This window comes from Centropristis striata, chromosome 22 (genome assembly GCF_030273125.1).
Source record: "Centropristis striata isolate RG_2023a ecotype Rhode Island chromosome 22, C.striata_1.0, whole genome shotgun sequence".
NCBI classification, from domain to species: domain Eukaryota; kingdom Metazoa; phylum Chordata; class Actinopteri; order Perciformes; family Serranidae; genus Centropristis; species Centropristis striata.
This window is the reverse complement of record NC_081538.1, coordinates 29,570,567-29,714,745: the sequence shown is the minus strand read 5'-3', so window position 1 is coordinate 29,714,745 and position 144,179 is coordinate 29,570,567. Positions and strand designations below refer to the sequence as shown.

At 38.2% G+C, this 144,179-nt stretch overlaps 2 protein-coding genes, 1 long non-coding RNA gene and 2 other non-coding genes across 5 annotated transcripts; 1 reads left to right on the top strand and 4 right to left on the bottom strand.

Moving 5' to 3' along the window:
* The first annotated feature begins 1,802 nt into the window (after window positions 1-1,802).
* Window positions 1,803-1,874, top strand: trnae-uuc (transfer RNA glutamic acid (anticodon UUC)). Its single transcript has one exon. It is a non-coding gene; the product is annotated as a tRNA-Glu (tRNA).
* Window positions 1,875-30,670: 28,796 nt separating this feature from the next.
* Window positions 30,671-35,217, bottom strand: kcna1b (potassium voltage-gated channel, shaker-related subfamily, member 1b). The gene is made up of 2 exons (XM_059325533.1): window positions 34,412-35,217; window positions 30,671-34,121 (listed from the first exon to the last, which is right to left on the bottom strand). Exon 2 carries the CDS (start codon window positions 33,962-33,964, stop codon window positions 32,474-32,476), a length of 1,491 nt encoding a protein of 496 aa, XP_059181516.1. The 5' UTR covers window positions 33,965-34,121; window positions 34,412-35,217; the 3' UTR covers window positions 30,671-32,473.
* Window positions 35,218-52,549: 17,332 nt separating this feature from the next.
* Window positions 52,550-72,513, bottom strand: LOC131960381 (uncharacterized). The gene is made up of 2 exons (XR_009389656.1): window positions 71,944-72,513; window positions 52,550-61,215 (listed from the first exon to the last, which is right to left on the bottom strand). It is a non-coding gene; the product is annotated as an uncharacterized LOC131960381 (long non-coding RNA).
* A 1,591-nt stretch (window positions 72,514-74,104) lies between these two features.
* Window positions 74,105-76,637, bottom strand: LOC131960380 (shaker-related potassium channel tsha2). The gene is made up of 2 exons (XM_059325564.1): window positions 76,539-76,637; window positions 74,105-76,352 (listed from the first exon to the last, which is right to left on the bottom strand). Exon 2 carries the CDS (start codon window positions 76,030-76,032, stop codon window positions 74,548-74,550), a length of 1,485 nt encoding a protein of 494 aa, XP_059181547.1. The 5' UTR covers window positions 76,033-76,352; window positions 76,539-76,637; the 3' UTR covers window positions 74,105-74,547.
* A 14,494-nt stretch (window positions 76,638-91,131) lies between these two features.
* On the bottom strand, window positions 91,132-91,257 carry LOC131961186 (U8 small nucleolar RNA). The gene has a single exon (XR_009389847.1). It is a non-coding gene; the product is annotated as a U8 small nucleolar RNA (small nucleolar RNA).
* Between the last annotated feature and the right edge of the window lie 52,922 nt (window positions 91,258-144,179).

Genomic DNA, 144,179 nt, shown 5'->3' with positions numbered 1-144,179 from the left:
AGGAATTGGAGGACTGTTGTCTGAACTTGAACAGGAAGAGGAAAAGCTTCTTGTTTTTCAAGAAGAAGAATCCCGACAACAGAGAGGAGGAGCTGCAGATGATCAAAAGCAAAATGCAGCAGAAGGAACTTAAAAAGAAGGAGAAGGCTGAGAAGAATGGGTTTGTTGGCTGGATACACAAGAACAAGTCTGAAGCTGACAATAAGGTGGTTGAGGAGGCTGCTGCTGGTTGTTCAGCTCAGGCTGGACAACAGTAGCTCCCTCTTCCTCTTCCATCTCCCCCTCCCCTCCATCTACGTCACCCCTCCATCAGGTACATGAGGTTTTAAGGTTTCCCCGAAATACATACATGAAAGGCTAATTTGACAATCTTTATAGCCCCTAAGTATATATATATATATCTTCGAAAAAACCTTGATCAAAGTGAGTGAGTGACATGTAGGGTTTTCTCCTGGGTGCTCAGGTTTACCCGAACATATGTACATTAAAGGCTAATTTAACGCTCTGAATAGCCCCTATGTATATATCTTAAAAAAAACGTTAATCAGTATGAGTTAATAGTACATCACAATCTCATGTAGGGTTTTCTCCTGGGTGCTCAGGTTTACCCGAAAATATGTACATTAAAGGCTAATTTAACAATCTTTACAGCCCCTATGTATATATCTTAAAAAAAAACGTTGATCAAATTGAGTTTTACGGAGTCAGTGACATTTTCATGTAGGGTTTTCTCCTGGGTGCTCAGGTTTGCGCGAAAATATATACATTATATCTATATATATATGTATGTATATATATTTAAGACTTATTGAATACTCTTAATTGCCCCTGAACATATTTTAAAAATTAGTTAAAACTTAAATTTACCATCAATCACTTTTCTATATATATTTGAAAAACAGCCTTGTTCTGGGTTTCCTGTAAGGCTACAGTGACCTCTTTGGCTTTTATTCTACTAAACTGTTAGATATAGTTACTTCATGAGGCTTAAAGTAAAAAAAAATGGTATGCTCATCAGAAAGTAAACGCTCTCCTGAACATGTTTACGTAGTTTTCATGTCTGTAGTTTAGAAACCCTGCAGCTATCGTAGACTGCTATATGTGTCCCATTGGAATGAATGGAGCTCAAACACTAAACAAGTTACATGACTCCGGACTATATTGGGTGAAATGGGCTTTTTGATCACCTGCACGGTTTTCACAAATCCACTGTTAAAAAAAACAACAACAAAAAACTGTTAAAAACAAACAAAAAACAAATAAAAACCTGTGCTGGGTCTTGCAATTTTCACTCTTCATTAATAATTTTGGGGCAGATTGTAGAGAAGTTTTTGCTGGTCACAGACATCTTATTCTGGAGTCAATTGGATATACAGATTTGGCTCAGTGAGCCTGAATGTGACAGCAACTCCAACCAACTGTCCCATAGAGACTAATGAGAACTTTTTATTTTTAGAGGTTTTCATTTCTAGAGGAAAACAGAAAAGGACAGTTTTCTAACAAATGAAGTTGCTCATATTTTATTACTAGAGACATGAAACTTATATCAACATGTTCAGTAGAGACTTTTCTAAATGATCATATGGCTATTATTCAAAATAGAAGCCCCACAGTTCCTATATTTTAGTAGTTAAGCATTTTAAAAGCCTGAGAGGAAATTGTCACACTGTTTTTTTTTAAATAAAATCCCCAAAAAATAAATATATCTAAGTAGTTTAGCAAAATAAATGCCTAAATGGCTACTTGAACAGGTAACCAAGTACAAGGCTGTTTTTCAAAATAAAAGCCTGCCACAGTAACTATCCCATATGGTCTAGCGGTCAGGATTCCTGGTTTTCACCCAGGCGGCCCGGGTTCGACTCCCGGTATGGGAATTACCCCTTTTGGGCAGTCCGTGGCCTAGAGGTTAGGGATCAGAGGATTGCCGGTTTGGTCCAGGACTGACAGGTCAAAGACTGAAGTGCCCTTGAGCAAGGGACCTAACCCCCCACACAGCTCCCCTGAGTTCACAGTGTCTCAACAGGAAATGCTAGAGAAGTTTTCTCAAAATAAGAGCCCCACAAATGTTATCTTTTAGTGTAGTACATGTAAATGTGGTGCAACAGGAAACGGAGGACTCTACTCAGGCGCTTAGCATAATAAAAGCTTAAGAAAATTGTGTCTCAACAGGAAGCTCAGGACAAGTCTGAGTTTTCAAAGTAAAAGCCTCACAGAGTCACTTGATCTTTGTATCGTAGAATAAAAGCCTGATATCTAACTGTGGCTTAAAAGGAAACCCAGGAAAAGTCAGTTAGGCTGCATTTTCAAAATAAACGCCCCACAACACCGCTATAATTGTGAACAGGAAACCTAGGACAATGCATTTTTCAAAATACAACCCCCTCCAAGTCACGATACCTGTATCGTAGTAGAATAAAAACCCGAGATGTAACTGAGACTTTACAGGAAACAGAGGACAAGGCTATGTTTTCAAAATAAAAGCCTCACACAATCAATGTATTGCATGTATGCATGTATGTATGTATGTATGTATGTGTATTTTATTTTGAAAAGCAGCCTTGTCCTGGGTGTCCCACTAAGTAGCTATATCTTAGTAATTTAACATAAAAAGGGTCTTAGAAGAAACTGCTTACCAGGAAAGTCCGGGTAATGTTGCATTTTCAGAATAAAAGCCCCATAATATTGCTTTAATTGTGAACAGGAAATCAAGGACAATGCAGTTAAAAAAAAAAGCCCTACAAAGTAAATATATCTTGGTAGTTTAGCAAAATAAAAGCCTGAGATGTATTTGTGGCTTAATAGGAAACCCAGGACGTTGCTCTGACACATCCGATTTGGTTTCTTCCACACGAAGCTTTATGTCAACAAATGTCTGTCTGTTAGACAGAATATGTGAGGGAAGGAGCACTTTTTTTCTCGTAAATTTGAGATTTTTTTCTCATAAATTAGTGACTTTTTTCCCTGTAAATTTGTGAGTAGATTTAAGAGCATCGGAAAGTTCAAACTCTGAGGATAATGTCTGTTTTTACAGTTTCTTTCTATGTGAAATGTTGGATTTTTGGTGATTCTTTAAAAAGAAAACATGCTTTTTCAAATCAGAGGGTTTAGACAGTTAGAACAAACATCTCAAACTGATTTGTCAGGTCTTAAAAAACAAAAATTCGGCCCGTGTGGCGCTCTGTGTGTGTGTGTGTGTGTGTGTGTGTGTGTGTGTGTGTGTGGTGGGAGGGAGCTGGTCTGTTTGAGAAGTGCCCAGCAGGAAGAGGCTGTCCTACTTTATCTCTCATTAAAGCGGTCACACATCAGGGACGTGACTCAGTTCAGAAAAAAGAAGAAGTAAAACGGTGGAAGCAACAAATGTGTCCTGCGGCTTTTTCTTGGCCTTATTTCTAACGACTTCATTTTTATGATTTTATTTTCATTATCTCATCATGTATCAATACACAGTGAACCCGAGGGGCTCTGTTGTCTCTTATTCTCTCTCTCATCTCCCTCGTGTTTCTGTTGTGTTTTTTGTTTTTTTTCCTCCCTCATATTTTTCTCTCCTCTCCTCATCATCCCTCTCACCAGTTCACCGGTTGCCATGGCGACGCGCGGTAGTATTCGCCTGTTGCCAGGGCTCGTCTCCATGCGAGCGCAGCATCCCTCCCACGGCGGCGTGATGGACTGAGGAGACGAGGACGCGTCTCCCATCAGGTTGTTTGTTTCTGTAAAAAAAAATAATAAAACTGTAGCGACGCCGAGCAGCCACAAGGTGGAGCTGCAGGCTTGTTAGTGTGTGTGTGTGTGTGTGTGTGTGTGTGCAGTTATGAAGATTATTATTATTAAAGGATTGAAGCTTCTACACTTTATATTAAAAACAGTTTTATAGAAACTGTGTCAGTGTGTTTATTTATTTATTTTAAAGGAGCAGTTCAACATTTTGGGAAATGTTTTTGTTTGTCTTTTGCTAAATAATTGTTAAATGTGTGCAGCTGCAGTGAAAAAATATTTCTAGTTTTCAACTTTATATGCAGTGCAAAAAAAAATGTGGACCTATAAAGCAAAAGAAAAAGATGTATAAATAAGTAAATAATAATAAATCAAAATAAAAAAAAATATATATAAAGAGAAATAAGTTTTAAAAAAATATACAAGACAGTGGGGTAATAGAAATAAAAATATTTTCATAAAAGTACAAAGAACATGTTACAAATTTCGAAAAATATGTAAACGGTGAAAAACTACTTCTATTTTTCAACTTTATATGCAGTGCCATGACAAGAATAAATCTGTAAATGGTAAAATAATAAAATAAAAAACGTCGAAGGGATTAGGGATTAAAAAAAATAAAAAAATAAAAGACAATTCGGGAAAATGAAGATAAATAATGAATTAATTAAAAAGTATGAATATAAAAAGAAATAAGTAAAATAAATAAAATAATGAATAAGCTATAAAGAACCTGTAAATATGAAGAGAAATTAAAAAGATAAATACAGAAAACACAGGACAAGGCTGCTTTTCAAAATAAAAGCTCCACAAAATAGCTATATCTTAGGAGTTTAGCACAATAAAAGCCTGAGAACATTGTGACTCAACAGGAAGTCCAGTCAGCAGCTGCAGGTCTGATCAGGAGCTTTAAAAGCTGAATAAACTCTGAGCTGGTTTGGGGAGTTCTGGTTGTGACCTGATCCACAGCCGGGGAGTCACAGCTGACCCAGAAAACCTGATGACAAAACCCCCACCAGCTGTGAAGAAGCTGCTGCAGAAGGAGGTTATAGAGAGACATGAGAGCAGAGGACATGAGGACACGAGGACATGAGGACACAAGGACACAAGGACGCTCCAGCTGTCTGAGAAATCACACAAACTGTCAATATTATCTCCTGAAATTACTGAAGTATCAATAACACAAGTGGAAATAAATCTGTCGCCTCTTCTTTTATACACACAGGGTCAGGTTTTTATTCTATTTTTTTTTTAAAAGGAGAATAATAAAGACAAATAAATGTAAAAAAGAAAGAATTAAAAACAAATACAAATGTAAATTAATGAAGAGAAATAAATAAAATAAAAAATGACCTAATGACAAAATGTGGAAATATAAAGAGAAAGAAAAAATAACAAATATATGAATTAATAAAAATGTTGAACTATTAAGACAAATAATTAAACGAATAAATAACCTATTAAAAATTTAAAAGTAAAACATAGAAATACATAATAGTAAGTAAAAATGAGACATTGAGGAAATATAAAAATAATAAATAAATGAATAAAATATGTACATATAAAAATACATAATGAAAAATAAATAAGCTATATGAATGTGAAAATATAGAGAGAAATAAAATAATAATAATAATTTAATAGAAATGTAGAAATATATAATTAAAATGTGAAAATATAAAGACAAATGAATAAAATTTGACCAATACCTCCAAAATATTCAGTTTATTTTGTTCAGAATTTTGGTGATTTTGAATGAATTTGAATTGAATTTTTTTTCAACATTCATGACACTTGAGGGCAATTGGAAAAGTGCTTATACATGAATTACAATTAATTTAGATTTTTTAAATATAATATATCAGAGAAATTCACCATTTTTTCTGGTTTCTGTCCTTCTAACTGTGTTATTCTGCACAAAGACTGTTTGAGTTGTTCTGATTGAGATGCAGGACTTTAATATTTAAGATTTAATATGTTGCAGAGAGACACAGAGAGTAAAAAAGAGTACAAAAGCTCCTTGTTGGGGTTCAGAGGGTTAAACCTGCCTCAGCAGTTCTATTTATACTTGTGTTGTTATTTGCTGTTTGTGTCTGAGTGGATGTTTGCGTGCTGCCAACATGCTCCAGTTATTTATAAAGTTATTTCTGTCAAAGCTGGCGTGAATAAAAAGTGACGTCAGCGTGAAGTAATTCAAGAACTGTTGACGCCTGCAGCCTCAGAGACTAAAGACCACGAGGGGAAAACTTGGATTTAAAGCTCCTCGCCGTCATTTCCATAGCCCCGCCCCCTACCCTTTGATGTGTCTTCTGCTGTCGTCACATGCTGCCCCCGCGGCCCGGCCGTCCGTCCGTCTGCCCGTCCGTCCACGGGACAGGACGGCGTGTCTCTAACGCTGGCTGACAGGGACGCTGGCTCTCATACTGTAAGGATTCGCTGCCTTTTGAGGTCGGAGACAGGACGCTAAAAATAGCCGGCTGTGAATAATACGTCAAAACAATCGTCTTCAGGGACAAAAGGACAGTTTGGTCTTCAGAGCGGACGGGTGTCAGCTGAGCGTCAGCGAGGACGCAGCAGAGGACGGACGTCTGTCCTCACTTCATCTATTAGACTGGCGTTAAATTATGTCCACACAGACAGAGAGTTGGACTGGTTCACAGTGAAGACAGAGAGGGAATAAATGATCCACACAAACAATAACTGATTATGAAACTCTTGTTTGTTAACCCTGTCAACCCCAACAAGCAGTTTTGGAAGAATTAATGTATCAACACGACCGAAAAATGACCCAAAAAAGATATAAAATGACCAAAACCAGTTTTCTCCACATCTTGAAGTATTGTCATGTTTCCAGCCTCTCCCGTCCTCTCCCCTCTGCTCTGTGTAAACAGCCTCTCCTGTCCTCTCCTCTCTGCTCTGTGTAAACAGCCTCTGAATTATTGGGGATTTAAATAAAATTAAGTTTCAACCCTCCAGATTGTATCTCTGTTGTGTTTACAGCTCTGTGAGTCTGAACTCTGAGTGGTTGAGTGTCCGGCCCGGTAAGTGGCTCTTGGGTTTGTTTTCCTGCCCGCTTTAACACACACACACGCACACACGCACACACACACACACACACACACACACACACAGTCTCAGGTGACAAAATCAGCTGTTGGGTTTTGCACTTTGCACCTTGTAACTGAAGAGTTGGAACGTGTGTGTGTGTGTGTGTGTGTGTGTGTCCTCTGTTTCATCCATCATTTAAAGAGCTGCTTACAGAGCTTTGTTTGGTATCAATCATTTACTGCCTCTGTTGGCGGCTGAAAGCAGGAGCTCAGACTGAGAGGGGACGTCCTCTGGCTGTGGACACCAAGTGGACACCTACTGGACACCAAGTGGACACCAAGAGGACACCAAGGGGACACCAAGTAGACACCAAGGGGACACCAAGGGGAAACCAAGTGGACACCAAGGGGACACCAAGTAGACACCAAGGGGACACCAAGGGGAAACCAAGTGGACACCAAGGGGACACCAAGTGGACACCAAGAGGACACAAAGTGGACACTAATTGGACACCAAGATGACACCAAGAGGACACCAAGGGGTCACCAATTGGACACCAAGTGGAAACCAATTGGAAACCAAGAGGACACCAAGGGGACACCAAGAGGACACCAAGTGGACACCAAGAGGACACCAGGGGACGCCAAGTGGAAACCAAGTGGACACTAATTGGACACCAAGAGGACACCAAGGGGACACCAAGTGGACACCAAGAGGACACCAAGGGGACACCAAGTGGACACCAAGCATTTAGACTTTATTTTAAATAAAATAGTGTTGACTTAGTTTTATATATATTTTAACTTCATTTTTCAAAGTATTTTGACCTAATTTTAGACAAATATTTTTGACTTGACTTCTCTAAATATTTTGCCTTTATTTCACTAAATATTTGACTTTATTCTCTAAATATTTTACATTTATATTTCCAAATATTTTACATTTATATTTCCAAATAGTTTAACTTATTTTTACTAAGAACTTTTTATTTTATTTTTCAAAAAAAAATCTGAGCTTTTCTAAATATATTGACTTTATTCTCTATTTCTGACTTTATTTTTCTGAAAAAAAGTATTACATTTTTCTAAATATTTTGCCATTTTTCCCCTAAATATTTTAACTTCATTTTCAGAATTTTTTTTACTTCATTTTTCTAAATATTTTTAACTTTATTTAACTAAATATTTTATCATCGTTCTTTTAATATTTTGAAGGTATTTTTCATAATATTTGGTGTGTATTTTTAAGCTCCTGTGACGAGCAGAAACTATAAATGTCTCTTTGTTCTGTTGGTTTCCTTCTCTAATATTTCCCTGTGAGATTTAACCTCTCAGGTCTGATGGTCTCGTCTCCGTGGTGGACTCAGACTGACCCTGGTCCGGTCTGGTTGAGTCCTCCCTCTCCTCAGCAGCAGATTAGAGAGCTGAGAGGGGATTTGGGCTGCTACTTTTGGTCGAGGCGACCCACTGACAGCCCATCACGCTTATCACCGCCGTAATGTAAAAATGTGTCATATGCGTCTCTATTTTAAGGCCGAGCAGACAAATATTTATCCAGAGGGAAGAGGAACATAAGTGCTGAGCAGGAAACGACAGCAGCACAGCGAAGGTTTATTTCTGTTTATGTGGGTTAATAAATTATTCTATTAATCCCACAACACAGAATCATCAGAAATTATCATAAAATACATTTTATAAAGCTTCAGAAACAAACCTGTTACCTGAGATACTCATATTACGTCTTTACTGCACACTGTAAAAAAAAAAAAAAAAAGCTGTTCTTTTTACAGTAAAAAAAACAGCAGCTGTGGTTGCCAGAACTTTACCGTAATAAATATGGTGCAACTTTTTGTAATATTACGGTAAAATTTCATTAGTAGTGTTGATTTCCTGTTTAAGATTGCCATTTTATTCCATAATTTATCGTAAAAAATAAAAAGTTTTTCCATCAAAAGAAACACTGTTCTGCCATATAATTGACAAAAAATACTTTAGAAATGCTGCATAAATTAAAGATTTTACCATTAAATATTACAGTATATGTCTGTTAGAGATATGGTGTTTAGTACATTTTTATCCTTCCTGCTTCGAGACTGAAACGTATGTTTTCTTTTTTTTTTATTGGCTCAAATCCAGCGTTTAACGTAGAAAGAAACTGTAAAACAAATATTATCATCAGAGTTTCAACTTTCCGACGGTCCTTGAATGGATCATCAGTTATAAAAAGTGACCGTTACTTGTGTTAAATGTTTATATTTGTGTCAGATCTCTTTATTGTACATGTGTCAGTGTTGGTGCTTTGGCTACCTGTGTCAGTTATATTCTGGAGTGCCTCAGGGTTCAATTCTGGGACCACTTTTAAATTCTGAACTCTCTAAACCCCACGTATGTTTTCCTTGAAAAATCTCCAAGAATCCTTCATTTATCGTAAAAAGAACCTGTAAAAACAGGAAACAAAACACAGTTTCCGTTCTAAAAAGTGACCGTTACTTGTGTTAAATGTTGATATTAGTGTCAGAATCTCTTTGTTCTCCATGTGTCATTTAAAATAAACCAGATCCTGTTAAAAACATTAAATTCAGAGAGGAGAGAACAGGAGAGGCTGTTTACACAGAGCAGAGGGGAGAGGACAGGAGAGGCTGGAAACATGACAATACTGAGAATATGTACAATATGAGGAGAAAACAGTTTTTTGGTCATTTATGTCTTTTTGTGATCATGTTACGTTGTTTTTGGTCATTTTTTACTTACTTCAATATGTACAATATGTGGAGAAAAATGTTTTTTTTACAATGTTGTCGGCACTTTATATATAAATTCTGTTTTATCCCAATTTTTATAGAATAATTAATCACAGAAATTCAACTTGCACAGTTCTAGAACAGCCAAAAAATTAAAATATTGTGAGCTAAAAGATGCTGAAAGGAGTCAGAACATGACCTGCAGATGAAGCTGTTTCTCTCCTCCTCCTCCTCCTCCTCCTCCTCCTCCTCCTCCTCCTCCTCCCTCTGACTGACAGCTCGTACAGTAAAGGCATCAGACTCCAGAAAGTGCAGCTGTGAATATTTTATAACTTAATATGATCCAAGATGGAAACAGGACACCGGAGTGAGAGCGGCTCCTCCACCAGCGAGCCGAGGATCGATAGGTCAGGGCTCAGAGCGGGAGGAAACTTTATGAAAGGTTTTATAACTCTGCTGTGAGCTTCAGGGCATAAAGTCTAAGAGCACAGTCTCTAAAAGTATGTTTCCTAAACGCATGATCGGATTTTTTTATCATGTAATTGAGGTTGTTTTATGGATCGGTCCAACACTTTTTGACTCAAAGTGAAACATAATGATCAGGTCATATATTGAGGCTGATAATAAAACGGTGTGGTGAATAATGTTTTAACTTTTTTTTTCCTGATTTCCATCCTGTGTGATGAACAGAGTGACCAGCAGCAGAAGAGGAGCCGCTTCTTCCTGCGTCACACTGAGAGTCCATATGGACGCTGAGTCAGCAGAAACACAGCCAACTGTTTGTTCTCAGCACCAGAATATTTTATTCTTGAAGTTTATTCTCTAGTTTCACTGAGTGTTTTCACTCTATTTCAAAAAATATGTTTGTCCGGACTTTCCTTAATATTTTGCCTTTATTGTGTTAATGCTTCAATTTTTTTTTATGTTTTTGACTTTATTTTCCAAAATATTTTGACTTTGTTTTTGACTTAATTTTTTATTAATATTTTGACTTGTTTAAATATTTTGACCTAATTTTTTAAAATATATTTTCACTTATTTTTTATATATATTTTGACTTTATATTTCTAAATATTTTTCTAAATATTTTGACCTTTTTTATATTTTGACATTATTTATTTTATTATTATTTTGACTTGTTAACAAAATATTTTGACTTTATTTTTAAAAAAATATTTCTGACTTTATTTTTCTAAATGTTTGACTTTCTCTAAATATTTTTGAAATAATTATTTTTTACATTATTTTTACATATTTCTTTGTTATATTTTGACTTTTTTTAATATTTTGTCTTTATTGTTGTAAATATTTTTAAACTTATTCTTCCAAATATTTTGACTTAATTTTTCTAAATATTTGTGACTTAATTTTTTTTTAATATTTTGACTTGTTAAACTAAATATATTTTTGACTTATTTTTTTATTTATTTTGACTTTATATTTCTAATATTTTTTCTTAATATTTTGACCTTTTTTATATGTTGACATTATTTATTTTATTATTATTTTGACTTGTTAACAAAATATTTTGACTTTATTTTTTTAAATATTTCTTACTTCTTTAACTAAATATTTTACCTTTAATCTCTTAATGCTTTATTTTTGTTCTCTGGCTCAGCTCTCTCCTGGACTCCCCCGGCTCTCTGGTCCTCTCTGCCTGAGCAGGTTGATGGCGGCTCAGGTGGGAGCTGGAACGCTGCAGTGGAAAATGAAACTGGAGGAGACGGCCGGCTGTCTGAACGTCTGCAGCAGAGAAAGAGACGGAGCGAGTGGGAGGACGAGTGGGCGTCTGCACCCACATTATCCTGCTCCTCTCCAAGGTCACTGGCTCCAGCTCGACGCCCTGCAGAGCATTCATCATGTTCAAAAAGCTCAGAGTTATTCCTCTGCAAACAGGCAAATTACAGTAAATCTGTGAAATTATCCACCGACAAGAATTATACTTCAACCTGGGGGGAAATAAAGAGTGTAAAGATGCTTTTACACCACATATTGACCATTTATTTCACTTCATTTTAGATGTTTTTAATCCTTGGTCTGTACTAAAGTCTTGGCTCCATTTGAGCTGCCGTCCTCTGAGGAAACAGAGCTGATCTTAACCTTTAATAGGACACTCATTGAAAAATTTGCAAATTCCAAATTTCAACCCTAGAGAGTATTGGAGGATATTACATACAGCCAGAGTGTGTAAAAAAAAAAAAAAAAAAAAAACATACGGACCTGGGGGAGGGGGGTCATATTTTGAGAAATAAATTCACGAGATTAAAGTGGCAAATCTACAAGAAAAAATGTGCAGATTCATGAGATTTAAAGTGGTTAAATCTGTGACTTTTTTCTTGTAGATTTGCCACTTTAATCTAGTAAATTTGCAACTTTTTTTCTCGAAATATAATTATTTTTTATTTTGGATATCCACTGAAGTTACCAAATATGTTTCTTCGCCCGATAAAGGGTTAAACTGTGAAATATAAATATTCACCCCACCAACACAAGCGTACAGGACCAATGAACGGTCCGCTATAAATCAGGTCGACTCACTGATTCTTCTGGACTTTAATGCGACAGAGAAACTGAGCTGGAGCCTGATTACTGACACACTTCAGAGACTGGAGAGAGTTGTTCTGTTCAGAAAGTGTCCCACAGATATTGGCAGCAGCGGAGGAACTGTGAGTATTTACAGAGATTCAGGTTTCAGAGAGATCAGCCTGCTGGCACATTTCCACTCCAACAATAGAGAGACTGAGCGGCTCTCAATAATTGAGCAGAGCTCGGCCTGCAGTCAGCACTCAGCTCCAGAGGACGTTACACAACCAGACATGCTCAGAGAGAGAGGAGCTATATATCTATACATCAGGCCAGCTATACATCTAGTCAACCAGCCATCTATACATCAGCCCATTTATCCTCCCATATATCTACTAATCTATCCACTTTCCACTGGAGTGTGCTTGTAAGAGCACACTATATTCTCTCCACCGGGCTTCTTCCTATTGGTTCCGTTTCTTCCGTGTTTTTTTAGGTCGACAACTCCTCCCAGAGTTTTGGTCTGACATACACTAAAAATGTATCAAATCGGCCGGCTCGGCCATGACAAGTGTGCTGTGACTTTTCTAGGGGTTTCGGCAAACGTTTTTCAAATTATTCGGCAAAAATACGGCAAAAAATCCCCCCAATATTATCTTATAGAGAGGCTAGAGTGATGACATCTTAGCTAGAGTGCAGAGGGAGAGAAACATTTGTCAAACTGCGCTCAAGGCCGCAAATACCACTCTACAGAAATAATTTATACATAGAAACGTAGTAAAATGTGTCTTCTCCCTCACATTGGTGTGTTAAAGCTGTCAGAGTTATAGTTTGGGCGTAGGACCACAGATGATCCACCAACACCACCCACAGCTTCATAGACCGCCATGGGAAAAAGAAGGGAACATTTCTGGAGGAAAGCAGAGGTACCAGTTTCTTCTGATCGCTCTAGAAAAACAATTTCTTCATTTTTCTTCACAAAACACATATGTAGACGTTCAGGAAGAACTCAGGATGCTCAAAGTGAAGTCGGTTCACTGATAGGAGCTACGGTTTGGACAAAAATGCTTTCTGTTCGAGGGGAACTTTTAGCTCTTTTTCTCTCTCTCTCTCTTAGTGGCGTCAAATGTCACTGGAGGAGCTGCAGTTTATTGCTCTGCTCTGATTGGTGGGCGCCACCTGGTCCTGGTTGCTTGGCTACCAAAGCCTGCCACCGCTTCTGAGTGCTTTGGGACGGCGCCTGCTACTCGTTAAGGAGAGTAGGCACAAGTCTCCAAAAGTCTCCAATAACACCAGAAAAAGTCGTTAGACTTATAGCTAGTCGCTTCTTGGAAAAAAAGTCTCTAGACGGTCTGAATCGTCTAAATATAGAGACAAATAGTCACTAGAGGGTCTGAAAAGTCTCTAAATATAGCAAGAATGTCGTTAAGTTGGCAACACTGCTTGCCACCTCCGTCTGTTTTCACATTGACTCCGTTGATTAGCCGCTACTAAAGTATCTGTATGGGAACAGAAGCCGAGGGGAACTAACTAGTGGGCGGAGCCAAAATACTCAGCCGCTTTCCAAAAAGTACTCAGTGGAAACAAGCCTATAGTCCGAAAATGCACTCAGCACTGTGGTAAAGGAATGTTTTTGGCACAAATCCACCTGGTCTGGGTTCAAGAGAGATAATTTCTTTGGACTAAGAAGGCCTGGCACCTCATGATGAGGCCTTTTCCAACCTGATAACACGTGGCCTAGGAAATATCACTTGGTATAAATTCTGTGTCCCAACAACAATGTCCTTGGACTGTAAGATCCAGTTTGCAGCGTCTCTCAGTTTGAGCTCGTCTGCCTCCTCTTCGTCCTGCTTCCTTCTCTTCCTCTTTGTTTCTGTTTTGTTGAGTGTTTTTTGCTGCTGTGGATCTCCCTCTGCGTCCACCCACACTAACCTAACATGCTCCCTGCCCCGGGCTGCCTCTCTCTGGCTCCATATAGACACACAAACAGCTCCTCTCCTTCTCAGCACACAGCCACTTACTGTATGCCGCAGTGGTCTCTGGCCTCGCTGTGATTCACCCAACAACAACAACAACAATGATGGAAATAAAGAAGCATCTTATAAAAACAGTGGAGGAATTAGTGTCAGGACAGAGAAGGAGGCTTTAACCGGAGCGGAGACATGGAGACGATGAGTAACCGTTGTCCCTCTGAGCCTCAGTCAGGGACCCACAGGACTGATTCTGGGTCAGATTCACACTTTTAGACTAACATGGGGGTGTTCCTGATCCGGAGCTGGTCTGGACAGATTATCAGCCCCACTGTGACTTTATAGACAGAATCTAAATGTGACAGAATGGATCAGAGTCTGAGGAGAAACCCACAACAGCCAACAAGAGTTTCCTCCGTGATCATGACGCCAATTATATGTGGATTTCTTTGGAATATTTCACCAAAGAACACTGGAAAAAGACATTATGACACGTGGACTTTGGGTTTATTTGCAAAGGAACCTGCATAAAAACTGATCTGCTCTGTGTTAACCCTTGTGTTGTCTTCGTGTTGCTGCTGTGTTAAACAGCAGAGGAAACCTCCATAATAATGTTAATTCAACTTGAAATTCAATGACTTTTGCCACAATGACGCTAACATAATAAAAAAACATTACCTTTGTTCATATTTCCATAAAAGCTGAACGCCATCAGGGGACAAATCTGTTTTTAGGCAGCTAAAAGATCATTTCCATACCACAAAAACCATAAAAAGCAAGTAGATAGAGCACTTGGGCACATTTAAAAACAACCTCAGTTGACCAAAGTGCTGAACAGTTATTCTACCAATTCTACAATTCTACAATGTCACTTTTCAGACGCTTTTATCAAAGCGACGTACAAATGAGAGTTAATACAACACAAGCAAAGATGAAGTCAAGAAACATAGCAGAGTAAGTGCCGTGGGTTCAGTTTGAGTCCATTAGGACACAAGTGCTTTATAGGTCGCAAGAACGGTCAGTGAGATACTTGTTGTAGTCGTCAGCGTAGATCAAGAGTGAAGGTGTTCAGTAAAGAGTTGGTCTTCAGTCTCTTCTTAAAGATTAAGAAAGGACTCAGCAGAATGGATGTTTGGAAGTTGGTTCCACCACCTATAGGGGCTCTACAGAGGAGAAGAGTCTGGTCTGAGATGCAGTTGAGGACACATGAACCTTGAAGACCAGTTCATCGTCAATCGTGACACCCAAGTTTGGTGCAGAGCTTGTGGGCACAAGTTGCATGGATCCAAGCTGAAGATTGATAGGCTGGTATAAGGTCGGACGGGGTTGGATGACAAGGAGCTCCGTCTTTGAGAGGTTGAGCTGAAGGTGGTGTTCTGTCATCATGTGGAGATATCAGCAAGACAAGCGGAGATACGAGCTGAGACTGTGGGGTCGTTTGGTGGGAAGGAAAAGAACAGCTGGGTATCATCAGCATAACAACGGTTTGAGAAGCCATGATGGAGGATGATTACGCCAAGTGAGGTGGTGTAAATCAAGAAGAGAAGGGGGTCTAGCACTGATCCTTGAGGCACCCCAGTGGAAAGGTTTTGTAGTTTGGACACTTCTCCCTTCCAAGATACTTTAAAAGATCTCCCTGACTGGGGATTTCCACCAGGCACGTTACGGCCGCGGAACGGCAGCATAGCGAGCCAGCCGTATACACGCGAGATAACGAGAACACGCGATAATCCTGACCATACGGGAGACCGCGAGATCCCGTGATAAACTGTGTGTATAAAGTAAACAACATCAACAACAACCAACAGCTTAATTTGCTTCTCTGACGTGGAAGATCTGTTGATCTGACCATCTATCCTTATAAAAACAATATGTTATGTCATTAATGATTGTATGATGTTCCACTTCAACAATCAGTCTCTTGTCGTCCGTGTCGCCGATCCTCTGAGACCCTTTGATTGATTGATTGATTGATTGATTGATTGATTGATTGCTGATCTGGTGCCTCGGTCATAACATAATGTTGATGTGAAGTAGTTTTAGGCTGCATGAACTGCGTATTGTGTTTTATTTTGAAAGGGGCGGAAGTGTTTTACGTTGATTCTGAGTCGGACTTCCTGTCTGGTGCGATCTGCTCCGTTGAGTTTATGTGGTTTAGCAACGGCTTGCGGAGAAATAGAAGTCCTACCTAATGCTCGCGGAGAGACGCTGCTGTAACGTTACGCAGCGCGCCCGGTGGAAATGCTCTCATTGATTAGAGTGGTAGCGATTTGAAACGGCGACCGCGGTGCTGCCGTTCCGCGGCTGTAACGCGCCGGGTGGAAATCAGGCTTAATAGGTAGGATTGGAACCATTGTAGGGCAGAACCTGAAATTAAACTCTTATGAGCTATCTTTGTTGTTATCATTACATTTGTCCAAACTAATGAACCTTTAGTTGTACCAGGCATTAAAATGAACAAAAAAATGGAAGAAAACAAGGGTGGTCTGATATTTTTTTCCATGAGTGTATCTGTGGCTGCAGAAAGGTTTAACGCCAACGTTTACTCCTGCAGCTCTGTGCTTCTCCTGATTGTTCAGAGCTCCTCCTGTACCTGCAGCTGCTTCATTAGTCACAGTTACATCATCAGCTGAGTGAACATTAGTTCATATGTGAGTGTTGGAGGTGAAAGCTGCAGCAGGAGGCCCTCAGCGTGCCGCTCCGTGTCTCCGTGCTGTTTGTGTTGTTGGAGCCGCTACAGACGAGTGGTATTCTTAGCGCGGTAAGAATAGATCTCCTCTGTGACTCACAGGTTCAGAGCTGCAGCCCACAGAGCAGCAGACCGGCCCGCTGCAGCCCAAATATACTGTCTGTCTGTCTGTCTGCCTGACTGTCTGTCTGTCTGTCTGTCTATCCGGACACTTCCTCTGGCTTATGGTTACTAGTGCAGTGCCTGTAAGAAGTTTGTATTACCTCACCATCCAGCACATACACATTGAACATTGATATATTCTCTGGAAACTATTAGAATATTATTGGAAAATGGAACCTTGTAGCCACTTTATCCTTAAAGGAAAATGATGTGGGATATACCACATAGAACACATTTATAAAGATCTGTGATGTGACATATATTTTTATGATATTTGTTATTTTAATATAAATAAACTCAACACCTTTTCTGCTTACAGAAACACACATTTTCTCTGCATCTCCACAACATATATTAAAAATTGTGAGATTAATAGCGCTGTTTAACAACAAATTATTTTTCAGATTTGTTTTTAAGTAAAAAAATCAATCAATAATAAATAAAAAAAAAAAAAATAACAAACCCTAATAGGGTTAAATGCAATACAGGACACCCTATTAACGGATTAGAATTGTTAAATGGGTTTAAACTCAGCCTAGTAACAAAAAATAAGCTTTTTGAAATTAGTTACTTTTTTTACACCAGGGTGTTGAGTATGTGTCATCACTTTGGGATTTAATGAGTTAAGGTGAAGCATAAAGCTGAATATGGGAGATTCTAGAAGATTTAAAGTGTTTGTTACACCCGTGTCACCATAGGTTCCTATGGGTTAAAACTCCTAAAGATAGGTAGGCTAAATAGACTTCAGATGAGATGAGTCAGGGTGTAAATCCAGAGTGAATTACTGTGTTACTGACCAGGTGTAGGCCTGTTATCTGTAGGATAAACACAATCCTGCTAATTATTTGGATGATTTTTTGCATTTTATTTAATTTGCCTTAAATATGGTTAGACATTCGTTCAAGTATTTTGTTAAGCCAAAATGCCAAAAAATGACTGGATCCATCTTCTCGACTGGAAATATTAGCCTTGTTGGGTGAACTCAAAATTTCAAGGCAACAAACTTCAATAAAATTTTAAGTTGGACAATTAAACTAAATATTTTAAGTTTTGTTTTTGAGTCAGCTCAACTCTGAATTCAGATTTTTGTCAACTCAACTGTAAGTTGTACTAACTTATAATTTAACATTGTAATAACTTTTAATCCTTACTTCTGCTAACTTCTGCAATGTGACGATTGTAACGCCGCTATGAAATGTCAGCTAATGTTGCGACCACAATTTTGAGTTAGCATTGATACGCTAATGGCTACTCTTGTAGCTGTAACAAGCAGCGCCGCTAGCATCAGTTAGCCGCTAGCATCAGTTAGCCGCTAGCTTTCACTAATGACCGAATTTAACCGCAACACAAGCACATCGCTGTCTATCTGTCTCTCAGCTGTCTGTCTGTCTCTCAGCTGTCTATCTGTCTCTACGCTGTCTGTCTGTCTCTCAGCTGTCTGTCTGTCTCTCAGCTGTCTGTCTCTCAGCTGTCTGTCTGTCTCTCAGCTATCTGTCTGTCTATCTGTCTCTCAGCTGTCTGTCTGTCTCTCAGCTGTCTGTCTGTCTATCTGTCTCTCAGCTGTCTGTCTGTCTCTCAGCTGTCTGTCTCTCAGCTGTCTGTCTGTCTCTCAGCTGTCTGTCTCTCAGCTGTCTGTCTGTCTCTCAGCTGTCTGTCTGTCTGTCTCTCAGCTGTCTGTCTCTCAGCCTGTCTGTCTCTCAGCTGTCTGTCTCTCAGCCTGTCTGTCTCTCAGCTGTCTGTCTGTCTGTCTCTCAGCTGTCTGTCTGTCTCTCAGCTGTCTGTCTCTCAGCTGTCTGTCTGTCTGTCTCTCAGCTGTCTGTCTCTCAGCTGCCTGTCTGTCTCTCAGCCTGTCTGTCTCTCAGCTGTCTGTCTGTCTCTCAGCCTGTCTGTCTCTCAGCTGTCTGTCTGTCTGTCTCTCAGCTGTCTGTCTCTCAGCTGTCTGTCTGTCTGTCTCTCAGCTGTCTGTCTCTCAGCTACCTGTCTCTCAGCTGTCTGTCTGTCTCTCCTGTGTGACTGGGATCTCTTCAGCTGCCGTCAGACTATTTTAGAGTCTCATGTGAACTTGCTGCTGTTTTGACTTTGACCTGTCCACTTCAGAAACTAACTGCTAGTAAAAACCTGCTGAATATAACTGATTGACTGATTGTTCCTCATTTAATGTTCCCGTTTTAGCAAAGCAACATCAGACCGGATCACTTTGATCCACATACAAAAACAGACAATCTAACCTATCCATTAATCACTTTTAAAGCCGTCCCTTGACCTCTGACCTCCAGATATCTGAATAAAAATATAATCTCTGATAACCCACGAGTCTCCTGTTTACAGACATACCCACTTTATGCTGATAACATGCAGTTTAAGGCAAAATGATGCTGATAAATCATGTTATTGTGTCCTCTTGTATTTGAATATTTCTGCATGCGGAGGTCCCTAAACAGTCTGAGAGCTGCATTAATTGCATAAAAATTTTAAATGTCAACGTCCATTTTATATAAAAATAATTTACTTTTTTATCCCTTTTGCACAGAATTTTTTTTTTTTTAAAAACGCTTTTAAAAAATGCATTAAAATCCAGAAAAATAACTCCTTTTAAACAGACGATTTCTTCTAAAATATTGATAATATACAGTAAATGTATTTATTTGTTTATATATAACATATATAACATTATGTGTGTGTGTAGAATAACTACTATATATTTTGCTGCCAGACTTTTACCAGGTTGCTGTTTTTTTGTGATTTCTTTTTAAATTTCAATTTTCATTTCATATTAAAACAATATTTACTTTTTTATGCCTTTTGCAGAGAAAAAAATTAAATTCCTGGAAAATAACTTTTTTTACAGTGTATAAAATCAAACATTTTTTTGCACAAACTCTAAACTTTCATCTCCCACTTTCTCCTTTTTCTTTCTTTCTTTCTTTCTTTCTTTCTTTCTTTCTTTCTTTCTTTCTCTCTCTGTTTTTATTTTCTTTTCTTTCATTTCCTCCCCTCAGCTCCCTGGTACGTCACTTAAAAAAGACAAAAATATCTCCACGTGTGTCTCAGTTTTAACTCTTTACAAGCCAATAATTTACATTCTGAATAAAAAAGAAAATTGATAAAAAGACAAAACAGTTGAAATCCACAAAACACCAATAAATCACCGACAGCTTTCATCTTTCAAATTTTATTGAAACTGTTGTAATATGATGAGATCATGGACATGATACTGACCTTGCATAGTTACAGACTATGCTCACCAACACATGACACATGTTGCACCTGCAGCCAGTTTATTATTCATATTCATGTTTTATCTTTTCATGACTCTGGTCACGGTGACACTTTGGTTTATGAGTTGGAACGAGAGGGAACACGGACTGAGCTGCTAAAAATCTTCTGCAGAGAGAAACGATGTCGTTATTGTTATTATTTATAATGTTTCTATGAGAAAAATAGAACCAGAATTATTATTTTTTGAATGTTCAGATCATGCATCTCTGCAGGAATCACCTCCACATGACGACACTGTGCAGAAAAACCTCTTTAAAATGTTTAAACTCCTCCGTGCATCATCATCATCATCATCATCATCATCATCATCATCATCATCATTATCATCCTCGTCTTCGTCGTGTCTCGTCTGAAGTGTCAAACCTTCCTCAGAGTTTCTCAACCTGCTTTTATTTTTAGTCGTCTTCGTTGTCGAGGAGACGAAAATAACTTCAGAACTTCTGCAGCTCATCATGTGCAGCCGACTTTATTTTTAAACACTTAAAGAAAAAAAGCTAACTGATCTATTTCTGTAATAAAAAAAATATATAATAATTTACTGGTTGGTAAACTGATAAAATCCTTTACAGCTGCAGATGAATCTGTAGATAAAAAATGATTAAAAATGTTTTGATTTTACTTTAAAGCTCAATTAATCCATTTTTGGTCCCAAAATCTGAGAAAAAAATGTCATTAAATTGTTTCTTTTTACTCATAATTTTCTTTTATTTGCTGCTTTAAAAGCTTGTTATTAATTTAAAGTTAATTTAACTAAGGTATAAAATAAAAAAATAAATTAAAAATTAGAATTAAATGTTTTTTTAAAAAAAAAGCTAACTGATCTATTCCTGTAATTAAAAAAATCATAATAATTTACTGGCTGGTGAAATATTAAAATCCTTTACAGCTGCAGACAAATGTGCAGAACTAAAAATGATTCAAAATCTTTTATTTTACATTTTAGCTTAATGAATCACTTTGTGGCGAGAAAAAATATAATTAATTACATTTATTTTACTCATAATTTTCTTTTATTTGCTCTCTTAAAAGCTTGCTTTTATTTTTTTATGAAGTCTGAATAAATTTGGGTATTATTGCATATATTTCAGATAAAAAAGATCAGTAAGCCTTTTAATATTTAAAAATAATGACAATAAAGTGTACCATAAAATAAAAATAAAAATGCTTATTGTGTCAGAAATTAAAAATAAATAAATAAATAAATGAAATAAAAATAAATGAATAAATAAATGAATGAATGAATGAATGAATGAATGAATGAATGAATGAATAAATAAATAAATAAATAAATAAATAAGGGATTAGTTAAATAAATATTAGATTTCTTTTTTGCTAAACCAGCTGATGTTGATTAATTAAAGACATAATTATTTATAGAAATTCCAAATTAATTTCCTTTTGCTGCATGAATCTTTAATTCAGCTAAAAATTTAAACATTTTATAATTTATAATGTTTCTTGAAAGGGCACACAGTGGATATAATCATGAATTATTTTGGTTTAAAGCTGCACACATGAATATTTCTACATTAAACATTAATGTGCAGAAATCTCTGCTGCAGCTCTGCAAACATAACTCACAAATAAAATCCTCAAATCGTGGTGTGAAGGTTGAGAAACTCTACTGGAGGCTTTTTCCTGTCAGATTAATAATACAGAGGAATAATGCAGATCAGATCATCAGTGTGTGGTTTCACTCTTTACTGGCAGTTTGAAGCTTGTAAACTAAATGAAATGTTGGATATAAAAACTGGACGTCAGACAGAAACATAAAGACTCATAAAGACGTCTCAGTAAAGACTTTATTGTGTTCAGGCGCTCCGATGAGATGAGAAACTAGAAAAGGTCGTTTGGTCCCTTCGTGGTGCAGAAACGTCACTTTGGCCTAAAACACCGAGTCGACGAGTCGACGAGACTCGAAAAACTACAAACAGAAAGAACAGAAGCACAAGACGACCAGCTACCCTGATTTATCTCAAAGATTTATCTCTTTTTAAGCGTTTTCATGTGATTTCATCCTTTAGTTAAAATAAATAATAAATAAAAAAGTGGTGAAGTTTGTAATTTTGCTCCCTCGGACCGACTGCATGTTCGACACGTAGCACCTTCAAGGCTTTTTTATGTTCGTTTTTTTTTTGTTTTTTTTGTTGGAAACGTTGATTAAAGGGATTTTTTTTTCTTTTTCTTCACGTTCGGCGGCAGTTTGAGAAATGAGCCGGAAACTGACAAGAGACGACACACAGCTGCTGAAATAAATAATTAGTTATTTATAGTAAACCTCCACTGCCACTCAAGTCAATATTAAATAAATAATATAAATATAATATAATAAGAGGCACAATAAATATGCCTCTGAAATAAATCCTAATATCAAAAAATGAACAAAAAATAAATAAATTAAACCTCCTCCAGGATATGGACTGCCATTCAAGTCAATATAAATATGCATATGAAATAAATCCTGAAAGATAAATATGTAAATAAATAGGCCTATTAAATAATTCTGAAATAAATAATAAAATAAATAATAAATAGGTAGGCGTATGAAAAAAAATCTGACTTGTAAATAAAATGTTATATGTAAATAAAAATAAATAAATGTACCTATGAAATAAATTAGAATATCAATAAATAAGTGTTATTATAAAATAATTACTGAAATAATTATTGTTTTAAAATAAATTCTGAAACAAAAAATAAATAAAAATTTCAAAAGGAATTGTTTTTATTTTTAAGAGGATTTTTGGTTCATAATTCCTCAAATAAATTAAAGTATTCCTTTAAAGAATTTACATTTATTGTGATATGCTTAATTAGACCTATATTTTTTCAACGGTCTATTTATTTATTTATTTATAAATATCTTGAATGGCATTTCAGTGGTAGGATACTAATAAAAATTTAAATTTTTCTTGTTCACACATGAAATGGATTTCATCATTTTGAAAACACAAGTTATTCACTTTTACACACCAACAGTTATGCTGTTTAAAGCTTATTTCTAAATAACTTTAACAAAATAATGTTGCATGAACAAATGAATAGTTAAATGTGCAAAAACACATTAAAGCCTTTCTTTAAAACACAGTTTTGACTGATTTTTCCCTTGATTGCACGATAAAATTGCACATATAGGAAAATTTAAATATGTCCATATCCTGCAGAAACATCTTAAGAAACTACAGTTTGATTTTCTCTGAACTACACCAAAAAAACAAAGAACTGATATCTATTTTTGCAAACAATCTGTGGAATGTGTGCACAGATTTAAATATCTTTCAGGCTTCTTGCAGCTCAGATTTAAACTGACAACAGCTGCACGTTAATACAGATTAAAACAGAGAAAAATACAGATCATAAATATGTAAAACTGTGTCCAAAGACTTGAACATGTTGTCTAATTATACCATAAAGCTGCATTAACCTGCAGATAATCAGAGCAGAGCTGCTGATTGGGTTCATTTGCTGCAGGTTGAGCAACTGAACACAAACAGGTGTTGTCACTTGTTCTGGCGGCTGATTGGTCGGCTGGCTGCAGGTTATCAGACTCAGAGAGGAGAAGCTCAGATGAGCTTCAGAAGCTCCAAACGACCAGATCTGACTGACTGCACCAACAGATAAATAATGAAATAAGTGGAGAAGTTGTGGAAGTGTTTGGTGGGAATAAAAACCCTGCAGACTCTTATGTAAGCAGCACGCTGAGTCACAGCAGCTCTGTGTTCAGCTGCTGCACACACACACACACACACACACACACACACACAGTTCAACTCAAACAAACAGAACCAAACGCTGCAGTGAACAGAGACACAACCAGAGAGTTTAACCTGCAGCAGGTTGATCACACCAGAATCAAACCAAAACAACAATAATCTGAGATATCGTTGAATAAACCAGCTTCACATGTCAGCGGGAGAGTTTTCTGTGACTCTGCAGCGTTTATCTCAAAGATTTCTGTCGTTTCAAGTGAATTTTCACACAAAAATTCCATTTTCATTTCGTTTTTTTTTTGCTTGTATTTGCACTAAATGTCCACTAGAGGGCGGCTTCGTTTGCGGCAACATGTCGTTATAATGAAACTCTGTAGGCAGAAACAGGCAGAAATCTAAATATAATCAGAACATGTGGACGGAGAATTATTCTCAAACTATTTTTAAACGCTTAAAAAAAAGCTAACTGATCTATTTCTGTAATTAAAAAAATATATAATAATTTACCGGCTGGTAAACTATTAAAATCTGCAGAACTAAAAATGGGTTTGAACCGAAAAAAAAATAAAAAATAAAAATGAATTAGTCTCTGTTCTCGCTTAATCTGAGGTTTGATTTCACTTCCGTTAAGCCAACGATAAGAGGCGGAGTCTGGTTGGTTTGTTTACAAACAACGACAACAACGACTTTAACCCTCTGATACGTCTTTGAAGGCTCGCCAAAAATCCATCGTTTTTTGGTAATTTTGTATCTTTTTTTGTCATTTTGTGTCTCTTTAGTCATTTTTTTACAACATTTGTGACAATTGTGGTCACTTGGAAAAGTGTTAAGATATAAATTCCATTTTATTCCAATTTTTTTTACAAATCTATCGGAGAAATTCACCTTTTTTTCCTGATTTCTGTCATTCTAACAGTGTTATTCTGCACAAAGACATGTGGAGTCGTTCCCATATACAGCCATGATTGTGCTGATTCCACAGAGCTGCAGGACTTAAAGATTCATAGATATTCATAGAGATTCATAGAGATTTATAGATATTTTACAGACTTTTTACCGCTCCATCAGGCTCCCTGAGTCACCATTTCTGCTCTCGTTAGTCAGTCGTCATGTTGCCGTTTAACGCCGAGTCGTCCTGAGCAGCAGAGTCACAGCTCTCCTCACTCTGACATGTGCTTCCTCCTCAAAACACCACCTCCTCCTCCACCTCCACCACCTCCTCCTCCTCCTCCTCCAGCAGCAGCAGCAGCAGCCATTTTGCTGGCATGCAGAGTGACTAATGCCTGTGGAAACGTTCAGCTGCTCTGCTCGTCTTTATCTCTCTGCAGCTACAGAAACACAACACACATCTCCTGCTACACTCTTCAACCGTCCCACTGTTTCCAGGTTTCTCTCTCTGTTTTATTTTGAAGGAACAGATCTGGTTTGCAGCATGTTTTTGGTCCCAGGAATCATGAAACGGCAGTGTGGACGGAGCTCCTCTGACGCTGGCAGTCGATTTAAAATGCGTCGAGGAGCTGCTGCAGATCTGCTCCTCTCAGAGGTTTCACCGTTTCTGGAGGATGAAAAGGTTTTTACAGCCTGTCACTATGTTTAATTCAGGCCTTGTGCCATATTTTGTGTATTCTTTACATTAAACACAAACAAAGTCGGCTGATATTCTGTATTTTTTATGTTTTTATATCTCATGTTCAGATCCAAACCAACAAGCATCACAACCATGTTTTAGTGCACCAAATGTGGATTAATCCGCCGCTGAAAATAGTCCCCAACAAGTCCTCTATTTCCTCCTGTTTGCTCTATTTATTTGCTTTATACACTGCAAATTATTTGTTTCTTACCAGGATAAAAAAAAAAAAAAAACGTAGATAATTTATCTTGTTTTAAGAGTTAATTTGTTATTTTAAGCGTTCAACATGCTTATTTCTAGATTTATTAATCTTAATTTAAGAAGTCTTTTCAAGGTAAATTATCTGTCCATGCAGCAAGATCATGTCCCTCAGATTTACTGTTTTATCTGGTTTTTAGACACCTTTTTTGCAGTGTAATATCTGTGTTTAAATATGATTAAGACTTAAGTAGGAAGTTGGAATATCAGATGAACAAACAGTTTGTTTTCTTCACCAAAAAACGGATTCATTACGTTTTAACTTCAGATTTAGAAACAAAAATTTTGACATGCTGCTTAACCAACCTGACAGCTAGTTTGAATCGCTAAAACCAAGTTTTGTGAGTGTATCAAAGCCTGATAGATCTTCTTTAAAATCACCAAATGTGGATTAATGTGGAACTGAAAATAGTCCCCAACAAATGCACTATTTCCTCCTGTTTGCTCTATTTCGTTTCTTCATAAATCCACAGGTGCAACCCTGTTCAGTCAGTTCAAAAGATGATCCAAGAGGATCATTTCTGTGTTTGGATTAGATTGAATATGAGAGAAACGTTTGAGTAGAAAGTCTGCATAAAACAGCTTTTTTGGCGAGCCATCAAACAGATTTCTTAAGTTTATAACTTTTATTTAGATTTAGAAACAAGCCTTTCATATGTTGGTTTGCTAGTTTGCTTCTCTGTCTGCAGTATGACACTCAAAACACAAGTTTCATGAGTATCAAAGCCTGAAATATTTTCCTCTTTTCGAGCACCAAATGTGGATTAATCCACCTAAAATAGTCCCCAACAAATGCACCATTTCCTTCATTTGTTTGGTTAAAAACTACATTGGTTTTAGGAAATTGCTGAAAATGTTTGAGCTTTTAAAAGCTTTACGTCTTCAGTAACAACCAACAGGCTCAGAGTTCAGACACACAAACAGGAAGTCGGTTTGTATTCATTCATTGTTGGTTTGAGTCTGCACATTTTCTGACAACAAGAAATATAGAATATCCACAGACTTCTCTCCTTCAAAGACCTTTTGTCTGGAAATGTTTGAAGTATTAAAAATCAGCTGGTAAATCATCACCAGGCTGTAAAACCTCTTCTCATCCAGAGAAACACATGGATTTTATGAGAGCAATATTTTAAACATTCTGACATCTCTGTTTTGATCTGTTTTGTTTTTGTAGAAACCTGAAAATAATGAGCCTTTTAATATCTCCAACGTTCATTATGACCATAACTACACAAGAGTTATTCCTTATAAAAGGAAATTCTGGTATTGTTCATGATTGTGGCCATTCTGACTAATTATTTGTACTATCTTATATCCGTCTCTGCTGTAGAGATTGTGGATTCCAAAGAAGATTAAATTGTACACTAACCATGCAAACCTTGTATCAAAGTCCAAATAAAGGAAATACGAGAATTAGCCGTCTGGATGTGCTGCTGTTGCTGACTAACTTATCCAGTTGAATGTTATATTACCGTCAATTAATATTCCAGGTAACAGTGAGTTTCATCAGCCGGGCTTTGAAGCCATTGGCGCTTTCACCAAAAATGCTTTTTCCAATGGACTTCCATTGGGAAAGAAACATCTGTGAATCATTGAATATAATTTCACAACATCACAACCTGTAAAATGACTTATTCAATATCAGAATTTCATTAATTCGGTCAGATAACATTTGTAATGTCTAAAAGAGCTGCACGATTAAATCATTTCACTCCTGTTCAAGTTAGCAGATCGATAAACCAGAAGTCATCCAGGAGTCTTTAGTGTGTTTTCCCTCTGGGACCATGGAGGTATAATAAGAACTGGATAAGGTGCCGTTGTTTAGGTTTTACACCAAATGTTTCCCAGTGGTCACTGGCAGTATTGGAACCAAAAATCCCCCTGCAGCCCAGAAAGCTTTTTCCTGCAGACCACAACAGTAAGAGACGTCTGTACATGGAAATCTCAAACTCAAAAAAAGTCGCTTTGTGGTTTTATGTTTGCAAAATTCATTCCTCTAGCATGTAACGCCATCTTGATGTAACATCTACAGGATAACGCTGAAGTAAACCCAGACGGCAAAAAACATTTTCAGTGTATGAACCGGTCAACGGACTGCACTTGTATTGCACTTTTCTGGTCTTACCGACCACAACAAAGCAATTCAACACTACAGAAGCTCATTGACTTTCCTACAACGTGTAAACCAGTAAACCTTCGTTCTCCGATGTCGCAGCATCAGGGGCAATTTGGGGTTCAGTATCTTTCCCCAGTAATACTCAACCTGTAGACTGCCATGCTCAAGGATCAAACCAGCGGCCTACCAGTCCGTGGGGGACCGCTCTACCACCAGCCACGCACCATATGCGCCAGGCCACCGAACAGAGAGGAAACTAAATGACATATTTTTGTAGTCCGACCCCTGAAAATAAACGTTTCTGATGCTTCACGTTTTGTTCAGCAGATGAACTCCACTTTTATGATGTTTGAATGCAGTGGACAGTAAAAAACTACACCACAGCCACATGACTTCAACGTTACTACCATTAGCTTCGGTCGCTCTCCGACAAGCTAACCAGCCGTTTGACCATTTAGCCAGTTCATAACCTGATAAATAGTTTATAAACTTAATCAGTGAAAAACTTGACAAAAGGTTGTGAGGCGGACTAGTAAAAGAGTTCCTGTTGTGTCCGGCGTGATAACGTTTAATGTCCCCAACACCCACTGTAGTCTCATTTAGCCTCTTGTTAGCATCCGCCTTTTTAAGGACAAGTAAAAACTCCAAAATTCACTAGTGGGGGTATTTACTGAAGTGTTTTATGCCGTACAACAGGACGCCAACATCTCTTCAGGTTGTTTTAACCACAGAACTTATTTCAGCTTCTAACCACCAACACAATTACACCTGTGTCACCCTATAGAAGCCAACTTTGAATCCGGTATCCAGTTCTTATGAAACATACATAATACATATGTTCGACACTTAATCTGAAGATGTGTGCGGAACTGGATAATTTTACACGCGGAAGTTGCCTCAATGCATCATTGAGCCATTCATAGGAATGAATGGAGCTCAATTATGTCTATGTCACCATATAGACGGCAACTTTGGGTCCGGTATCCAGTTCTTATTAAACATACATATGTTCAACCCATTAACTCAAGATATATGCATCCAGATCTGGATTACACGTGGAAGTTGGCTTAATGCACCACTGAGCAACTTTCATAGGAATGAATGGGGCTCCGCCTTGAAAACAATTCAGATTTTCTTAATACTTCCACAAGTACAACCCTGTGCAGCCAGTTCAACAGCTAATCCAAAAGGCTAATGTCCTTGTTTACATCCCTTTAGACTCGGTAGAGAAAGGTAAATGAGTAGGTCGTCTGCATATTGGCGAACATAGAGCTTTTTTGACTGACTTATATCGTTTAACTTCATTTACATTTAGGAACAGCAAGTTTTCAGTCAGAAAGGCCACAATTTTGACAATACTGTGTTGAGAAATACCAGATGTCCCTTTATGGATTTCAAACTGCAGATGTATCAAAGAAAATACCATTTTTGACCATGAAATGACCAAGTTTTTTTGCAAACAATCCCTATTTCAGCTGTGTGTCATCAACCAGGCGAGTTTCTGTCGGCTCCAGAATATCGAATATATTCATATCTTGTATCGAAACGTATTAGTCTATCACCCTCTTTGTTTCCAGGTGTGCAGGGAGTCGTGCATCTTTATGGCAGGAGAAGATAAGCTGCACATAGTAAGCTCTTCTATTGTAACGGGAGGCACTTCAGTCAATTCTATAATGAGACGGGGTTCAAGGCACTAGAAACTAATTTTAGATATATCTATTAAAATTTGTTAAATATTACTGCTTTCCTTCTTCAAACTGTTTTTTTAAAAGTCAGATGCAAGAAGAAAAAGAAAAATCGTGTCACAAATCACATAAAATGATCCCATGCACTCCGTCGTCAAAGATCAAAGCTTCTAAATAAATGAAAAAGGAGGATGTTATTTCTGAAGTGTCATTTTTTTTAAAAGAGATCATCAGATATGTCTCTTCTGAATTTTTTTCCCTTGTTGTTGATTTTTTTTTTTGTCTCTTTTTTGTTGTTTTTTTTTAGCAGGTTTGTCCCCTCCGGCAGTTAGCTCCGTCATGCACCGTATCCTGACGTTAGCGTGACGACCGCCATTGTCGTCATCGTCCCCCCGAGGCTCCCGAGGTCCCTCCACAACTGCAAGCAATTTAATACTGTAGTCATGCATTGAGTATACATAGCTATACCATAGCTAATTAGGCCATAATGCTTTTAGTATTTTTGACATGCCATGATCTTCGAAAAAGAAGTGTTCCTGTTCCCTTAATGCGTCAACATTCAACACGTAAATGCTTCGAAACAACTTAAATAATAATAATAAATAGCCAGTGCACTTTTGGTGAAAACAAATGAGAGAAAAAATTCCCAGGAGGAGAAGATGAGGGTTTAAAAGAAGGAAAAAAATGTAAAAAATAAGAATGAGGTAACGTCTTGTGCATGCCGATATAAGAGAGAAGAGAGTCTCCACATGCGTTTATATAAAGGAGTGTTGCATGGCATCGAACAGGGAACCTCCAGCCGACCTGTAGCAGCAGCAGCAGCAGCAGCAGCAGTGGGGCGGATAATCCTCCACAAGGCTCGGCACACCTCCTGTTTGTTTCTGATAAGGTGCCTGAAAAACATCTGGCGTCGAGTTTTCCAAAAAATGTCCCTGGATGTGCCGCGGAAAAACACACCTGAACTTCAACTGTAATCCGTTCGAAATGTGTCGTCCTCAAACGTGTTCTTCAAATCTCCGTTGGGCTTCGTTTCTGTGTCTGTTTTTGTTTTAGTTTTTTTTTTTTTTTCTTGAGTCTGTTGCACAGAGCGTCGTAGGTGTCGGGAACATTTTTGGATAAATTCTGGAGTTATTTCTGTGTTCAACTCTCAAACTTTCCTCTCTGCAACTTCTTTGCATTAAACTAAATCTGAGACTATCTTGTTTAATCTATTTTAATCAACTTGTTTTTATCTTCTGTTTCATTATAATTCTCAATCCACTTCTTGAAAGGTGCTCCACAAATACATTTTTCATGAAAAGCTCCAGAACAAGATGTTTTTATCTGAATTAATCAAAAACAAGCGGAGTCTACAAATAATTTCAAGAGATGTCAAGCTGAACAGAAAATTTAACTTCAACATCCCGAAACTGAGGATTTATCTTGACATCTTGGTCAAAACTTCATATCCAAAGTTTGATAACTTCCAAGAGATATATTTCAAAATCAAAGGGTACAAATTGGTGCATTGGACACTAAAATATCCCAACTTTTGTCTCAAGGTTTAGCCCCCTTTGTTCTTGCTTGTGCATCCATGAAAAGCTCCAAAATGTGATGTTTTTCATCTGATTTATTCTAAAAATAGGCAGTGATTCTACAGATTATTTCAAGAGACGTCAAACTGAACAGAAAGGTTAGCTTCAACAGCCAGAAACTTAAGTTTTATCTCGACATCTTGTTCAAAAATAAATCCCAAAATTGCAAGAGATATATTTCAAAATCAAGCTTTAAAATTGGTCCAACAGAGACTAAAATATCCTGGATTTTGTCTCAAGTTTTATATCACTTTCTTCTCCAAAACAGCATGTTTTTCATCTGAATTCATATAAAATAGGCAGTGATACTTTTAAGAGGCGTCAAACTGACCAGAAAGTTTATCTTCAACAGCTTGAAACTAAGATTATGTATCTTGACATCTTGGTCAAAAATAAATCCCAAAGTCAAGCTTGAAAATTGGTCCAACAGAGACTAAAATATTGTGAATTTTGTCTCAAGTTTTATTTCCCTTTCTTCTCGAAAACAGGATGTTTTTCATCTGAATTCATCTAAAACAAGCTGTGATTCTACAGCCTGAAACTGAGGTTTTATCTTGACATCTTGATCATAAATGCATATCCAAAGTCAGATGACTTGCAAGAGATATATTTCAAAATCAAACGGTACAAATTATCCCAACTTTTGTCTCAAGGTTTAGCTCCCATTGTTCTCGCTTGTGCATCCATGAAAAGCTCTAAAATAAGATGTTTTTCATCTGATTTATTCTAAAAAAGGCAGTGATTCTACAGATTATTTCAAGAAAACGTCAAGCTGAACAGAAAGTTTAGCTTCAACAGCCTGAAACAGAAGTTTATTGAGACATCTTTGTCAAAAATCAATACCCAAAGTTTGATTTTGAAATATATCTCTTGCATGTTCTCAAATGGTACAAATTGGTGCAACAGAGACCAAAATATCGTGACATTTGTTCTTACATTTCCCATAGTGCAACTCTGTAATAACGACCATAATATGTCTTGTTAGATCTCTCTTGTCTTTGTAACTTTGGAATGGTTAAAATCGGAGCAGCAGAGGTCGAGCTCTCCTCTGTGGTGTCTTTATTTAGACTCTTCCTGCTGGGTAAACTCCTGCCTCTTACAAACTGGTAAAAAAACGTTTAAAATGAGTGAATAATTTATCCAAAATGTTCCACCGACACCTGCCGATCGTTGTGCTATTGCCAAACAAGTCTGTCGTCGTGTCCCTGGAATAAGTGAGTCTCTAGCTTTGATAAATTTGCCATGTGTGCGTCGAACTCCCAAAGTCTTCACACACACGTTTGAATGAATCAATGCAAAAGAAGAATAAAATGCACCAATGGAGATAAAGCATCGAGATATTTCTACAATATTTACATCGGTGGCGCCGGACGCCGCCTCACACGTCGGTGAGCAGCTTCGCCTTGTTCACACAGTTCTGGCTCGGCGCCGTGCAGTTGGCAGTCCTAAGGTTCGCTTCCCTAAAGTTATCGATGCTGTTGTTCATGTCCTCGTCTATCTCCATGTACTCCGACTTGCTGACCACCGAGGAGCTGCGGCGGCTCGAGTTGGTGTCCGACGCCAAGTTCTGGTTGCTAACGTTGAGCAGCTGGGCCTGCTCCTCGCCCTCCGTCTCCCGGTGGTAGAAGTAGTTGAAGTTGGACACGATGACGGGAACCGGCAGCGCGATGGTCAGCACGCCGGCGATGGCGCACAGCGAGCCCACGATCTTCCCCCCGATGGTGACGGGGTACATGTCACCGTAGCCCACCGTGGTCATGGACACCACGGCCCACCAGAAGGCGTCCGGGATGCTGGTGAAGAACGACTCCTTCTCCTCGGCTTCGGCAAAGTAGACGGCGCTGGAGAACAAAATCACACCGATGAAGAGGAAGAAAATGAGCAAGCCCAGCTCCCGCATGCTCGCCTTTAGAGTTTGCCCCAAAATCTGGAGCCCCTTGGAGTGCCGGGACAGTTTAAAGATCCTGAACACCCTCACCAGGCGGATTACCCTGAGAATAGCCAGAGACGTGGCCTGCTCCCCACCTCCCTTCCCCTCCTTGTTCTCCTGGTCATCGGCCAGCTCCGTCCCCAGCGTGATGAAGTACGGGATTATAGCCACGATGTCGATGGAGTTCATCATGTTTTTAAAGAAGGCCGCCTTGCTGGGGCAGGCGAAAAACCGGACTATCAACTCAAAAGAGAACCAGATGATGCAGAGCGTCTCCACCACGAAGAAAGGGTCCGTCAGCACGTTGGCCTTGTAATACACCGTGATGTTCCCCACCACGCGCATCCGCTGGCTGGAGTCCTCCTTCAGCTCCGGTAACGTCTCCAAACAAAATATGACTATTGAAATAAGAATAACCATCACCGAGACGATGGCGATCCCCCGGGCGGGCCCCGAGCTCTCCGGATGCTCGAAGAGGAGCCAGATCTGCCGCTGGAACTCCTTCTCCGGCAGGGGCCGCTCCTCCTCCCGGATAAATCCCTCGTCCTCCCGAAACTTCTCCATGGCCTCCGCGCCCAGTTCGTAAAACTTAATCTCCTCCGAGAACATATCCAGCGGCACGTTGACCGGCCTTCTTAGCCTCCCCCCGGACTGGTAGTAATACAAGATGGCGTCGAAACTCGGGCGATTCCGGTCGAAGAAATACTCGTTTCGTAAAGGGTCAAAGTAGCGCATCCTCTTCTTGGGGTTCCCGAGGAGCGTCTCGGGGAACTGCGCCAGAGTCTTGAGCTGGGTCTCGAAGCGCAGCCCCGAGATGTTGATGACCACCCGCTCGCAGCAGTCGTGGTCGTCGTGGTCGTCGTCGGGCGGGTAGGGGTCCTGCGGGTGCCCCGGCAGGGTGGAGGTCTCGTCCATGTTCTCGGTGGACACCACAGTCATCCTTCCTGGCGGGGGGAGGACGGGAAGAGGAAGCGGCGTGAAGGTGAAGGACAGCAGGTCGAAGTGAAGGAGCCTCTAGTGAGGCTGCGAGCCGCGCAGAGCTTCCCTCGCCGTCGTCGTCGTCTCCGAGCTGAACATCTCAGCAGAGCGCCGTCACCTGCAGCAGGGTGAAACAAACAAGAGACGTGCCTTCACATCCTGTTTCCATCTGCTCCGAGAAGAAAAAACCCCATCATGCAGTAGAGTACAGTACGGCGCCCTGCGCTGCATTTGCTGTATTTTTACCGCATACATCAGTATTCAAGTTTGCTGCGCGTCCTCTCTGCGCACCCTGCAGTTCCCTCTCAGACACCTCTCAACATTTCACACAATAAACTGGACAAATAAAATCCCTCTTAAAAGCCTCACATGCTTCAAAAAGGCTGTAAATGAGGAATAAACACGTACCTGTGCTGAGCTGCAGCAGATGGAGCTCCTCACTGTGCACACCTTCTCCCAACTTGGCTTTAATACTGATATCGTTTTACAGGATCTCTGAAAAATTAATAGACTTATGTTGTCTTGGTCAACATCCGTATCCTCTTGGTGTTGGTTTTCAGCGTCGATCGGAGCTGCGGGCTGCAGGAGCAGCAGCAGGAGGAGGAGGAGGAGGAGGAGGAGGCTTCAGACGGCTTTGAACCGCGGCTCAGCTGCAAAAATCCTGACTGACAATTTATCAAAATCATGCTGGAAATAAAAGAGCAAGGCGGAGAAAATCCAGCAGTGGGTGAAGCTCCGGGTCTGAGGAGGAGAAGCAGGACTGGACACTGCAGCATCAGCAGAAAGCGGCTCTCTCCTGTTTTTTTTTGCTGCAGTATTTAAAAAAAAAATGGAAAGAGAAACGCGGAGGCTTTTTGGAGGAGAAACCGCTTTAAGATCCGGAACTCAGAGATCCAGCCCGAGCACCAGGCAGGACGGGTCTCCGCTGATTTGGACGCATATTGCAGGATTTCATGTAGAGAGGAAAAGAAGAAGAAGAAGAAGAAGTGAGTGAAGGAGGGAGGGAGGGAGGGAGGGAGGGGTTAGGAGAGAGAGAGAGAGAGAGAGAGAGTGAGGGGAGTGAGAGAGGAGAGGAGGGGGGTTTCGACGCAATGCAGACAGACTGTAAAACACAGTTGGCGCTACAGTATCTGCAGGAGCCGCTCCGGTACCGAACCACAGCAGGTCGAGCTGCACGACCACAACACACACCCGCTGTTATTATTATTATAATTATTATTGTATGCTGACATATTATTATTATTATTATGGATAAAATCTGAATAATATGCATGATTTATAAACATGAAAACATCTCATAGTAGAGCACTGCATCATGTTATGTAACCAGAATGTATTTCTACATATATTTCTCTCCGTGCTGCTTATGAATATATATTTATTTTTATACATATATTTATTTATTTGTTTATTTGTCCGTCTGTCTGACTGACTGGAGGAATCTGCAGCAGGAAGCGGCTCAAACTGTTTCTCCATAATTGGCTGTTTGCGACAGTCCAGCCTGCGAGTCGGTGGTGTAAATACCCCGGTGTTGCTATGGTAACAGGGAGACTCAAGCAGAGGGCTGTTTTTTTTGTTTTTTTATATGTATAATTTATTTTAAATTTTCAATCAAGTGTAAAAAGAATGAGATGAGAGCAAGAATCTAGCATAAAACTGATCATCTGGTTAAATTCTATTTTATTTTTATTTTTATTATTATTATTATTATGTATTTATTTATTTATTTATTTATTTAACTGTAAGAAAATATGGGAGCAATAATCTAGATCTACTAATCATCTTATTTTTTTTATTTTTTTTTTAAATCATTTATTCTTATTATTATTATTATTATTATTATTATTATTATTATTATTATCAAGTGTAAAAAAATAAGATAAGAGCAATAATCTAGCAAGAAACTGATTATCTGGTTAAATTATTTGATTTTTGTAATGATTTTTTATTATTATTATTATTATTATTATTATTATTGTTATTATCAAGTGTAAAAAATAAGATGAGAGCAATAGAAGAGAAACTGACCAAATGGTTAAATAATTTAATTTTTGTAATGATTTTTATTTTATTATTGCTTTTATTATTACTATTATTATTATTATTATTAAGTGTACAAAAATAAGATGAGAGCAATAATCTAGCAAGAAACTGATCATCTGTATAATTACATTTTTGTAATTATATTATTATTATTATTATTTTTATTATTATTATCATTATATTAGTATTATTCAAATTCAGATGTTTTTTGGCATGTGATGGCGACACACAGGGAACTCTTTGAACGTGTCATGTTCCACTAGTTACATGCATCGTGGCTTTTCAAAATAAAGCTCCATGTTCTCGGGAAATGGTTAATTTTAGCCAATAAAACCACTTGACAACATGTGGAGCGCCCCCTGGTGGCGCTATAGACCGCCAATGAGAACACCGTGGTCACGAAGAAAACCAGCGACTAAAAAAGCCTTCTTCCTCACTGGACTTTTTCTTTATTCATTGTTGAAATTATGTCTCAAACAATAAAATAATAATTAAATCATTTAATACAGTCTATGAATTAAATAAGTAAAATTGGGCTCAAAAAATCAGTTGATGAGACCAAAAATAACTGTGTGTTACATGCGGTTTAATGCAAAAATGCAAAAAATGTTTTCATCATGCATCAGAACGTGTTAGTTTCGCCTGTTGTACTGCTTGTTTGCAGGTTATACATATAACTTTTATTTTTATGTTTTATAATAAAGTTTGGTCAAAGTATTCTGCCTGAGTTTGACTCTTTAATGGCACCATTTGAAAACTAATAATGCATTATTATAAGACAAATATTCCTCCAACCTCTCTAGTCAAAGACATCTGGTTTGGCCCTTCAGTGTATTTCTGAGTGACTGAAGCTGTTAAATAGAAGTCGACCTTCATTAAGCTCCACGTGCTGATAACTGAGATAACGATGGAGGATTTAGTCCGTTTGGAATAAATTATAAGAGCTGGAACCTGGAGGCTTAATTTGACTTTATCTGGGCTTCTGAGACTCAGCAGCCTGGAAGTTATCTCACCTTCATACGTGGAGACAGATAAAGATTAAACCGGCTCTGTTCAGAAACTGTGTGTGGTGGATTTATTCACTCAAACCTGATATGGAAACACACTTCCTCCATTATAGTGGGTCAGTAAAGTATTGATTTATTGCTTATGATTTCCAGCCCTTTATTTTGTTTTTTATTAACAAATCCCATGAAAAGACCCAAACCAACAGTGACAAAGCTCTCATGAACACTTATAATCCACTATTATTCAATAATATTCTCAATTTGAGGTCATGAAGATGGTAAATTCCGTTTGGATAATGTGAATTTGGCCTTTGGCAATATATCCTGACTACGACATGTGATATATGTTTACAGACATGCCCACTTTATGCTGATACCATGCCCACTTTATGTTGATAACATGCTCACTTTATGTTGATAACAGCCCACTTTATACTGATAACATGCCCACTTTATATTGATAACATGCCCACTTTATGTTGATAACACGCCCACATTATGCTGATAACATGCCCACTTTATGTTGATAACATGCCCACTTTATACTGATAATATGCCCACTTTATACTAATAATATGCCCACTTAATGTCGATAACATGCCCACTTTATGCTAGTAACATACCCGTTTTATACTAATAAGATGCCCATTTATGCAGATAACAGTAAGTGTTTCTACTGCAGTAAATGTGTTACTGTGTCCTCTTGTGTGTGAATCTTTGTGCATCCTGGGGTCCCTAAACAGTCTGTGAGCTGCATAAATCGGGTCTGACTGGAAAACTGAGACTTCTGTGTCATGTTAGCAATATGTTTTAAAAGCGATTGTTCGTATTTTGCATGATATCAATGTTAATTTAATCAGCCACTTAACAGGCTTAGAGCTCACAGCTTGCCTTTATTCAATAATAAAAAAATATTCTGTTTGTCTCCTGAAGACAATAATCTTTAAAAATCAAAAAGAAATTGTATATTTCTGTTTTTAAACAATAAGAATATTCTCCTAAAGAAATGTCTCGAAACAGCTGCTCACTGTAGTTTTTATCAAACAAACAGGAGAGACACAATTAATCCAGTATAACTGGAAGATTTGGAAGATTTCTGGTGAATCTAAGCTTCAAAAAACAAATTAAATATACGTTTTTGGTTTCATCACCCGATTTTCATCTGAAATTCAGCACCACGGACAGCTCCTGAACTTTCTCCTTCTTTCCTTTATTTTGACAGTCTTCTCTCATTATTCCAGTGAAGGTTTATAAGATCTGCTCCGTCTCATTGTTGTGTAGCGTTCCTCCAGCAGCAGGTTGGAGGCGGAGCCTGTTGGAGCCTGTTGGAGCCCAGCAGATGGACCCGGCGGTGGGCCGAGTCGGAGGATCAGCTGGCTGCAGAGCTGGATCCGATCCCAGAGACGACCAGAACACAAACACAGTCAGAGAGAAGACAAAGACAAGGAAGATACTGGGAATATTTTAATAAGTCAGTAGTTTTCCATTGAATATAGCATAAATACCATTAATAAGCTACATGTAGACTATATTAAATTAGGTTACTTGTTAAGGAGGACCATCAAAAATGAGTAAAATTGTAAAATATGATACCCAGTCAGACATTATCGCATATTTAACCCTTCTTTCAGAGGCTGTGGAGGGCTTTTTCTGAATCCACTGGTGCCAAATATGTTGTGATATTTTGTTATAAAGTCGGTGAAATAACGCTCCAATTATAGGCTTAATTTTGGTGAGAAAAGAAAACTTGCATGGCTATCTTCAAAGGGGTCCCTTGACCTCTGACCTCCAGATATCTGAATGAAAACGGGCTCTGTGTGTCACCATGAGTCTCCTCTTTACAGACATGCCCACTCATGCCTAATTATGCTGATAACAGGCAATCGAAGGCAAAAAACACACAAAATAAATCCCAAATTTACGATTAAAAAAAAACAATTTTCAAGAGAAAAATATCCCAATTGTACAAGAAAAAACTCACCAGAAAAACCCTCACAAATTTATGAGAAAAAAAACAAGATTTAAAACCAATAAAAGTCATAACATACAATACTCATGCAGTGAAAAGACCCTCAGAAATTTACTAGACAAAACTCAAATAAAATTATATTTTTTTTAAATCACAAATATAGGACAAAGAAATCCCAAATTTACTACAAAAAACTCACAAATTTACAACAAAAAACTAGAAAAAAACTTTATGAGATATATGTATGTACAAATGCATCAAGACAATCACACATTTAAGACAACAAAATCACAAATTTACCACAAAAAAAAAACATAAATTAAAAAGAAACAACTCACAAATTTAGGACAGAAAATTCCCAAAATTACCACAAAAAATCCTAAATTTACAAAAAAAATATCACTACTTTAAGACAAAAAAAATCCCATATTTACCACAAAAAATCATTAATTACCATGTCCACTTTATGCTAATAACATACCCGTTTTATACTGATAACATGACCACTTTATACAGATAAATCACAAAGTTACGACAAAAAAAATCACAAATTTACCACACAAAAAAAACATGAATTAAAAAGAAACAACTCACTACTTTAGGACAAAAAAAACCCCAAAATTACCACAAAAAATCCTAAATTTACCACAAAAAAACCCACTATTTTAAGACGAAAAAAATACCCAGATTTACCACAAAAAATCATAAATTAACAAGAAAAAACTCCCAAATTTACAACAAAACAAACAAACAAAAAAAAACATCACAAATGTACAACGGAAAATATTTATGAAATTAAAATTCATGAGAAAAACAGAATCTCTGTGTGTGTTTGTCATCTGAGTGAATTGTGTGTGAGAGTTGAGTGAAAGCTGGAATGTGTGTGGTATTTGTGTGTGTGTGGTATTTGTGTGTGTGTGTGTGTGTGTGTGTGTGTGTGTGTGTGTGTGGTATGTGAGCTGGTCTATCTTGGTCCCTACAGTGTTCAGAGTCTCTTACAGTAGCTGCTGTAACCGACAGCTGGATGAGTCCCCTCGGATTCCTCAAAACCTAAATTTAGTTTAGAAAAACACGCCGAGCTACAAAAAACCTGAACACACACGAGAGGAAAGAGGAACCAGCTCCGTGTTCACACGGCGAAGCCTCGATCCATATGTTACTGTGACCTCTGACCTCTGAGGTTTAACATCCAGGATTATAATCCAGTTAGTCGCTTTGTTATCTGAACGATCTGATCTGGTTCAGGAGCAGGTGGAGTGTGTGAAGCAGTGACCCTGGATGCATAAAATCAAGAAATAAATGACAAAGTTAGGAAAAAAAATCACAAATTTATGAGAAAAAAAATTCACAAATTTATGAGAAAAAAATCACAAATTTATGAGGAAAAAAATCACAAATTTACGAGAAAAAAAATCACAAAATATTCTAAAAAACATACCAAAATTCCAACAAAAAAATCACAAATTAATAAGAAAAAACTCACATTTATGAAAAAAAATATTACGACAAAAAAACTCACAAACTAATGACAAAAAACATCAAATTTATGACAAAAAACATCAAATTTATGACAAAAAAATCACAAATTTATCAAAAAAATCACAAATTTACGACAAAAAAAAATAAACAAGGAAAAACTTCTTCATAATCTCATGAATCTAATTCATAAAAAAAAACCTCACAAATTTATGAGAAAAACAAAAAAAAAAATACAACCAATAAAAATCACAAATATACGGAAAAAAACACAAATTTATGAGAAAAAACGTCACAAAATAAAATTTAAAAAACTCACAAATTCACAAGAAAACATTTGAAAAATTCACAAGTAATAACTCACAAATTACAGGAAAAAAACCCTCACGAATGTATGGGAAAAAACTCAAAACAAACCATATTGTTTGTATTTTCATAATGTGGGTATTGAACCAATCAGAGACAGATTTATATTAATGGTCCTTTACACTCAGAGGAAAATGTTGGTGTCATTTGTTTTCAAACACTCGTTGAGCTCTGATGGAAACAGGAAACAGGTGAGAGCCAAACGTGGCGACTCGGAGCTGAGACACGTTCCGACGTGTTCAGAGCTTCATGTCGACTCGTTGACAGCAGAGACGAGAAGCTGCTGCTGATCTCAGCTGCTTTCATCTGGTGAAACCGGAGAACAAAGAACCGGCCCGGTGTCGCCTTACAGACATGAAACTCAAGACGCAAATCCTCCTGTTGGAAAGTTTAACGTGCACTTGAACTTGTGAGAGTCGACCTGCAGCCTGAAGCCTCGGGCCCCTGGTCTCCTGGTCTCCTGATCCTCCTGGTCTCCTGATCCTCCTGCTCTCCTGATCCTCCTGGTCTCCTGATCCTCCTGCTCTCCTGATCCTCCTGGTCTCCTGATCCTCCTGGTCTCCTGATCCTCCTGGTCTCCTGGTCCTCCTGGTCTCCTGATCCTCCTGGTCTCCTGATCCTCCTGCTCTCCTGATCCTCCTGGTCTCCTGATCCTCCTGGTCTCTCTACTGGAGCTGTGATTGGTACAAGGACGAGGATCAGCTTCTGAATTCACTTGATGTCACTTTAACTGCAGCTGAAGAGAAAATTACTAATTTATAAGAAAAATACACAAATTTACAACAACAAAAAATACAAATTTATGAAAAAAAAATCACAAATTTACGAGAAAAAATTAGAAAAAGTATTTAAAAAAATAGCAAATTTAAAAAGAAATACAGTTTTTAAAAAAAAAATCACAGATTTATGAAAAAAAATTACGACAAAATAATCACAAATGCACAAGAAAATAATTCAGAAATTAAGTTCAGGAAAAAAATCACAAAATGACGATTAAAAAAAACACAAATTTCTGAGAAAAAAAACTAACAAATTTACGAGAAAAAAAATTCACAAATTAACAAGAAAAAAACAATAAAAATAATATCACAAATTTACACTTTGTGTTGTTTAGACGCAGTCTGCAGTTTATTTAGATTAGTTTTGAGTGTCACAGCTTCATTTCAATCATTTCTGCAGGTCTTCAACATGACTGGTTCCAAAGATGAACAAGTATCTGGGATGTTACCAGACCGTCAGCTGGAGGAGGAGGAGCAGGAGGAGCAGGAGGAGGAGGAGGAGGAGGAGGAGGAGGAGGAGGAGGAGGAGGAGGAGGAGGAGGAGGAGGAGGAGGAGGAGGAGGAGGAACCCGGTCTTCCTTCAGGTCGGCCTGCTTCCTCTGCAGAGACTCTCAGTCCTGTCGGTTCCTCGTGGCCTGAATCAGAGCAACACTCATTAAAGACTTCCTCTGTTTCCACGACGCTCCATTCATCCTCCTCCTCCTCCCTCTCCTCCTCCTCCTCCCTCTCCTCCTCCTCCTCCTCCCTCTCCTCCTCCTCCTCCTCCTCCTCCTCCTCTTCCTCTACAACATCTCGCCCTACATCTCTCTCATTTCTTTTCTCAGCTGCCCTGAAAACCTCCAGAGACACACAGAGATAAATGTTGTAACCTCATTACTGACTTTAAGCGTCACCTCCAGTGTGTTTTGGCTTTTTTATACTACTACTACTTATACCAAAGTATGAACTTTTAATTTGCATGAAAATCCTGCAGATCTTATGTGCAGGATTCATCTTATTTTCTTGTCCAAAAAATGTGCAAATTCATGCAAAAGAAATTACAATTTTTTAAAATTATTCATGTGAAAAAAATTACAAATTCACTGCAAAAAAATCACAAATTTGCTTGGAAAAACTCACAAATTTACAGCAAAAAAAATCACACATTTACAGCAAAAAAATAAAAAATATACTTGACAAAAATCACACATTTATAGAAAAAAAATCACATTTACAGAAATCACAAATTCAGGGCAAAAAAATCAGAAATTTACAGAAGAAAATCACCAATTTCATGGGGAAGAAAATCACCATTTTACAGCAAATAAATCACACATTTACAGAAAAAAATAAAAAATGTACAGAAAAAAAATCACAAATTTACAGTAAAAAAATCACATATTTACAGAAAAAAAATCCCAAATTTACAGAATTTTTTTTTTTTGTCCATCTCATTCCTCATTATGCTGCTGAGTTATTCTCCCTGCTGGACTGAATCTTTGCTCTTTTCCTCTCTGACACGTTTCCTGAACACCAGCAGCTCGTGGTGGGTTCCTGGTGACCTTTGACCTCCTGGTCATCCAGCTGACTCATCAGCTGTCACGGCGTCACACGGTGGACGTCGTGTTGCTGCAGCAGAAAACACGGTTTTTATCCTGATTCATGTAAAAACGTGACCATGTTGATGTGAAGCAGCTGGACGAAGAGAAGCTCATTCATAAACACAACCAGGATTATATAACACACACACACACACACACACATATATATAAATATATCTATATAACTCTACCTCTCCCTCTCTCTCTCTCTCTCTCTCTCTCGGGCCGATTCATGCCGTGCCCTTCAAGTCCAACCCTCGGCCCCCGGGGCCCCGGGACCCGAGTCCACGGAGTTATTATTAGAGACACGTCACGGGAGAACCGGCCAGAGAGAGGAGGAGGAGAAGTGACAGATGGGGGGAGGGGAAGAGAGGAGGAGGAGGAGGAGGAGGAGGAAGGTTTCTTAGGAGGAGGAGGAAGGTTTCTTTCATGCACTTGGTTCATTTTGAGGCTTCAGAATAATGGGAATAAAACATGCAAAACAAACATGTAGGTGTATGTTTTACTGTATTTTGCAGTTTTCCCGTAAATTTAGAGAAAAAAACGACATATTCACAAGAAAAAACACACATAAATTGACTTTTCTTAAAAACAAATTTATTCATGTCTGAGAAAACCTATTTACAACAAAACAAAATTTACAAGAAAAAAACTGACAAATTTATGAGAGAAAAGCTAAAATTACAACAAAAACACCACACAAATTTACAAGGAATAATTCACAAATATACGGAGGAGGAGGAAGGTTTTCTTTCATGCACTGGTTCACAAAAAAAATGCAAAACAAAAATGCAGGTTTATATTTTACTGTATTTTTTCAGATTTCCATAATTTACAAAAAACTATTTACAACAAAAAAAATCACAAATTTACGAGAATAACTCAAAAATTAACATGAAAAAACTCAATAATATAAAGGAAAAAAATTCACAAATTCACTAAACAACAAAATGTTGTTAACAGGATCTGGTTTATTTTAATGACACATGGAGAATAAAGAGAATTCTGACACTAATATCAACATTTAACACAAGTAACGGTCACTTTTTGTAACTGATGATGCGTTCAAGGACCGTCGGAGAGTTCAAACTCTGACGATAACGCCTGTTTTTATAGTAAATTTTTTGCCGAGCTTCAAAATAAAACACACATTTGAATCCTGCTGGATCTCTGATTGAAGCAGATCTTTTTCTCTGAATCGTTCTTCATGTTCCAGATATTAAAAGGAGCGTCTCCCTCCTCTCAGCAGAAACATGAAGCTGAATGTTTGATTCGTGTTTCTTATTGTGTTGTGTAAATAATGCAGCAGCATGTTGAAAGCTCTGGAGGGTTTTTATGGATTCTCCTCTTTAATTCATCTTTCTTTCCTCAGAACAAACAGAGAGAATCCCTCTAACATCTGACCTCCGCTCTTCATCCTGTCCTCCTCTCCTCTTCATCCTGTCGTCCCTCTCCTCTTCATCCTGTCCTCTCTTCTTCATCCTGTCGTCCTCTCCTCTTCATCCTGTCGTCCTGCTCCTCTTCTTCACGTATCACATCATTTATTCAGCAGCTTTCCTCTGCAGCTCCACCATAATCTGAATCTGGATCAGCTGCAGGTCTTCTGTGAACACGCCCGGAGAGATGCTGTTTCAAACCTTTTCCTCCAAAACAAAACCAGTTTAATAAAAATCACCTCCGTCCTGAGCTGCTGGACGTTTAAATAGTTTGGGTTTTATCGTTTTTGCTTCATTTAATGAAAAGTGCTGAAAATAGTGTGGAAATATATTAAAAATATGTTTTCAGTATATATAAAAATCAAGCTAATATCATATGTTTATACAATTAAATTGACTTTATTTATATATCACATAACCATATTATATAAACATATATATATATATATATTATATATATATAATATATATATATATATATATTATAATATATATATATTATTAAAGATATGATTTTTTTAAGTTTGGTAAAAGTATCAATCACATTTTGGAACAACAACACATTAATAACATAACCCCTGTACTGTGATATATAATAACCACCATAATAACCCCTGTACTGTGATATATAATAACCACCATAATAACCCCTGTACTATGATATATAATAACCACCATAATAACCCCTGTACTATGATATATAATAACCACCATAATAACCCCTGTACTATGATATATAATAACCACCATAATAACCCCTGTACTATGATATATAATAACCACCATAATAACCCCTGTACTATGATATATAATAACCACCATAATAACCCCTGTACTGTGATATATAATAACCACCATAATAACCCCTGTACTGTGATATATAATAACCATCATAATAACCCCTGTACTGTGATATATAATAACCACCATAATAACCCCCGTACTGTGATATAATAACCATCATAATAACCCCTGTACTGTGATATATAATAACCACCATAATAACCCCTGTACTGTGATATATAATAACCATCATAATAACCCCTGTACTGTGATATATAATAACCATCATAATAACCCCTGTACTGTGATATATAATAACTACCATAATAACCCCTGTACTGTGATATATAATAACCCCTGTACTGTGATATATAATAACTACCATAATAACCCCTGTACTGTGATATATAATAACCACCATAATAACCCCTGTACTGTGAGTGAACCTGCTCCTCTCTCTCTGAGACCTGATCGATCGGCTCATTGACGACTCGTCACATTCTCCCCATGATGAAGATCAAACCGCCGTCAGGCGTCGTTTCTTTCTGTGTTTACAGAGTGAGTGTGTGTGCTGTGTGTGTGTGTGTGTGTGTGTGTGTGTGTGTGTGTGAGAGAGAGAGTATGTTTCTGTGTTTACAGCTCGACTTGTCGTAAATTATCAGCAGACACCAAACATCACTGACGGCTCCTCAGGGACAAACATCTCTCACTCTGTCGTCTCCAGCGTGATTTAGTGAACAATAAAGATCTGAAACATCAAACAGCTGACAGCAGATTCTCCTTTAACCTTTAACCCTTCAGAGAGGTGTTTACTCTGCTGGCTCGCCAAAAATACTCCCTTTATCTCAGACAGAAACTGTAAAAATTATCGTCAGAGTGTGAACTTTCCGACGGTCCTTGAACGCATCATCAGTTCTAAAAAGTGACAGTTACTTGTGTTAAATGTTGATATTAGTGTCAGAATCTCTTTATTCTACATGTGTCATTTAAAATAAACCAGATCCTGTTAAAAACATTAAATTCTGCTCCTCAGAGACACTGTTTACACAGAGCAGAGAGGAGAGGACAGGAGAGGCTGTTTACATGACAATACTTCAATATGTACAATATGTGGATTTTTTGGTAATTTTATGTATTTTTTGGTAATTTTACATCTTTTTTGGTAATTTTGTGTCTTTTTTTGGTCATTCTACGTCTTTCTTTGGTCATTTTATGGTGATTTTACGTCTTTTTTATAATTTTACTTTTTTTTGGCCATTATACATCTTTTTTGATCATTTTACGTCTTTTCTGGGGTCTTTTTTCAGAGAGGAGAGGACAGGAGAGGCTGGAAACAGGACAATACTGAGAATATGTGGAAAAAACTATTTTTACCGTCATTTTGTGTCACATTTTTGTGACATTTTTGTCACATTATATTTATTTTTGGGCCAATTATATTTCTAATACAACAATTAAATGATTAAATACGTATTTTGTTTCATTTTGTGCCTTTTTTTGTTATTTTTGCTACATTCAGGACACTTGTGGGCATTTAGAAAAGTGTTTATATATACATTCTATTTTACTACAATTTTAAAACATAATTTATCACAGAAATTCAACCTGTTTTTTTATCTTTTCTGATGATTTCTGTCACTAAAACAAGCACTCAACTTATTACGTTTTGTGCAATTTGTTGCATTTCTTTTAAATGTAACAATCTCTATATTTATAATCTGTAAATATTAAAAAGGAAGAGATAAAAATGATGCATTTCAGCACATGGAGCTGCAGTAAAAACCACCAGCTTCATGTGTTTCTACATTTTACGTGACAATAAAACCAAACTGAACCTTCAGGGAATCCCTGCTGCCACGGCTCTGCACGAGAGAGTGTGTGTGTGTGTGTGTGTGTGTGTGTGTGTGTGTGTGTGTGTGTGTGTGTGTGTGTGAGCTATTTTTAGAAAGCTCCTCTTTCTTTGAGGGGATTCTGAATCTATTTCTGCTGCCAGCCGGCACCATTTATCCTCCTGATGGGGGTGCAGGGGTTAAAGAGACGCAGCAGCAGTTTACTGGTTAGTGAGCGACAGTTTATACAATTAAACTGATTCAGGATGCGTGTGTGTGTGTGTGTGTGTGTGTGTATGTGTGTGTGTGTGTGCACCACCTCCCTGCAGCTCCTCACTGATGGTACGACCCAGAAAAAATTATAAAAATAAAGAAAAAAAATCCCTCCACTTTCCGTTCAGAGAGGATTCGACCTTGTTTTGCCCCCGAGCTGCAAAAAGAATCAGATCTGTGTTCATGCTGCAACGTTTCACTGCAACAAACATCAAAAATAAACGATAATCAATAAGACAAAATATTATCATTATTACCTGCTGCTGGCACAGTCATCTGAGGGTTAATTATCTAGTATTTCTGTTATCTTAAATCTCCAAAATTGATTAATTCTGAATTAATTTTTAATTCATTCATTTTTTTAATTAATGTTTATAAATATGACTATTTATATGTATTTATTTATTCATTTTACTGTAAATATTATGGGCTGAAATTGTTTTAAGTTAGTGTTTAAATAATTATTTTAAATAACTAATTAATTAATTTAAAAAGAAATACAAAGGATTCATTAACTAATTAACTAAGCTAAGCAAACAATGCAACATATATGGAAAATGTAGTATTGAACATTATTATTATTATTATTATTATTATTATTATTATTATTAATAATAATAATAATAATAATAATAATAATAATAATAATTTATACAATTACTTGGTTCTTTCCAGGATATTCTTCAGGAAATAGGAAATTATATCATATTTTAATATTTTTTGGAACACAAAATAGTTTATATTTATAGCCTTAATTTTCATAAATGTGTGAGCTTTTTTCTTGTAAATTTGTGTGGTATTTATATTATGTTATTTCCTCGAACTCCGAGGTCAAGACGTCCTAAATTTGTTCATTTCTTTTCCTCATAAAAGTGTTAATTTCTTTCTTATGAAATTGTGAGGGTTTTTTTCCTGTGAATTTGTGAATTTTTCTCGTAAATTTGTGATTTATTTTATCATGAATTTGTGAGGGGTTTTTTTCCGCAAATTTGTGAATCTTTTTGTTATAAATTTGTGATTTTTTTGTGAATGTTCCTTTTTCCTCATATTTGTTAGTTTTTTTTCTCAAAATTTGTGATTTTTTTCTCAAGTATTTATTTTTATTTTTTCCACATGAAGTTGTTTTGTTTTTTCTCTCGTGAATGTGTTTCTTTCTTATGAAAATGTGAATTTTTCTCGTAAATTTGTGATTCATTTTCTCATGAATTTGTGAGGGTTTTTTTTGTGATTTGTGATTTTTTTCTCATAACTATGTGAGTTTTTTTCTTGTGAATTTGTGTGTCATGTGTTATTCCCTCGAGCTCTGAGGTCAAGGCGCTACATTTTTACCTCCTAATTCTGATGATATTTTCCCAACATATGGACTTGATCGGGAGGTCCACCACTGGGGTTCAAATGGAAAAATCCCAACAACTACTGGATGGATTGGGATGATATTTGGTAGAACCATTCCCAGGAGTCTGTGGACGACTGCTGAGGAGTTTGGTGATCCTCTGACTTTCCATCTAGCGCTACCAGCAGGTCAAAATATACCTTCAACAATCAACCGTCATTGGTTACAAAAAAGCATGAACATTTCCACCTTAATAAAGCTCTTATTGTGGCGGGTCAGGAGGAGGACTCGGACACAGATTCTCCTCTCTGACCTTCTGTGCTGCTGCTTCCTGTACCGGCTCGCCTCCAAATTTTGACCTCTTAAGTCTGTTGATTGGACGGTCCACCACTGAGGTTCAAACGGAAAAATCCCAACAATTATTGAATGGACTGGGATGATATTGGGTAGAACCATTCCCAGGAGTCTGTGGAAGACTGCTGAGGAGTTTGGTGATCCTCTGACTTTCCATCTAGCGCCACCAGCAGGTTAAACTATACCAGCAACATTCAACCATCATTGGTTTTAATAAATCACTGTTAAATAACTTAAATTAAAGAACTCTTCCACCTTAAGAGATTGTGCTCTTCCACCTTTATAAAAGCTCTTATTGTGGTGGGTCAGGAGGAGGAGGAGGACACAGATTCTCCTCTCTGACCTTCTGTGCTGCTGCTTCCTGTACCGGCTCGCCTCCATGGAGCGGAGCAGTGAAACGCCTCGGACCGATCCATTATTAATGCGGAGCGGGGGCCGAGTTTCACCAACACAAAGCAGAGCGAGCTGCGTTCAGTCAATCAGAGCGATGGAGTGATGCTGCAGTCATAAAGTTATGGTAATGAGGAGAACAGACTGAGGCTGGAGCTTTAAGGTCTCTGTCTTTTATAAAGTCTGTTTCTGTCTCAGTGTCTCTGGTTGGTTTCTTTCTGAGATTCATGTAAACAAACGTCCTTTGACTGTTGGACATAATCAGTATATGAGGGAAAGGAGACTTTTTATCAGTTGTTTTCTTTTTAATTTGTGATTTTTTTCTCTTAAATTTGTGAAGTTTTTTTTAATTGTGATTTTTTTCATAATTTTTTTATTTCTCGTAAATTATTTCCCATAAGTTTGTGATATGTTCCTCATCAATTTGTGAGTTTTTTCTAGTTGTCAAGTCAGTTTTTTTCTAGTAGATTTGTGAGGTTTTTTTGTTGTGAATTTTTTTTCATAAATTGTGAGTTTTCTCTTGTACATTTCTGGGGGTTTTTCTTGGTAATTTGTGACACTTTTTCTCATAAATGTGTATTTTTTTTTGTGAAATTATGATTTTTTTTTTCTAATAAAGCTGTGATTTTTCTTTGTTGTGAATTTGTCAGTATTTTGTTGTTAAATTGTGATTCTTTTTTCTTGTAAATTTGCAATTTTTTCTGATAAATTTGTGACTTGTTTCTCATCAATTTGTGAGTTTTTTTCTAGGAAATTTGTGAGGTATTTTTTGTTGTGAATGTTTTTTCATAAATTTGTGAGTTTTCTCTTGTAAATTTCTGTTTTTTTCTTGTTAATTTGTGAGACTTTTTCTCATAAATGTGTAATTTCTTTCTTGTGAAATTATGATTTCTTTATCATAAATTTGTGAGTTTTTTTCTCATGAATTTGAGTTTTATTCTCATAATTTTGTGATTTTCTTCTTGTAAATTTGCAATTTTTTTCTGATACATTTATGATTTATGAAATTTGTGTTTTTTTTGTCACAAATTTGAGTTTTTTTCTCATGAATTTGAGTATTTTTCTCATAGGTTTTTTTCTCATAAATTTGAGTTTTTTTCTCGTAGATTCATGAGTTTTTTCTCGCGGTGACCTTTGTCATTCCTTTTTAGAAGCAAGTCGCTGACTTTAATGTATTGTTATATACATATATACATATCTGATGATTGCAGAATAGTGAAATACCAACATGTTTTGGTGGTGACTGGACAGCTGAGGGCAGAAGAAGAAGAACGTCTGGGCTTCTTACCTGCAGCAGTAAACGGCTCGATGGCTGAGAACAATTAGGACCGCTGACTCAGCAGTTCCATGTCCTAATGGTCTGAGTTCAGTTGTGGTTTTTCCATTTGTCGTCTCCGGCGGGTCCCTTTAGAGCGGCTTTTCTTCATGTAATGGATCTGTTCCTGTTCAGCTCAGAGTCATTCATTTTGAATGAGTCTTCAGTCGGCTGAGGAGCTTTAAAGCTTTAAAGATCAAACAAACTGGAGTCAAGGAGTCGCAGATGATCTACGGGCTGAAATACCTGCCACCAGAAACTGAATTTGAATCACAAGATTTGAATTTGTCTTGTTCAATTTGAATCATTGCATTGAAAAACTGAATCTGAATTGTAATTTGAAATTGAATTTATTAGTTTGGAAATTAACATTCAGTTCTGACAACATGAATTCAGTTAGAAAGTTCAAGTTTTTTCTTGTGCATTTGTGATTTTTACTCAAAAAAAATTTGTCTCTTAAATTTGTTAAATTTTTCCTCGTAAGATTGAGGTTTTTTTCTCATAAATTTGTGATTTTTATTTCTCTCAATTTGTGATTTTTACTCAAATTTTAAATTTGCAATTTTTTTCTGATAAATTTATGATTGTTTTTTTTGTTGTTTTTTTTTTTTTTTGGGGGGGGGGGGGGGGGGGGGGGGGGGGGTTGTGTTATTTTCTCACAAATTTGAGTTTTTTTGTTACAAAAGAAAACGGAGGTGCTGATTGGTCTATCTGAGCTTGATTGCTCTGCCTCAACGACCCGGATGTCTGTAGCAGAAAATTGAAACTGAAATTTCTTTAATAGTATAATAATATAAGTGATAATATGTTGGTTTTTTTCATCCTTTCTTGACAAATATTCACTCAAAAACTTTACAAAAACAATTTATGTTGTCTTCAAATTTGATTAATTTTGTAAATATAAACTCTGAATTCTGAATTGATCAAATCTGTTTTTATTACATTTAATAAACTATAATCTGTAATGAAAAGGATCAAAATGCATTTTCAAATTAAATATATATTTTTTAAATTACCCAGATTCCAAAAAGGTTTGGACATAAATGAAGCAGAGTGTCATAATATTAATTGAATGTAACATATTTATTAAATAATACAAAAATATTTAAGATAACATTGATATTTGTTCATCCTTTTTGACATGTATTCACTCAAAAACTGTACAAAAAGAATTTCTTTCTGTACAAAATTCAGTTTTTATTCATGTTTAATCTATAATAAAAGGTTCAAAACTTTTTTCTTCAGAACAACCCAGATTCCAAAAAGGCCGGGATGCAAATAAAACAGAATATGATAAAAAAAAAAAAAAATTGTATTTAATTTAAAATAAAAAAAAGAATATATGATATTTTTTCATCCTTTTTTCACATATACTCACTCAAAAACTTTTTATTTTAATCAGATGAATTCAGGATTTTTTCTTACATTTTACAATGTCCCAACTTCTTTGGAATTGTGATTGTATATATTTATTTTTAGTGGTAATAATGAAAGCCTTAGGGTTGCAACTGTATGCTTCATGAATTGACACAGTTTCATGCATAGCTTCACATTCGGTTAATAACTTTTGCAGGAATGACAAAAGAACAAAAGAGCCGGATGATGCATGAAAATATGTTTGAGCACAGTTCATTTATTTATTAAACATAGGTGGTAGAAACATAAAGCCTTGTTAACTTTAATATACATTATGTCATATTATACAAATCATTTACAACATTGCAGTACAGTAAAGAGAAAGAAAAGGCCACATGAAACGTAGTCACAACTATCCAGAATGACTCTGTTGTGCATATACAGGATGGAGGATCCGAGGATCCGTTACACCGCGAACGGCTGGTTCTCTGTTTTTATTCACTTTATACCTGCCATACAGCGAGATACACAGACACTCAAGTTAACAAAAATAAAATATCATTTCAGATCTTAAACACTGAGGACACAGGTTGAGGTTTTGCAGACAAAGTTGTGTTTTTTTTTTTTTTGTATCAGCTGTTAGCAGAAGCAGGAAACACCATGAGAATGAGCACAGGACCGACCTCAAACACATGGAGACACACTGCGTTTGTTACACTCATGCCGGTAGAAGGTCTATGAGAATTATTTTCACTTCTTTTTTCAGTCTTGTTTCACTCCAAACTCAAAGTTTTACCAGCTTTTCCCAGAGCGTCATTACTAAGAAATGGTGTCCTCTATCGTGATGAGACGATCTCTCCGATCCGTTACATATTAACTTGAGAGAGTCTCTTCACTCAGAGAACCAGAGTTACAATGTAACCTTGGTTCTCTATCGTCTCAAGACTTCACTCAGAGAACCAAGGTTACCAACATAACCTTAAGTTCACTATCATGTTGAGACTTTTCTCAGAGAACCAAGGTTACCAACATAACCTTATGTTCTCTGTCGTCTCGAGATGATCGTTCCACTCCATTATATATTGACTGGAGAGAGTCTCTTCATTCAGAGAACCAGAGTTACAATGTAACCTTGGTTCTCTATCGTCTCGAGACTTCACTCAGAGAACCAGGGTTGCCAACATAACCTTAAGTTCACTATCATCTTGAGACTTACTCAGATAATAAAGGTTACCAAGATAGCCTATCTTCTCGAGACTTCACTCAGAGAACCAGGGTTATTTTGTAACCGATCTCTCTGCTCTGTTTCATATTAGATGGAGAGAGTCTCTTCACGTTCTCTGTCGTCTCAAGACTTTACTCAGAGAACCAGGGTTACAACCAAACCATATGTTCTCTATCATCTCGAGACTATTTCACCAGCTACAACAATGTAAATATGAACAATGTAACGGAATGGAGTGATAGTCTCTTCACTCAGAGAACCAGGGTTACAACGTAACCTTACGTTTACAATTCAAACAACAACAAAAAGAAAGCCAGTAAGCAGAAAAAAATGAACTTTCAAGTTAGTTTAATGTTTGGCTCAGTTTGTAAAAACACAAAATGTAAAAGTAAAAGTCACAGGGGATGCATGTATACAAAGAGATATATTTCAGATTTATAAGATCTGGTTTTTAATTCTGATGTTAACTTTCACTAACAATTCTAACGTTGGTCATTTCATAGCACCCGGACTAAAATAACTTCCAAAAATATAGGCTTATGTAAAGAAAAAAAGTGAAGAAATAATAAAGTTCACAGCCGACAGTTTTTATTCTAAAGAAAAACTGTAGGAATGTTTAGTAAAGAAAATTTAACTAAGGAAGCTCAAAGTGGACATGAATTACCATATTCTTGTAATCATGTTTTTTCTTATTTTCTCCGGATAACAAATTATGTTGTTGTGGTGCCAAAGTTCACATTTTTAGACAGTTATCCACAAAGTAGTCATAACTAATTAAAATATTCAGACCATAATTAATGAAAAGAAGCTATATATTAGTTTAGTGGTCGTAGCTGTTATAATGGAGCAAAGAAGGACTCAATTGACGTAATATAAAGAGCGACAAAGTCCGCTTAGCTAGGACTATGTGAAGGACTTTGACTCAGGAGATCTCTTTTCATGTTCTGAATGAAACCAAAATGTATATCTGTAAAATAAAGCACATATTTTAATACAAACTTTGATCTTTTTCCAAAAGCTAACCAAGTTCTTTTGTTGTCTAAACATAACAAAGTACACGGTCGCCTATAAAGGTTGAATAATTTTGGTTTCTGACACAATCCTCTGTTAATTGTGGTTTCATTCTCATTGTGATATGTTGGAAAGAGATTGAACGTTTTGAGAAGATAAACACTTTATCTGTCAAGAATAAATCACATTGTTGCAATCATTTAATGGAAAGAGTTAAAAACAACATCAAATGGTCAAAATATGTTGTTTTAGACGTTATTAAGAAATTACCTCTTCCATCATCTAGGTATGAAGATATGTCAAACTTCTTATTTATCTAAAGTGTGGATCTGACCTGAAAAAAATTGCAAAGTATAATTGCAGTTGCAGTTAAAAAGTACATTTTTAAACAATGAAGTCACCACAAGAAAACAAAATAGTTCTTTAACAAGATAGCTGACTTTAAATATCTTTCTTGTCCATTTTGAGCTTCCAAAGAAAAAAGATTTCTTTTTACTATTTTCATATTTGTTTCCCCTCAAAACACCAACCAGGAAGACTTCTTACTGTACATTCAATACATTAATTTACAATACATTATTCCTATGATCGCTCCCTACAGTGCTAATATAAATACTAACTTTCTTCTTCTTCTTCTTCTATGGTACAGATGCATGTGATAGGGTTATTAACTGAACTTTATTATGATTAAGGCACTATAAAAGTTTTATGCACATATATGAAGAACCAGACAGATCACCTTTTGCTGATGAAGCTGAACTTTTCATGCATTATTGCTTATTAGAGAATAAATGTGGTTATCACATGTTTCTAGGTGGCGTCTGCTGGTTTTCTGACCTATGAAGCATTTCACAACAACTCTACACCCTCCAGACTTAAATGTGTTATCATTTTCATGTTCAATCACTTTTTTTTGTCCAACAAAGATGTTTGAAGCTGTAGGTTTGGTTTCAATACTCAAAGACACAACAAGAACTAACGAACAAGCTTTTCCATTAACCCTCTATGGTACGGTGTTGCGCCATTTTTGGCCTGTCAAATTTCTACAATGCATGTTTTTTAGTGATGCAATACTTTAAAAATGAGGGAAGCGTATAGGGAACCAATAGCAATGCTTTAATTTGTCACATGATCTCCAGGAGGCCATATTGAAATTTGCCCTATTTTGCAGAAAGGAAACATCTTTGCCATTTTGCGCCACAAAAAAATCTCTCAACATGTCATTTCCTGGTCCTTTTCCATCTGGAAAAAAATATATTCCTACTGATAGGTGAGTAAACCTTCATTTCTGATAGTTTCATACACTTAGACTGTTCAAGACATTCATTTCAATGGGTCGTTGGTTCAATGGTAAAATGTTTCCTACAGGCAACATTCAGACAAGAAACCGGTTAAAACAGTTCCCTTTATAATGTTTTTAAATTGAAAATGTTATGTATTGTACACTGTTGGAGCGACTGAATCTTTTGCGCATATTTTAAAAATAAATTATGTTAAAATTAATTTTAAAAACTCTCTTTTCAACTTGTGCACCATTATGATACAATGTTACTTATTGGCAAAAAAAATAAGCTTCCAAATCTGGCATCATAATGCGTACCATAGAGGGTTAATTAATTTGTATTTGTTTTATTTGAATTATTATTATTGTGACGAATGTTCACATGTAACTCAACATATGAGCATTTTACTAAGTCATTGATATAAAGTGGAATTGGGTTTTCTGCCTCAAACTGCCCTGATAATATCCCCCAAATAAATGTCCACGTCTAAAGATCATTCAGAACATTTTTAACTTCCAGTGCTCGTGTTTTTCTTCCTGCAACAAGGGTGAGATCTTCAGTCAGATATTGGGAGGGTTTGGGTGGGTGGAACCCTAAAAAAATATCAATAAATACATAAATATATATAAATATTAGAGTTTATTGAAACTGTTCATGTATCTACAACCCTACAGTCACTATATTATAGAGAACTAAGCAGATATTAGAATACTGCAGGAAAATATGACTGTTAGGACTGAACCTAATTTATATTTTGCAGACGACACCTCCATGTTCCTGTCAAATAATCTGACTGTTACCTTCATCGTCATGATGCACACGAATCATGATGTACGTTTAAATGTTTGTCATTTTGTGATTTGTTCTTCTTTAACTGAGTTTCACTGTTTCCTGCTTATAAAGTGCCGTCTCTTGACTCCTGACTACACAGTGTATATTACCAAAACTGAAAAACAGAAATGTTTTGCCACAATATGACCAGGAGATATTTCGTGTCAGACACATAGATTTATAGTTAATCTGAATTATTGTAATAACCACTGCTATCCAATAGAGGCTCAACTTTAAAGTCCAACTGAAATCACAACTAGTCATCCAATTTTATGGTTAATATTGCTTGTTGACTATTTATTGTTATTTTATTGATGCTTCTTTCTATTTTCGCTGCTGTAACACTGGGACTAACAAAGGAATGTCTGATTTTATCTTAATAGACAAAAAAAACTGTTTATTTCAGTCTCTATGCAGACGACTGAACACTATTCTGTCAAAAAAAAAAGTAATACAAGGGGAAACCAAAGATATTAAAATGGGAGAAATTTCCCTTTTGGTTTCTCATTGTTTTAGGAGAATTCACAGTAGAAAACACACACCAAAACTGTCAATAACCTTTTAGTTTTCATTCCACTATGCAATATAATATTTTGTAATGGTGCAATTTCAACTGTTGAGTTGGTCTATATTGTTTATATTGTTTCTAATTTTTACATTCCTTCTTGTTAAAAGTGTTAATACTTTCTTGTTAATATTGCTTGTTGACTATTTATTGATCATTTATTGATGATTCTTTCTATATTTGCTGCAGTAACACTGGGACCAACAAAGGAATGTCTGATTTTATGTTAACAGACAAAAAACCAAACTGTTTATTTCAGTTGGACTTTAAAGACCCGTTCTAACCCTTCTACTGACTGGTTCACAGAGGGTTCATTGAATGGAGGAAGGTGACAAGATGTGATGGCGTTTCATCCCGACAACACCAAACATTCACACACACTTTACATTCAGTCACACCCACTTGTGTAAATGTTCACATGAAAGAAAATGACACATCTGCATGTGTCTGAAACACATGAAGATTGATCAAGAAAAAAGATTTATTTTATCAAAAATAGATCACAATTGAAGATTGTCAAAATAAACATGGCAACAATAACTGGAAATAAAAAAACAGAACAGAACAGAAGAAATCACACAGGAACCAGTCACTCTATTGCTTTTTCTTATTGTAGCATGAAAATGAGACGATTTGGTGCCGAGTCTGAACTGAAGAATGAAAATGTCTTGGAACATGTAGGAATGGATGTCACATGTGGGGAATCTTTGTTATCTGACTTCAGTGATAAGGACACTCACAGAGGAAACACTGTATTATTGTTGCAGAATACATAATTCATCAGCACTAATGTAACGAGTCACAGCTCATCAGCGCCTCCGTCACACACAGAAATCACCCTCGGCTGTTTTTATGTCCGAGCAAAGCAGAAACACAACAACACCAAAGTGCAGAGTTGATGATGGAAACAAGTTTTTACAGTCTGGTACCACTAATTTCTGATGATGATAATAAAAAAGTATTTTTGTTTGTTATCTTGCAAAGATGGATATCAGTTTCAACCATCCCCAGACTGGAAAGAGGGGAAACTATTCACTTCTGCTAGGAGTAAAAAATAATACAAATAAACCACAACATGTAGGAAAAAGATTAAACCTGCTGCTGTAGTTGAGACGGAGCTGAACTAGAAAACCCAACATGTTCGGGTTTATTGACCATCCAATGCTCGATACTTCTAAAACCACAATATTTTAATTTTTCTACAGCTGAATGCAGGAATTATGTTTCTGCCAACCCAGAAGTTCCCCAATCCAAGCATCTCCCTGGTTCCCAAAACAAACAGCTGCCGGAATTTTCCATCAGTTTTGGATTATTGCAATTGTTCATTAGTTTATGATTCTTGAACCGTGAATTTAATCACCAAAAGCAAAAAGCCGCGTTGTTGTTGGTGCCCCGTGTGAAGCCAAAGTGCAGCATGTGATTCAAACATCTCTTAACTTCCTGCATCAGGTTTTTACTGAACTATGTCACTTCCAGTAGTCACGTCGTTCTCCTAACTACTTCATTTCCACCATTTGCATCATTTATTTCCTCTTTAAACTGTCTTTTAGAGCCCAACCAGGAACTGTTTGGCCCCTAACCTTAGAGAAGTGCTGACGGAACACAAATTCAACCAAACCAAACCTTTTTGCTCCAGCAGTGAACCTTACCATGTCCTGAGACTTTCATAGGAGTCTATGGGAGCTGTGGTGGAGACACTGAGGAGCAGATACAGAGGAACTGGATATTGGCGTAAGCATTGCACGTAATTCAAGTGTAAAGTTGCTTTATTTGTACGCAGATTGGTGAGATAAACATAGTTCAACTTTGGAATCTCTGGGTTATAAATTACACATTTTCACAGTGTTTGTTCTGGTTTTTGTCACTTTTATCACAGTCGTTGTTGATAACTGAACCTAAAAACAATGACAGGTTTGAGGTGTTTTTTGGCGGTTGTATTTGAGGCTAGCAGTTTTCCCTCTGCCTCTCTGCCCTCTGTCTTTGTGCTAAACTACGCTAAACACACCCTGGAAACCACCCAGAGATTAAACCGCTATCCATCTTCTCAGATCAATCTGGGAAAGACATTTTCAGATTGTTTCTTATTATTGTCACCAATTGGACTGGATCTTGTCTGAAACAACTTTTTACACCATCAACTTAATTTCCATTATAATCAAATTTAAGACACTCTATTTATTTATTGAATGGTAGGAAACCTCTGCAGTACATTATTGCCCTTAAATCAACAATTCATTTAAAACAGTCACACTCACTCACTCACTCACTCACTCACACACTTTCACCAACAATTTCACCAATAAATTAAAATGTGCAAAGAAAACGGTGATGTCAGGCTCTGAGCTGTTCACTTATTTTTCCTCGAGCATCTTTAGTTTTTTTCTTCTCCTCTGAGTTATCCAATGGCAGTTTATCAAGCGTTTGGGTTTATTGATAATTAGAGAAGCGTTATTCTAGTGACAGATAACAATAATAACGGAGCGACACAACGTCATTCAGGCGTTAAAGCTTCTGTCGTTGATGAGCGGACACTGAGGTAGATGTTATCCATAATAATAACAGATATTACAGCATTCTGATCCGAACCCAGACACTCAGAAACATTCAAAATCATTCAAAGAAAATCAGATGTCAAATGTCTGCGATAAATGCTTCTCTTCTTTTATAATTTCCCACATTAACCCTCTGGGACCACTATGGACATTTTCAGTCATATTTGTCGTTTTTCACTTTTGTTTTGACAATAATTTTGACTGTGATACTTCAAATGGCATGATTTTTGAGGATTTTGACACTTTAAATGCCACTTTGATTACATGATGTCACTGTTTCTCAAAGAAAAAACATAAACAATTAGTTATTTTCCACATAATAAATATTTTTCGGCTTGGCATTTGTTTTTATCTGTTGATTGAAAGATTTAACCCCAAAAAGTTGAAAAAAATATATATCAGGAATAATATTTTTATAGCGTTTTTTGGAAGTGTACATGTCTGCCATCTAGTGGCCATAAAGGAGTTTTTACATTTTAAATCTGACACAACACAAAAACTAAAAATGCATCAAAATCAATTTTTTTCTTTATCTTCATATCCGAGGCTTCAAACCAATGCCCCAGACAAAAAATATTTATTATATGGAAAATAACTACATTTTGGTGTTTGTTTTTTCATAAAAAAAAACCATCAATGACATTGTGCAATCAAACTGGCATTTAAAGGGTTAAAATGTATGTAAATGTATGTAATGTAAAGTGTTTAAACATTGTTAGTTTAGCAGAAGTTGTCTAAGATCTAAGAAGGAAAAAAAAGTAGAAAAAATATTAATCTGTAAAGTTTTTTATCACGTTTTTGTAGTTGTCAGCCCGAAGGGTCTGAAAGGGTTAAATTAAAGTGGGCCCAGAAGGTTAATATTTCTTCAGATTGGGGCTTTTTGCAGGCAGACATTTCCATCAGAGCTGCTCACTGGAGCTGTTTTTACCAAGGCAAAAAAAAAAAATGAAAACAGTTTAGCAAAAATGTTAAAAATCTACAAAATAATCAACCAATCCCGCTCCATATAAAACATATACAGTATGATACTTTAAAAAATATAGATTTAGCGACTATAACTCCACCAGTCGAACACAATAATGGATGAGCTGCTGTTGTTCCCGTTCTCCTCCGTCTTTACATGCTCTACTTCCCAAGCATGCAGTAATATGTTTTGGTTTGAATATGATATGACAGACAGAAACATCTACTGGAGGACACGAGGAGGATCTGTGGAGGATCTGGCAGCCAGCAGACGAGGAGTTAATATTTCAAGTAACGCTTGTCGTACCTCAGAGTCCCAAACATCAGGAGGGATGGAAACAGGACGTCTCAGAGCTCCGAGATCTCTACGAGAGTCAGAGTTTGTTTTATTTCACCTTCATCACAGAGAGAAGAGGAGGAGGAGGAGGAGGAGGAGGAAGAGGGAGCAGTCTGTTGGTAGGACACGGTGGAACAGCGGCTCATCGTTCTTCACCTGGAACACACAAAAAAAGGGAAAAGGATGGTTTTTTTCCATCATAAAGTTTAGTATACTTGCACTAATTTTGCACTGTTTATGCACTCCCTCGTGTAAATATAGTACAGTATTTCTTCTTGTATATTATTTCCATGTATTCATATTTTTATTGTCTCTTGCATTCTTTAATTTTGCACATTTATACTAGTTTTTAACTTTTATTCTATTCTATGTTATTGTATTGGTGTTGAGCTGCTGTGCATCCATCCAACCATCCATCCATCCATCCATCCATCCATCCAACCATCCATCCATCCATCCACCCGTCCGTCCAACCATCCATCCATCCATCCATCCATCCATCCAACCATCCATCCACCCATCCATCCATCCATCCACCCGTCCGTCCAACCATCCATCCATCCACCCATCCATCCATCCACCCATCCATCCATCCATCCATCCATCCATCCAACCATCCATCCATCCATCCATCCATCCATCCATCCATCCATCCATCCGTCCATCCATCCACCCTTCCGTCCAACCATCCATCCAACCATCCATCCACCCATCCATCCATCCGCCCACCCACCCATCCACCCATCCATCCATCCATCCAACCATCCATCCATCCATCCATCCATCCAACCATCCAACCATCCATCCATCCATCCACCCGTCCGTCCAACCATCCATCCATCCATCCATCCATCCATCCATCCATCCATCCATCCATCCAACCATCCATCCACCCATCCATCCATCCATCCACCCGTCCGTCCAACCATCCATCCATCCACCCATCCATCCAGCCATCCATCCATCCATCCAACCATCCATCCATCCATCCATCCATCCATCCACCCGTCCGTCCAACCATCCATCCAACCATCCATCCACCCGTCCGTCCAACCATCTTCTCCAACTTCTCTAGGTTTAGATTAAAAAAACTTCCGGGTTAGGTGTGAAGATAGTTTAAAAAGTAAAATAAATGCACTTAAATGCCGGAAGTTAAGTTGTTAGGAAGGTGATGTGAATGCTGGAAGCATCGTTTTGTAGCATAATCGTGAGGAAAATTCAGTGAGGGACTGAAAAGCAATAAAGAATGACTGAGAGCCTTACTGCATTCTAATTCATGTTATTTTTATACCTTTGAATGTGGCCTGATGCCTGAATTGTGTTCTTTTCACATAAATAAAGACATTTATACCATCAATCGATGCAGAAAAGGTGCAAAGTTTATCTTAAACTGAATCAGAAAATGCAACATTTAGAAAAATTCAGAATATCAGAACAGAATATGGTGAATATTGTTCATGTTTAGAACAACAGTCTGCATGTAAACAACTCTGAGTTTTAAGTTCTGATGTCAGATTTCAAAACTACAACTTCAGTTTCGTGTCGTAGCTGTAGACGACGTGACATCCAGTCCCACACACACACACACACACACTCCAGGCCATCTCCATCACCACAGTCACATGCTGAGGAAGCAGAGCCAAGGACGGACGGAGCAGCAGCCATCACTTCCTGTTTGATCTGACTCCATCGTCCTGCACCGACACGAACAAACGCTACAGAGTCACATCGACTGGGACGACACGAGGGACAGGAGTCAGAGAGAGAGGATGTAGAAATGTGGACAAGAAAAACGTCCGTGTGTTCTACACACTCACTGATTTACAAGTTTATATATGTTAACCGACTGAAAAATATGTTTTCTCTTAAAAAATCACCAGGCTGTTTACACAGAGCTGAGAGGAGAAGACAGGAGAGGCTGGAAACATGACAATACTTCAATATGTGGAGAAAACTTTTGTGTCATTTTGTGTCTCTTTTGGTAATTTTATTCATTTCATTTTTTGGTAATTTGTGGAGTTTGTGTCTTTTTTGATCATTTTATGTCTTTTTTGGTTATGGTTAACAGTCATGACACTTTGAAATAATTTATTTGAGAATTTCAACTTGTTTTTCTGATTTCTGTCATTCTAACTGTGCTATTCTGCACTAAGACATGTTTGATATTTACATACATTTACATTTATATAGATTTTATATATTACAGTGCAACACCAGGACACAGAGATGTAAAAAGAGCAAAAAAAGGGCCTGAAATGTCTCGTTGGGTTTAAAAAGTAAGTGAACACTATCAGCAGCTCACCTGTAACAAACTGTGAGCAGCCGGGGCCCCTGAGATTAGACCTCCAGGGGCCCCGGAGGTTTTAATCCAGACAGAAAGTGACTTGGCTGACCCAGTTTGCTCCCAGGTGTGGGTCTGTTCTGCTGGTAAACTCCAGCAGCAGACAGACGAGAGGCGCTGCAGCAGGACGGCAGCAGAGACCAGCTGTGGACGCCGGCCGCCGCTACCACCAGCCGCTGGAAGTGTTCTCTGCTGTTTGTTGAGCTTCACTTCACTCCAGCAGATCTGAGCTTCATCAGCTGGCTTCCTTCAGCCTGGCTGCACATCGTCCTGCAGGAAACACTCTGTTCTCCACCACGTCCTCATCGATACAGAGGCTTCATCTGCTCCACAGCCTGTTTATTACAACGTGTTTAGATTAAACCTCTGAACCACAACCAGACCTTTTAGGATGGTTTTTGCTCTTTCTCTGTGTCCTTCGTGTTTCACTGTAATATATTAAATCTCTATAAATCTCTAAGTCCTGCAGCTCTGATAACATCTCTGATTAATTGAGTTATAAGAAATAAATTATGAATTATGTGTTATTAATGTTGTTACAGATGTAAAATGACCAAAAAAAGTCACAAAATGACCAAAAAAAGACACAAAAAGACACAAAAAAGACACAAAATATATAATTTTCCTGTCTGTGTCCTCGTATTTCACTGCAACATATAAAATCTCTATAAATCTCTTAGTCCTGCAGCTCTGATAACATCTCTGATAAATTGAGTTATAAGAAATAAATTATGAATTATGTGTTATTTATGTTGTTACAGGTGTAAAATGACCAAAAAAGACACAAAATTAACAAAAAAGACACAAAAAGACATAAAATGAAGAACTCTCTAGAAGTTGGTGAGTTTTGGAAGCTGAAAGCAGCCTGCAATCACATATATATAATTTTATTGTTATTATTTAAATTTATTCTAACAAAAATCAATGCCTCTGTTGGTAAACAACACAGCCACTAAGCAGCAATAAAATCATATATAAATAATATTAAATGTTCCTCCTCCGGCCAGCAGGAGGCGCTGCAGCCTCACAAACCTGCAGCCAATCAGAGCTCAGGGCTCCCTGTTGCCACAGCAACAGTCACAATACACATCTGACCAGTGTGTGTGTGTGTGTGTGTGTGTGTGTGTGACAGTAATTCATCAAGTGTGAGTGACACCAGAGTCTTTAAATAACGGTGACCTTTGACCTCTGACCTTCACCTGACTGACAGCTGGACTCAAACAATAAACAATAAACAATAAACAATAAACATTATTATCACTTTCTATCATGACTCATCAAACAGGACAGTTAGAGTTTCAGCTTCATTAAATATTAAATATTGTGTCTCACAGATCAACTTGTATATTGTGATTGTTTATCAATAATGAGACAAAAGATAAAGTGGATTTTAAGGTGAGAGAAAGATGGTGAATCTCTGTAAAATAATCTATTAATCAGAGCCAAGAATGTTGTGTTCAGCAGCACTGGAAAAAAAAATGTCTACAGATATTTACTGGATATTATCTGTATTTTCAAATAAATAATTTTCAAATAAATAATAAATAACTTTTGCTGTCAGACTTTTTATTGTTTTGTTTTTTAATGTGATGGGGGACCGGTGGGTCTGTTGAGGGTCTGTTGGGTCCAGTGGGTCTGTTGGGGGTCTTTTGGGTTTGTTGGGGTCTGTTGGGGGTCTGGTGGGTATGTTGGGGGTCCAGTGGGTCTGTTGGGGGTCCAGTGGGTCTGTTGGGTCTGTTGGGTCTGCTGGGGGTCTGTTGGGTCCGATGGGTCTGTTGGGGGTCTGGTTGGTCTGGTGGGCCTGTTGGGGGTCTGGTGGGGGTCCGGTTGGTCTGTTGGGTCTGTTGGTGGTCTGTTGGTGGTCTGTTGGGTCTGTTGGGGGTCTGGTGGGTCTGTTGGGGGTCCAGTGGGTCTGTTGGGGGTCCAGTGGGTCTGTTGGGTCTGTTGGGTCTGCTGGGGGTCTGTTGGGTCCGATGGGTCTGTTGGGGGTCTGGTTGGTCTGGTGGGCCTGTTGGGGGTCTGGTGGGGGTCCGGTTGGTCTGTTGGGTCTGTTGGTGGTCTGTTGGGTCTGCTGGGGGTCTGGTGGGGGTCCAGTGGGTCTGTTGGGTCTGTTGGGGGTCCAGTGGGTCTGTTGGGTCTGTTGGGGGTCTGTTGGGTCTGCTGGGGGTCTGTTGGGTCCAGTGGGTCTGTTGGGGGTCTGGTTGGTCTGGTGGGCCCGTTGGGGGTCTGGTGGAGGTCTGGTTGGTCTGGTGGGGTTCTGGTGGGTCTGGTGCGGGTCTGTTGGGGGTCTGTTGGGGGTCTGGTGGGGGTCTGTTGGGTCTTGTGGGGGTCTGTTGGGGGTCTGTTGGGTCTAGTGGGTCTGTTGGGTCTGGTGGGTCTAGTGGGTCCGGTGAAGCTCAGATTCCTTCAGCAGTAACAGACTCTAACAATAACCGTCACTCTGAAACTCTGAACCTTCACCTCCGTCTGCACACTGAGTCCACTGAGGACAGGAGGAGGAGGAGGAGGAGGAGGAGGTCTGGACCAGAGCGTCCCCTCAGGGACCGGTTCCTGTCTGAACTGTCTGTGATGTCAGAGGAACTCGTCATCTTCACTCACAACAAACAGCTGATGGTCAGAGGTCAGAGGTCAGAGGTCAGGTCTGACCCCAGTCTGAGCTGTTCACTCTCCTTCTGATTCACCTTGTTGAACACATTTCAACATTTTTAACCACTAAAATGTAGAATATGAACGCTGGGAACACTGGAAACAGTCTGACAGCAACAGTTTACAAACACTGACTTTCAAATAACAGTAAACACTGATAGGTTCTTTAACAGATAATTAATTTAAAAATGCAGATAATAAACAGTAAATATCTGTCGGGGGCAGGAGGCTCTAACTAACCAGGACCTTCACCAGGAGACTGTAACTACTCCACTTCCAGCATTTACATCATTTATTTACTCTTTAAACTCTTTTAGAGCCGAACCAGGAACTTTTGTCATAATTTAGAGTCTTTTTGTGCCGTAGTCGTAAGGAAACATTGACATTTAAACTAAACGATCAGTTTTCAGTGAACGGACTGATAACGAGTCTCAACCTGCCAACAGGAGGAGGAGGAGCCTTTAGATTCACATTTAAATACTTTTAATTTGTGTTTAACAACAATAATGTTTTATACTGAAACTACTTGTTTGTTTTGCAGCTAAAATTATTCTGAAGTATTCACAACAAAATAATCTCTTTCTTGTGAAAACTTTGATTAAAATATTATATTTTATAAGATTGAATTTCTGTCATGAAACGCTGAATGACTTTGATTTCGTGCTGTTATTGTTTATTATGAAGATTTCTTTGTTTCCTGCTGACACAGAGGGAACAAAAGACTAAAAATTAACAACAAAAACTTTGATTTCCGTCCAGAATTTCACAGACGTTGCAGCAGTTTTTTCCTCATTCTTTCTTTCAACAAACTCAAAAAACCTTGACGATTAAAAAAACTTGTTTTTCATCATTATTCATTATTTGAGTCAACATGAGGTTTAATATTAATGTTGTTTGCTGCATCTCAAACTCAAATAGTAATAAAGTTGCATCTAGAATTATTCTCAGAAATACTGTTTTCTAAGTCTAATAATGTAGAGCTAGATTTAAAATGTATAAAATTACATTTTTCGCTGCTGAACTTTCCAAAAAGTTGCATAAATGCCCAAAAGTTTCTTGTGGAGAAAATTGTTTATTGTCACTTTACATCTTTTTACTAATTTTTTAGGGATATTTTGTGTATTTTTATTCTCTTTGTGTCTTTCTTTTGTCATTTTTGATATATTTAGATTTTGTGTCATTTTATATTTTATATATCTTTTTTTTTTGTTATTTTGAAATTTTTGGCGGGTAATTTTGTCTGTTTTACACTATTCAGGACACTTGTGGGCACTTGGAAAAGAAATGAAAAAATATATATATTTTAATAATTTCAGATGATTTAAAATGCTTAAAAATACATTTGTTAGCTGGTAAACTTCTCCAAAGTTTCTGCACAAATGCATGAAAGTTTATTTGTGATTATTCAGATTTCTCATATAAATAAATGTAATAATTTGTGGCAAATTTTTTTGACACAAACTGAGTAAAAATATGTTGTTTTACAGAGATTAAACTGTGAAACGGCTTCAACAGAAACGCTGCTTTGGTGTACCTAATAAAGTGGACTCTGGGTTACCTGTGAGCTAACGAGGAGATGAGAATCACCTGAATGAGTCGTTAGTGAGACTGACAGCAGCTGCTCAGTGAGAGGTGATAAAGCTGCAGATCGACACAGAGAGACCAGACCTCAGAACCAGAACCAGATCCTCTAAAACCAGTTTAACCTGCAGGGAACCAGTAGGAATCTGGTTTGAACCATTTTAGTCTAAAAGAGGGAATTCTGTAGACAGATTTATGACAAAGAAGATATTTATGGGGAACAGTTAATGAGAAATATTTTAATTCTCCCATGAAATCCACTCTGCTGTGTGTGTGTGCCCTTTCAAAATAAAAGCCTGTTCATGTTCACACTGGCTTCTTACAGAAGCTTTAAACTTTTCAAACCTTTGTTTTATCCTCCTGAGCCAAAATCAACCAGTTTTGTTTGTTTAAAAAGCAGAAATTACAAACTTTCTCCCACTTTTAATTCCACTGAATTCCTGGCATTGAAATATTTTAGATATATTTGACTTTTTGTGGTTTTAATTCTTTTATTTTTCCAGAAGTTCTGTGACTTCGTTGCAGAAATTACTTTTTGTCAATATTTTCTTAACATTTTAGGGATTTTTTTTGTCCATTTTGGACTAACATATGACTTTTATAGTTCATTGTTTAACTTTAAAAAATATAATAATAATAATAATAATAATAATCTCATCTAGCAGCTGTTGTGAAGCGTTTCATCAAATTAAATGAACTCTTTATTAACATGTTAATTTCTGTATTTTACATGTTTTCGCCTTGAATTGACGTACCTGAATTTCACCTCTTAAGTAAAACAAACATTGTTTTAATTATTTTTGTTTTCTTGATTTTATGTGTGTGCCCTTTCAAAATAAAAGCCCTCTCCTGTTCACACTGACTTCTTCTACTTCCAGCAAATTACTACAGAAGAAGTTTTAAACTCCTTGAAATGTTTTTGTGTGCCAGTCTGATGACAGAAACACAGATCTTGGGGTCATATGTGACACAAAGACAACATGAAAGGTCATGTCTTTGTCTATTTACGTTCTCTGGTTTTGCAAGGAAAGAAACTTCAGTTTCTATGAATAATAACTAAGTAGAAACTGAAGAAAAAGTGTCAAAATAAGTATAAATAGATCCAGAATGATCAATAAAAGATGCAAAGGGACTCCAGTGTGACACAAAAAGATGCAAAAATAAAAAAAAGGGAAAAACCATCTGTTAGAGATGCTAAATAAAAGTTAAAGATACAAATCTACAAAATAATGGATGTAAAACAACTGCAGAAGGCAACGAAGGACCCAAAATAAACTAAAAAACTACCAAAAACAGACACAGAGTGATGACATTGAATACACTGACTTAAAATCATAAATTTATAAATAATAAATCCTACAGTTTTTTCTGCCTGAACAAAATAAAATACACAAAAATGAAGAATGAAGCCTTTTTTGAGGGTCTGGAGGAGCTGCAGTCTAGTTTTGTCTATAAATAACTGTCACAAAGTGAAGAAAAGTCCAAAAAGCAGCTGTTTTATTTAATTGAATGTATTTAATAACTGAACAGCCCCAGTCTGTGTTTCCTGCAGCTGACAGAATATGTATTTATATTAATAATCTGACTCTGAATGATGCAGCTGAGTGTTCCTGCAGCAGCTGCTGCCCCCTGCAGGCTGAAGGAGGAACTGCAGCTTCACAATAAAACATCCTGAAACACTTTAATTGTGTGTTTCTTTGCTCTTTCTTTTTAAATCAAATCATTTCATGATTGAATAATCCAAGTATTATTTCAATATATTTTTTTATAATTACAACAGATCATTATATCCATTTTTCCTTTCATACTTTATGAAGAAAATAATAGTTTTTGCATTATTACATCAAGTTTACACACATGGGTCAAAAATGACTCATTTATCCAAATTTGATTTAAAATTAAATGGCCTAATACTATAATACATTTTAAAATGTTAATTTATTTTATTCTATTTTTATTTTTTATTCTATGTTGCATTGTGTTTATGTATTTTAGTATTTTAGTTTTTACTGTATTTCCTGCAACTGTGATATAGACAGTGATATGTGATATGTAGAAAACTTTGGTCAACCTGGATGTTTTAAATGTGCTTTATAAATAAAGTTTGACTTGACTTGCATAACAAAAATTTGTTTCAAATAGTTATTTCGCAGTAAGAGGGGCCAAACACTCATATATTTAAAGTATTTAACATGTTTATGTATCATTTTGTCACACATGCAGTGGATCTGGAAGGTTTTCACTGTTTCCACATTTGTTTCAGCCTTATTTCATAATTGATTAAATTGATTTTTCCATAAAATTATACACACGATAATACCCCATAAGGAAATTTCTAACCCATGTTGTGCATTAGAGGCAGTAGTAGTGACACAAAAAGGGTTTTTATTCAAAAAGTAAGAAATTAAAAGAAAAAATTAGGATGTCTGATGATCAAAAACAAGTTGATTTGAAGAAAACCTGGAATACTGAATGATGGAATTAATTTATTGCAAAGATAAAGAATATAAAAACTCTGTCGGGTCACTTTAAACCATGTTGTGCATCAAAGGGTTAATCAGATATAATCAGTAAACTAAAGACTTTATCTTGTTTTTATTGTTCTACTGTAATTATCTTTGTTCCTATTATTGAGACTTTTAATAATTATGATCCTGTTCCTCATCTGATCATAATTGATAATAAAGTCCTGTTATAAATAATTTTCGCATGAATCAGCATCAGAAAATACAAAAAAAATTATTTCAGTTAGAAGTAAAAGCATGTTTTTAATCCTATTTTGTAATTTTGGTGGCGACTCAATATATGTTAACTTTTATTTGTTGGAATTTTTATTATCATCCTTTTATAATTTTATTTGCCTTGTTTTGATGTGTTGCATATTTTTTTTTTTTTTTTTTTTTACATATTGAACTACGTCTTCTGTATGAAAACTTTCTATTAAATTAAGTTTATTTCTATATATATATTATATTCTATATAAAACAACCAGGCAGAGCAGACTTCAGACATTCAGAGGCCCAAAGGTCAAAGGTCACTGTGTGGTAAATAATACTGGGTGGAAATCTGATCAACTGATTAATAGAAAGATCGTTTATCGTAGAAATTAACCGCAAAACAGATATTATCGTCAGAGTTTGAACTTTCTGACGGCCCTTGAACGTATCATCTGTTATAAAAAGTGACTGTTACTTGTGTTAAACCTTGATACTAATGTGTCATTTAAAATAAAGCGTTTGACAGGAGAGGCTGGAAACATGACAATACTTCAATATGTGGAGAAAACTGGTTTTGGTCATTTTGTTTTTTGATATTTTTACTTTTTTTCGGGATATTTTGAGACTTTTTTTGTTCTCTTTGTGTCTTTTTTGAAATTTGTATATATTTTTTGTTATTATTTGGTGTCATTTTTTGGTCTTTCAGGATACTTATGGGCACTTGGAAAAGTGTTGTAATGTTTAAATTTTGTTTTATTTATAAGAATCAAAAGTACACAAAATACATATTTTGTTTGTTTTTCACAATTTCTTTTGAGTTTTTTTTACAATGTCATGAAGAAAGGGTTGCTGCTTTGTGCAGCTTTATGTGGACTCAAAATGACACCAAAATGTGAAAATAAAATGACTGATTATCAGTTTTTATGAAACAGCTTTATTGAATACTGGCTTGTGATTGGTCGATTACGGCATTTTACGGTCTGTTATTTCTGAATGAATAAATTCATGGCATTGAAATATTTTACATTCATCTAACTTTTTGTGGTTTTAATTCTCTTAATATATATATATATATATATATATATAATATAATAATTATTTATTTATTTTATTATACATATACTTTTTCCAAAAGTTTTGGGGACTTAGTTGCAGAAATTTGTTTTTCTTTATTTTAAATTTTTTATGAATATTTAAAAAAAGAATTTCAGGTGTTTTTTGTCCCTTTTGGAGTAAAACGTGACATTTAAAGTTGATATTAGACGGCTTTGTTGAATACTGGCTTGTGATTGGTCGATTACAGCATTTTACAGTCTGTTATTCCTGAATAACAAACTGTTTTTATAGACCGACTTCTACATCAGAAGTAATAAAATCATGTTTAAATACATTTTTTTGTGATTTAATTATGAAGTAGCCATATAAAAAGCGAATATTGTCCAACAATCGTTCATTATAGTGAAATAAACCACTAAACAATGCTGCTGTGGTTTATTTAATGATAATGAACCTTTTTATATAGAAACCTCAGCACAGATACACAGAATTAATGGCATAAAATCATAAATAAATAAGTAATGAAGGTGTGTTTGGACTCACCTCTCAGGTGTTCTGACTCCGCAGGTCGTCCGTCTCCATGGCGATGACTCAGCAGTTTTAAACTCCATCGATCCGTCCCGTTATAATAATAATAATAATAATAATCCACCGCGTCTCGTCTGTCCAAAGCGTTTTTATTCCCTCAGTTTGTTCAGAAATCCTCGTTAGTTTCCACCAGGTTTTTTTTCCTCCGGAGTCTCCATGACGATAATAAGGTGCTTTAATGATGCAGGTAACCATGGAAACACAGCCGCCGCCGACCTGATGCTGATGAATCTGACACGAAACTGATCAGTTTGGTGATTTGATGTCGGGGGAAAGTGCTAAAATGTTCGATTTGAGAGGGGAAGATTTTGCATTTGGAGTTTTTTCTCAGCTGAACTCGACTGATACAGAAACTGATATTAGATAAATATTATAATATTAGTTTTAAGGTTTATATGGAAGCAAAAAAGTGCAAAGAATATTTGAATTTGGACTTTAAATTCCACTGAATTCCTGACATTGAAATATTTCACATCTATCAAACTTTTTGTGGTTTAATTTATCTTTTTTTTAAATATTTTTCTGATTTTTTTGTGGCTTTGTTGCAGAAATGATTTTTTCTTAATATTTTCTAAATTTTTAGTCCATTTTGGACTAAAACTTGACATTTAAAGTTCGTTGTTGAACTTTTAAAAATATATACTAATAATAATCTAATCTAGCAGCTGTTGTGGAGCTTTTAATCACAACGAATAATCTTTTTTTTAAACACATTCCTTCCTGTATTTTACATTTTTTTGCTCTGAATTTATACCTGAATTTCACATATTTAAGCAAAACAAACACATTTTTTAAATTGTTTTCAATTATTCTGTTTTCATAATTTTACTAGAGTAACTTGAATATTTTTTATTCATTTTAATATTTTTTATTTTATTTTTTGGTTTCCAGGCCCTGCATATCTGAATTTGTGAGCACTAAATAAATAAATTATTAATAATAATAATTATTATTATTATTATATTTCAACATATGCAACATAACGCATTAATTCTATATTATTAAATTTAGTCACAATTTCAATGCCAACGATTCAAATATTGTCTTGTTTTGGCTTCCATACAGGACCCATATCAGCATGTTTAGGCCAAAAAAATGTTGTATTTATAATTTTTGACATATTTTGTATCAGATGTATTTTTGTTTGTTTGTTTTCTTTACGCAATGTCCAGTTAAAAGGTCATTTTTGGATTAAAAATGTATTTAAATGTTACAATATGCTGCTTTGGGACACTTTATTGTAACATTTTGATGATATAAACACCTAATATCTGCAGATATATTAAAATAAATTAATATCAGTGTCTTGCATCAGTCGAGCTATAAAACGTCCAGAACATTTTCTTTGTTTTTTATCCTTTTAACTGGAAAATAAACTATTTTAAATCCTCCCTTGTGTCTCTGAGAACATTTTCTCACTATTTTCTGCACATTTTGAGCCTAAAATCAGATGATGTGAGTATTATTTAGTATTATTTGTGTGCAGCTCAGCTGTTTGGATCATATTCTGTGTGGTCTGATGTGCAGCAGCAACAACAACAAGTCTCACAGCTGCACGTAAATACGTTAAATCTGATCGTTTTTTTAACAGCTAAACACTGAGACGACGCGTCAGAATCCAACAACATGGAGGCTTCCACAACATGGTGGGTTTGTGGCTCTCAGTCCTGTGGCAGACAATACAGAAAAGTCTGGAAGGTTGCTATAGAAACTGCCTCCACTGACGGAGCTGCAGCTGCAGCCACGTGGCCGCACGGTGGCGCTGTTGGCTTTGGGGAGAAAACAATAAAGAGACAGAGAGCTGCACCTGATTTCATAATGTTCAACATGTTTAACCTCCTGGAGGCTGCAGCCTGAACCCTGCACGTCCATATAACTGTGTGTGTGTGTGTGTGTGTGTGTGTGTGTGTGTGTGTGTGTGTGTGTGTGTGTGTTCATAACAGTGTTAATTTTAGGATAATTGATTCTTCCAGCCTGCTGCGCATCATCTGATCCACCGTCAAATCCAGCCTGAATGGAAAATGCACGAGGGTGAAATAACAGGTGTGCGCGCGTGCACGTGCACGTGCGTGAGCTCGGCCTGTGTGTGTGTGTGTGTGTGTGTGTGGTATGTGTGTGTGTGACCATGTGCCTGCTGCATCACTCTGTATATTTAGATTAAATTGGTCCTTCATGTGTCGCTGCTTCAGGAAAACAAAAACAGAGGAGAGAAGGAAAAAAAAGCGAAATGTAAACTTTAAACCTGCATTATTGTGGCAATAAATTACTCATGAATTACTAAGATAACATTAATAATATTAACTATAATAATAAAGTGCTACACTCGGCTACAGGCGGATCGTTTCTAAGCGGTTTTTCCTCCCAGTCGTGACGCGCGTAAATGGAAGACAGTTTTGGATAAATCCAGCTGATGCACAAAGATCTCCAGCTCCAAACACAAAGCGCGCAATGTGTGTGTGTGTGTGTGTGTGTGTGTGTGTGTGTGTGTGTGTGTGTGTGATGGCACCCAGTGCGCACAAGAGCCTACTGGCGCGTACTAAACCCGGGTCCGGGTCCGGCTCAGACGTCGGTGAGCTTCCCGCTGTACGTCACCTTGTGCGGGCTGCAGTTGGTGTACTTGATGGAGTCCGCGTCGTCGCTGTCCAGGTACTCGGACTTGTCCAGGTACTGGGACTTGTCCAGGGACGGCTTGGAGTCGCTCTGGTTGAAGTCTCCGAACTGCGGCTGCTGCTGCTGGCCGCAGGTCACGTGTTGGTACTGGAACTGCTCCTCGTGCTCGGTCTCCCGGTGGTAGAAGTAGTTGAAGTTGGACACGATGACGGGAACCGGCAGCGCGATGGTCAACACGCCGGCGATGGCGCACAGAGAACCCACGATCTTCCCCCCGATGGTGACGGGACACATGTCCCCGTAGCCCACCGTGGTCATGGACACCACGGCCCACCAGAAGGCGTCCGGGATGCTGCTGAAGCCGGACTCCGGGTCGTCCGTCTCCGCGAAGTACACGGCGCTGGAGAAGAGGATGACTCCGATGAAGAGGAAGAAGATCAGCAGCCCCAGCTCGCGCATGCTCGCCTGCAGGGTCTTCCCGAGGATCTGGAGCCCCTTGGAGTGTCTGGAAAGCTTGAAGATGCGGAAGACCCGCACCAGGCGGATGACCCGCAGGATGGCCAGGCTCATGGCCTGCTGGCCGTTCCCCTGGTGCTCCGCCAGCTCCAGACCCAGCGTGATGAAGTAGGGCATGATGGCCACGATGTCGATGGTGTTCATGATGTTCTTGAAGAAGGCGGGCTTGCTGGGACACGCCAGGAACCGGACCAGCAGCTCGAAGGAGAACCAGATGATGCACAGCGTCTCCACGATGAAGAACGGGTCCGTGAAGGGGTTCTGCTTCCGGGCTCTGGCGGTCCCGTTCCCCAGCTGGGGCTCCTCCAGCAGCTTGGGCTCCTCACGGAACTCCGGTAAAGTCTCCAGGCAGAAGATGACAATGGAGATGAGGATGACGAGCACGGAGACTATAGCGATCCCCCTGGCGGGTCCGGAGCTCTCCGGGTACTCGAACAGGAGCCAGACCTGCCGCTGGAACTCGTTCTCCGGCAGCGGCCGCTCCTCCTCCTTAATGAAGCCCTCGTCCTCCTTAAAATTCTCGATCACCTCCTCCCCGAGCTCGTAGAATTTAATCTCCTCCATGAAGATGTCCACGGGCACGTTGACGGGTCTCCGGAGCCGGCCCCCGGACTGGTAGTAGTACAGGATGGCGTCGAAGCTGGGTCGGTTCCGGTCGAAGAAGTACTCGTTCCGGAGCGGGTCGAAGAAGCGCATCCTCTTGCGCGGGTCCCCCAGCAGGGTGCCGGGGAACTGGGCCAGGGTCTTGAGCTGCGTCTCGAAGCGCAGCCCGGAGATGTTGATGACGACCCGCTCGCAGCACTCCTGGTTCTCCTGGTTCTCCTGGTTCTCGGCGCGCTCCGGGTCGTACACATCCTGGGCTGACAGCGCGGCCAGTGCCACAGTCTCGTCCAGGTTCTCTCCGGGCACCACTGTCATCTTTCCCCCCCAGACAAGGGCGCCGCTCCCCGCGCCTCACTCCGCTCTGGTCCCCCTCCGACTCCTCCGCGCGTATTTTGGACACCAAACGTCTCCGCGTGTTTTCCTCCTCTCTCTCTCTTTTTTTCCTCGTGTCGGCGTCACGTCTGCGGGTGAGCTGGTTCCACTGGCATGTCCGTGCCCCCTCCCCCCCACCACGCTCACCTTTTCCCGTCCACGCTCCGCTGTAGTCTGGACTCTCGGCTCGGCTGTCACATTCACTGCATCTTAAGCAGGCTTTGCCCTCCCCGAGCTGACGTGTGTGTGTGCACGCTCTCTCACTAAAGGGGGGGAAACAAAAACACACACACACACATGCACACACACACACGCACATATGCTCATCATGAATCTCATCCAGATATTTTAAGGCACAAAAATGCACCAAATATGATCGATTTCAGCAGGAGAAATGAGGCATTTTTTGGAGAGTTTGCGTGCAACACAAAGTGTCGTGCGTAATGAACCTGTTGTCTCCAGCGTGGCACAGGCTCAAGGTTATCACATGGCTCCGTGTTTATGATGAAATAGGATGCGAGGTTTGCGAATGCGAACATGCAGGCATGAATGAAGGCGATGCTGAGGCGTAAAGACGCGGAAAAAGCGAGAAATGTCATGCAAAACATGCGATTTTTCATGCAAGAATCGTCGTTTTTTTTTCTTTCTCCATTCATGATTTGATCCTAAATGAATACCTGTGGCTCTCAGGGGTTTGTCTTCCTCTCCTCCACCAGGGACTCACACATAAAGAGGGGAAGAGACACAAAAAAAGAGGCTCTGCAATGTCACGCTGCAGCCGTTTCAAGACGAAACCTTGCTGACGTTTCCACAACGCGGCTGAGCTCCACAAGTTGTGCACGACTTGCAGGATCTGTCAGCTCTGCCTGCTGCAGGCATGTTGCACTGTGCATGAAAAACAACAACAACAACAACACACACATTTATTCTTCTTTCCTGCCTTTTTATGAAACGTAAAGCGTGTTTTTGTGTCTCCGGGTGGAAGGGAAACACTGCTGCGCTGTGCAACAAGTCATGAGAGAGAGAGGGAGGGGAAAAAAGGGAAAGCTGGATGATGGAAAGAAGGGAGAGTTTCTGGGCTGCAGCTCAAAGCAGTGACGTGTTCTCCTAAAATAGCTGGATTTCTCTCAGGGCCGCAGGAAAAGTTTCTTTTCCCATGGAATGGCCCGAGGGAGCTGCAGGGGAAAATGAAAATGAGATGACATGAAAAGGAAAAAACAGATTTGCATCTCAAACCTACAGAGAGAAAGAAGAAACAGTGTGAGAGTTCATTCACAAATTACAACTGCAGCAAAAGTGTTGAACACGAAGCCCTGAAGGCTGGATTCACTTCAGAGGAATACAGAGTAATAAAACATGTTTATAACATTCAGCTGTATGTGTTTAAATGTCAATCACAACAAAAGAAGTTCATGATATTGTTAAAAACACAAGATATGACATGAAATGAAGTTCTGTTTATGTTTTAAACTAACATTCAGCTTAATAGCTGCTCATAACAACAGAATTCAACACAAATACATTAAAAAATAAGTGGAAAGAAAAGAACAAAATAAGGGAAGAAATGATTCCCAGAATGCACCTGCAACTGGTGTTAACAGGTATAAATATTCAGGCCTTTTTAGTGACTTTAAGTACTTCTACCTACAAAATATAAAGTACTTTAATTTGTATAAAACCAACGTAATTATGAGCTGCTCCTAGGTTGAATAGATTGAGTATAAAGAGTGACAAAGGCCATCTAAGGTATAAATAAACACTTTGATTGTTTATGTTGCTGGACATTTGAAGGATAATGCACATAAAATATGTGCATAACTCTCATAAGATATCATGCTAAACTAAATATATGTTAATAAATAAATGTGCAAAAATATAGATAATGCTCTAAAATATTGCAACATAGTTTTATTAAACTTTCTGCACACTGAGAATGCTTCACATGTTTGTATAAAGAAAGCAAGACGCCTATGCAGGAATTTCCTAAAAAATAACAGAGTCTTTTAAGAGCAACAAGTGCTCAACAACACAAAATACAATGTATTAACTTATACAAAAGTAATGTTACTGAATCATTACTTTGATTGTAAAAAAACAAAAACAAAACATGGGTCCACCATTAAGAACACTGACACCTCATGCAGGTCTCCATGACAAACGGTTTATTAGTTAGGAAAAGGGGGCGTGGCTAATCAAAAAGGGCGGGACTTTATGAAATATTGTTACATAGAACTGTTCAGTGATGGACCATCATCATGCATGACAAGTTTGAAGCAGATTGGACAATGTGTGGTCAAGTTATACAGTCTCGTGTTTTATGCCAAAAGGCCATATTTTTCCGCCATGCCCCCATAATCGACATCACTTGCACCTGCTGATATCACCAATAATGACCCATATGAGCCTTTGATCAAAATGACTCATATCGCAGAGCATTAAAAAAACAACAACACGTGATTATACATAAACATGTGGTTTGTGGTTGTAAAAAAAAAGGCTGCAGTTTCATTGAATTTAGGTGAAGTTTTCTAGGTCAGAGGTAAAAAAAAAACACTGATCTAGGTTTAAGTCAAAACATTTCCTAGTTAAGCTTTATAAAAGACAGTTTAAACAGTAAATAAAAGTAGTTACCAGGTAGACGTGACTACTGGAAGTAATACTGAGAGAATTTGAATACAGGTGTGCCTTGAGATTTTGGCTTGCATTTTGGTGTGCCTTGGGTACAAAAAGTTTGAAAACCACTGCCATAGTGTGACAGTCTGCAAAGCTTTTAATAACTTTTGATGTCAAAGGCTTACTAATGGTACTGAACAAGTCCAAAGTCGATCGGATTAAATCTGTACAAAGAGTCTGTTAAAATATGCCGCGTGGAAATGGCGAAAAACGTCTAAAACAACATTTTCGATCCAAGATGGCCGACTTTTTGGTGCATCTTCCCATGATACATGGATGGACCAAATTTCGTGTCTCTATGACAAACCTGTGTGAGGGGCTGAATTCTAGGGGGCGCTAGTAGGTCATTTAGCCACGCCCATTTCTGAAACCAGTGAAATACGGACATTTTCAACAGGATTGAATTATGTCCCAAGTTTGGTGAGTTTTGGAATATGATGAAGCCCTCAAAAACGCAATTTATTTGCCGTTATAATAATAAACTGATTAATGTCAATAGGGTCCTCTTGTAGTAGTTATTAAAGCTCCATAGTCTTTTATTTTGAAGAGTCATCGTCCAATCACAGGACAGGAAATAAAATGATGCAACGTTTCCAAACTGGTGTTAAAGTTCTGTGATTGAACCGTCGCTGTGTTCACTGTGACTCATGCTGACCTCTGCAGTCTGGCACCCGCTTCGTTTCCTGCATCCTGTGAGCTCATCACACACACACACACACACACACACACACACACACACACACACACACCAGTTGCTCGCTTCATACTTTGGTCCACATGTTTTTAAATGTGGCTCTGGTCTCTGGCAGCTCGTCTTCCCTGTTTCTGTCCAGGTTTCTGCTTCCTGTTGGAGGCTCCAGGAAGTCGTCTCCAGTCTCGTGTCGGAGTTTCAGTCGCTGTTAAACCGTAAATGTCACATTAATCTGACAAACGTCTGGCGACACAGACGATCAGTTAAAGGGCAGCGGCTTCACCTCTGTCTCTCTAAAATACTCCAAAATACTCAGAGTTCAGTCTGAGCAGCAGGAGACAAACAGACTCATCCTGCAGGAAACAATAATGTGCTCTTAGCAGAGGTGGACTCGAGTCAGACGTGAGTCATAAACTTGACGACTTTTGACTCGACTCGATAAAATGTGAAAATGTGATGAATTTTGTCTCGAATTGACAAAATGTAAAGATTTGACGATTTTTGACTCAACTTGGAGGCAGAGGTGTGGACTCAAGTCACATGACTTGGACTCGAGTCAGACTCGAGTCATGAATTTGACGATTTTTAACTTGACTTGACAAAATGTAAAGATTTGATGACTATTGACTCGACTTGACAAAAAGCAAAGAGACTTGCAACTCGACTTGGATTAATAACTTGTGACTTTACTTGGACTTGAGACTTTTGACTTGAAAAGAGTTGCTACTTTCCCCAAAACCTAAAGAAAATGGAAAGATTCAACAACTTTTGACTCGACTTGGACTAATAACTAGTGACTTCACTTGGACTTGAGCCTTTTGACTTAAAAAGACTTGCAACTTTCCCCAAAGAAAAAAAATCTGTTGCTAAACAAACACAGACTGATTCTGTGGAAAACAATAATGTGCTTTTAGTGGAAGTGTGGACTTGAGTCACATGATTAAGACTTGAGTCATGAATTTGATGACTTTTGACTCGACTTTACAAAATGTCTTTCCATACATACACAAAGAGACTTGCGACTTGACTCGGACTAATAACTTGTGTTATGGACATGTTTTGGAGTCGCTGCAAAGACTTGTGACTTGACTTTAAAGTCAAATAAAATAAGTCAGACTTTCATAAAGATCTTAAAGTCAGATCTTTCTTTATAACACTTGATCTGTGTGTTTTAAACTATTTTTTTTCTTCTTTTACCAGCAGACAGAAAAACAACCAGCAGCAGAACATGCAAACATTTTATTGAACCTTTTAGTTTCTGACTGAAACACAACAAGGCTGAAAGACGAACGTCCTCGCTGCAGCAGAACTCATTACTATCACGTCTTCTCTTCATATTCTGACCTCACACGTCCTGATTAACCATCTGGAGTCCAGGAAAGCTCCGGAGAACGACTTCTCCATGACGCCACGACGAAAAAACGAAGCAGCATGGAGCCTGCTGGCAGCTGAACTCTAAAGTTTTGGCTTTTCCACAAGTTTCCATGTCCAATTTAATGCATCAACCCTTTTTCTTCAATGGTTAAAATCACAAAGACCAAGTGTAGTAACATGATTTTAATTTTTTTGCAGAGATTTTGCAGATTTTGCAGTGTGCATTTTTAATGCAAACTTTAATGTTTGGGCTATTTTTTGTGTGTTTTTTTGTAATTTTATCCGTGTTTTTTGTAATTTTCGTGTGTTTTTTGTAATTTTTGTGGTTTTTATGTGTTTTTTTGGTGTGTCTTTGTGTGTTTTTATGTGGGTTTCTGTGTGGGTTTTTTGTTTAAAAAAATTTAATTTTGTGTGCGTTTTTTACGCGTTTTTTGTATTTTTTTTTTGAATGTTTTTTTGTATTTTTTTGTGTTTCAAAATGTTGATCCAGTGAATCAAAATGACTTGGTAATAATGAGGTGAGGTTGAGCTGAAAAAGATGATACCAGCATGGTGATGATTATTTAAGTTGCATATACAGGCAAAATGAAAAAAGAAGAGTCAAAACCAACAAAACAGCCTCCAATAGACTCCATAGAGTTGAGCGGAGCTCTGTGACTGAAGGTGTGAACGAGTTAAAACCAGCCGTCCCACTTCCTGTCACATCACTCTGTAATTTATTCTAACGACGCTCATTTAATTACACAGGACGTGAAGCTCCCTGCAGAGCTGCAGACTCTGATCCTGGACCAGCCCAAAGAATCACATTCATCCTCAAACTGATTTCAAGTTCAATGTCAGTTTTCATCCCATACAGTTGGGACGTGTCCCACATTATCAGGACGAGTCATGTGATCATTTCATGTCCTAATTTCACACAATTAGGTTTACAGGACACGTGTGTTCACATGTTTCAATGTGAGAAAATTAAAACATGCTTTATTTTTCATTGTAAACAGACTTCTCTGATGCATTTATTGTTTTTCCAACCCAGTTTAGTTAAAGCCACGCCCATTTCTGTATGATGAAAGCCAATAGCTCGCTACCTGGCTCGCCAAAGTAAATGTTTGAATGTTGTGTTACAAATTTTATTTAATAAAAGCAACACATAGAAATAAATAAAATGCACTGAAAAGAGAAGCTGTGGGAGATTTAGTTTTGGGTGGAATATAAAGGTTTGACTTCATATGAAGAAAGAAACTTGCTACCTGGCTCGGCAAAGTAAATGTTTGAATTTTGTTTTTCAAATATTACAAAATAAAAGCAATACATAGAAATAAATAAAAACATCACTGAAAAGAAGCTGCAGGGGATTTAGTTTTAGGTGAAATATATGCTTTGACTTCATATGAGGAAATAAAACTTGCTACCTGGCTCGCCAAAGTAAATGTTTGAATGTTTTGTTTAATGTATGACAAAATAAAAGCCATACAAACAAATGAATAATTTGCACTGAAAAGAGAAGCTGCAGGAGAATTTGCTTTGGGTGGAATATATAAAGCTTTGACTTCATATGATACAGAACAAAACACTGTCCTCACTTCTTTTGGGCCTGTTTGAGGACTTGGTGCCAAAGTTTTACTGGAAGAAAACAGAAAGTCTCCTTAGTTTTACATTCAGTAATATGATGTGATTTTTAACACAGTCGAGGTCAAGCACTTTCAAGACTTTTCCGGGTGCATTTTAAAGATGTTTCCATGTGCATTTTAAAGATGTTTCCATGTGCATTTTAAAGACTTTTCAAGGTGCATTTTCAAGACTTTTCCAGGTGATTTTTAAAGATTTTTCAATGTGGATTTTCATGACTTTTCCAGGTGCACTTTTAACACTTTTCCAGGTGCACTTTCAAGACTTTTCCAGGTGCATTTTAAAACGTTTCCAGGTGCATTTTAAAGACTTTTCCATGCGCATTTTAAAGACTTTTCCAGGTGCATTTTCAAGACTTTTCCAGGTGAATTTTCAAGACTTTTCAAGGTGCATTTTCAAGACTTTTCCTGGTGAATTTTAAAGATTTTTCCATGTGGATTTTCAAGACATTTTCAGGTGTGTGTGTGTGTGTGTGTGTGTGTGAAGAAGACAGATCAGATAACAGCTGTATATTTATTCTAACTAAGTGAAGTTACGTAACAGCTGCCGTGTTTTTGCTTCAGACTTTTCTCATGTCAGACTCTCTGGATTCTTCTTGTTTTTTGATTTTTTTTAACTGTGCAGTTCTGGAAAACTTACAATCACACACATTAATAATGCTGACAGCCGGAGCTTCAGAGGCTGGGAACAGCGTTCAGAGGATCTCGTCTCCCAGTGACCCGCTCACAGCCAGAAAACCTCCAACAACAACGAGGACACGTAGACACGAGGACATGAGAAACAGAAACAGTTGAAAGGTAGAGCAACAGTTATTTTATTATGTCTTATTGCGGCAACTTGCATAAATAATGGAAATATTACAAAATTTTAAAGTGATGGTTGGAAGATTTTCACATTTATTTTTTATTTGTCAAGCCCCTTGTAACTTTTTTTGAAGGTGCTATACAAATAAAATTATTATTATTATTATTATTATTTAATGACTAAATTATAATAATAGCATTTCTGTCATTTCCTTTAAATAAACTGGGCTTATTGAAAAGAAATGTGCACACAAAAAATAATTTTGGTGGAAATCACAAAAAATATATAAAATATTACAAATAAAAACAATATTTAAAAAATATGTATAATTTTTACTCATCATATTACTGAATGTAAAAATAAATTTACAGTGTACTTCAGTCTGTGAAATAAAATATAAATAATGACGAAAAATAACCATTTAAATGTTGGTTTTTATGCCCAAATTAGAATAAACAAACAAATATGCAATGTAATATCATCAAACATGTTTATTCCAAACAAAAAGAAAACTTTTTACAGTTTTAAGTTTTTAATTTAAATTTTTTACAGTGTTTAATTATTTTTAGCTTACAGTGTGTCAAGTGAGTTGAGATCTCTACTGGCCACACACACAGCTAAGCAGTAAGAGGCTGGGGAGACCAGGGACTGTCCAGCAGGGTAACAACAGTGGGGGACAATTTGACGCTTTCATAATAAATAATGTGATGCACAAATGGCACTGTAATGATTGATGTTGATTTAGTATGATTATTGTGAAAAAGATGCTAATGAAAAGTTGATGATGATTGTATGTAAAATGATGAGTGTAAAATGTTGATGTGACTTGATGGAAAAACTGTGTAATGAATGCAGTAAGGTCAGTATCAGAACGTGTGGTAACTGGATTGATCGTTGGAGATTTTGTAATAAGGTGATTGAGACAGGGCGAAGCTAGTAGACAAAGGGGAACTCCAAAGAGGAAGGATCGGGCCGAGACATGCTGCACATAGACGGATTACCGCATGGGCAAAGTGGGCGTGTGCCCAGGGCCCTAGAGCCAATAGGGGCCCTTGGCCTTCAGATTTTTTATTTTATTTATTTTTTTGGTAAAATGTAAAAATATTTTGGAATTAATGTGGCTTTGAAAATGTAGTATGATAATAAAATCAATTAAATGCTTTAGAAATTATAAGATTAAATCAGTAATGTGTGATGACACAATACGCTGGTCGCTGGGGTCAAAGTTGAAAAAAGTGCGTTTTTAAAATGGAGACGTGGGCGCTCAGTGGATCAGCTAAACGAAGACAGAGGAAAGAAAAAGCTGAAACGGCTGAAACCACAATATGTAACTGGTCAGAGAGTTGGACTGTGATTACTTTATCAAGGACTTTTCCTCGAAGAAGGCCAGCAAAGAGCCGGAGGTTTAGGTGAGTAGTTTCTAGGACTGTAGCCGGTATCTGAGTACTCGGCATCTGAGTGCCGTGTCCGGTCGGACGGTCGGTCTGAACACATTAGCGCGATTTAGTGCATTCGTTTATTACCATGACAACATGACTCCTCCATGGCACGTGCTGTATTTGTGTGTGTAAGTGCGTCTGTGTGCGCCAGCCACCGCGAGTATTAATGGGACACTCTGGATGTGCTAGTTGATAGTTTCATTTTTAAAAATAGGTGGTTACCTATATTTTAATTAATACTGCAAGGGCTGGCTATTTGAGCTTTTTGTCTCTCCCATAATATATGTATCGTCCTGTACATGGCAGGTGCCAAACAAAACAGACCTAAACTGACAGTAATGTTGTGTGGTTGTGTGTGCCGGTGTTGTTACGTGCGTAAATGGAAAGAGCGCCGTTGCACGCGCACATAATGCGTGTGTAGACAGGCTCGTGGTCATGATAATCCGTCTATGTGTATATCGTCCTGTACGTGGCAGGAGCCAAACAAAACAGACCTAAAATGACAGTTATTTTGTGTGGTTGTGTGTTCCCGGTGTTGTTATGTGCGTAATGGGAAGAGCGACTTTGCGCGCACACTGTTTGCGTGTGTAGGCAGGGGCCCGTGGCGAGTTTGTGTCCAGGGCCCGTGGTCATGATAATCCGTCTATGTACGTGCAGAACGTGTTGGGCCGAAGGAGACAGGTGAAGAAGAGGGGAGAGGGACGGTCCGAGAGATGGCAGCAGTGGAAACCAGAAGAGAGATGTAACCAATGAGAGGACTGGTGAGGAGTGGCAAGGAGGAAATGCTCTGAAAGAATGAGCAGCAGAGGATAAAAGCTGTAACACAAGAAATAATCTTGGTCATCCTTCTCGGGGAGCTGCAAGACTCTTCAACCGACTCTCAAGAGCTGAGGACGACGCCTGATCGACCACATGGGGGGAAAAAGACTCCAGTTCTACAATCAAGAAGAAGACAGAGTGAGGACGTCCACATCAAGAAAGAAGATTCCAATCTGACCGGTGAAGACGAGAGACGAGTGAGAAGGAGGGTGATCATTCCAACGCCAGTCGATGATCGATTAAAGAAGTCTTCTTTCCAAGTTCTCACTGAAGCCAGGACCCAGGGACCAGTCCAGGACCGCTCCAACTCTGACCAGAGGGGAGAGTCACAGCTGAGGCCTGAAGCCGGGCATTGCAGAAGAGTTTCTTGGCCAGACAACTCTCACGTCTCCTTCTCCAAAACCTTCAAGTTTAATACCCAGCTACAGCTTCATTCAACACAGACAGTTAGGATTATGGTAAGACATTCAGTAGTTTATAATCATTTTATTATTGAGATTTTTGAATATTTTAAGTAATCACTTTGAAATCAATCTTTGCTGTAAGCTTGCACCTTGTTATACTATCAATACATTTTCAATTGCATTTAACCCTATAAAGCCTGAACCATGAAATAATTGCCAGAAAATTCAATTTTTGTAAAAACCGAGTGCTTATTAACCTGCTGACGAATTTTAAGAAATAAATAAATTGCATATATGAATTCTAATTTGTATCATATTTGATACATCAGGTCTTTTTGTGCAATTTGTTGCTCACAGTTTGTTTTTCTCGAACTAACAAAAACATTTAAACCCTAACATTTTTAACCTATTAAGACTTTCACTTTTCCTTTTTCCTCAAACATGCAAAATACATATTTTTTCCATATAACACAACATCATACAGATGATCTGCAGATATGAAGTTTTTTAATGCAGCAATGATCCATTCGTGGAACCTGCATATCATTTTTGCTACATCTGGTATTTTTGTGCAATTTGTTGCTCAGTTTGTTTATCTTCAACACATGTATACATCAGGTTTTTGATGATGTAGAGGTCTCAAAAATAACTGTAGTAATAACTGTAGTGGTGTGTAATAACTAAGTTTTTATTGGTTACCCTAGCCAAATAAATTTTAACAATCCTTGAGGCTTATTTTCACAGCCACTAAAATTAACCTAGCAAATTCCAAGTGCACAGATCAACAAGAGGAGAGCTGCCATTAACCGGGCGTGGCCAGTGTGGTATCTGTATTCCAGGGTTTCTCAACAGGTGGCTCTCTGGAGGAAGCAGGATAGGTGTCCGGACCAAAGCAGTTAGAAGCTAGGCGTGTCTCCTCACCACCAGCTTAAATTATAGGTTCCCAAAATACCTGCTGAGATAATATTCTCAGGAAAAAGGAATCTGACCTCTTGGTAGGAAGCTGGTCCAGAAGTCCCTTCACAAGGGCAATCTCTGGGATCAAACAAGTGACACACTGTAAAAAAAAAAAGTAATTTTCGAAAAATGTACTGTATTATTTTTACAGGGTTTCTCTTGTTTTTTCTGCATTAAGTGCAAATGCCATAAAAAGGTAAATTACTTTTATTTTTATATTTATTTTGTTTTTAAGTATTTTCACTTTCATTTTTTATTTCATATTAAAATAAAATCAAAAATAAAACCATGAGAATGAGAGAAAATCTTGTGTGTGTAACTGCTGTTTGCTTTTTATATCATCAGGCTGTAAACACAACAACAACAACAACAACAACAACAGGTCGTCTCATTATTCTGCTGTTTCATCTCTTCTTGTCTGAAAAAACCTTAAAAACTCATAAAGTCAAACAGAAAACAGACTTTTTTTCAGAGTGGAACATAATGTTCATATTCAGCTCATCTCACCGAAAAACAAGTTAATTAATATGACAATTAACTGAAGTGATGAGGTCAAACTATCTGACTCTAATTATCTCAGTAACTGGTTATTTCTCCTGATAACAGCTTCATTAGTGAGAAAACAAAACACTAATATAATAATTATCTCTGCATTCATTTATTATCGCAAATATCAATATTTATCTTCTCTAACACTGATTGGGCCTTTTTCATATCTAAACTAAATATTAGTTAAGGAAGCTTCAAATGTTGATATTTGTGTCAAAATCTATTTACAGGGACAGGAGAGGCTGTTTACACAGAGCCGAGAGGAGAGGACAGGAGAGGCTGGAAACATGACAGTACTTCTATATTTACAATATGTGGACTTAAGTGGTCATTTAACGCCCTTTTTTGTATTCTTGTGTTACTTTTTTGGTAATTTTACGCCTTTATTGGTAATTTTACGTCTTTTTTTGGTAATTTTACGTCTTTTTTTGGTCGTTTTGTGTCTTTTTGGGGTCATTTTGTGTCTTTTTTGGTCATAATATGTCTTTTTTGGTCATTTTACGTCTTTTTTTTGGCCATTATACATATTTTTTGATCATTTCACGTCTTTTTTGGGTGTTTTTTCAGAGAGGGGAGGAAAGGAGAAGCTGTTTACACAGAGCAGAGGGGAGAGGACAGGAGATGCTGGAAACATGACAATACTGAGAATATACGGAGAAAACAGGTTTTTTTTTAGGTTTTTAGATTTCTGTCACATTCATGTTTTGACCTTTAACGACCCAACAACAAAAAACAGATCTTGAAACTTTAATTTTAACGTTCATTCATTTATTGAATAATAAAGGAAGAACTTTGCAGCTTCGACTCTTTAAAGAATCGACGATACAAACAACAACACGTCCAGCAGGAGGTGAAAACTGAATATTTTGCGCATTCTGTTTGTTTTGGTGAACCAGGAGGTGATCTGGACGCTGAGTCAGCAGAGTCCCGGTCCTTCCTGTCCAGACCGGCCCGTCCTCGCCTCTCGCCCCGGAGCTGGCACGGCTCTGAGGGCCGCCGGGGCCCAGCGTCCGTCCAAACGTTACGTAACGGAGAGAAAAACCACAGGAGGGTCAGAAACAGACTGCAGATCTGATTCTCTGGTTCTCAAACCTTAAACAGAAACTAAGAGCTGAGAGGTGAATGTAGAAGAAGGTTTTAAGATTAAAAGACAGACTCTCCTCTAGAGTTGTGGGTCACTTTCTCATTGCTGTATATGGCAACAATGACTTTACCTCCATTTTTTTCAGATAAAAGGAATGCTTGATTTATTATTTTTCATATTTTCACAATGAAAGACTTTATCAGGAAACCATGACAGTGAAGTTTATGATGAAAGGCTCTTTCTTACAGATTTTGTGCAAAATTAATTTAAAATTCATCATTAAATCCAGTTTAAATGTGGTGTTTTTTGCAAAATGGTAAAAATTAATTTGTTGTCACATGGAAACTATGTGTGAATATAGATATTAAATGACTCCAGAAACTTTTGATATTTTTATTTACATTAAGTTATTTTAGACAATTTATAGCTGAACTGTATGATCTGTCTAATAAAAATTATATTAATAATAAAACAATCTAACAATCTAAATAATATGTATAATATCTGGATTATAAAATCATCATAAATATATATATATATAACAAATATATATATATAAAATGAAAAATTGACAATTAGAGATCGATGGATGCAAGACAACAGATAAGAATAAAAAATGATATCATAAATGTGTAAAATATTTAAAAATCAAATAGGATAGTTTTTTTTAAAAGGTACAAAACTTTATAGAAAATCATTAAAAATAAAATAATAAATGTGAATTATACATTTTGTAATTATTTGCTTTATTTGTTTAGAAAATAAAAGATAAAAGCCAGACTCAAAAAAAGATCAAATAGATAAAAAGACAAAAACAAAGGAAATAAAATCGGTAATAATAACAAATAATAAAATTGACCAAAAATAAAATAATGTAAGTAGTGTGCTCGACTAAATACTTGAAAAAAATTGATAAAAAGAACAAAGACAAGTGAGATTGATAATAGTAATTATAACAGATATACATAGATATTATTGATATATTAATTAAAGTTGACTTTATAACAAATAATAATAATTCAAAAAAATAATGATAATAATAATAATAATAGTAATAATGATATTATTATTATTATTATTATTATTATTATTAATAATAATAATAATGATAATAATAATAATACAATTTCAGATTAAATAAAAATAATAAAACATTTTAAAAGTGACAAATAAAATAAAATAAAAATGTATTATTGGAGTATGCTTGATTGAAATATTATTATATATCTATATAATTTTTTTTTATTATTTTTAGGAACGATACATTTAGGTTCACAAATGCAATAAAAGAAGTTCAAACTAACAAGAAAAATGACAGAATCTGACTGGGACCTGGCCCAGTCAGCAGGAAGTACAGCACCCTTCCAAAATAAAAGTCTGACAGTAACACTACCGTAGAGGGGAAATAATCAGTTAACTTTCATAAAGTCACGTTTTATATACAGATGTTTGTTAAACAGGAGTCAGAGTGAGAAGTGAAGCTGTGACTCAGTTTGTTCTCATGTTTCAGGTTTCTATCAACACTAAACTGTTTTCTTGTCTCTGATGAACTGTAAACGGAAAATATGTTTGATAAATGAGCGAGAGAACGAGAACGGAGTCGTATTTGCGCTGTGAGTCAGAGAGAGAGAGCTGAGGAACAGAACCAGGAGCTTTTATTCTTCTTTCATCTGTTTAAATCCTGTAAAATATAAGTTTCTTCTTTTTGTTTTGTACATAGAACACTCTAAACCAGGGGTCTCAAACTCAAATTACCTGGGGGTCGCTGGAGGCAGTATCAAAATGACAAAAAAAGACATAAAATTACTAAAAAAATGAAACAAAATGAAAGAAAAAAACGATATTACTCAAAAAAGACACAAAATGACCAAAAAAAGACACAAAATAGATATTAGATATGGATGGATGGATGGATGGATGGATGGATAGATGGGTTCATGAATGGATGGATGGATGGATGGATGGATGGATGGATGGATGGATGGATGGATGGATGGATGGATGGATGGATAGATGGGTTCATGGATGGATGGATGGATGGGTGGATGGGTTCGTGGATGGGTTCATGGATGGATGGATGGATGGGTGGATGGATGGATGGATGGATGGATGGATGGGTTCATGGATGGATGGATGGATGGGTGGATGGATGGATTGATGGATGGATGGATGGATGGATGGATGGATGGATGGATGGATGGATGGATGGGTGGATGGATGGATGGGTTCGTGGATGGATGGATGGATGGGTTCGTGGATGGGTTCGTGGATGGGTTCGTGGATGGGTTCATGGATGGATGGATGGATGGATGGATGGATGATGGATGGATGGATGGATGGGTTCGTGGATGGGTTCGTGGATGGGTTCGTGGATGGATGGATGATGGATGGATGGGTTCGTGGATGGGTTCGTGGATGGATGGATGGATGGATGGGTGGATGGATGGGTTCGTGGATGGATGGGTGGATGGATCAGTTTGTTGGTCATTTTGTTTATTTTTTGATGATTTTGAGTTTTTCTTTTTGTCATTTTGTGTCTTTTTTTTCTAGTAACTTTTTTCTTTTTTGGAAATGTTCTTTCTATTTCTCTCATTATCATTTAACCTGAAGGAAACTAAATACTTCAGAATGGTTTGGTCGGTTGTTGCTGTTTCCTACAAGATGGAAATATTAATGATCTCTCATAAATTCATCATGATCTGTAACTCTTCAGAAGGAGTAACAGGTGAGGATGAACCTTACTGGAGACTGTAGCATGATAACCAGTTACATTTTGCTTTTATTTGTTTTTCTTTTAGTGTGAAAACTCTGAGACTTTATTAAACAACTTCAACTCCTGACAGCAAACCTGCAGAGATCAGGAGAGGAACTTTATATTTCAGTTTGGAGACTCAAGAGTCCTCCGTCCACCAGGAGCAGAAAGGAGAACCAGCAGAGAGTCTGAGTGGTGCAGCTGGACGTGCAGCTGGACTCGGCGGTGGCGGTGGCGGTGGCGGTCTGGCCTCCCTGGCTCCTGGTCTGGTCCCTGCTCCAGTGTTCCCAGAGCGTCTGGACGGAGCTGCTCCAGTGATTGATGGAGCTATTCTTGTTTCTGTGACCCGTTACGTAAAAACACAGTCAGTCCTAAAAATACGAGCAGGCTTTCCAGGACATTCATTGTTTGCTTTAGTGCAGGACCAGGACAGGACTCTGGCTCCATCAGTCACCGCCCCCCCAGAACCCCCCTCAGCCCCCCTCAGCCAAATTAGGCACATTAGTCTTTGGCGTGCAGCAGCAGCAGGTCTGTTAGAGTCTGGTAGAGTCTGTTAGAGTATATTAGAGTCAGAGTTAGAGGAAACAGGAGACAAGAAACAAACAAAGCAGCTGCAGGACTCATTCCACATCTGGATCCTGATGGTCCCGGTCTTATCAGGTCCCTTCAGGTCTCATCAGGTCCTTTCAGGTCTCATCAGGTCCTTTCAGGTCTCATCAGGTCTCAACAGGTCCCATCAGGTCTCATCTGAGTCACAAAAAAGTTGTTTTACAGATATTTACTGTTATGTTACAGAGTATTTGAGTCAGTGTAGAGCTGCATTAATCTCTTCATAATTTCAAAATAAAGCCTTTTTTAATGTTTTCTAATAACACAGAGATTGTACAATATACACTGTAAAAAAAAATAAAGTCATTTTACTGTATTATTTACAGGTTTTTTCTTGTTTTTTCTACATGAAATGAAAATGCCAAAAAGGGGGAAAAAAAGAAAAATATTTTTATTACAAATATTAATCATAAAATGATTTTTTAGCTAAATGTTCTTGAATGTTAAATGACAATGATTCTATTTAAAAAATACAACAAATTCTCATCGTATTACTGAATATAAAATTAAGGAAAAGATTAAGGAAAAAAAAAAAAACAGTATGATATATATGCACAAAAATGGTGTGAGCTTTAATAATAATAATATTAGTAATAATAATAACAATAACAATAATGTAATAATAATATTACAATAATAGCAATAACAATAATAATAATAATAATAATAATAATAATAACAATATAATAATAATAATAATAATAACAATATAATAATAATAATACTAATAATAATAGTAATAATAATAATAATAATAAACCCCTCAGCAGTGTGTGAGCTGATGGTATTTGCTGGCTGAAGGTGACCGCCGTCTGCAGACGTCCCCGGTGTGTCAGGACTCTCTCGTCTCCTGAGGACGCATTAGGAGATTACAGTAAAGTGATGGATTCATTTCCTGCTGCGTCCGCAACAAAACACGCCGTTAACGTGAAGCACTTTAAGGTCACGGCTGCAGCCCAGCAGAATATTAATAAACAGGAGATTTATCCCTCTGAACCCCAACAAGATGTTTTTACTCTTTTTACATTTTACTCTTTCTCAACAAATCTACATATAAAATCTCTAAGTCCTGCAGCTCTGTGGAACCAGCACAGTCAGAACATCTCGAACAGTATTTGTGCAGAATAACACAGTTAGAATGACAGAAACCAGAAAAAAGGAGAATTTCTCAGAAAAATTATTTTAAGGTGTCATGAATGTTGTTGAAAACACAAAATGACCAAAAAATGACATGAAAAAGACACAAAATACAGAAAAAGACTAAAATAACACAGTTAGAATGAAAATAGAAAAAGGTACTTACTTAAAAATGACCAAATAAAATATGTAAAAAACACCCTACTTAAATATGACCAAAAAAAGACGTAAAATTACCGAAAAGGTACACATATTGTACATATTCTCAGTATTGTCATGTCTCCAGCCTCTCCTGTCCTCTCCTCTCTGCTCTGTGTAAACAGCCTCTCATTTGTCATCTTTAGAAATAACTCAGAGAATCAGAGAAATTCAACTTTTTTTTCTGATTTCTGTCATTCTAGCAGTATTATTCTGCACAAAGACTGTTTGAGTTGTTGTGATTGTGTTGATTCCACAGAGCTGCAGGACTTTCAGATTTATAGAGATTTGATATGTTGCAGAGAAACACGAGGCCACAGAGAGTAAAATGTAAACCTGACCCTCCTGCCTACAGACTGTTGATCCTCTTCTTCTCTGTCTGCCTGCCGGCTGCAGCAGCAGGATGCAGAGTCTGACCTGTCACATCTCATCTCTCTCTGGATGTTTCTGCTCTCAGGTGGATCAGACGGAGACGTCCAGCTGTGGCCACCAGGTGTTTCACACACACACACACACACACACACACACACACACACACACACACATGATATCAAAACCAACAGCTGGCAGAACTGCAGCTGTTATTCAGCGTCATTAGGTGTGGTGTCTAATCTGTCGTGTCATTCTGCATGCAGACGATTCACTTTTGTTCCTGCCTAAAAATTAATTTAAACATGTTTTTATTAATTTTTTTGGCATTCTTTTTCTCTTTTTCTCATTCTTTTTCTTCTTTCTGCTGCCCCCGCGACCCGGCCCCGGATAAGCGGACGAGAATGGATGGATGAATGGATTATTTTGGCATTTTTTGGCAGCCAGCGAGGGAGACATGCCACAGAGGGACCTCAGGACTCTGGAACGCCCCAATTTAAACATCTTCTAACAAAGCTTGTTTTCCCAAACTAAAAAAATACTGTTGGGGTTTCCTACATGTCACAGCCCAACTCCACTCACCTGCACACTCAGCTGCCTCAGATCACCCATCACCTCTGTATATCAGCTCCTGCCACACATTTGATAGCTTTAAGAAGCTATTAATAATTAGGGTTATGTCGTGACATCATGTGATTTGATTACACTGGTGCGATCAATGACTCCAAACTGTGTTGATCTTTTTTTAAAGCTCCAATAGTTTACTCTACAATATTTTCTATATATTATGAAGCCTTAATCCTTGACCCTCCACTATTTAACAGCAGAGGAAACCACCTTAATGATCTGTTTTCAACTTGTTGAAATTCGATGACTTTTCCTAGAACGACCTCAACATGAGAATACGTAAAACATTGCCTTTCTTTATATTTCCATGCTGTTCACCAACAGGGTACAAATCTTGATTTAGGGGTTGTTTTTGACCTGGCAGCTATAAAATCATTTTCATACCAGAAAAAACTGAAAAACCAAGCATGCATGCACACACACATGCATGCTTGCTAAACCATTACTTTAATAAAACATTAAACCAATTATGGCAGGTGTGCTCTAATAAAACGAGTGGATTCCACTGATTTAATCCAGTTTTTATGCACTGTAAAGAGGGAAAACTTCAATATTCACAAAGTGTGTAATGAATGACAGGTTGTTGTTTCTTCCTGCAAGATAGATTTGGGTTTTTAAATTCAATCAAGCTGCTTAATTAAAGGGGTTAAGTTAAGACAACACAAGGGTTAAAACATGATCTACCCTGATATTTATGTTGTTGTCAAGATATGACATTAACTCTACGGGTTTAGGAGTTTTTTGCCATTTTGCTCAGCCCAATTTTGCACCAAATTTATGCACATTAGTTAATTTAAATATGTGCAAATATGCCAGATTTGTTTGGCAGTGCGGTTCGGGGTGCAGATGCAGTTCATTTTTCTCTGGTTTGTTCCCGTTTAGCTTTCACCAAAGCTGTGCAGTCATTTTATGAACTCACCCCTGAATCCATTTTATTTGCCTCAGATAATGAACTCGCTCAAACCCAATTTTTTACCGTCACCTGCTGTGGAGTTACAATAAAAGGCTGCTGATTATGTGAAAGGCTGACAGCAGAATGAGTGACTCTGTGCTGCAGACGCTGGAGAGCCTCCCCCTCAGGATTATCACTCTCTCTGCTATTGAAATTTCAGTTTCATTTGGCTGCCACCTCCTTATAATTGCTTCTCCTGAATGGCTTGATTGGGGTCATCTCGCTGTGAGTAATTGCAATAATTGTATTCTCCCGTGGTCATTATGCAGAATGAGGGAGAGAGAGAGAGAGAGAGAGAGAGAGAGAGAGAGAGAGAGAGAGAGAGCTGTAATGTGTTTTCAGCGGTCAGTCTGCAGCCATTTATCTTCCTGCTGAACACCTCCACCACCTTGTTTTTACTTTAAACACTTTAAATGTAGGTCAGTTCATCACACGAGGTGTTTGCTTAGAGTTTTTTTTTAAAAAAACCTCTCAAAGATCGAAAGCTCATAAAGATTCTCATCGGACAATAAGTTGAGATAATTGGTCAATCAATTAGAGCTCCAGATTTATAAAATACACCCAAATACAACAACAATGAAGTCAGAGTCAACCACACTGTAAAAAACAAAAACAAAAAAAAAAAAAAAAGGGGTAAAGATCTGCTAGTAAAGCTGCCAAACACTAAAAAATTGGTTTTATACAAATATTAACCATAAAAACTGAAATCTCTAAATTGATATAATGGGGCATTCTAGTTTGTTTGTTTTTTTACAGTATTATTCAATTGCTTAATGGTCATGAAAGTGAATTACAGTGAATTTTGTGTTAAATATAAATCAAATTAAAAAATACAGAAAAATATTACTGTAAAATTAAGGCAACTTTCTTCTTTCTGTTTTCTTACAGGAACATATTTAATTTAATGCAAACAGTAAAAAAAAAATCCAGAAACATTAAAAAGTCTGTAAGCAAAGGAAACAACCGTAAGTTATTTTACAGATAATTTCTCTAAAAATACAGAAGAAACATCTGTATTTTAAAAAAACTAAACATTTTTACTTTAATATGACGGTGGCATTTATTTTTACTTTTTTTTTTATATTAAAGTTTTACTGTAGAAAAAACTGAAAGTTTCCTTAATTTTTACAGCAATATGATGTGTATTTTTTTTGTTTTTTCATAGAATTCAAGGTGCGCTTTACAGAATTCAACTAACAATTAACAAAAAAACATTTTATAGTTAATATCATGTAATAAAAGTAATTTACTTTTATGCCATTTGCACTTATTGTAGAAAAAACCCTGTAAAATGATACAGTACATTCCTGTAAAATAACTTTTTTTTTTACAGTGCAGTGATGTGGCGTTACCATCGAGACACAGAACAATCACAACGTGACAGCAGCATAAATAATCAGCAGAATAAATGTATTTTATTCCTCATATATTATCTCGTCTGGTTGGTTCTTCATGCTGCACACACACCGACAATGATTACAGGGAGGAAATATGACCCTCCGATAAATAACACACACGGTCACCTTCAGCAGCCTCCACCTGAATACTAAACACACCGACGCTGCAGCAGCCCAACAGCTGAGACAATATCCATGCTGGTCCAATCAGAGACCACCAATCAGCTGTCAGGAAAGCTGAGAGGACACACTCACAATTTGTATTAATAATAATTGATTGTGCTCGAAAAAGCAAACTATATACTATTCACCTAGCCTGGCTAACACCAGACCAAATCTCATTGGAGATTAGGTCTGGACACCTGCCGTTTATTTCTCCGTAGAGGAGGTGTGGTTTACGATCCTCCAGAGACGTTTATTGGGCGCTAAGAATGTCTATCAAAGCGTCTGTAGGTAGCTCTTAGCCAATCAGATCAGTTATACCAGATGACGTAGTAGAGCAACAGAGATGGATGTTTGTTGTGTGTGTGTCTGTGAGAGAGTGTTGCTTGCTGCTTTGCTTCTCCAGTTCTCGCTTTCTGCAAGATTATTTATTTTCACGCTTTATTCCCCCTCATGTCATTCAGCCACACACATCCACTGATTTTATGGGCAATAAACAAGCTGCTGCGGGCCTCTCGGCGGCTCCGCTGTCCGCGGTAGCGGGGCTATTAGCCGCTTGCGACGCTAATAGCTATTAGCCGCTAATAGCTATTAGCCGCTAGCGGCGCTAATAGCCGCTAGCGACGCTAATAGCCCCGCTACCATAACGCCGGTGATCTCAGCGGAGCCGCCGAGAGACCTTTCGCCTTTCAACTTTCGCTCTAAACTATTTAAAACACCGTCTACAGCTAAAGAGAGTTTCGCGTCTGCAGCAGCCATGTTGGATCCGGAAAGCTTCCAAGTGCCGAGTAGTACGCGTCATCGTCTCACCGTCCCTCCCCGCTCTGTGATTGGATCCCTAAAACAGGGCTACGAAACTGGCTTGGTTGCCAGACCGTCTGGAGGTGCGAAATTAAATTCGAGCGCGCAAGGCAGTCTGGGTATACCCAGGCTACTATTCACCGGGATTAACCCTAGATTTTATTCTTCCGTTTCTTCCATGTTTTTTTTCGGTTGTCTACTCCTCCCAGAGTTTTGTTCTAACATAAACTAAAAAGGTATCAAATCGACCAGCTCGCCCATGACAAGTGTGCTGTGACTTTTCAAAGGGTTTCGGCAAATGGTTTTCAAATTATTCGGCAAAAACACGCCAAAAAATCCCCCCAATGTTACCCTATGGAGAGGCTAGAGTGGATGACATTATCACTAGAGTGGAGAGGGAGAAAAAATTGTTTTGTCAAAAAATAAAAGTAGAAACTGTGCTCGAGGCCACAGGGGCCAGAATCAAGCACACTCAAAATTTATTTAAAAATATTCTAGTTTAACATTATTTCTTTGTGGTTTCATTAAAAACTGCATTCTTTCTAATAACCAGCAGGGGGCAACTCCACTGGCTGCAAAATTAAGTCAGACTGTATAGAAGGATATGAGAAAATAAGTCTATTTCTTTATGATTTCTTACCTCAGTAAACATTTTCATAATGAGTTTATGGTCTCAACCATTAGTTTCAAGTCTTCTTAAATACACATCATATGTAATTTTTTTATTTGTTTCACAGTGTCCGGGTGCATTTCACCCCTTCAGTAGTGATAATAACTGAATAATGGAGACTGTTTCTGCGGACAGGAGGCGAGGTAACGTCTCTCAGAGTGGGAACTTCACAGCGTGATGAACCTGTAAAGCTCCGTCCTCACGGGACGACAGACTGTAACATTAATTAATGAACGGATAATGAAATTAGCTGGAATGTATGTTGCACAATGACGTGGAAACAAGGTCAAAATGTTTTCTCCCTCAGCAAACCTAAATGTCTCTACTCTCTCTACTGTGTTTGGATTCATCTAAAGTTAGAGGGGGGTTTCCTGACAGCTGATTGGCTGTGAGCTGTCTCTCTCTCTGTCCACCTGCTGCCTCAGACGTCTCAGATGTCTCACACTGATGAAGCCGTCACTTTCTCTGGCCTTGTGAACAGCTCTGTGGGTCGGAGGTCAGAGGTCAGGCTTCCCTCTCGGCTCGTAGCAACCAACAACAACTGCAAACAAACAAACAAACAGAGAAAACATGATGTGGCAGATTCCACGTGGTGACCGAGCAGTTTTACTGTTGGAGCCCTGAGACTGTCCCTGTGCTCTACTCTGGGTTTGACACTGTGAAAACACAAATTAATTTACTTACCGTATTTCCTCAAATAGTAGCCGGGGCTTCTATTAATAAAAAATCAGTTTGGGACCCGGCTAATATTAGGGGCAGGCTATTATTTGAAGGAGGCTTTTATTAAAAAAAGAAAATCAGAGCAGCTCTGACCGGCACTTTTTAGGCATTGTAGCCAGTTACCCAGATGTCGGCCATATTGGAAGTACTCGGATGTAAACAAACAATGAACAGCACGCTGAATGTTCATTTTAAGCAGGGTTTAAAATGTCTAAACTACTAAAAAGCCCAGAAGAACGTGCATAAACGGCTCGACTTTACAGAGAATGACTAGGACAGCAGGAGACTTTGACATAACACCAGTAAGACACCCGGCTTATAAAAGAGGCCGGCTTTCATTTACTAAAAATTGTTTTTACACCCGGTTACTAAATGAAGCCGGTCATTAATAGGGGCCCGGCTCTAAATTGAGGAAATACGGTATTTAATTTATTCTTATCATGTATTTCATTTTTTTAATTAAAACTTTGAAGACAAAAAGTATCTGGGGTTTTATGTTTGTCTTTATGTTTATCTCCAGTGTCAAAAATATCAAAACGTGACCTGTTAACAGCATGCAACAATTAATTAAACAATTTAACTGCAAGCGGCAATAGAGTCCAAACACGTCATTCTGCTGGTTTCAGGTGTAAAACACTCTGTTGTGAGATGAGAAAATGAGATGAAATTGAAAACATTGTGCAAACAATCCTAAAAACAGTCAGAATATTTAAATATAGCTATATTATGTTTGTTTTTGGGAGCATTTGAATGAAGACTTGTGGAGACAAAGCTGTTTATTGCAGACTTTTGATAAACTTTTGTATAGAAAAAACTCAGACTTGGTTGATTTATTTCAATTTTTTTAAACTTTGGAATGTGAAACATCTAGAAATTAAAAGTTGTTGTAAAATGCGAACTTTATTCAGTCATGACCACATTTTATGGGTAGACTAAATTATAACCCAAGATCATATACAACTGCATTTCATAGAATTCAATGCAGCCAATTTGGAGATATAAACTTTTCATAAATGTGGCGCCCCCTAGCTGTGAAATGTAATGAAATTTGATACATAAGCTCAGTGAAAACTTATAATCATGTGCCCTGAATTTCCGGTTGATATCCCAACATGATCATGACTTACTGCAAATGTTTTAAACTAACTATTTTGCTAAAAACTGACTGGCTTTGTAAAATCAAAACGGAAGGATGAATCATAAATTATTTAACAACTTAAGGTCAACAAAGTCTGCAGATGATCCTGACAAACTTTCCAGACAACTGGCCCGCATTTTTTGATGAGTTGTCAAAATAGGACATTGGAAAAATTGTAGAGCCGAAAATCAAAGTTGCAGGAGAATGGAAGGGTGAAAACAATTTCGACTGAAAGCCGAGCCATCTATAGCGCTTCCTTGTGTTGGTGGAATTTCCAATCAACATGCCAATTTTGGTGACTTTTGGTCTTACATTTTTTGCTGCACAAACACTTTTAGCAGAGAAGACGAAGGAGAAACAAAGAAACAGAGAAAGAGAGGATAATCAGATCAATAAGGACCCCTAATGACACAACTGAACATAACCAAGGTGGAAATATGTCCGTCGATGCCTCCATTAAGAGTCACTAAACGCAACAGCAGCGTTAAAGCGGTCATAAAACGAAGCTCTCTTTGCTGAATCCAAAGTGAAGAAATTCTATTACAGCCTCCTCCGTTGACTCCGCTGATGGACCATCGACCTCTGGCTTCAATTTCTGACCCTGGTGTCGTCGTTCCAGGTCCGTCACTGCTCTGATCTGCCTGCACGTGTCCACGGTCGCCACATCAATCAGCGCAGGTCGCCGGCTGGCAGGCTGTTACCGCTTCTATTACCCATCACACCCCGGGTCCATCAGCAGCTCATACCATCCATCTGAACGAGAGGCTACTCTCCACAGTAACCTCATCACATGTGGCGAAACAAATGCACCATTTAGCAGTCATGTTGAGGTTACAGACTCCGTCAGAGAGGGGGGGGGGGCTGCCACTCAATAATGATGCTGCTCAGTAAAAGCACTGCAGGATGCTACAGCAAACACATCCTGTGGTTTTAACTGTGAATACTGCTGGTGTTGGACTAAAAGGCCCCAGGGTCCCATCGTCAAGATAAAAGCTACAAGAGGACCACTGAGAGGCAGAGGTCACAGTCCAGCTGTTCCCCAGTGGAAGATAAATATTTATTCATCTGAACCTGCAGGAAGAATTTCAACAACTGGAAGCACCACCACTCTATACACACAAATAATTAATTAGTATAATTAATATATCTATATATTAAATCCTGCTATGTCATCTGCACTCTACTCACTTTACTCCTTAGACGCAGTTGTTATATTATTATTTATACTATATATTGTTATTGTTATCTATTTTGTTCATTGTTTTTCTTATCCAATATTATCCTATATTGTGATTGAATTTTGTAACTTTGGAGCAATCTGGAACCAGAATTTCCTTTGGGATTAATCAAGTTCTATCTTATCTTGTCTTATCTTATCGTATCTTATAACAAATCCAGATCAGAGTCTTTTTTTACTGGCCCAAGTCTAACACAAATGAACCCTCATGACCTCCAAAATCACACTTTCTTGCTCTTATCCAGAAAAAAAAAATGGCTTGGCGCTTACTTTAGGCTTGGGCAAAACAACAAGTCTGGTGTTGAGCGACACGTTTGCATGAGTTGTTACGGAGAAAACTGTAATCAGCTAACTGGAGGCCAAGAAATATGCAAAACAGGCACGTTTTGTAACATGCAATATTTCCCTCTAAGTTTTGGCCTCTTCATTTCTCAGCACACAAACAGACATTTTAAAACACATTCAAAAGGTGCAGATTTTTCAAAACTCTGGTCTCCATGTATCGATAAAACCAAGCAGTTTGGAATTTAAGGCTTTGTAGTCCTAAAGGGAGTGAGCAATAAACAACTGCATCATCTGCATAAAAATGTATTGCAGCATATAAATGCATTTGCATGAGTGGAAAACAACACTGGTCCCAGTATGGAACCTTGTGGGACACCTTGGAGGAAGAAAGAGAAAGACCCAGAAACTGGACACACTGTGTTCCAGCTGATGAGCCTTTTAAAAGCTGACTTACAGTGTGTCCAGATCAGCCGATATTTTAATGTCTGTCTGTGAGAGAGTGACATGTTTGACTGTGTCAAAAGCTTCTGACCGATCAATAAAACAGCTGCACTAAATTATTAACAGTCTGCTGCCTCAGTAATGTCTCCACTTTATCAGCAGCTGAGCTATTTTGTAAAGCCGGACTGATGTGATGAAATAGTTAAAACACATAGAACATATTTACATAATCGGAATCCCATTATTTGACTCGACTTTTGAAGTCTTTTTGATTAAATATAGACATACCTAAATATCAATTTTAAGCTTTAGTTTGGTTGTGTTTTGTGACTGAAGCGTTTTTAAGACATGATCTGTTGGATTGATCCAAATGACCATCGAAAATCAGATTATGATAGTGTAATTTTGGCGATTTCTCAGAGGAAACATGTTTTGCAAACCTGCTGGCAGGGTTTGGGGTCCAGAGGGTTAAAGCTTTATGGACTGCTAGCACATCAAGAGGAGTAAAAATGGAACAGTTGAATCATAAAAATTAATAGTGGATGGTGAAGGATGAGGCCTCTGCTCATTAGTTCATGGTTTTTAATCTGGACATAAAGAGTCAAATAAGGAACCTGAAGAAAGAAAAATTAAATAAAGCTGTAGAGAATGTAGGATTTATCAAGTACACGTTTCTCACTGGAAACTCATTTGTTCAAATAGTATTTAAAGTTTAGTCGATGGAATTACAGAAAATAGCCAACATTTCATTTAAATCTTGTGTTTATGTATCCACAAATATTTGTACAATTTGTTTGGTAGAAATGTTTAAAGCAAAGACATATCACACATAAAAACTCCTGATTTCCTGAAGAGCTGCAATTGTTTCTCCTCAAACAGTACATGCAGGTAGATAAATATCATGTATATATTGCAGTATATACATCTACTTTATTTCTTATATTTATACCAGAGATACCCTCAGCAGCAGCAGCAGCAGCTCTCTCTCAGCTCCTCAGCATCTGTTGTGACAGCAGCGAGGCTCGATGATCGATGAAGACTGGAGAACTATTTTCTGGAAGTTTTGTGATTTGTCTCTCTCCTGCTGAACCCCCGATGTGCACACACACACACACATTTCTTTGATTTATTTCCATCCGCACCAACAGTGCCGTGTCACTTTGTGAAGATATAATTTACAAGTTGAAGTCCAACAGTTTGATTCACCTCAGAGACAAAGTTGTTTTGTTTGAAATAAAAGTGGATATTTAAAGTTTCACTCCATTTTCAGACTGAACCTTGAACCGTGACCATTTTAATGTTAACAAACTCACAATGTGAAGTCTAAAGCAGCAGATAGAGCCCTGAACATCGTGTTTGCAGCATGTTCTGTGTGACTGAGTTCAGCTGCTTTGTTTTCTCAAGGATGCGTCTTGAATCGGCGCTGTGATGTGCGAGTGGGAGACGGAGCGGCTGAGTTCACTCTGTGGGCCGCTGCACGTAAAGACGGACACGTTTTATAAAGAGAAGCTGCAGTTAAAGATAAGACAAACTATTGATTCAGTTCGAGGCTCCACAGAAACAAAGTGTTACTGAAACACAGGTTCAACACACGACCACAGGTATCGGCTCTTTAAATAAATTCCAAACACATTTAACGTCAACAGAAGCTACAAAAAGAACCACAACTCTGGATGGATTGGACTGAAATTTGGTGCAAACGTTCACGTTCCTCAGAGGATGGATCCTATTAACATCGTCATTCCTTTGAATTTTTCTCTAGCACTGCCTTGGGGTTTTGGTTTTCATAAGATATTTCAATAATCTTTGCACTGATTGGACTGAATTTTGGTGCAAACGTTCATATTCCTCAGAGGATGAATCCTATTAAATCTTGTGATCCTCTGAGCTTCCTCTAGACCCACTACTGGGTAGATATTTTTGGTTTTTAGTAACATATCCTTTCCTTTGGCTTATCCATTTTAGCCCCAATAAGGTTATTAACTCTTACAGTTCTGGGTGTTTTGAATTTTGGTTCGTAGACATCCCAGTCTCAGTAAACATATTAACCATGTGTTCCTGCATGTTCAAATAGAAACTCTGGATTATGTATAAAAAGAAAGTTGACAAAGACGAAAACGAAGGATATTTTCACTATAATTTTAGTTAGTTTTAGTTAGTTTTGTAAACACAAAATACAGTTTCAGTTAGTTATCTTTTTTTTAAAAACTCTCGTTTTTATTTTTATTTCAGTTAACAAAAACGTTTTTTCAATTCTAGTTTTCGTTATTTTGTTAGTTTTCGTTAACTAAGGGGCTAAAACCTTGCACCAAATCAGACAGTAATTCTGCAGATAAACCCCAAACTAGGAGCAATTAGAGGTCTAAAAGCTGCATAAATGGTGATGATTCTCTTTAGATTTGTTACTGTGGACATGCGCTGAGACATTTTGTCATTTCCTAATTTAAAATAATTCACCTTTAGTGCTGCATGTGGAGGTTGAGTACATTAAACAGGCCGAGGCTCGACATTAAGTCCAAGGTCTTTACGGGAGGAAACAGTCGGAGCAGAACGGCTGCTGACTGCTCCACAAATATCCTCTGGATCCTGATTACAGTTCATCGAGCGAGCGTATTGAACGGATCGCTCTGCATCAGGTGGCCGCCCGCAGAGGTCAAAACATCCCTCAACCTGTGTCTATCTTTCCCTCCCAGACGTCCTCGTCCTCAGGTTTGTCTTTCACCTCCTCACTCCTGTCCTGGCTGCGGTCTCCAGACGGATACCAGCTGAAACCGGAGCCCTTCGTCCTTTCTCTCACAGCTCAGGAGTCATTTTAAGATGTTTCACCTCCAGCAGAGACGCCCAACAACTTCACTGGGAAGTTTGTTTCATCACCTCTAAATTTTTATAGTCCATCTTTGAAATGACAATCTCTTTATCTGCATGTCACGGAAGAGGTATTAAGGTAGAAAAAAAGAGATGTTTGTTTAAGGATTAAATCCAACTTTCATTATAAGTTCCAGACAAAATATAGAAAAAGAATAAAGTAGATTACCCAAAGGTTGGTTGGTTGGATGGTTGGTTGGTTGGTTGGTTGGTTGGTTGGATGGATGGATGGATGGATGGATGGATGGATGGATGGATGGATGGATGGATGGATAGATAGATAGATAGATAGATAGATAGATAGATAGATAGATAGATAGATAGATAGATAGATAGATAGATAGATAGATAGATAGATAGATAGATAGATAGATATTGGCTTCTCCAATATTTAAATACAAACATGACACACATAAAAACATACAATCTCTGAATAAACATAATTACACATAGGTAATAAATAAATACACTATACACCAGTAAAAACATACAGCAGCAAACAATTGTGCAAATGGGAATGTTCCACCTTAATCTTAAAAAGTTTATTCTCAACAAAGCCAGAGGATCACCAGAGTCAACAGGATCCATCCTCTGAGGAACAGGAACGTTTGCACCAAATTTCACTCCAATTCATCAAATAGTTGTTGAGATATTTCACAATTATTGAAAGATGTCAACCTCTTTTTGCAATAGAGGAAAGTCAGAGGCTCCCTGAAGACCGCAGGATTCATCCTCTGAGGAATATGAATGTTTGCACCAAATGTCAGTCCAATTCCTCCAATAGTTGCTGAGATATTTTACTAAACTATCTATGTGAAGGTGGTGTTAAAGGAAAAGTCACAATACTACCAGCGTTAGAATTCATCCTCTGAGGAACATTAACTTTTATATAAAATTCCAGTCCAATCCACCCAATACTTGTTGAGATATTTCACAATAATCAAAAGATATCAACCTCATTGTGGCAATATGTGTCTTTTTAAGAAATGTAGTGTTTTTCAGTCATTTTGTGTCTTTTTTTGGTAATTGTGTGTCTTTTTTGTCATTTTGTGTCTTTTTTGGTCATTTTGTGTCTTTTTGTCATTTTGTGTCTTTTTTTAAAGTAATTTAATGTTTTTTCAGTCATTTTGTGTCTTTTTTGGTCATTTTGTGTCTTTGACTAATTTGATAGAACCACCACTACTCTCCAGTGTTGTTATTTTCTACTTTTTTCACACCATAAAAGGAGCTTATGAACTGAATATTGCATGATAAATTCAGATTTGCATTTCCTGCTCTAGCTTCTAGCAGACCAACCAACCAGCCTTCGTCTCCTGTCACCTCCGAACCTCCTGAACTCAGAATCCTCTCTTTGTGTTCATGCAGCGGTGATGAGGGGGAGGCGGAGGGTTAGCTCAAGCTAACAATTAAGCAGCCTGAGCTGGATCTTCCTGTCCAGAGGACGATAATTATGTGAGGCAGAGCGACACTCAGCTGCCCCGTGTCATTACAGGAGAAAAGACGTAAGAAAAGGAGACGCTGAAGAGGAATAAACGAGAGAAGAGGCTGACAGACGAGGTGTCGGAGACGTTAGCGCCGTTATCTCTCTTCACAGTTATGTCAAATACAGGAACCGGAGGTGAAGCCGTCTGTTGACCCCTGACCCCGGAGACGATCCACTGACTCGACAGTTTGAGGTTTTCGGGTTTCCCCGTCTCAGAATATCTCAGACTGATATTAAGGACAAAGCTGCTCCACCTTAACTTTCTGATTATACCTTTAGAATATAAACAATGTGACATCACCTGTTATGTTGGCCGGTCCTATTTCAAAGTTTAAAAATCTAAAAGAAAGAGTTAACCCTCTATGACATGGGTCTCAAACTCGCGACCCATGGGCCAATTGTGGCCCTCGTGACGATATTTTGTGGCCCCCACCTTGATATGAAAGTTTAATGTGAGTTTTATATGAATGGCACTTTACCGCGTTGTGTGTGGAAGGTCCCTTTAATTACTTTTTTTTGTAATTGTGTCTTTTTTTAATAATTTTGTGTATTTTTAATAATTTTGTGTCTTTTCTTGGTAATTTTTTTTGTAATTTTGTGTCTTTTTTATTAATTTTGTGTCTTTTTTAGTAATTTTCTGTCTTTTTAAATAATTTTGTGTCTTTTAAATATTTTTGTGTCTTTTTTATTAATTTTGTGTCTTTTTTGGATCATTGTGTGTCTTTTTTGGATCATTGTGTGTCTTTTTTTAATTTTGGTAATTTTGTGTCTTTTTTAATAACTTTGTGTCTTTTTTAAATAATTGTGTGTCTTTTTTTGGTCATTTTGTTTCTTCTTTAAGTAATTTAGTGTTTTTTCAGTCATTTTGTGTTTTTTTTTTTGTAATTTTGTGTCTTTTTTGGTCATCTTGATACTGCCTCCAGCGGCCCCCAGGTAATTTGAGTTTGAGACCCCTGGTCTAAAGTCTAATATAGTGGTCGTGTTTTGGGACTTAAATTGAAAGAAACAACCTGTTGCGCTCAACTTTTCTGAGATGCCTTTTGAAAGGCATTCTGGGTAACATAGTGAAACGGCAGCAGAGAGTCTGGATGTGAGACCAGTTTCTCCTGGTGGCGCTCTGACATTAACTGATGAGATGTAACTGCGTCAGGACTGATTTTTCTTTTGAAGCGAGCTGCTGGTGACTGACAGCTGGCTCCGCCCCCTCCGTGGCGGTGGAGGCGGCGCTGACACATGTGACAGATGTGATGGATGCTTCGTATTAAACTGTTTCCTAACAAACAGTGAAGGTTTGTGCTGCTGCTGCTGATGTGTGGAGGCTTTTATTGTGACGAGCCCCGGTGTCGAGGCGGGGGGGCGTCAGGGGGGCTCCGTGTCCTTGTCAAGGACCTAATTACCTGCAGCAGCAGCAGAGACGGGGAGCGGCGAGGGAAAACACCATCCTCTCACTCTTATAACCAGGATCGACCCGTTGTGACAGCTCGCTGTTTTTATAGCAGTTCATCAGTGAAATGCACGTTTAAAGACCTGCAGGAAGTTCAGACGTTCATCACATTCACTCTACGGAGACTCTTTGGTCCATTTCTGAATCCTTTTCATCCTGCCTGTATAAAACATGTTTAAATACCATGTTGGTCTATTTTTTTTCACCTATATGACCTGATAATAATTTATTTTTTATTCTGACTTACTGGATCAACATTTTCAACCAAAAAGAAACAAAGAAAAACCATAATAATTTTGTGTCTTTTTTATTCATTTTGTGCCTTTTTTTGTCATTTTGTGCAAATCCGTGGCTATTTCACGGATTCCTGTGAGACCAGGTTGAAATTGGACATGGAAACTTCTGGAAAAGCCCAAACTTTAGAGTTCAGCTGACAGCAGGGCTCCATGCTGCTTCGTTTTTACATCATGACGTCATGAAGAAGTCGATCTCCGGAGCTTTCCTGGACTCCAGAGGGTTAAGCTGGTTCATGCTGTATAACTCAGATGTACCTGTCTATAACCTGAAGCATGCAGCCCCGTCACCTCTCGGGTGGTTTTGTGGAGAAACCATCTTCACTGGTGTCCTCTCAGCGTGCTGATGGAGGGCGACAGCTGCAGCTCCTCTAACTTTAGCCTCCAGCAGCAGCAACAACAATACAGCAGCTCAGATGACTGAAAAGCCTCCACATCTCTCCGTGTGACGCCAAAAACAACCTGTCACACACTTGTTACTGCCATCGCCATGACAACAGACACTGGACCGCTCGGCTCCCAACACTCAGTTTACATCAGGGGTCTCAAACTGGTGGCCCACGGGCCAATTATGGCCCTCGTGACGATATTTTGTGGCCCCCACCTTGAAATGAAAGTTATATGTGAGTTTTATATGAATGACACTTTACCGTGTTGTGTGTGGAAGGTCCCAATCTTTTTTTGGTAATTTTGTGTCTTTTTTTGGTAATTTTGTGTCTTTTTTTAGTAATTTTGGGTCTTTTTTTGGTCATTTTGATCCTGCCTCCAGCGGCCCCCAGGTTTTGATCGTTTACTGGAGTGAAAACCTTTTGGTGACGACTATTAGCAACATATTACTAAATTATACCAAACATTTTATTGTGCTAACAGATTATAATCCCCCAAATGCTACTACTTTTACTGACTTCCCACAAGTCTCCTCTTCACAGACATGCCCGATTTATGCTGATAAAATGGGGTTAAACTGTTATTTTAGTCCTCTTGTATGGGAATATTTTTTCATGCACCTCTCAACGATCTGTGAGCTGCATAAATCGGGAGAGACAACAAGACATAACTCTGTGTGAACCCTGTCTGCTTTTCTGCTAATGATACTTTATTAAATATTTGGGCCATTTTTAGACACGCCCCATTTATGCACTTTTCCAATGCATTTTTGGGCAGAAACCATGCAGTGTTTCTCCTGCGCTAAATGTGTTATTGTATCCTCTTGTTTCAATCTTTGTGCTTCCTAGGGTCCCTAAACAGTCTGTGAGCTGCATAAATCGGGTCTGTCCAGAGTCAGCTCCAAAGTTAGGCTAAATTTTAGTGAGGGGTGATCCCATTTTCAAAGCGTTCCTTGACCTCTGACCTCCAGATATGTGAAGAAAAATAGTTGTAAATGTCCCCATGAGTCTCCTCTTTACAGACATGCCCACTTTATGCGTCTTTTTTTTGAAAATGTTGCATAATTTTTTGGTCGTTTTTCATAATTTTTTGGTCACTTTATGTAATTTTTTGGTCGTTTTGTGAATTTTTGATCGTTATGTGTTTCTTGTGTTGTTTTTGTGTGTGTTTGTAACATTCATGATACTTTCAGAGAAAAAAATCCGAGAAATTCAACTTTTTTAAAACTGATTTCTGTCATTCTAACTGCGTTGTTCTGCACAGAGACTGTCTGAGTCGTTCACATCAAAATGTTGCATCTGCAGCTCAAATGACCTGCTGTCTCCCCCTTAAAAAAAGACAAAAATGACTCCATTTATTAACAATATTTTGCTCTTAAAGCCTTCATATGTACAAATTATATAATAGAAATAAAGTGCAAAATGTGCATGAAAGGGCATGAATCTAAAGTTCCTGATGAAAGGTTAGAATGAGGAGAAACAGGAGAATCTAACCTGATGTACTCGTGTGTTGTGATGTGATCAGACGTGTCGTGTCTCTGCAGATTCTCAGACAGGATTTATCTGAAGTGTTTGTGTCTGAAGCGCCTGTCACTTCTCTTTAGACGCTCGGTGGCTCAGCAGACAGACAGAGAGCAGCTCAGGCTGCATACAGAGCAGCTCGTCAGCTGAGACACTCACACACACACACACACTCACACACACACACACACACACACTCACACACTCACACACACTCACACACTCTCATACACATGTTTAAAAGGTTCAACTTCATCAGAGGTGGAAGGTCACACAGGTGAGGCTGAAAACTATGACACCAACACGACATGTTAGACATTTATAAGTTTATATATACAGGCAGAATGAGAAGGAGTCAGACTTTGATCTTCAGTGAGTCGGCTGCAGGTGAAGTCAGTCAGTCTGACCAAAAAATTACGCAAAATAACAAAAAATTCTGCAAAACGACCAAAAAATGATGCAAAATGAGCAAAATATGATGCAATTTTTTTTTTAAATGACCCAAAAATTACCAAAAAAAAATGTTTTCCAAAAAATGATGCATAATTACCAAAAAAGTATCCTGCATACAGATCAGCTCGTCCAGCTGCGCTCACACACTCACAGAAACATGTTTAAAAGCTTCAACATCAACAGAGGTGGAAGGTCACACAGGTGAGGCTGAAAACTGTCTGCAGGTGAAGTCGGTCTCCTGCATCAGGTCTCTGTGCAAAATAACACAGTTAGAATGACAGAAATCATTTAAAAAAGTTAAATTTCTCTGAATTATTGTATGAGTGTCATGAATGTTACAAACACACACAAAAACAACACAAGAGACACAGAACAATCAAAAATACACAAAATGACCAAAAAATGACCAAAAAAGATGCGAAATGACCAAAAAATGCACAAAACCACCAAATAATGGTGCAAACGACCAAAAATTGGCACAAATGACCAAAAAATGATGAAAAGTGACCCCAAAATGGTGAAAAACGACCAAAATATGATGCAAAATGGCAAAAAAAGAACAAGACACAAAATGACCAAACCTGTTTTCTCATGTCATGTTTCCAGTCTCTCCTGTCCTCTCCTCTCTGCTCTGTGTAAACAGCCTCTCCTGTCCTCTCCTCTCAGCTCTGTGTAAACAGCCTCTCCTGTCCTCTCCTCTCTGCTTTGTGTAAACAGCCTCTCCTGTCCTCTCCCCTCTGCTCTGTGTAAACAGATTCTCAGAATTTAATGTTTTTAACAGGACCTGGTTTATTTTAAATGACACATGGAGAATAAAGAGATTCTGACACTAATATCAACATTTAACACAAGTAACGGTCATTTTTTGTAACCGATGATACTTTCAAGGACCGTCGGAAAGTTCATACTCTGACGATAATGTCTGTTTTTACAGTTTCTTCCTATGATTTTCTTCCTTTTATAAAACCTATATCTGTGTTTCAGCTACTTATTCATCTTTAATGTGAGTTATTGATCTGCGGTGCAGCGGAGAGTCTCTGAGGGAGGAAACACACTGACCAGCCAGTGAAGGTGTTCATGACATGATTTATGGCCGTTTAGATTGAAAGTGAGACCCTCCCCCCGCCTGCTGCACACACACACACACACACACACACACACTGTGGCGGTGAGTGTGGTTGCCGTGGTGCAGCGAGGCGTTCAGGCTCCTCTGTGTTTGGCGTACAGCGTCGACCTCCTGATGTCGGCAGGCGGAGCAGCAGTCAGACTCGTTTCACCACAAACGATGTGAATCTGAATAAACGTGGTGATTGGAGGCGAGGCGGTGGAGCAGCGAGGCCGAGGACGCTCCCAGAATACTGATGATCCTCAGAGACAAACAGGACACGGGGTCCGTTATTAACTCTGCTGCCAGCTGCACTCTAAAATATATATATATTTTCCAGAAATTGACCATTATTTTGCAAATGCTGTTCAAAAATCCTTATTAACTAGAAAATTTCCTCTGGGGAAATTCTGAAAGGGCCACTGGGGCTACTGCCGGTGTGTGTACACTATGATGAGATTCTTCAGAGATTTATAACAATTAATACTAGTAATGTTATGATACTATATAATATACAAGGAGCACACCTACAACTTGACCAATCAGAGCAGAGCAATCAACGGAAATTAACAGCTGTTAACAGCAGCCAGAGGTGGACAGCAGGGAATTTCTGGCCTCGAACAGAAAGCATTTTTGGCAAAACCATAATACCTATCATTGATCTGACTTCACTTTGAGCGTCCTGAGTTCTTCCTGAACGTCTACATATGTTTTTTGTGAAGAAAAATGAAGAAATAGCTTTGTTAGAGCGATCTAAAAAAAACTGTTACATCTCCCTTTTTCAGAAATCTTCCTGCGTTTTTAATATGGGAGCCAATGAGGCTGTTGGTGGTGTTGGTGGATCATCTGTGCGTCCTACGCCCAAACTATAACTCTGACAGCTTTACCAGAGGATTGTGAGGGAGAAGACTAATTTTCCTACGTTTCTATGTATAAATTATTTCTGTAGAGTGGAATATGCGGCCTGGAGCACAGTTTTCAAATTTATTTTTTGACAATTTTTTCTCTCCCTCTACACTCTGAGCGATGATGTCACACACTGTGACATGAACATTCCGTGCAATACACACCCATTATAATCTCAGAATTTCTCCAAAAATGATCATGGTCATTGAACAGGGATTGATAAAAAACTATATGACCTATCGAAATGTGGATTAATACACCGATACACAAGACTTGTGTCTACTGTTTAAAGTTTAAATGGAGTCTCTAGGTGAAGCTATGCCGGAGAAGTAGACGTTTAAAAATCTCCAATTATTGTTTTTTTCCGCTCATTTTTTTGCGGCCTTCCCATTCACTTCAATGCAAAATTTGGGGAATTTTTTCGCAACTTACGCCGTGAAAAATTCGTATTCTGTAGAGAAAAGTAATAGCACACCAATCCCAATCAAACCGCACATTTTGATATATGATTTGTATTGCGGGACAAAATTGTGTCCAGAAGAGGAAGAAGAAAAAATCCACAGTATAACAGTAGTGCTCAGGCGAAGCAAAAAGATTAAAAAAAGACAGAAAATGATTAAAAAGAGCCATAAATGACCAAAAAAAAACCAAATTTACCAAAAATTGATGCAAAAAAAGACAGAAAAGACAGAAAATCACTAAAAGAAAATCCTTATATTAAATTTACAGATTATAACGTCCATTTTAAGGTTAATATTTGGAATGAAATATTTTATATATATATAGTTTGTTTTTTTCTAAATACCATCAAGATTTGTGATGTTGTACCGGAAGGCAGCATTAAGACTCCTGCACTTTGTAATTTACTACCTTACATTTATGTTTGAGAGGAGGCTGAGTACTAAAATAACTCAGTCAGAGTGAAAGATGAACGTGTCTTCAGTTGACGTGTCTCTTGTTTGTATTAAAACTATAAACGTGTCGGTTATGATGTTGTTTTCTGTTAAACCTCCTTCAGACAACACTGAGACTCTCTTTTATCTAAATGACTTGATATAAAGCAGCAGCAGTAAAGAGTGGTTGGTCCTCTACAGGATGTCATAAAGGAAGTGAGACGCTCCTCTGTGGACATTATTAACCGTCTGGTGGTTCAGTGGAACGATGATCAGATAACTCGTCAATGATCAACTCTGGTATCGATCAGCCAACAGTCACCACTCTGTTTATTTCTCTTCTGAAAGGTTAAATATTACCAGATGAATCATCACACACTCATAACGGACCTTTTTCATGGAGGTACAAAGTCGTTTCTGATGGCGTCAAACACAAATTTATTCTGATGAAAGCGGTCAGATAAAAGTAAAACATTGACTTCCACCAACTCCAGAACTGTTTGACTGGTGTCTACAGCAGGATGGACAGAGAATAAAGAGACTTGGCTGCAATTTGATGTCAATAAATGGATCAAATGATGCAAAAAAAGACACAAAAGAGACATATAAAGACCAAAAGACACAAAATTACTAAAAGAAAATATGCCAAAAGACATAAAATGACTCAAAAAGACACAAAATTACCAAAAAATGATCCAAAATTACAGAAAGACACAAAATTACCAACAAAAGCCATATATGACAAAAAAGGCACAAAATTACAAAAAAATACACAAAATTACCAAAAATGATGCAAAATTACAAAAAATTATGCAAAATTACAAAAAATTATGCAAAATTACAAAAAAAGACACAAAATTACAATAATCGATGCAAAATTACAAAAAAAGACACAAAATTACAATAATCGATGCAAAATTACCAAAAAATGATGCAAAATTACTGAAAAAGCCATAAATTACCAAATAAAAAACACAAAAGACAGAAAATTGCCAAATATCCTCATTTTATTCCAAATATTGACCTTAAAATGGACGTTAAAATCAGCACAAATGTTTGGTAAAACCCATTTATTCATATTTAAGAGGCAACGTTTAAGATGTTTGTTTCTGGTTTTTCAACCAGTAAACCAGTGGATCCTGTGATATTAATATCAGAGTGTGGATCCTCTAATATTAATATCAGAGTGTGGATCCTGTGATATTAATATCAGAGTGTGGATCCTCTAATATTAATATCAGAGTGTGGATCCTCTAATATTAATATCAGAGTGTGGATCCTGTGATATTAATATCAGAGTGTGGATCCTCTAATATTAATATCAGAGTGTGGATCCTGTGATATTAATATCAGAGTGTGGATCCTGTGATATTTCTGTGATAAATATCCGGCAGCAGGTTTGAGGACTTGTGCTGGCGGGAGGCGAGCGGCTCTTGGCACCAGCTGCTCTCCCATTGGTCGGCCCGGAGTATTTTTAGCAGCCGGCCGTCCCGTGAAGAACAATATGGCCCCGAGGAGTTCCACTCTGGTGACCCAGGGGAAGGTCCCGGGGCCGGGGGCCGGTACTGGGGGCCGGGGGCCAGTACTGGGGGCCGGGGGCCAGAACGGGTGATAATGTGTGAGGATCGACACGGCGACAGCTGGAGCATTAAAGGACATCAGAATAAATAAAAAACATGGACGCCTCAGGACACCTGACACCTGCTTGTTTGTTTGTGTTTACAATCAGGGGATTTCTACACCAGTCCAACCTTTTACCTTACAGGACCTTTTACCTTACAGGACATTTTACCTTACAGGACCTTTTACCTTACAGGACATTTTACCTTACAGGACCTTTTACCTTACAGGACATTTTATCTTACAGGACCTTTCTACTACTCTAATGTTGAATTACACTGAATTCTGTGTAAAAAAAGAAAAAAAGAAAGGTACAATAAATACACATCATATTGTTGAATGTAAAATTAAGGAAACTGATTGCTGACAGTAAAAATTTAAATTTAAAATTAAAAAAATACTTATATTTACAGATATTTACTGGATATTATCTGTAACTTACGGTTGTTTACTGTTATACGACCAAAAGTGGGTTTTTTTTTTCTTTTTTTTACAGCATTATAGATTTTTTACAGTATCATTTAATTATTAATGCTCTTGAATGTTGAATCAGTAAATTATATGTTAAAAAAACCACACATCACATTACTGAATGTAAAATTAAGCATAAACGTTCCCCCTTTTTTTACAATACATGTAATCATAACAAGAAAGTTAAAAAAAAAAAAAAAGAACTTTTTGGTGAAAGTTAAAACAAATAAAATCATAAATTAATTAAATTAAAAAAAGACATTTATATAATTAAAAATAAAACTAAATTAAATTTCAATACATTTTAATTCAATTTAAATAAATTAGATGTAAAAAAATAAATAAATAAGTAAATATATATGTTTCCTCGGGCCTGGAGGAAAATTGTTGTTTGGAAACTGTCGAGTAAAATATCAATGAGCATGTTTTTTTTTCACATTAAGAGTAATTTTGTTGTAGTTTTCTTTCTTTCTCTTCTGCACATTTTTGCATATAATTTGCACTTTGCACATTCCTCACTTAATTTGCACTAAGTTGTATATAGTATATTGTTAAATGTCTTTTTCTTAGATTGTTTATTTTTTATCTTTATCTTAAAGGGAAATAATCTTGTGTGAAATTTGTGTCGTCGGCTGTAACAAAGAACTTTCCCCGCTGTGGGATTAATAAAGTCAAATCTAATCTAATCTTTTATTGATCTAAAACAGAAAGCTGAAGTGTCCGTATACTTTTGTCCATGAGAAACCTGTGAAACACTGAACTTTCCTCTGTTTGTGTTGGAGTCAGACTGAAACTTCATCCAGCTGACGGGTATTTTCCGCTGGTTGTGACAGAAGAAGACGGAGCGGACAGAGTTCAGTGGACCATCACACTCAATCAGCGTCGTCTGAGCACAAAGAATCTGCATATCTGCTGATATTAGAGTCAGCATTAGTCACTAATTACTGCCACGTTGGTCCTGTGAGCAGCGAGTGGGCCTCTAGATCACCTGGAGACAGACTCTCAGTGGAACAGACGCTCTTCTCTTCCACAAACCTGAGAGGATTCCTGCTGCACATCAGAAACATGGAACCCTTTTATGTAACCACAGAGACTCTGACACATCCAAGTTTCATCAGACGCTGTAAAACCTGCAGCAGCCAGTTTCTGTTTCTGGCTTCAAACTCCATGAGGCCAGTTTCTGTTTAATGATGAGTAAAAACCAGAGATAAGGTCAGAGAGAGGTTCTTTCAGAGGTCTGATTCAGTCTTTTAAGAGGTTACAAGACATTTATCAGGTTTATTTGTCTTTTTAGAGGTTCCAGAAGTGTTTTAGGAGAACCTGGTCATCACTGTAATTGCATAAATTGGGTACGATTGAAAAGTTGAAATTCCTGGAAATGCATAGATCACTGTAGATGTTCAAGAGGTTCTTCACAAGATTTTATCGGGGCTGGAAAGTGGAGATTATTGGAAATGCATAAATTGGGTATGACTGGAAAGATGAGACTCCTGGTATTTCATAAATCGGGTATTACTGGAAAGATGATACTCCTGTAAATGCGTAAATTGGGTATGACTGGAAAGCAGAGATTCCAGGAATTGCATAAATTGAAATTAAAAATTGAGTCTTTAAGTGGTTACAAGACATTTATGAGATTTATTTGTCCTTCTAGAGGTTCTAGAAGTCTTTTAAGAGAACCTGGTGATCACTGCGGATGTTCTAGGTTCTTCACAAGGTTAAATTGGGTCTTTTAGAGGCTCTAGGGCATGACTGGGAAGTGGAGATTCCAGGAATTGCATAAATTGGGTATGATTTTGAGAACCTGGTGATCACTGTAGATGTTCTAGAGGTTCTTCACAAGATCTTATTGGGACTGGAAAGCTGAGATTCCAGGAATTGCATAAATTGAAATTAAAGATTGAGTCTTTAAGCGGTTACAAGACACTCATGAGGTTTATTTGTCCTTTTAGAGGTTCTAGAAGTCTTTAAAGAGAACCTGGTGACCACTGTAATTGCATACATTGGGTATGATTGAAAAGTTAAAGAGTTTTCAACATTCTTGAGTTAAAAAATGGCGACTTCTAGCACCAAATTTGTGCAACAAATGATCTCAACCCATAAATTGCTGCAAAAACTTACAAGACATAATTGAGGATGAGAATTGACTCCATGTACTCAGATTATACTGTTCTAAGACCTTATAACACATTTTTTTGGTACCTCTAAAGTCCCTGTGGCCCCCCAGTTTGAAACGTTTGAGCCGCCCCTGGTACCTTCAGGGTTAAAGCCCTCAAAGATTCACCTGTAAAGGTCAGAATAAAACCAGAATGAGTAATTACCTCGAGTCATCGCTGCACCACACGCTCTTTTATTTAAAGAAGCGTTGAGTCTGAGTGAACGGAGCCGACAGTTCCTGGAAACGCTCCTGAGTCTGAGCTGACGGAGCAGAGGGGACGCTCGCTGACATTTAGGGACGTTCCCACAGAAACATGTTGGTGACCCAGAAACGCTGCCGAGCTCAGAGGGAAAACATGTGAGGAAATGAAGACGGACAGGCAGAAACAAGAGCGCTCAACTCCTGACCTGCAGCCGGAGAGGATGTGACGCCAGCGACATGAAGCGGCCCGAGTCCTCAGGGAGGAAATGTTCAGTTAGCTGCTCATCATATATTCACCCACAAGTACTGTAATCATATATTCAGCCACTAGTACTGTAATGTTTGGGTTTATTGATCATGACGCCAAGAAATCAACTGGAATAACTGCATAATTCACTCCCAATTGGGTTAAAATCCTCTGGAGACCACGAAAGCGCCGGAGCATGACACCTCATGACGTTGCAATGTAAAAACGTTCAGCAGCATGTTTCCCTGCTGACTCTAAACTTTTGACTTTTCCAAAAGTTTCCATGTCCAATTTAGCACATTAGCTCTTTTTCAGCAAAGGTAAAAACCACCTTGACCAAGTGTAACATGATATTACTGAAGTTTTTGCAGAGATTTTTTTGAATTTTGTAGTGTGGATTCAGCATTTTAATGCAATCTTTTGTGCTTAATGTTTTTTGTGTTTTTTATGGGGTTTTTTTTCGTATTTTTGTGTATTTTTTGTGTTTTTCTAAGAGTTTTTTTAATCATTTTTTGTGTATTTTTTGTGCTTTTATGTCTTTTTTATGTATGTTTTTTGTCATTTTTTGTGTTTTATTGTTTTTTTTTGTGTGTGTGTGTGTGTGTGTGTGTGTGTGTGTGTGTGTGGTTTTTGTAATTATTTTGTATTTTTTTTGTGTGTTTTTGTGTACAAAATGTTGATCCAGTAAGTCAAAATGACAAAATAATAAGCAGGTGAAGTTGTGTTGGAAAAAAAATATACCAACATTTTTTAAGTGGTTTATACAGGCAGAATGAAAAATAGTCAAAACCCATCAAAATAGCCCCAAACTCCAAAGGGTTAATAAAGTGGGTTAAAGTGAAAAAAATAATAGTCAGATCATGCTGAAGTTGTGCTAAGAAAATACTAAATACCAAACATGAGTATAGTAAATATTATGTGTTATATCAGACCCCAGAGGGTTAAAGGGGGTAAACGGCTCAGTAGAGCTATGAAGTTAGATGCATTTGTTGCATTTTTTATAATAAATTGAGAATTTATGACGAAAACAATCTCTAGTGGCGTTTACAGACAGTGCTGTAAGTGTGAGGGGAAAATAAAAAGGTGTGTGTGTGTGCTTTCAGCTGGAGGACATTATGTAATTACAGATGAACGGTCACTGAGGTTGTGCCCTTACAAATTGCCAGGTGGAGGCTCAGTAAATATAATTTAGCCAGATGGAAAATATAAAACTCCCTTTTCACAGTTTCTCTGAGGAGGAAATGATTCAGCAAAGACCTGATTACAGCGGGAGAGCAGTGGCATAAAACTGGCCTCACAGAAGCTTTAGGACTCAGTTCACAAGATCAGAAACAGACGAGCTGACTCGATGTCTAACTGAAGGTATTTGAGGAATCCATTGATACCGACTATGTTGTGATATGTTGTCGGAAGGGGCGACAAACTTAGGCTAAATCTGGACAAAGGAAAAACTGGCATGGCCATTTCCAAAAGGGGTCCTCTGATCCAAATATCTGAGTAAAAATGGATTCTATATACTCACGAGTCTCCTCTTTACAGACATGCCCACTTTATGTTGATAACATGCTCTCCTGCATGCTTCATGCTCTCCTTTGTGCATCCTGGGGTCCCTAAACAGTCTGTGAGCTGCATAAATTGGGTCTGACTGGAAAGCTGAGATTCCTGGAATTACATAAATTGGGTATCACAGGAAAGCTTTGACTTAGGACTGCATAAATTGGGTATGACTGGAAACCAGAGACTCTTTGAATTGCATAAATTGCCTATGACTGGAAAGTCTAGATCCCTGGAATTGCATAAATTGGGTATGACTGAAAAAGTTGAGATTCCTAGAATTGCAGAAATCGGGTAGAAAGAAATTGGACTGGAAAGTCTAGATCCCTGGAATTGCATAAATTGGGTTTGACTGGAAAGATGAGATTCCTAGAATTGCAGAAATCGGGTATGACTGGAAAGCTTTGACTTAGAACTGCATAAATTGGGTATGACTGGAAACCAGAGACTCTTTGAATTGCATGAATTGTGTATGACTGGAAAGTCTAGATCCCTGGAATTTCATAAATTGGACATGACTGAAAAGCAAAGATTCCTGGAATAGCATAGATTGGGTATGACTGGACAACTGGATCTCTTGGAAATGCATAAATTGGGTATGATGGGAAATCAGCTAGCTCTAGAACTGCATAAATTTGGTGTGACTGGGAAGTTGAGATTCCTGGAAATGCATAAATTGGGTATGACTGGAAAGTTGAGATTCCTGGAAATGCATAAATTGGGTATGACTGGAAAGTTGAGATTCCTGGAAATGCATAAATCGGCTATGGCTGGAAAGCGGAGATTCCTGGAAATGCATAAATTGGGTATGACTGAAAATCAGAGTTCCTGGAAATGCATAAATTGGATATGACTGGAAAGTTGAGATTCCTAGATATACATTAATCGGTGTTATTGGCAACCTCGGAAATTGCAAATCATACTTGATTTCTGCAGTCACACCCAATTTATGCTGCCCCCGCGACCCGGCCCCGGATAAGCGGACGAGAATGGATGGAAGTTATGTAACAAATATACTTATTTTAACCCAAACGATGATCTTTTTATAAGACTTAAATAGTTTTGTGTCAGTTCCCGATGTTAGCCACGTGTTTCCATCTGCCTGATTGAGAACCCAGTTTCCCTGTTTGGGAACATTAGGAGACGGGTCGGACGTTCAATGAACCGTGAGTCATTTATTCTCAGAGAGGAACTGAAGGACAGCAGCGTGTCCTTTTCTTTAATGAAGGCTTGTTATTGTTTCTGAGGTTTAAGGAGGTTTATAAAAAGCACCAAAGCTCCTTTTAGAGTTTTAAAAGATTAATGATGAGTGCCACTTCAGACACGTCGGGGTCATCTCTCTGTGAGGAACCTTCTTAATTAAAAGAGCTGAGGGTCAGGTTCAGAGCTGCTGGCAGTCAGCAGGTCACTTTATAACTCGGGGACACGCTTTAATTGGTGTTACTGCACATTAATGTAGACAGACATCTTTAGGTTTTATCATTTTTATTAATATAGGCAGTAAATCCTTCAAAAAAGATGGTTTCTTTTTCATCTTGGGTTCTCTTTGATGTGTTCTTCTCCTGATAAGAACACAGTGAAGATATTTCAAGTAATATTTAAATCAGATTGTGGCTCTGTTAAGTGTGAAACGTTATTTTCCAGAAATGTCCTGTGTTTTACAGGGTTTCTCTTTTAGTGAAAATACCTTTTTTTTATTTTAAGGTAAAGGTCGAAACTTTTATTACAAATACTAACCATAAAATGGAAGTTGAAATCTGTAAACTAATATATATAGAAAGTTATAATTAAGAGATCAAAAAGGCAAAATTATGAGATAAAAAGTCGAAGAAAATTAAGTAATAATAATGACTAGTTGATATATTTTGGGTGAGGGAGGAGTGATTACTAGACTGTTTCAGTTTGACACCAACAGGATCGACTCTTCACCACCAACGTATTTACTTTGTGAGTCATAACCGACTCAGTGAGTCACGTCCTCCTGCATCCTGTTCAATCACCAGACTCACTTTATACCAGGGGTCTCAAACTCTTGGCCCGTGGGCCAATTGCGGCCCTTGTGACGATATTTTGTGGCCCCCACCTTGATATGAAAGTTTAATGTGAGTTTTATATGAATGGCACTTTACCGTGTTGTGTGTGGAAGGTCCCTTTAATTACTTTTTTTTGTAATTTTGTGTCTTTTTTTAAATAGTTTTGTGTCTTTTATAATTTTGTGTCTTTTTTGGTAATTTTATGTCTTTTTTGGTAATTTTATGTCTTTTTGGTATTTCTTTGTCTTTTTGAAATAATTTTGTGTCATTTTGTATCTTTTGTGGTAATTTTGTGTCTTTTTTTGGTAATTTTGTGTCTTTTTAGTAAATTTGTGTCTTTTTTGAATAATTTTGTGTCTTTTTTGGTAATTCTGTGTATTTCTTGGTAATTGTGTGTCTTTTTTTGGTCATTTTGTGTCTTTTTTAGAAATTTTGTGTTTTTTTGGTCATTTTGATACTGCCTCCAGCGGCCCCCAGGTAATTTGAGTTTGAGACCCCTGGTTTATACCGACCAAAGACAGAGAACCAGAGAGGTGGAGAGTCCTGAGGCCAGAGGAACATAAAGAGGAACACAAAGAGGAACACAGGCCTCTGTGTGTCGGGCTGACAGGTGGGCCGGGGTCGGAGCGCCGCGGCTGCAGGAGTCCTGCCAACTGTAACTAGGGCACACGGCTGGCAGCCGGACAGCATCCACACCATCCACAGCCCCTCAGCCCGGGGTGGAAAAAACCATAATGAGCATACATAAACAGGAGAACGCTGAGAGGACAAACATGGTTATATCCTGAGTCAACAACAGCAGCTCAGACACACCCACAACTTTAATTCCCCTCAATTAGCCAAACAGCAACACATGCAGCTCTGTTTTATAAAGAGTTGATGTTTTATTATTGCACGATTACCTCCTCAGCTAACACATATATTTAAATAAAGGCATTATGATCGTATCCTCAGTCCAGGTTTTAATGCAGGAAAAAACAAATCTGAATAGTTTCTATTTTTCTCTGTAAATGAAGTCCCTCATGCTCAGGTCACCAGAGTCCCAACTAAAAACTGTTATGAAAAGAGATGATTAGTGAATTTATCTACATCAAATGCAGAAAAAAAATGCATTTATGCAAATCTTACAGATTATAACTTTAAATGCAGTTCAAATTATATTTTTATGTATGCAATACCATTTACGTCTGATTAAAAAATATATATATATATATATATTATTAATCTAATAAAAATAACTCATAAGAATGGCAATAAATATAATAATAATAATAATAATAATAATAATAATAATAATAATAATAATGGCTGAAAAATGATGAAAAAATCCTCAAAAAATAAAAAATACAATAAATGTACTAATATATAAATACATTAATCATTTATATAAAAAAGATATAATAAGTCAATAAATAATTTAACTGTTTTTTTTTACTTTTTTCAGGATTGCACATTTACTATTTATTTAAATAAAGAAGTAATTTGAAAAACTTTACAAGTAACAAAACCTTTTTTTGAAAAATAAAACCTTTTTTCGTTGAATTTTATTGAGTCATATACATATATTATTTATTTCAGCATTTTGTTAATAATAACAATATTTATTTATGTCCTATTTATGTTTTTATTTTAAACACAATTTTTATTTTAAATTTATTTAATTGTTCAGTTTTGTTTTTTGCACCATATATGTGAACAAAAAAGGTCAGCAGCAACTCTCAGTTCTTTGAAATAAAAATAAATAAAAGCTTTAGATTTAAATAAGTAGCTTTTATTCTTGTATGTTGAACCTCTGGTATTGTCTTGTTGCTGAACTGTTTCTATATTGGGAGAAACCTGAATTATATCCACGTATCATCATTCAAACACAAAGGTCAGCAGAGTTACATCACTGATCTCTGATGATGTTCAGGTTTCACAGAACAGAAACAATAAATAGATCCGTGACGTGAAACTTTAGACGAACTCTGGCAGCTAATGGGAGCCTGAGCCTGCTGCTCTCAGGTTTCAGCTGCTTCCTGTGACAAACGAGCTGCTGAAAGTTCCTGATCCTCCGTGTTTACAGCCGGCAGACAGACGGACTGACGGACTGACGGACAGACAGCTGTTTGTGTGGAGGATTATGTTTTACTGGATGTCATGATGAGCTCTCTTTGAAGTGTGAGCTCGGGTATAAAAAAATTAAGGAGAACTCAAAGCTTATTCATGACAGACAGACTTAATATACTTAATACCGCTCAGTTTCTGCAGGCTGCTCACAGGCACAACACCTGAAATTTCTCCCACTGAGATAAAAGGTCAGACGGGTTCAAATCACAGAAAACAAGCACAAACCAGGAGCTCAGTCAGGAAAATTACACCTGCAGGAACTGACGCAGCATCACCATCAGCTGCTTATTTACACATCCGGCAGCTACAGAACAACAAACGGTTAAAAAAAAAAAACTGTTTATTATATCTATAATAACACCTAAAAATATAAGATTAATGCAACAGTACAAAGGCTGTGTCATTAAGATTTCTTAAATATTTCAAGACTTACAACTGTTTGGTGGGAGCTTATTTTTTTCCTTTTGTGCCGTCTGACATAAATAAATATGCATAATGGATGATAATGTAGAACAATATTGTTAAAATCTCAACACATGTTGAAGGGATTTGACGAAAACACAGCGCGGAGTTCCCCATGGCTCCGTATTGGGGCCTCTTCTGTTTAGCATCTCACTCACTTTTCTTGTTTTATTTCCACTGGATTTTAAATAGTTTTTGTGATTTTGTTTGGTGAACATCAAGACTTAAAACCGTTTGGTGGGAGCTTATTTTTTGGTATTTATGGACTTTTGGGCTGTCTGACATAAATATATATGCATAATGGATCGTAATGTGAAACCATTTTGTTATAATTTCAGCACTTGTTTAAGGGATTTGAAGAAAACACAGTGCGGAGTTCCCCAGGGCTTCGTCCTGGTGCCTCTTCTGTTTAACATCTGACTCAGATTATCATCAATATGCAGACGACACATGTTTTGGTGGTAGAAAATGCTTTAGAAATAGCATTAAAACTAAATGCAACTAAAACTCTCAACTGGAACCAATATTTTGGGTAAAAACTCACCATATTCAACAGTTGAATAGCTTGAAAAGCATGAAAAAGCTCACAATGTCAATCCTAAAAACAAGTCTTTAAACAATAAGAAAAAAGCATATAATAATACTCAACACAATATAATTAAGATACTATTGCTGGATATAAGAAGGAAATACTTGGTTAGCTTCATGTTTTTTGCAGTGTATGTGCATTTTCACTGTGCACACAGAAAAATCCATTGAATCCATTAGTTGGTTCAGGTTCTGCAGCAGATGTGCAGATAAACGGACCTCCAGCTGTTTCTCCTCCATCAGCAGCATCACGTTAATAAGAGACTCCGGCGTGCGTCGATGCAGATCCTGCGTCTCTTTGAAGCACAAAATGTACTTCTTTGATGTTTTCCTGCACAGATTTATTATCTCGTCTTCCCTCCCCTGCTGTGTGAGCAGATAGCAGCTCAACCTTTCACTCGTCTCTTCAAAGTGTACTCAGGTTCTTTTGACAAGCGTTATTGATATGAATATGAGACTCCTGCAGATGAAAAGGAGAGTATTCTCTGATACTAATGCATGTTATTAGCTGCCTATAAATGGGACTCTGTGGTTGAGGACGTGGTGTCGTGTCCCTGCAGGTGTTTAAAGAGCCTCCAGCAGGTCTGCCTCCCTGCAGGCTCCCCGGGGCTCCGACTCTCTACTCCTTTTATTAATCCTCCACCTCTTCACTGGAACATTTAACTCCTCTGGTTCTGTTCTGCCAATCAATCTTGTCTCTTTCTCCATTTTCCATTTTACATCCTTTTACCATCCACAACTCATGCACAAGTCTGTGACGTCACCATTCAGTTATGGACATTCTTAAGCCTCCAGTTTGACATTTTGTCCGTCTGTATCTTGTTTTTTCAGAGCCAGAGGTGACCATATTGGTACGAAAGTAGGAATTTGATACTATGCAAACCCGCCTTCACTGGCAACTTGACACTAGTGCCGTGGTTTCTTCAAACGATTGCACAAAATCCAGCATTTATCGTAGAAAGAAACTGTAAAAACAGGCATTATTGTCAGAATGTGAACTTTCCGGCAGTCCTTGAATGGATCATTGGTTACGAAAGTTTCTGTTATAAAAAGTGACCCAAACTTGTGTTAAATGTTGATATTTATGTCAGAATCTCTTTATTCTACATGTGTCATTTAAAATAGTGTTTGCATTAACCAGCTCTTGTTAAAAACAGGCAAAATTGCTCAGATTTCCTTGAACCCCATTTAAAAAACAAACATTTTCAGAATTGTTTTATTGTGTTTTTGCAGACAGACCTGACAAAGCATCAATTGAGACTTTTTACACGTTGGCATCATGATGCATATATTTCTGCATACTTTTGATCTGTTTATTGCAATAAAATCACCACAAAATCAGTTTATTTTGGGTTCATACTGATGTAGTAGCAGCAGTCGCCAAACGCCATGGTGGCGTTTGGTTTTCTGACATCTGGCCATTCTTAAGCCTCTACTTTGACTTTTGTCTTATATTTGAACGAAAAGGAGGAATTTGATACTATGCACACCCGTTTGAGCCATTTTAAATATTTATCTGGCTTGTTTTGTCTTTACTCCGGGATTTTAAATAGTTTTTGTGATTGTTTTTGCGTGGTGACAACCGTTTGGTGGGAGCTTACTGTTTTGTATTTTTGGACTTTTGGGCTGTCTGACCTAAATATATATGCATAATGGATCATAATGTGAAACAATATTGTTAACATTTCAACTTTTGTTTAAGAAATATAAAGAAAATACGGTGCAGAGTCCCCCAAGGCTCTGTCCTGGGGCCTCCTCTTTTTAAAAATCTCATTCAGATTATCATCAATATGCAGACGACACACACATCTCAGTAGTCAGAGGAAAATTAAACCTAAAGGAACTGATGTACATGAAAACTGACGCATCATCACCAGCAGATGCATATTTACACATCCGGCAGGTACACAACAACAAAATTCATCATAACAAGTCTTTGAGTTGTAACAAGTTATGCCTATTATATCTATAATAACACCTAAAAATTACAAGATGAATGCAACAGTACAAAGCCGGACAGGTGTCATGAAGACTTCATTGTTTAAGGGATTTCAAGAAAAAAATGGTACGGAGTTCCCCAAGGATCCATCCTGGGGCCTCTTTTTTTTTTTAAATCTCATTCAGATTATCATCAGTATGCACACACATCTCAGCAGTCAGAGGCAAATTGAATCTTAGACTAAACTAAACATCTTCAATGGCAACCTGACACTAGTGCCGTGTTTTTTTTAAAGATCACCAAAAATCAACGTAGACTTCCAAAACAGGTAAAAAAGTAGAATTATTTTAAGCACACTTGATGACAGAAAGAAACGTAGGTGCGTTTTGTGCAAGTAATGCCAATAAACTGAAATAATCTGCTTTTCAAACTGTTGTTTGTCTGTAATTCTGCTGTTTGGCAGGACACAACTCTACAATGTTTTTCACCATAAACACAAAAGAGACAAAATAACTGTTGATGAGGCTGATTTCACTCATTAATTCCTGCAGGAGGAGGAGATTTGTCAGAAATCTTGTTTTGCAACAACATTCGAGTGTGAAGGTCTAAACATTCAAACTGGGCTCTCACAAAGATAGAAAATCTCCTGCACACACACACACACACACAGTGTAGCAGATTATGCACATGAAGCCTCCAGGGAGCTGGACTGTTGCTGAGCTGAGAGGCTTATTTCCGAGACGAGGAAACAGAAAACAGAGACGACAGACTGAAGGCCAACACACAAACACACACACACACACACACACACAGCACCATTTAACCAGCAGCGTGTGAGAGTCGCTGTTGATTTAAGATTTGTAATGAACTCAAACCCCATTTCATTTTTGTTTCCATTTACTGCTGCTCAGTGTTCCATTTTCCTTTTTTTGTAATCTCCAGCTGCAGCTCATATTATTGTTCCTCTGTTTACTGGTCGACTGTGTAACATATAAATGGACAACGAGCCAGAAGTGAAGACAGAGCAGAAGAGCTCGCATTCTCTCTGGCGTCCAGCAGGGGGCGACTCCACGCAGCAGAAAGAAGTCGACAAGAAAATGTGTGATCTCAGTTAACATCCTCATAATTAGTTTATGGTCTCAGTCGTTAGTTTCAAGTCTTAAAGACAGCATGATGTTCATGATGGTCCATTTAGGGTGCTTTTAGGGTGATTATTTGGTCTTACGTCTTTTGGCATTAGATATTTCCTGTGGTGACCTATCAACACATGGCTATTATGGCTATTAATTTGAATATTCAAATTAGCCATGTGTTGATAGACAGGATTTGCGCTGCTGCTGAATGAATGTAGGGGAATATACACGCAGCAAGCAAAATTATGCATTGATGCATTTCGAATAGTTCGTTTAGACCTGAGTTGGTCCAGGTTCGCATTCTCACCAGAGGGACCGCACCAGAGGTTGGCATTTGGTGCGGAATCAAGCGGACTGAGACCACCTCTTTTTGGAGGTCTCTGTCCGCTTGATTTAGTGCGATTGATGCTTTCACACCGACGAAAACGAACCTAACTAAGAGCTTTTGGTTCGAATGGACTGTTTAGTGCGCACCAACTGCTGTTGGTGTGAAAGAACCCTTAGTGTCAAACAGACAGAAAGCAGAGAGGGTTTACACTCTGAGCGTGTTTTTTGGGTGTTGTCCATGTTTTAATATTAGATCTTTGACTCTTTCACAGTTTGGTTCCAGTTCAGTTAATTGGAACATTTTGGTCACTTTAAATATCTTATTCAGTTGGACTAAGGGTGCTTTCACACCGCTAGTTCGATTATTTAGTCCGCACCAGGCAGTAAAATTGTTACATTGTAGCATACAGACTGTGTGTGGTCCGCGTTCACACATGCAAACGAACCACATTGGTCTGAATGATGTTTCGTCATCTTCCGGTGGAAATAACGCCAATTTCAACTTTCACAATGGAGCGACACGTTCACACACTGTTTCGTGCGCTGGCCCTTGCTTTTTATATCATCAACATTACCCATTTCTGGCAAAATATCCAGTTCTAGAATGAGTCGCGGCTGCAGCTGGAGAACAATCATCGGAAATAATGGATCCGGCGAAGGCACATATCACGTCATTTCAGGCAAAGGAGATGCGCTATTTTCACCAATGCTGTCCTGCTGATGTGGATGATATTGTTATCAGTATGCGTACTCTGAGAAGTATTTTGAAATGTATGGGGTTGGATCGAATGAAACATGTATATTACAGATTAAATTAATTTCATACCAGTGTTTCCCCAACATTCTTTCAGCAGCTGCGCAACACATGGCTAATTTGAATATTCAAATTAGCCATGTGTTGGTAGGTCATGACATGAATGAATGTAGGAGAATATACAGGCAGCACGCAAATTAAGCATTGGTGCATTTCGAATAGTTAGTTTAGACCTGAGTTGGTCCAGGTTTGCGTTCTCACCAGAGGGACCGCACCAGAGGTTGGCATTTGGTGCGGAATCAAGCGGACCGAGACCACCTATTTTTGGAGGACTCGGTCCGCTTGATTTAGTGCGCACCCGAGTGCGATTGATGCTTTCACACCGACGAAAACGAACCGAACTAAGGGCTTTTGGTTCGAATGGACTGTTTAGTGCGCACCAACTGCTGTTGGTGTGAAAGCACCCTAAAAGACATTTTAATGACACTAGTTTGACCACAGAACCACATTTGTGTTTATTTATGTTTTCCCTCCTAAACCCAGAGAGCTCCAGCTGGACGGGGTTTAAGACTGGTGGAGGACTGGTGGAGGACTGATGGAGGACTGATGGAGGACTGGTGGAGGACTGATGGAGAACTGGTGGAGGACTGGTGGAGGACTGATGGAGGACTGGAGGAGGACTGATGGAGGACTGGTGGAGAACTGATGGAGGACTGGTGGAGGACTGCTGGAGGACTGATGGAGGACTGCTGGAGGACTGCTGGAGGACTGGTGGAGGACTGATGGAGGACTGATGGAGGACTGGTGGAGGACTGATGGAGGACTGGTGGAGGACTGGTGGAGGACTGATGGAGGACTGGTGGAGGACTGATGGAGGACTGGTGGAGAACTGATGGAGGACTGGTGGAGGACTGATGGAGGACTGGTGGAGGACTGATGGAGGACTGGTGGAGGACTGGTGGAGGACTGATGGAGGACTGGTGGACTGGTGGAGGACTGGTGGAGGACTGATGGTGGACTGGTGGAGGACTGATGGAGGACTGATGGAGGACTGATGGACTGGTGGAGGACTGGTGGAGGACTGGTGGAGGACTGATGGACTGGTGGAGGACTGATGGACTGGTGGAGGACTGGTGGAGGACTGGTGGAGTCTGCTCAGCAGGTTTTGGCAGGTTGTTGTTGTGGACGGCGCTCCGTCTGGCGGTCTCGGTGGTCGTGGTCTCTGACCCCTGTGCGGCGTTCCCAGAGATCACCTGAGCGTGGAGTCGATAGTGATGCTGTGTGATCAGCAGCTCATCAGCCTGTTGTCTCTCTCTAATCGCTCTGATTTCTCGCTTGTCGTTACGTTTCAAAGCTGATTTAATTAGAATCCAGCTGCCTGATCGATCTCACCGCTCTGAGGGATTAAACAGCTTTTTTTTTTACCTCAGTAGAATCACACAGCACAGGGGAAGATGATCTGCTCCTGTAAGACATAAAACGACCAAAGAAAGACACAAAACTACAAAAAAAAAGACAAAAAAGGATGCAAAATTACAAAAAAAGACTCAAAAAGACCAAAAGAGACACAAATTACCACAAAATGACTGAAAAATACAATAAAGAAATAAAATTACCACAAAAAAGTTGCAAACGACTAATACAATACAATAATATAAGAAACAAAATTACAAAAAGATGTAAAATATACCAAAAAGGGTATAAGATTACCAAATGAGAGACAAAATGACCAAAAAAGAACCAAAATCATCAAAAAAAAAAAAAGATGTAAAAAAAATGACCAAAAAAGACACAAAATTACAAAAAATGATTTTATGTTTTACTTTTTTTTTGCATTTTGCATTTTGCACTACTACTAAAAAGGGCATAAAATGACCAAAAAAGAAACAAAATCATAAAAAAAAGATGTAAATGACAAAAAAAAGACATGTTTTTTTTAAATCACAAAATTCACAAAAAACACAAAATTGCTGGAAAAAAAATTACAAAAAGAAAACACACAAAATTACAAAAAAATGATTTTATGTCTTTTTTTTTTTCTTTTTTTTTTACACTTTGTCGCAAACAACTAATATAATAATAAAAGAAAAGATGAACCAGTGGAATCTCTGAAACATCAGTAAACTGTCCCGTTTCCAGCTGCTCCAGGAGAGTTTTTAAAGGTCTGTTGAGCTGCAGAAGGATCATTTAAAGCCATAAAGGAGCTGTCGGTCCTCAGTGTGTCAGTAAATGGCGCTGAGGGTAAAAGTCCCTCCTGACGGTGAGATAAATCAGCGAGCCGCTCCGCTCTCCGTCCTTCAGCTCTCAGGACTCGGACATGTGATCCGTCAGCATCAGCAGCTGTCAGCGCTCCGACAGAGGAGCAGCTTTTATTGGACGATGGATGGGAACGTCTCTGATCAATAAGCTGCAGGTGCATTAACCCTGTAAGTCTTTACATTAACCCTGTGTGTCTCTAGATGAACTGTCTCTGTGACCAGATTAAAGACTGTGTGGAGGTCAAACAGGAAGCTGAGCTGCGTCTCTTCCCCAAAACACTGAAGTAATCAGTGGGTCGTAATAACCATAAAGAGCCTCAGAGACTTCAATGTGAGAAATACAGGTCAAGACTTTCTGCAGGCAGACTCACACTGTCTGCAGGAAACAGCACATTCTCCTTCGTCTGATACAAATAACACGACTTTAGACCCAAACACACACAGGACCTTCACCCAGAGAAGGAAAAAAATAAAACAAATGACATAAAATGACAAAGACGACAAAAAATTGCCCAAAAAAGGAAACAAATCTACCAAAAGAAAAGCACACAATTGATTTAAAAAAAAACACACACACACAAAATTGCCCAAAAAGAAACAAAATATCCATAAGAAAGAAACATTATTGCCAAAAAAGACACAAAATGACCAAGAAAAGACACAAAAGGACCAATACAGACAAACAATGACTAAAAAGACATACAATAACAAAAACAGACACAAAATAACCACAAAAAGACATAAAAGACAATAAAGACACAATATGAACAAAAAAATACATAAAATTGGCCAAAAAAAGGCATAAAATGAGCAAAAAAGGCATGAAATGAGCAAAGAAGACACAAAGTTATACAAAATGACCAAAAATAGCACAAAAATATACATGAAGAGACATAAAAAGACACAAAATGACCAGAAAAGACACTAAAAGACTTAAAATAAATATAAATTACAAAAACCAAAGACAGAATTCCAAAAAAGAAACAAAATTACCAAAAAATGTGTAAAAATTACACAAAAATAACACAAAAAGATATATGAAAAGACACAAAAAGACAAAAAAAAGACACACAAAAAGACACAAAATGACCAAAAAAAACACAAGACACAAAAAGAGACACAACATAAATGAACAAACACAAAAGACACACAAAATGATACAAGAAGAGACACAAAATAATTTAAAAAACCCCACGAAAGACACAAAATGATACAAAAAAAGACACAAAATGAGACAAAATGACCAAAATAAGATTGTTGGCCTGCATTTACTGTGTTTATCATTTCCAACAATCAGGACAGAAAGTTGTGAAACTAAATCAAAAAAAAAAAAAAAAGTTCAGGTGGAGAAACTTTTCGCCCTCTGTGGTTTGTTTGTTCCTTCGAGGCACTTTGGCCGATCTGAAATTTCACCTCATCAGATCAACTCTGACACACACACACACACACACACACACACACACACACGCACACACACACACACACGCACACACACACACACACACCCATCCTGCCAGGTTTCCTCTGGTTTCAGCTCTTTCCTCGTCGAGGCGTCGAGAGAGTTTTTGTGTAGAAAGTGTTGATGAAGGTGAAGAGACTCAGCTCTGGTTATAACTTGATACTTTGGGATTTGTCAGAAAAGACACAAAATGACCCCAAAAATAATTGAATTGACCACAAAATGATCAAAAAAAGACACAAAATGACCAAAAAATTACATAAAATTAAGCAAAAAAGGACTTAAATTGACCACAAATTGACAAAAAAATGACCACAAAAAGACACAAATTGAACAGAAAAGACACAAAATGACACAAAAAGACACAAAATGACCCAAAAAATAAAAAAAATGACAAAAAGACACAAAATGACCAAAAAAAGGAAACAAAATGACCAAACAACACACAAATTGACCACAAAATGATCAAAATAGACAAAAAAATTAACAAAAAAAGACACAAAATTACCAAAAAAGACACAAAAAGACACAAAATGGCCCAAAAAAGACACAAAATGACCAATCAAGACACAAATTGACCACAAAATGATCAAAATAGAAAAAAAATGACCAAAAAAAGACACAAAATTACCAAAAAAACAAACAAAATGACAAAAAAAGACACAAAATGACCAAAAAAGACATAAAATGACAAAAAAGAAGACATTAAATGACCAAAAACACATTAACACATGAACACTTTAACACAGTGGAGACAGAGCTGACTTCCAAAATGATTTGGCGACCCCCAGAAATCATCTCGCGACCCCAATTGGGGTCTGATGTTTCTTCTCCCCCGACCTCCTCTGGTGGAACCATGGTTCTCTGCTGGTGGAACCCTCTTGATGCCCTGTCCACAGCTTCCCCAGGACCTGGTCGTGGCGCCATCGATAGCGTCCCTGGGAGAGCACGGTCTTACAGCCCCACAACATGTGCTGCAGGTTTGTGTTAGGGGCGATGCAGAGTGCAGCATTCGTCACTCCTGAACCGCTGGTGAAGGTCCGAGGACATGGAACCGTGTCATATGTTGAGCCAACCTGGTCTCACAGGAATCCGTGAAATAGCCACGGAATCACTCAAATTTCCGTGAAACTGACATAGATTTCATTACAATGCAAGTTGATGACAGTCATATCCCGTGGCTATTCCAACATACAAAGTGATTATGTATTATTTAGAAAATAAAACATATATTTCTCGCTAGAAATGTGATCAAAATCCATTTTTATGCAGAAACTAAGTCAAAATATTGATTTTTTTCACTAAAAATGAGAGAACTGTCCGCCATGTTTTTTTGTTCTGACCACCAGGACCTTGAAAGTCACGTGACTTGGAACAAACCAATAGGAACAAATATCCATGGAATAGCCACGGGATATGACTGTCATTAACTTGCATTGTAGCGAAATCCGTGTCAGTTTTCACGGAAATTTGAGTGATTCCGTGGCTATTCCACGGATTTTGAGTTAAGCAAATCCGTGGCTATTTCACGGATTCCTGTGAGACCAGGTTGGCTGGTTGAGCAGATGAGGAGCTGAGCCTTGCCTGTGGGATCTTCCGGAGGTTTGTCCAACTGATGTTTCGGTTGACGACTCCCTCCCAGGTTGTCCAGCCTCCTTGTCGGCCTTGATTGTGTAGCGCTCTTCCTCCATCCGCCAGTGGTGGAAAAAGTATTCAGATCCTTTACTTCAGTAAAAGTACTAATACCACACTGTGAAATTACTCCACTACAAGTAAAAGTTCTGCATCCAAAACTTACTGAAGTAAAAGTAAAAAAGTATCAGCATCAAAATCTACTTAAAGTATGAAAAGTAAAAGTACTCGGGTTATGCAGAATGGACCCACTATGATTGTTTTATATATTCTAAATATATTATTACATTATTTGTATTGGTGATTTAATGTATGCAGTGTTTTAATTTTGTAAAGATTGGGCTCACTTAATTACTTCATATACTGATAAAAGATTTAATTAAAAAAACGTCTAATCACTTTACATTGATCATATATATTATGTTAAATCTCGACCTGAAAAGTAACTAAAGCTGGCAGCTAAATCCTAGAGTAAAAAGTACAATATTTGCCTAAAAATGTAGTGGAGTAGAAGTAAAAAGTTACATAAAATGGAAATACTCAAGTAAAGTACAAGTACCTCAAAATTGTACTTAAGTACAGTACTTGAGTAAATGTACTTAGTTACATTCCACCACTGCCATCCGCGTCACCTCCTCCACCACCTTGGACCAGAACGTGGAGCTTCTCCCCACCCGAGGCCTGCTCCTCCTGCTCCTCCTGCTCCTCCTGCTCCTCCTGCTCCTCCTGCTCTTCCTGCTCCTCCTGCTCTTCCTGCTCTTCCTGCTCCTCCTGCTCCTCCTGCTCCTCCTGCTCTTCCTGCTCCTCCTGCTCCTCCTGCTCCTCCTGCTCCTCCTGCTCCTCCTGCTCTTCCTGCTCCTCCTGCTCCTCCTGCTCCTCCTGCTCTTCCTGCTCCTCCTGCTCCTCCTGCTCTTCCTGCTCCTCCTGCTCCTCCTGCTCCTCCTGCTCCTCCTGCTCTTCCTGCTCCTCATGCTCCTCCTGCTCCTCCTGCTCCTCCTGCTCTTCCTGCTCCTCCTGCTCCTCCTGCTCTTCCTGCTCCTCCTGCTCCTCCTGCTCCTCCTGCTCCTCCTGCTCTTCCTGCTCCTCCTGCTCCGCCTGCTCCTCCTGCTCTTCCTCCGCCACCACCTTGGACCAGAACGTGGAGCTTCTCCCCACCCGAGGCCTGCTCCTCCTGCTCTTCCTGCTCTTCCTGCTCTTCCTGCTCCTCCTGCTCCTCCTGCTCTTCCTGCTCTTCCTGCTCTTTCTGCTCCTCCTGCTCTTCCTGCTCCTCCTGCTCCTCCTGCTCTTCCTGCTCCTCCTGCTCCTCCTGCTCCTCCTGCTCCTCCTGCTCTTCCTGCTCCTCATGCTCCTCCTGCTCCTCCTGCTCCTCCTGCTCTTCCTGCTCCTCCTGCTCCTCCTGCTCTTCCTGCTCCTCCTGCTCCTCCTGCTCCTCCTGCTCCTCCTGCTCTTCCTGCTCCTCCTGCTCCGCCTGCTCCTCCTGCTCTTCCTCCGCCACCACCTTGGACCAGAACGTGGAGCTTCTCCCCACCCGAGGCCTGCTCCTCCTGCTCTTCCTGCTCTTCCTGCTCTTCCTGCTCCTCCTGCTCCTCCTGCTCTTCCTGCTCTTCCTGCTCTTCCTGCTCCTCCTGCTCCTCCTGCTCTTCCTGCTCCTCCTGCTCCTCCTGCTCCTCCTGCTCTTCCTGCTCCTCATGCTCCTCCTGCTCCTCCTGCTCCTCCTGCTCTTCCTGCTCCTCCTGCTCCTCCTGCTCTTCCTGCTCCTCCTGCTCCTCCTGCTCCTCCTGCTCCTCCTGCTCTTCCTGCTCCTCCTGCTCCGCCTGCTCCTCCTGCTCTTCCTCCGCCACCACCTTGGACCAGAACGTGGAGCTTCTCCCCACCCGAGGCCTGCTCCTCCTGCTCTTCCTGCTCTTCCTGCTCTTCCTGCTCCTCCTGCTCCTCCTGCTCTTCCTGCTCTTCCTGCTCCTCCTGCTCCTCCTGCTCTTCCTGCTCCTCCTACTCCTCCTGCTCTTCCTGCTCTTCCTGCTCTTCCTGCTCCTCCTGCTCCTCCTGCTCTTCCTGCTCCTCCTGCTCCTCCTGCTCTTCCTGCTCCTCCTGCTCCTCCTGCTCCTCCTGCTCTTCCTGCTCCTCATGCTCCTCCTGCTCCTCCTGCTCTTCCTGCTCCTCCTGCTCCTCCTGCTCCTCCTGCTCTTCCTGCTCTTCCTGCTCCTCCTGCTCCTCCTGCTCTTCCTGCTCTTCCTGCTCCTCCTGCTCCTCCTGCTCTTCCTGCTCCTCCTGCTCCTCCTGCTCCTCCTGCTCTTCCTGCTCCTCCTGCTCCTCCTGCTCCTCCTGCTCTTCCTGCTCTTCCTGCTCCTCCTGCTCCTCCTGCTCTTCCTGCTCTTCCTGCTCCTCCTGCTCCTCCTGCTCTTCCTGCTCCTCCTGCTCCTCCTGCTCCTCCTGCTCTTCCTGCTCCTCCTGCTCCTCCTGCTCTTCCTGCTCCTCCTGCTCCTCCTGCTCTTCCTGCTCTTCCTGCTCCTCCTGCTCCTCCTGCTCCTCCTGCTCTTCCTGCTCCTCTTGCTCCTCCTGCTCTTCCTGCTCCTCCTGCTCTTCCTGCTCCTCCTGCTCTTCCTGCTCCTCCTGCTCCTCCTGCTCCTCCTGCTCTTCCTGCTCTTCCTGCTCCTCCTGCTCCTCCTGCTCTTCCTGCTCTTCCTGCTCTTTCTGCTCCTCCTGCTCTTCCTGCTCCTCCTGCTCTTCCTGCTCCTCCTGCTCCTCCTGCTCTTCCTGCTCCTCCTGCTCCTCCTGCTCCTCCTGCTCTTCCTGCTCCTCATGCTCCTCCTGCTCCTCCTGCTCTTCCTGCTCCTCCTGCTCCTCCTGCTCCTCCTGCTCTTCCTGCTCCTCCTGCTCCTCCTGCTCCTCATGCTCCTCCTGCTCCTCCTGCTCTTCCTGCTGCTCATGCTCCTCCTGCTCCTCCTGCTCTTCCTGCTCCTCCTGCTCCTCCTGCTCTTCCTGCTCCTCCTGCTCCTCCTGCTCTTCCTGCTCCTCATGCTCCTCCTGCTCCTCCTACTCCTCCTGCTCCTCATGCTCCTCCTGCTCCTCCTGCTCCTCCTGCTCCTCCTGCTCTTCCTGCTCCTCCTGCTCTTCCTGCTCTTCCTGCTCCTCCTGCTCCTCCTGCTCTTCCTGCTCTTCCTGCTCCTCCTGCTCTTCCTGCTCCTCCTGCTCCTCCTGCTCTTCCTGCTGCTCATGCTCCTCCTGCTCCTCCTGCTCTTCCTGCTCCTCCTGCTCCTCCTGCTCCTCCTGCTCTTCCTGCTCCTCCTGCTCCTCCTGCTCCTCCTGCTCTTCCTGCTCCTCCTGCTCCTCCTGCTCCTCCTGCTCCTCCTGCTCTTCCTGCTCCTCCTGCTCCTCCTGCTCTTCCTGCTCCTCCTGCTCCTCCTGCTCTTCCTGCTCCTCCTGCTCCTCCTGCCTGGATCTCTTGATGTTGCAGGCGACTGAGGGCTTGATGGAGCTCAGTTTGTTCCTCTTCTGTCTGAATCTTGATGTTCTCGTTCCTGATGGTCGGCTCAGTGGACTCATGATGATTGATCAGTGTTTCCCTTTACATCTCTGGAAATATTACAGTGAAAATGTGACATGAAGAGTTTCATAGAGAGGAGAAAATCAATCAGCAACTAATGTCTCACACACACACACACACACACACACACAGACACACACAGCCCGGGGCTGACAGTGTGTTTTGGAGATAACGGCTCTCACATGTTTAAATGTGTCGCTGTGATTTATGGAAACATTTTCCAGCAGGATGATCATTTCTGTCTGACCAGAAAACTGACCCAAATATATTGGAATTATTAGCATATATTGGTATAATGTTTATTTTACAGACATTTACTGTTTTATTTTAACAGGATTATCTTCTTTTTTTAAGTGCAAATGCCATTTAAAGAAAAGGTAAGTTACTTTTATTACAAATATTAACAATAAAAATAAAAGTTGAAATCTGTACACTGACATAATGGGACATTAAAGATGTTTTTTTTTAAGTATTATATTACAGTATTTTACCGTGTTATTCAATTTACAGTAAAACTTTAAATGTATGTTAAAAAAAAGAAGAAGAAGAAAACGGTAAAAAGAAAAGACACGTCCTGTCATAATAAAGTAACAAAAACCTTTTATCCGTATGAAAAAATATACATATATGAAGAATAACTATTTTCTGTATATTATCTGTATTATTTAAAAAAAATATCTGTAAAATATGTATTGTATTGTTTTGTATTTATTGTGTTTTTTCTGTTGTTGCTTTTTGTTGTTTTTTGTAGCTTTTTGCTCTTTTTTTCTTTGTTTGTTTGTTTGTTTGTTTTTGTAGATTTTTGTTGTTTTTTGAAGTTTTTGTATCTTTTTTGTTTTTCGTCTTTTTCTTGTTTTTTGTAGCTTTTTGCTATTTGTTTGTTTGTTGTTTTAGTAGCTTTCTGTTGTTTTTTGAAGCTTTGTATCTTGTAGTTTTTTGTGTCTTTTTGTTTGTTTTTGTATCTTTTTGCTGTTTTTTTGTTGTTTTTGTATCTTTTTGTTGTTTTTTGAATTTTTTGTATCTTTTTGCTGTTTTTTTGTTGTTTTTGTATCTTTTTGCTGTTTTTTGAATTTTTTGTATCTTTTTGTTGTTGTTGTTGTTGTTGTTTTGTAGCTATGTGGTGTTGTTAGTTGAGGTTTGGGTATTAGGAGCTTGGTTAGGGTTTGTGTCAGAATATCAGATCTCGCTGTTTAACCCTTTAAACCACCTGATGAATCTGACTGAATGTAAATAAATCTGATCTTTATTATGTTTTAAAGCAGCTGTTCTCAACCTTGGGGTCCTGACCCCAATTGGGGTCCCGAGATTATTTCTGGGGGTCGCCAAAACATTTTGGAAGTCAGCTCTGTCTCCACTGTGTTAAAGTGTTTATGTGTTAATGTGTTTTAGTCCTTTGGTCATTTTGTGTCTTTTTTGGTAAATTTTGTGTCTTTTTTTGGTCATTTTGTGTCTTTTTTTGGTCATTTTATGTCTTTTTTGGTCATTTTGTGTCTTTTTTCTGTCATTTTGTGTCTTTTTGGTCATTTTGTGTCTTTTTTCTGTCATTTTGTGTCTTTTTGGTTAATTTGTTTCCTTTCTTTGGTCATTTTGTTTCTTTTTTGGGTCATTTTGTGCTTCATTATTTGTCCAAAATTTGTTGTATCGACTGAGTTTGTATGATCTGAACTGTGTGTGTGTGTGACATTGTGTTCAGTGGGCGGGGGTCGCGGTCAACATGCATGTTAAATTGGGGGTTGCGACTCAAAAAGGTTGAGAACTACTGTTTTAAAGGACGAACGTGTCCGTCTGTGTGAGTCAGAAACATTTCTGTCCTGATAATTGAAGTCAGCAGCCTCTCGGCCGCCTTCGCTGCTGATCTCCTCCACCGATGTTGAACGCCTTCATAGAGCCGTGTGACCTCCGCTCGCCGCTGGTCGCTGGTCGTGCCGTGCGGCGCTCCGGCTGAGGATCCTGCAGATGAACGGTGTTGTCTGGATCAGCTGCTGATCAGGTGATCTCTTTCTGTTCCCACAGTGACACCGCCGGAATACTGATGAGGCGCCCGTTTCCACGGCGATAGAGGTCCTGGATGCTCTCAAAGTGAGTGTGTGTGTGTGTGTGTGTGTGTGTGTGTGTGTGTGTGTGTGGTATCTTTAACCGCCATTTTTCACAACATAAAGCCCAATTTTTCTTTTCTTACACTTTAAAAAACGGTCTAAAATTCTGGTAATAAACAACCGTATGTTATTTTCCAGATAATTTATTTTAAAATACAGATAATATACGGTTAATATCTGTATTTAAAAATATTTACTCTATCTGTAGAATAACTGAAGTCTTTGTTTTTATTGTTTTCTTTACTTTAATTTTTGGCAAATTTTGCTGCCAGACTTTTAATCTTTTTTTTTACATTCAGATAACAGAAAGTTTCTATAATTCTATTATTCAGTAATAATATGTGTATTTTTTTTATGTAGAATTCACTGTAAATTAACATTAAAGACCATTAATCAATGAAATAATACTGTAAAAAAAATATTTTTTAGACCCATTAAACATATATATTTGTTAGATAAAATATAAATCTATAAACTATTATAGACTTAACTCCTGGACGGAGACAACAACTCCCATGATGTTTTGTTGTTGTTTTGACTGCGAGCAGCAGAAAATGACACATTGTGTGAGTTAATTAAGGTTGGATGTAGAATGGGAGCCTGCAGCAGCTTCACCTCCTGCTGCAGAGACAAAGAGACGGAGGGAGCAGAGTGTTTCTGAATGTCATCAGGACCTTCAGATTACAACGGAAAATCAATTAAGGTTTGTAAAAGCGGCGCGGCGGACCGGGAGCCGGTGAGCCGAGGGGCTGGCGGCTCGGCGCTCCGGCTGATTGTCCCAGACAGCAGGCAGAGGTCAGAGGTCAGAGCGGCTCGCCAAACATCCACCACAGACCATTATCATTTTATCATTACTTACACTTTATACCTTTATTCTACCTCATTTTATTGTCTGTGTTTGCTTTGTTCTGTCTGTTTTTTACGTTTTATCTTTTTTTTTACAGCATCACTTTTTCCATGATGTCTTTCTTTTCCGGGGATGGTGAAGTGATGACCCGCTCTGATTGGCTCGTTCTTGCGTCGTTTTTTTTAGTGTATTTTTTTTTGTGGGTTTTTTTTAGTGGGGGTTGTTTCTTGTTGTTTTTGTAACTTCTTGTTGGTTTTGGTTTTTTGTACTTTTTTGTTGTTTTGTTTTTGTTGGGATTTTTTTAGCATTTAGTTGTTTTTTTCTTGTCTTATGTAGCTTTTCATTGTTTATTGTATCTTTTTGTTGTTTTTTGCAGCTTTTTTTAATCATTCTGTTGGTTCTTATAATGACAGGTCCCGATATTGTATTTCAACTAATGTGAAGGAGCGCCTATTGCCCCCGCGACCCGGCCCCGGATAAGTGGACGAGAATGGATGAATGGACCAATGTAAAAAAAATACCTATATATTTTCACGGTCTTTTATTACGTTTTTAATGCACAAGAAAAAAAAATTATATATATATATATATATATATATAATTATATAATTATATTATATATATATATATATATATATATATTGTGCAGCCTCATGAATACCTGCTGATTATGTTTCATATTTCTAATGTTTTACAGTAGCCACTGGTGTCTTCATGCTTCACTGACTCTGCAGCTGCAGGTTTATGTGTCTCTGTGTCTTTTTGTCTCTGTGTCTCTGTGTTTCTAGTTCTCTCTCTGTCTCTTAGTGTCTTGGTGTCTCTGTCTCTGATTGTCAGGCTCTCTGAGCTGGAGACGACCGTCTGCTGCAACGTTGACATCTGCTGGCTGCTCGGCTGCAGCACAGGACAGCAGAACACTGAGGTTCTCAGGAGAACCAACAGAACCAACACAAGCTGATCCTCATTATCAAGAGAACCGTGACAGGACAGGGAGAGAGCAGAATAAAACACAAACTATTCATTATTTTACTAAACATAAAATTATTAATTAATTTAGTTATTTTTCATGTGTGTAAATACCAACAACATGAGAGCAAAATAATGTATTTTAAACATAAATATGAGTTATTTTATTTTATTTCCCTTCAATGATTTTTTATTCTAAGATCCTCATTGACATTTATGAATATTTATTTTCTTTTAAGGTATTTTATATACAATTTAAAAGTCTATGTAATATTACATTATTATCAATATTTATTTATAACATGAAACAAATATTTCATATTTTAACCCAGAGGGAGTCATGGAGGAAAAAACATTAATGATCATAAATTAATGATTAACAAGAAGTTAGTTAAACATACTGATAATATTTTAACATGATGTGCAAAAAAAAAAAAGAAGAAGAAGGAATTTAGAGATAACAATCCAAAGTATAGTGACGTGTCTTTATCCTAATGGAGATGATGAATAAATGGATGGATGGATGAATGGATGGATGGATGAATGAATGGATGGATGGATGGATAGATGGATGGATGGATGGATGGATGGATGAATGGATGGATGCATGGATGGATGGATGGATGGATGCATGCATGGATGCATGGATGGATGGATGGATGGATAGATGGATGGATGCATGGATGGATGGATGGATGGATGGATGATCTATGTTTGGAACAAAGTATGGATGTTTGTACTGACGGTTTTGTAGCTTTACTGCTTTACCATTTAAAGGATGAATGGTTTTATGGTTGTAAATATGGATGGACGGATGAATATATCTATTCTACCAACAGTAATTAATGGTCGGAAAGATGGCTGTACAGATGGGAAATATGGAAACAGTAGCTCAATGGTTTGACAGATGGATGGATGGATGTGCTTGCAGCTCTACTGTTGGACAAAGTAAAGGATGAATGGTTTTATGGTTGGAGACAGTGATGGGCAGATGAATATATCAACTCTTCAAAAAACAACATCATTCCTAAATGAATGAATGGAAAGAGGGATGTACAGATATGGATGCAGCAGCCTGAGTAGTTGTATTTGTATTTAAATTGTTTATGATAACTGTGTTTTAATGTTGTAACTTGTCTCTTTTTATGCTGCTTTCTTGGCCAGGTCTCTATTAAAAAAGAGATTTTTTTTTTATCTCAATGAGGCTTTTACCTGGTTAAATAAACTATATATATATACACACACACACACACACACACACACATATATATATATATATATATATATTGTAGTGTTCCAGCATCTCGATGGTTTGACAGATGGATGGATGAAAGGATGGATGATTGTACAGATGTTCTTGCAGCTCTACTGCTGGACAAATTAAAGGATGAATGGTTTTATGGTTGGAAACATTGATTGACAGATGAATATATCAACCCTTCCAAAAACAACATCATTCCTAAATGAATGAATGGAAAGATCAATGTACAGATATGGATACAGCAGCCTGAGCAGTTTTATGTCCTTGTTTTTCTCGTAGTGTTCCAGGAGCTTGATGGTTTGACAGATGGATGGATGAATGGATGAAAGGATGGATGAAAGGATGCTTTCACGGTTGGTGGGATGTTTGATTGTCTGACTCCGTGTGTTGGTGCTCGATGATGTGAGACGGAGAAAACATCTCTGTTCTTCAGTCTGAATGTCGCCTGCGGCGTCTCAAAACGTTTCTCACTCACATCCAGTTTGGTTTTCCCTCCCAACCCCCCACCAGCCCCCCCTCACTCCCTCATCCCCCACCATCCTCCCCCTCACCCCCTCACCCCCTCTCTGTCTCTATTTATAGAGTCTGATGGAAACACATTGTAATGAACAGGATTCCCAGCCTTCCCTCCCTCCCTCTCTCTGTCTCTACTCAACAGCTCTCTGATCCCAAAACCCCCAAAATATATGTTGGAAAATCTCTAATTTTCACATTTTTCCAACATACAAAGTGTCAGATAAGATACAAAGCAATTTCTGTGGAGCGGACTGTAAATACAGTATGAAAATACCAATAATTCCCCCACCATTCGACATCTGTGAACCCCAAACTGTTGACATTGACGTCAAGGTTATTGTAGTCCTATTGTGTGTTTGGACTACAAAAATGGAGGTTGAGGGAAGCAAATTAAAGACACACACCCAACAAACACTATTCATTGTAAATCTGTGTGATAGTGTAAATGGATTCCTGACTGGTGTGTTCACATTGAGGCACTATAAATCCAAAATAGACTGATTTTGCTGTGATTTAGTTGCAATAAATGGAACAAAAGGAAGCAGAAATGACTTGATCATGATGCTGATTTGGAAAAAGTCTGAATTAATGCTTTGTGACGTCTGTCTGCAAAACAACAAGTAAACAACTTTTTAAAATGCTTGATTTCTG

What these genes read in the sequence shown, in the direction of transcription:
- kcna1b (XM_059325533.1), bottom strand. Translation starts at nt 33,964, where the DNA reads ATGACTGTGGTGTCCACCGAGAACATGGACGAGACCTCCACCCTGCCG.
- LOC131960380 (XM_059325564.1), bottom strand. Translation starts at nt 76,032, where the DNA reads ATGACAGTGGTGCCCGGAGAGAACCTGGACGAGACTGTGGCACTGGCC.